Raw genomic sequence first — 144,179 nt, forward strand, 5'->3', positions numbered from 1 at the left:
TCAGCCAGGGAATGGGGGCCTGGGCATGTTCTCCATGCAGACTGTAAATGATGCAACCTGCATGGAGAATATGGGAAGTGCCCATGACTTGGCCGAGAGAGTCAACCAAACAGTCATTGCGCACTTAGGAGTGGCCAAACCACTCCTCCCCTGCTCCTCTGTCCTCGGAGCAGCCCCGGCCTGAAAGCTGCAGCAGCAGAAGGAAACTTAAAATGATGATAATGCAAGTTATTATCATTTTATGTTTCCTGCTGCGGAGCAGTGGGGCGACGCTCCTCTGCCTTTGCGGAGGAGCCGCCACTGTACAGATTTACTGAAGTTTTGTCAATTCTGTCTAGTATTGGATTTTATTTTTTATGGTGCTTTTCATACCTCTTGCAAGGCCTCAATCTCTTAACTATACAGAGAGGGTCCTAAAGTAGCAAAACACGGAGAGTCATCTCAAAGGAACCAACATGTCTGCCTTGTTTTTTGTTTGCTGCCTCAAGGCATATTACATCTCCATGTCTGCAGCCCCCTCATATTCCTTCCATTGCTCCAAGCGTTACACAGGGAGTGAATGCACAATGGGAACTGAAGCAGAGCAATGTTGCCTGAGCTTCGAGGCATCGAGGCAGAGTCGGTGGGATTTAAATGGCTTGCCCAAGATCACAGGGAGAGTCAGTGACGTACAAAATGGGAGCGGGTGGCTCATCACGCTTCCTGCCCCCAGGCCTACAGTATAGCTTTAACCAGTACCCCCCTAGCCTCCACCCGCGCTAATGACATGTGGTCACATGAGACGCTGTCGGCTCTGCTCCGACAGAGATGGTCTTTGTGTTGACGCTGCTTTGAAACAGGCCAGCCCTGTGTGATCGTTTACCAGATGCCCCCAGACACTTTTGGAGACATGAATCACCTGGTGAAAATTCTGAAATGAAACATTTTCACAGGGACCCGCAGAACGCTGCGAGGTAAGAGTGACAGTGTGGCAGCCGAGACACCTTTCTTTCAGTTGTGGCTTTTCGAGCAGTAACTGGAGAAGGGGGCGAGTCCTGCTAGCCGGAAGGCACGAGCGGGCGCGAGGCAGCAGCCAAGGCTGGTGGGTGGCTCATAGGAACCTGCAGCGGCCGCTCGCGCGCGCCTTACTCAATCTTTACTGCTGAGGAGGCTGCAGGCGATGAAGAGGTTGAAATAATGTGCCTGCCCTTTGCTTGGGGTGGTTATTCTAAACCCAGGCAAATTAACTAATACATTACGAACTAAAGAGCAGGGTTCCATTGTTATTAATGTAGGCAAGGAAGTGACTTGTTGCAACAAAAACAAATGCTGAGCCAGGTAGAAAGGTGTGGTCAAACATTCTCCAAAATGGCGCCTCTCCAAGCTCAAGGCACGAGTCCTCAGCAGGGACAGAATTTCACACTCCCAACATGGCGACTAATATATTCAAGTATTCTGTCCCTTCAGACATCAACATTTGCTAAGCAATCTGGGGCACCACAGAGAATGATTCAGAGGAGTGTCCTACTAATGCCCTCATTTTGAATGCAACAGTAACACCGGGCACTGTACTCCCGACGCTGTGTGGTATCCTCTCGCCACTACAGCTGTTGCATCAGAGATGAGAAATAACATGCAGGAATCAGTATCTTCAGCCTGGCGCTTTCAGAAACCCTTGTAATCAATCACACTGGTGTTAGGGTACAGTCATGATGAGGGCATTATAAGGGCTTTGGTCATGGGGGTATCTACGTATCTACCTTTGTGGTATTTATGTAGCGGGAACCTAGCCGATGGGCAGAAGTGCGCTGTACGGATATGAGCCATATATGTGATAGTTTCCTTATAAGGAAAGCGTCTCCTTACAGTCATTTTCCTTATTTCCCTCTCTACTTTTCACATCATAATATCCTCTCAAACCTATGCATCTTATCAGATGTACTGTTTTTAGTGCCATCAACCGCCCAACTACCCCTGCAATTCGAGGCACCAACGAATATGTATTGTGTCATCTCTACCATCAGCCATCAGCAGTAGCACCACCGAATACTAAGGTCAGTGCTCCTTGCAGATCCAGGAGAGTACGGTCAGCAGTCCAAATGTCATCCGCATAATAGTGCGAGAAAGAACTGTGACCGATCCAAGGAGGGAGAGGCAACCTTTCCCCAGGTCTGTATGAAGAGCAGACACATCTAAATTGAAAAGTATAGACATGAAGGCACAGTCCTGCCAGACCCCTCCTAACAATCATCTGGGGCCAGATGTAGGTCGCCCAATACCGGTCGGTAACAGCCGAAATGACCGAATTTCGGCTGTTACCGACCGGTATTAGGATACTGAGATGTAGGTGGCCTAAATTGCAAATTCTGTAATTTACCGATTCGGTATTTTAAGGAATCAGTAAATTACAGATTCCTTAAAATACTGAATCGGTAAATTACCGAATTTGCAGTGTAGGGAGCACTCAAATGAGTGCTTTTCCCATTTTAGGATTCGTTGTTTACCACCAACTATAAGTTGGTGGTAAATAAAGAATATCTTTGAAAATGCAAATCTGTGCATTTTCAACTGTGCCATGTGGCAGACATACATGCCCTTAGGGCATGTATGTGTGCCACATCTGCACACAAGCACGATTCAGGGGTGCAACAGGGTGTCAAAGTGACACCCTATCACCCTTGAATGTTTCCCCCATTTTACCGAATCAGTATTTACCGATTCGGTAATTGCCATTCATTCCTATGGGCCTCCAGACCCATAGGAATGAATGGCAATTACCGAATCGGTAAATACCCATTCGCTAAATACCGAATCTTACCGATTCGGTAATGTTTACCGATTTTTTTGCTACATAGCATTTACCAATTCTAAAATACCGAATCGGTAAAATTCGATATTTTAGAATCGGTAAATGTACTTTACCTACATCTGGCCCCAAATCCTTTGTCCTGCATCTCATTGTTGCCCAGACTTTCCAGAGATTGTGTTGATTAGACCAACAAAGCTGTACTGTGGAACGCACATTAGTAGCTTTTGGCATTATAAAGTATGATCACGGATGTTGATGGGGGTACTGATGTCCAATGCAGTGGTACCCCTCTGTTCTTCATAGAGTAAGACATCAGCCTGAGGGTGATTTTGTTGTGCATTGTGGACAATACTTTCATGAACCTTGTTTTAATTACAGGGATAGTTGAAGCAGCTTTGGTTGAAGAGATCATCAGCCCGATTCATCATCGGCATGTTTTGTGAGTCTGTAATAGCGAATAATAAGGAATCGCTATTAAAGACTCGCAAAACGGGATTCATGTAGGATTGAATGGGGAGTTATTCCTTATTTGCGATTAGCAATTTGCTAATCGCAAATAAGGATGCGCTTTCAAGGGTGCTAGGGGTGTCCACAGGACACCCTCTAGCACCCCTAGAATGTAAATTAGATTCATGTTGCGCACACACATGTCCAAAGGACATGTGTGAGTGTAACATACAACTGAGAAAAATGCACAAAAGTGCATTTTTTTCAGTTTTCGCTATTTACCACGAAGTCTGACTTCGCGGTAAATAGCGGTAATAAATAACTAATTTGCAATTTTTTATTGGGTCATGAATAGCATTTAAGGAATTTCAAATTGAGATTCCTTAAATGCGATCGCAATTTGAGAAATCGCAATTTTTTGCGATTTCTCTAATTACGAGTACATGACCCAATGATGAATTTCAAATGCCATTTTTGCGGGTGCAAACGGCCGAATTCTGCGATTCGCACCATTTGTGCCCGCAAAAATGCTTCATGAATCTAGCTGCATGTCTTCTGCCAAAAATATAGCACAGATCTTGGAGGGCGCAGACAACTTGGGGAGAAATTAGTAATTTGTGAAATCATTCATGTTCCCTATTTTCCTGTACAGGTGGTGGGAAAGAACCCAGTTTGTATGATTTTTGGAGGAGGAATGTATACATCAGCACCTATCCTCAAGAGGCTGTTTTCAGAACCAAGTCACTCAGCCTGTCAGGCTCTACGGTCCCATGTAAATATGCCACCTCTTTTACTGTAATCGGTCTTGCAAAGACACCAATTGACCCTTGGCCTATAGTATCATTAATTAGAACTACCAATAAAAAGGAATCTAATGTGAGAAATAGGTTTTTTGGGGGGATGATGATTTATCAGCAGTTGTATATATCTTTTGCCCTCAACACTTCAAAACTAATTTGCGAAAGATTTATTGTCTTTAGAGAGAATTGGACATACATTATTTGATGCTTGTCAGAGGTGTTAAACCTACTGATATGTCAGTAAATTCAACTAACAATCCCTGGTTCCCATTTACCCAGGTAAGTTTAGCAGGTTGATCGCCCACAGGTTAACTATTTATATGTTGATTGCCATAGGATCCATGGAGTTCGAATGCTCCGTGAGTCATAATCTGATATAAATACCCAAATAAATAGCTTGTTTCATGACTTATGTTGTCCCAGAGGGCAGATAAATTGTGACGTTAAAATCACTTGAGACAAAATTAGGAGGCTCAGAATATTAACCTAGAGTGAACATCACTTTCAGCTTGTTATCATCAATATTATTAGGAGGGAGATCAGAGTTGAGAAGGACCACCTCTACCTTTTCATGACTGTGGTCAACATATAGCTCACAGAAAACAGGGTACCTATTGGAAAAAGTGCCTAGAGCTTTCACAAATGAACTGTCCATGTTTTGAGCTATTGCCTTCATTCCCCTTTGGGAAGTTCCCTCAAATCATTTTCATCAGGGCTGATGAATGTGGGGATTGCAATGCCCAGGTCTCCTGGTACACAACAAAAGAAAATAGTTTATGTAATTCAGAGAGTAATGGAGAGATCCATCAATACAGCCCAGTTCTTTTTGTTAAAGCTTACATCTGTTCTGCTCACGTAGGGTCTCTACTACTTCCTGCAGCAGTGTTTCTAAATGACAATTGATGGTCATTGAGCCTAACTTTGGAGGCAAGTGCAATGGCAACCCTCACTTCCTTATTCGGGACACTTAAAGGGCAGCATTTTCTTCCCATGACAGCTAACTATGGGCTCAATTTTTTCCTAACTTTAAACATAAACATTTAGGGGCTTAACGCCTCATTCCGCCACTTCAGAAACGCAAGGCTGCACCATATTTACAAGGATATGGTGCAGCCTTGCGTTCCCCCCTGCGCTGGTGCTACGTTTAGCAGCCTAACGCCTACACAATCACCCTTGCACCATAGTGCAAAGGTGCCTGCGTGCAGGGGAATATTGTTTATGTGCAGGAAAGTGTCCCTTCCTGCCCATAAACAATTTTCAAATGCCATTTTGTCACTTCCAAGTGTGCTGCTTAATGCAGCACACATGGAAGTTACAAAATGTCATGTTTTTAAAGCATTGTTTATGTGCAGGAAAAGTCACCTTCCTGAACATAAACAATTCAAGGCATTTTGCTTTTTCCATGTGTGCTGCACAATGCAGCACACATGGGAAAAGCAAAAACGAGGAGAAATAAAGCATTTCTCCTCGTTTCGCCAAGTTAAGACCAGGTTTTCCCTGGTCTTAATTTTGGCACTGCCTCCTTTTGATGCTGCCCTTGTAAATAGGGGGCAGCGTCAAAGTCAATAGGTCTTGTGGCGGAACGCCACCGCAACACCCACAGCCCACTCCTTTCACACTAAGCATTGCGTGAAAGGAGGACTTATTTACAAGGCAGCCTTGAGCTACGTTAAGTGGCTTAACGCTGCCTTGTAAATAAGGCAAGGCTCCTATCGCCACCACATCACTGAAAGTGACGTTGTGATGGCGATGGGGGCTTGTACATATGCCCCTTAGTTTTTTAATGAGTAGTCTGACCGGGCTACCAGTGTGTTCAATCCATTTATACTTGTCTCAACTGTGTAGCACCACATTGTACTAATTCATCATATTAAATGTTTATTCCTAAGCAATACTTTCATAGAGGTTACAGTGCTATGTTCATGTCTCTTATGGGCTCCTCTACTGAGGTTACTTTGTGAGTTGGCTTTGGATGCACAGATTGTAAATTTCTTAAATCATCAGCAATACAGTCGATCTACATCCATTTTCTATTTTAGTAGAAATGCAGGATATTACTGTTGGTTCTGGAGTCCTTATCAGTATTCCTTCTAAAAAATAGTTTGATAAACATCTTCAGTTAAAAAGCCTCATCAGAGTATACTTCATCCATCTGTGGATCATTGAAGAACTAACTCCAAATTACTTGTATTAAACTTTATTGCCTAAAAGAATTTTCAGGATTGACATTGTGCTCTCTTTTTGGGTCTAGGTTTTTTACGGTGAAGTTGATAGAACCAACTTTTGCTAACTATGTAGATGGAGGGAGCTCTGGGTCCACCCCTTTCAAATTCTGGCTTTATTTAACTCCTTCCATGCTCACGACGAGCTGAGCTCATCATGAGCCATGGCGCTCCGGTGCTCTTGACGAGCTCAGCTCGTCATGAGCCGTGGAAAGCTCGCATGCGGGGATAATTCCCCTGCTGTGCTGAGCGTTCCACGGGAATGGGTGTGGTCATGACGAGCTCAGCTCGTCATGAGCATGCGGGCGCCGTGCGCGACCCCCCTCCCCCCAGCACAGCGGGAAAATAACCCCCGCAGCGAAGGGGTTAACATGCCTCCTTCATCCATTGGCTGAACACATTGTCAAGCACGTCTTGGCTCCATCAAGTGGAGTGTTCGTCTCTCACCAATGGCTGTTGACTTTATGTGTGTATCCTTCGGTCTCCATTGTAGGGCTTCCATTGAACAGTAGGAGGAACTATTTTAACACTACAGCCCTCTCTGTTTACTCCTGCTTGCTCCCTCTCGAGTGTCTCACTGTAATGTGCTAACGCCTCATGCGCTAGCACGTTAAGCCCAGACCTATTTGCTTTGCCGCTGCTGTTTTGATCCTGTTGACTTTTAGGGGGAGAAATGAAGGAAGCTGTCAGTTACATGATTTTGCCAATAATGCAACCCTGGGCTGATTTTGTGCTTACACATTTGTAATGTATACTTGTATCGCCTTTGTTACTTTTCCCAGCACTGCCTTATCAGCCTTCAAAATGGTTCATGTGTTAAAGACTTTTAATTTAATACAACAAAATAAATAATAAACCCATTGAATTCATATTAGAAAGTTCTCATGGCAAAGAACATTAGTTAACTTTTTTTTATATATTGTTTTATAGAGCGCTGTACAATGCCTTTTGGTTACTTCAGTCTCCTTGGATTATGTCAGCATTTTTCATCCTGCGTTGAAAAGAGTCCAACGGGTAAGGTAGGGGTCCACACCAACATACCTCAATCATGACCCGCATAAGCATATAGATTCATTTTAGTTGAGCCGAAACAGTTTGGTTTCAAGGCTGTTTTTGAAGCCACGGAGGATGGGTTCTGACATTAGATTCGCGTCCAGTGCATTCAGTGCCTGCGGCAGGTTGCTGAGATGGACCACCACATAGTGGACTACTCTTTAGAGGACCCATTGAGAGACCAGGCATGGAGTTACCTCCTGCAGGTTCCTGTTTGGCACACAGCTGTCTGCTTGGCTAAATATTCATTTCATACGATGCTGGTCTGGTGGGATGTAGGTTCCATTGGTGCAGCAGGTGCAGTGGCACCGGCCCAGAGGCCTGAGGGGCCCACTGATCCCTGATTATTGCTGTATTTTATCATTCAGACAGCAGTCAGTGTGCCCATTGCCTCTCTTGGATTAGGCTCTATAACATACTGGGAGCTCTACTGATGCTGAGAATTGTAGCCTTCATTCTTGTATCCACTGGGAGCCAGTGGAACAGTATAGAGCTGTTGAGCAAGGAGTAAGTGTATCCCTCAGGTGAGATGCTGCCAAGAAAACACAAGTGCAGCAGACACAGTGGCACCAGAGCCCAGTGGTGTGGAGGACTTAGTTGCAACCTGATTTTGGTTGTTTTTGCTATCCAACGGAGTGTGATGTGAAGGCAGATGGACCTGTTTTACTTACATGCATTAGGGCAATGGCTCAGTTTCTAAACCACTGACATCCCTCAACAAATGGAGAAAATAATTACCATTTCCTGGGGCCGTCTGAAAAAATTGCTGGAACATTCAATGGGGCGCAGCCACGTGTATATTACATGTTTTTTTTGTGCAAAACAATGTTTGTCTCCTGAGTGAACCTTTCATGTTATGGCTGAGAACAGGAGACAAGGAAACAGCAGAACATATTCAAAGGCCCCTGAGAGTGCCCTGCTCTGATTGGCTGTCTGGTAATGAAGCACTCATACCGGTTCAAAATGACAGCTCACCACCAGGTCATTAACTTATTTCCTTTTCTTTACCTAGCCGTGCGGTCTGTGATTAATTCAGGGTGAGGTAATGTGATTTCTGTAATGTGGTTTGGAGGAGGAATGTTTTGATTCTGGCCAGGATTAAATTCCAGCTAATTTGACACCGACATGACTGTGGTTAAAAGAAAAAAAAAGAAAAACAGCCCTGTACTTCATTGAAGCATGGAAACTCGATGAGGATTTCTTTCAGGCTCAAAACAAAGGCGAATATTGAGTTCTAGACGGAATGCCCAGTGCTGCTGCCCCAAAGAGGTAAATAACAGGTCTTTTTTCAGCGAAGCGTGAACGTGATCTGATGAAGTGTCAAGTCGGCCACCGTAGTGCATGTTTGGCGAGAGATGGAACTCTCAATAAATAAATAATAATAATTCCACATTTGTAAGGCGCAAACTTATCACCCCTAAGGTATCCAGGCGCTGGGGAGGCTATCAGGGAGATTAAATGAGCTAATGCCCAAAATCACATGATGCTGAGGTGACGTGAGCTGCCGTCGGTATTCGAACCACGTATGTCCAGAGCATCGATCATGTTAAGTCAGTAGTAGGACACTAAAGGTTGGGACCACGGGTATGGGTTAGAATATGAGAGGCAAGGAGATAATACAGTATTTAGTTGGTGGTCATATTAGCTTTGCCTTGCCATGACAATACTTTTAAGCTCGAATTGCTTAAACTCAAATGGGATTTTGTTTTATATGTTTATTTATATATTTGCACATTTTACATCATTCTTCTGCTACTGCATGTGCACTTCAGAGCCATTTCTGAGAAGGGAAGGGTAGATACTAATTCTTGGGCATCATGGGAGGAGGCGCTATATATGATGTTGGTTCTGGCCTAAGTGCATGGTCTCTGTCGCATATTGATAATATACACACTAGGAGCCTCGTGGTTCTGGGGTGGACTATGCCATATGCGGGGAGGTGTTAGAGTGTGGTTAATGTTGAGTATGAGATCATGTGCAGTGTGTGAGTTTATGCTGAGGAATGAAGAGGTATTTGACTGCAGCACTGTGTGGCATATTTTATTCCCATGCTCCAGGGCTGGGGAAGATGCTACATCTGGTGACAAGGCTGTTCTTCCTGAGAATTTCAATGGTACAGCAAAGTTCTTGTGTATGGCACACGTGCCTCAAATCAACACTAAGCAGTCTAAGACTGGTACATGTGGAGTCAAAGCCCTGCTCCAGCCCATACAGGGCGAAAGAAGACAGTAAAGGCCCTACATCGGAGCACATTCAAATCGCCAGCCAAAACTGCCAGTGAAGCGGTTGACAGAAACGCTGCGCTATGCCAGTAATCCAGAGCAATTACTCAAACGAAGCAGAAAGACAACAGCACCGACAACCAGGTACGAGAAACAGAGAATTGACTCACAGTCAAAGACAAGGGAAGCATTCTATCACCTTAGAACGGGTGTGGTGACCCAAGTTCAAGCACAAGGGTTGTGCTTACAGAAGTTGCAGAAGTCACCGGGTACAGCAAAAGCTGTCCGAACAGCATGGCGTAAAAAAGAGTGTGAAATACAATGCAGCTGTGTTCCTGAAGCCACAACTGTCCTTTAACACTTCTGGCACAGCTCCTACCAGCATCATTTTAACTTTTGCAATTTAAACTGTACGATGCAGAAATTTAATTGATTTCACTGTAATGTTAAAATGTCTTCCATGTTCATTTTTGTTATGGTTTTAATTAACTAAACAATAAAGTTTTACCAGTGACATTGATGTAGCAAAGAGCACTTCTGGCATTGGGGACAGGTGGGCTGCGTGGATTGAAACATTGAATGACTTCATAGATGCACTAGAAGATTAAGATGAAAAGAAGATCATCAATACTTGAACAACTCAGACGATGGAGTGAAAGAAGTGCTAAAGAAAGTTTCATAGACTGATGCAAAATCATACTAGAAAGTAAAAGAAGCATTAGAAGCCACGTTCAACCCAATGCCGAATGTCGACTATGAAAGGTATATCTACAACTAAGCACGGCAACAGGTTTGTAAAACAATGGACACATTTGTTGAAAAACTTGATTTGCTCATTAAACATTGCAATTTCTGTGCTTTTACTAATGAAGATGCCATGCGCCTCAGAGCCATTAATGGCTGCCTTTCCGATTCATTTAGAAGAAGCATGTTGAGAGAAACCCAAACTTGGAGAAAATGCTGATGACTGAGAGAGCAGAAGAACAAGCAAACCGACAAGCTGCTGAAATTGAGGCAGGAACAGTCCACAATGAATCAGACTTGACTGTGAAAAGCAAGCACAAGCAAAAGCAAGATGCATCTAAGTCGTCTTCTTCAAAGAAATCAAAACTTTACTTCTGATGTGGATGTTTGTTTCCCCATGATGATGATTGGGAAAAAGAATAATTTCATAACTGTGAGCCGCGCTAAAGAAAAATCAAGTGCTTCATGATGAAAAGAAAAGAAGGACGTGAGAACATACTAGAAGACCTCTTGCCATGCCCTCAAAACCATAAAGCAACATCAGCTACGAATGTAGAAACCAGGCGAAATCAAGCTTTGTCAAGCTCATCGTAAAAAGGCTCTTTGACGTCACTATCGAGTTTCAGTGAAGAAGATGGATGTGAGTTGATGATCTACTGAAGAACGGCGTGCACATGTGTTAGATGCTTGTAAAGTAAATCATAGCTCTAAGACAGCTTGTCAAATAAAGCGACAAACATCATTTGAACACTGTTCCAAAATCACATTGAAAGTGAACGATCGTGTCACAACTTTCATCATAGACAGTAGTACATTGATAAATATTATGCCAGTCGAAAAAGTTAACATCCTACCCCTCTGTACCTCGCCTCAATCCATTAGGCACAAAGGTGTATACTTTGACTACTTCTGAGTCACTACAAAGCCAAGGATTGTTCACAGCAACAATGAGACAAAAAAAGGCATTGCTACAAGCGACTACTCTTGCTCTACATGGATCTTCGTAAAGTGCCTGTTTGGTCAGTTTTGCCACCACTGCTGACATGGGGTTGATATCCCTCAACTCCAACCTCAGTGATCAGTCCGAGATCATGACCCCATTCTCATCCTTGTTTCGAGGCCTGGTAAAACTCAAGAAAATGAAAGAACAGTTTCATATAAATGACGACATTCTCCCTGTGACTCTGCGACAATGTGGATTTACTTTTCATTTACATAAAGCTGTAGAGAAAGAGTTGGAAGCACTTTTAAAGCATGCCATTATTAAGCGTTTCACAGGCCTCATGCCATGAGTTTCACCCATTGTAGTAGTACCGAAATAGTAGTGGATTAGTGTGCACTTATATTGATATGCGGCTGGGAAACAAAGCCTTTGAGAGGGAGAGACACCCTGGTCCACATATCGCTGACATTATCATGCAATTGAATGGAGCCAAAGTGTTCTTCTGTCTTCACCTGAACAAAGGATACCATCAACTCAAGCTGGAGGAGAACCGCAGGTACATTACTACCTTTTCAACTCATGTTGGCTTTTTCAGATATAAAGGAATAACAGCCTGATTCATCATAGTGAAGTTTTGCGAGTCTGAAATAGCGATTGATAAGGAATCGCTATTCCAGACTCGCAAAACGGGATTCATGTAGGAATCGCAGTATTTTTTGCGATTCCTACAGGTTCCTTATTTGCGATTAGCTAATTGCTAATCGAAAATAAGGAATGACTCCCCATTCATTCCTATGGGCCTAAAGGCCTATAGGAATGAATGGGGAGTCATTCCTTATTTGCGATTAGCAATTAGCTAATCGCAAATGAGATTGCGATTTCAAGGGTGCAGGGGTGTACAAAGGACACCCTGTAACACCCCTGAAATGTAAATTCACACAGATGTTACACACACACATGTCCAAAGGACATCTGTGTGTGTAACATGCAACTTTGAAAAATGCATTTAAATGCATTTTTCTACGCTTTCGCTATTTACCACGAGGTTTGACCTCGTGGTAAATAGCGGCCCAAAATTGCGAATTCGCAATTTTTTAATGTTTCATGAATAGCATTTAAGGAATCTCTAATAGAGATTCCTTAAATGCTAATCCTCGCAAATTTGCGAATTCTTTATTAGCGAATTTTGCATTTGGGATGATGAATCCCAAATGCAAAAATTGCACTCGCAAAGAATCTGGCCCTTTGCGTGCGCAATTTCGCTTGATGAATCAGGCTGTACGTTTTGGAGTATCTTCGGCTGCTTTCAGTTACAGTGATGAAATAATGGGGCATTTTTACAAAGAAATGACACAGCGCTGCACTACAAGCAATTTAGCGGCACTGCGCCATTTAAAAAATGCAGAGCTGCACAGTATTCGTAAGAATACAGCTCAGCCCTGTGTTTTACCTTGCACCAGGAACTGAAGGTGAGCCACATTTGCATTTGCAATTTTTTGTCTCCTAAGGTGACACAGCACCCTGTGACAATGTCTGACCTTCCTAACCATGCGTGGGAGTGGGTTGCATTTGACATTTTTGGTCCTGTAAGAAATGGACATTATTTCATGGTAGTCATAAACGAGTATTCACATTTTCCTTTGGTGGAAGATCTATCTTCGACAACCCATTACAAAGTCATCATAGAATGGCTTGATGACATCTCTGCAACAAGGGCCATCCCTGAAATCCTGAAATCTCATAAAAGCCCGCCCTTTAACAGCAAAGAGTTCAAAGATTTTTTTGTCTTAGTCAATGTCAAACAGCAAAAGATTACACCCCTCTGGTCCCACTCTAATGGTGTAGTTGAACGATTCGTGGGCACCCTCAAGAGGGTCATTCAACGTGCATCCTTGGAGGGAATCAATGTAAACCAAGCTCTGTACCAGGTGGTCCAGGTCTATTGATCAATCCCTCACTCCACAACTGGTGAGAGTCCAGCCACCTTGCTATTTCGGAGAGCCATGAGACCAAAACTACCCCATGAGACCCCGGATCGATCAGTGACCGATGACAAGATTTGAGACACCGACGCGACTCAGAAAAGAAAAACGAAAATGTATGCAGATGGGCGTCGCCATGCCTGAGAGATAGCCTTTGACAAAAGAGACTGGGTACTGGTTAAGCAGGGACAAAAACGGAAAACAGACACTCCCTTTGTTGCTGATCCTTCACAGGTAGTGACATGGATTGGACATATGATAACAGCACATCATCCTGGGCAATCTATCAATCGGGACACGTCATATTACAGACAGCTACCATGACATTTGTCGAGTCATGAAACGATGCTTGAAGCAGCTCTGCAAGAAGGTGCGACTCAAGCACCTAAGCCTATATCATAATTGTCCAATAAGGGTGGACCTCGATCATCTCAGGTCACCTGGTACAGCTGACAAGTACGAACACCTCATCGACTGATTGAAAAAATTTGATTTTCACTATGGTCACCACTTTTTATTTAACAAAGGGGGAGATGCAGCATATTCTGAACAGGAACTAGGTCATATGTGTAGGGGTGTTAGGGTGGTTAATATAGAGTAAGAGATAATGCGCAGTGTGTGAGTGTATGTTGAGAAAAAAGAAGTATTTGACTGCAGCTCCCGTGTAGTGTATGCATGCTGCAGGGCTGGGGACGACGCTACAGTCTCCCCCATACGGGGTTGCAACAGGTGTAGCCAGTGTGTCCCTACAAGCTCCTTCTCACTCTCATTACTTGTATATTTTGTTCATTGGTCCATTAAACAATTATACATAAAGGGCCTAATTTAGAGTTCGGCAGACGGGCTACTCCGTCGCAAACGTAACGGATATCCCGTCCTCAGTATTACAAGTGCCATAGGATATAATGGAATTGTAATAAGGCAGACAGGATACTCCATCCCAAGTTTGGGATGGAGCAACCCATCTGCCGAACTCTAAATCAGGCCCAAAATTCCTCAATTATTTAAAGTAGAAGTCATCATGGTCTATAGTTATTATTAGAGAAGGACACACTTGTAGGCCTTTAATTTAATAAATACTTCTGTTCTTGCCATCAATAAAATAAAGACGTCCTGGAGGAAACAATTAAGTTCATGCAAATAAATGTATGTTTGTTTCTTGATTTCAACCCTCAAATTTCAAAAAACGATTCCTATCAATATGTCAGCAAAAGAACATGTTTATCAAGAAAGAATTAGATTTTCTAAAAAGATCTTCCAAGTACAAATTATTCATTATCAATTTAACTCGAGAATGACTCTGTAACATGAAATCAAACTTCAAATAAAAAGTGCATCTTCAAATATAATACATTTACAGCAAGCACGCGGCAAATAAAAGGATCAAATAAATAAAAGACTTATAAAAATCCGATAAAAGTACTGTATCAATATTAAGAAGTGGTACCCAGAAATCTCTTTCTCTGTAGCCACATCTTTTCCCTAGAACTCACTGTGCGGATTGTCATTAGATCTACAGGCTTCAGAAATAGAACATTCCACATATTTACAAGGGGCATTAAATGCGGGACTATTTTCCACCGAATTTCCGTCACATGTGCAGTTATTGCTGAGCCTCCGAGCTACTTTGTAGTAAAATACCTACGAAGAATAATCTTCAATCTAAAGTGAATGTAAAATGTCTTGGCTCAAGGATCATTGGACAAATCTAGGTAATTCTTTTTACTTTCATATGACGTATTTCGTATGTATTGCACAGACACCACGCTGTTGGTTACACACCTGAAAGGATCGGTTTCATCTGCACTCCAGAATATTGTTTCTAAAGGTCCTTCATAAATTCCAGTCCTAAGCAATAGCGCTCAGAGTGAGCACAGTTCTTTCTATCAAACGCTTATGTTGTGCGGTCTGAAGGCACGGTCTACTGCGAGAGTCTAAATGTAGGCATTTGTTCAGGATGTAGGGTGTTGCAGGGCGTGAGTGGGTACCACAAGTTGTGGCCAGCATTTCTCAAGGCAGCAGGCAGTTTTCTGAAGACTGCTGATTTCTTTATTGGATGCCAGAGAGAGCCAAGAGTATGTTCTGATCTCCTCAAGCTGAAGAGGAGGTGGGCTACATGTTTCCCTATCCCCGGTCTACGGGCTCTTTGCCGTGGGCCCTGTGGAGTTGCATTGCAGTGGTCTTGGCAGGATTTCGCTAAAGTGATGACTAGTGCACTCTGCTTTGGTAGCATCAGCAATGCAGGATCCAGGAGTAGGAATTTGTAGACGCGTTTTCTGTGGGGGGGGGGGGGGGGGGGGGTAGGGCGTGGAGGCGTATGGGGGGGGAGTTTGAAGGAAAACATTGCATCAGATTTCATGCTCAGATTACAGGAGTATTTGGTAGATCTCATAATCAGGGTCTTTCGAGTGGGATTTAGTGGGTTTCCTAGGATGTGAACTCACAATGTGGCCTTGGCGGTGGTGAAGAAGAACCGTATGTGGTTAACCAGCTCTGTACTTGTGCACAGCAAGGTGTATGGTGTGGGTAGGCACCAGGCCCCTCTTGAGTTTCAAGAGCTCATGCCTGTCATTGGCATTCAAGTAAAGACAGACTTGCAGCCATCTAGAATCTTTTCAGGGCAGAGGTCCCTGGCACCATATATGTGATATTGATGACAGCTTGTGGATGGTAAGCCCTGCTCTAGCGCAGAGTATTCTGTTTTGCTTCATCAAATGGTAAGCTAGGATAAATTCACAGCAAAAACATATGTTTTCATTTATAAAAAAGAAACAGCTATTGAATTAATAGTGAATGGCCATTGAGATAATTCTGAATAGGAATGTCACCAATTTGTTTTTAATAGAGTCTGTTTCATTGATTTTTAATTCACTTGTTTCCCTTGCTGCCAGGATCACCAGCGTCACTTTGCTTCTCATTCATTGTTCCTTTTCATTAAGACCATTCATTAAATAAAAAGTAATTGTTGGTGATGGCAGCAGTCAACCGGTTCAGCTCATGAATGGTGCCAGCGCCTGGAACTGAGAGCGTTCGATAACTGGCTCCCGACGCATCAACGTTTGTCGCGGTAGCAGCCTGGCGAGCAGCTGGACCGAATTAGCCAAAGAAAGAACTGGAGGAAGTGTCAGCACTTCAAAGGACCGGCTGTAAGCTCAGATCAGCCTCAAAAAGTGTCCAGCAATGCCCAGACAGTTGGTGAGAGTGAACGGTCCAAGGGCAGCTGGTGGTAGTTTTGCGTCACCAACCTTTGTTTTGGAGGATGGAGGTTAAAGGGATGCAGGGAACAGGGCGGTGGGATGATGGAAACATTGCTTTCAATTGAGCATAAAGCTTGCAATGGACAACTCATCAAAGCAGCCCAGTACACTGTCTGTGGCAATTTGCTGATACACTTACCCTTCCAGTGCATTATTATAGTGTGGTGACTCGTGCAATGGTGATGGGGTCACCTACCCTTACAAACTGCGCTGTCCACTCTTTTCTCCACAAAGGCAACCAACTCAACTTCTTGAGTCAAAACGAAGCACATTTTACTTTACATGAAACAAGGTAGTATATGAAGCACTGCAACCAATAACATTACATAATAGAAAATATAGCAAAATACACAGCAAACCTGAACACGTAATTGCAAATATCCGTTGTACATTCCCAATTGGAGGCAGCATAGTTAAGAAAGACCAGGTGAGATCAAGTGGCACACTAAACATTTCTGACAGCTCCAGAGACAGCATAGGCTGAGTTCGGCCCAATGCTTTTCAACGGAGATTGGGAGTGTCTGGAGCCATACTGCTTGCAGGTAAGTGGATCGGTTACAGAGCCCAACCTTTGGGGGTTAGAACCAGCACATGGGGGCCACAAAGCAGCACCAACCATACACTACCAGTGGCACTGGGGTGACCGGGTGCAGAGTGCAATTTCAGCATCGGGCATCCATTGCTTTGCAATGGAGATTTTTCTTTTGGCAAAAAGGTTGCAGGTGTTGCCCAAGAGGTTGCAGGAGGGAGACCAATGACAGAAGAGGTAAGAAAAGATGTAGGGGGTCGTAGGGGCAAAGTTGGTTCATCTCACCAAGGCCCAGGGGCTTTGGGTGCAAGGTTGTCTTTCGATGTCAGAATCTTCTTAACGGAGCCGGTCACGGTCAGGCAGAGCCTCTGAATTCAAACTGCATGCGCCAACGTGGAGATCAGGAGAGGTCAGCCAATGCTGGACTCAAGGTCACAATCATTGTGGAGACTTCACTGCACAAGTGAGCCACTAAGACTCGGGCCATGGGTATCAGGTGCAGAGTGGGCGGGAGATGCATATCCTTCTGTTTCCGGGGTCATTGGGGTTAGTTTCTTCTGGACAGGTTCACTGTCCATTGGAGATAGGAGTCTTTTTCTAAAGCAGCAGGCTTCCCAGGGTTTTCAAAGTTTGCTGGCTGCAAGACAGGTAGCAGGTTCCCAGATAATGGAGACAGGCTGGTAGGGCTGGAGCCAAAGCGGTCGTCGTCTTCAATCTTCTCTTCAGGGATTTCTTTTTTCTTCTTAGGTCGTCGCAGATCTAGTTTCTAGGTCTGGGAAAACCATCCCAATTATAAATCTAGGGGAGTAGCAGGTAGGACCCATGGGCACTTTACCTGGGGCAACTACACCCTCTATTATGCCACACTCCTGTGGGAGGGGGCGAAGACCTAGCACTGATTAGAAGAGTCTCCCCATCTTCAAGATCGCGTGGACTGAAAGATGTGCTTCACCTCACCTCACCTCCCCCACCTTAGGAGTGGAGTTGGCAGAGGTGGGCACACCTCCTATTCTCCTATGTTTTCCACCGCCTTTCTGCCCAAACTGAGGGTGTAAAGCGGGTGCTGCTATCTGCTGCTAGCAGTAGAGGCTGTGGGTTGCATTACAAAGGTGGCAGGCCTTTAACGCTTCCCTCCTCGACCACTAGCCCATCCTAGGGGAGGAGATGTGTCACCTCTGCCCAGGATGTGCATTGTTTCTGGTCCCAGAGATCAGAGGCTTTCTACCTAGGGTTCCAAAAACAGGTCGGGTGGTGGCTGGCTGCCTACAGCCGGTCAGGAACCACACCAGGGTTTGTAGGTTTTCAGGGGGCACCTCTCAGATGCCCTCTGAGTACATGGTACAAATAAATAACACCACTGCATCAGTGTGGATTTATTGAGAGGAGTCGTTTAGCACCAAACATGCCTGTGTTCAATGAGGCCATCATAGTGCTGGGGAACTTGAGTTGTCGAGTTTCCAGCCCATGGACGCTTTATGGCTTCACTGGCACGTACAATATCAAGGAATGGACCCTAATATTGAAGGTATAGTGTATCCTATGAGGCATGCTAGAGGGGTTACTTATATCGTCAGGCAGTGCTGGCTGGCATTGCTCCCAGGCAGTGTGCCATGTCAACTTTGTCACTTTTTCCCTCATAGATGCATGCAAGCTGCAAGGGCAGTGGACCTGCTTCAGCTCCTAGGTCCTATGTACCCAGGGTACCATTTACTAGGGACTTACAGGGGCAGAGGTACCAATCATGGGCATGTTTTGGAGAAAAAGCACTGGCACAGGGGACTTGCGTGGCAGGGACTCTGTGCATTACAATTGAAACCACATCAAACCCAGGCAAAAAGTGGGGGCTAACCATGCAAAAAGAGACATTTTCTCACATGCCCCATATAATCTTTGGGGTACTGGAGGTAGGACTAGAAGTTTAGGGTCACCAGCAGGTCAGCCCCCTCACTTCAACCAGCTTCACCTCTGACAGGCTTCTCCCGCAGGAAGCAGCCAACTGGACAATTTAGTGCCCTCAAGAATCAATGCCTTTATTCGGCTACAATGGGCAACAGGCAGACAGGTCACTAGCCAATCTTCTCTCCCCTGCCAAGATTTTCCTTTTTTCATCAACTGCATTGAATCAAATTTGTGGGAAAGCCTCTGACAGGTGAATACATTCTTCATCAAAGAAATCAAAATTACCCAGGTGTAGTAGCCCGTGCCCGATGGTGTCAATGGATGCAATCCTCAGACTAGCCTCCACGGAATGGTTTACATTTTTCACTGACTTGTTAATACTCTCAAGGGTAGCATTGTCAGGGCATCACTCTGAGGGATGACCTCAGACCACAAAAACAGGGTGCACTGGGAGCAAATGGTGCAGTTTAGCAACTATCGATATGAGCCCTTCATGGACTTCCCACCTCCCCTTTGGGATTATATTTCCCCCTACATAAATGAGTAGAAAGTCTGGCTTGGAAAGCCAGCCAAGCTCAAGAGCCTCACCCAACAGCACTGGCAGGTGTAATAACTTAAGGCCAGCCACACCCAACAAATGGTGCTCTGTATCGGGCCTCATCTACCAAATGGTGTCATGAAATCTCTGCTGCACTCTTGACTATTGAATCTCGAACCAACACACTTTGATGGTTTTCCCTGTAACAAAACAAACAGAGGCAGCAACTCAGTGCCCACCAAAGTAGTAATGAGGGGATAGGGAGGGGAAGGGAAGACTCTACCCACTGACCCTATGCCAAATGAGGTCAGACATAGCATTTAATCTAACTAGATTTCTATCTTTCAATAGTCTTAATCCCCTCTCGTGACACTCCTGCTGCAGTTGTAGCTACATCAATCCTAAAAGTGTGTGAAGTAAAGCCTACTGTGGGCACCACCAACACTTCTGGCAGATCGTGTGAACCATGCCTGATCTATCGGAGCTCCATTTGCATGCACCAGGAAACTGGGGTGTCCCGCCAGAGAAACCGGACTGCCATGGCAGAGTGGTGCCTCTCCTAGTCGTACCCATATGCCCTTACACCCGGCACCAGTTTTGGATCCCCTGACTAACAGGATCAGTGAATGCAGACCAAGTACGATGCCCTCTTGCTTGATCACCGCTTATGTGTCAGCTTGTGACCTAGCTACTAATTCCCTGGTCTTCTTCAGAGCATTCCAAATTTCAGAATAAGCCAAACTAAAAAGTATGACCTCAAAGGGAGCAGAATGTACCTTGGGTAAGTCACCTAAAAGCTGGTATAGTTTAGCTACATCGATCGGTCTCCTGCTGTCCTGACTGGTGGGCTGTAGCAGCTCTCACATGGCAGACCTGAATCATAGATTTGAGAAGGCACAGGATGAGTGGGAACTGCGCTCTTTGGTTATTTATGGCAGAGACAATCGATATGTTAACTTGCCAAAAAAGGATTCTACTGCTAGAGAGCTGAGACCTCAAAATATTTAATGCTAAAATAATAGGAATGTCAGGTTCTTGGCCAAGCCTCTCTCAAACCAATCCTCTGGCCATTGTAGCATACACCACTTGTTTCCCTTGATGGTACCGAAGTCCATGCTCCCGGCCACATCTTTGTACAGGTCTAGTTCAGCATTACTGTTGGACTTGGCCTTTTTTGCTGGGTCATCCCTGAACTTGTTGCCTTCCTCTTGTTTTTTTCTGACCTGTTGTTGGCTGTTTTATGACTGGCACTTTACCACTGCTGACCAGTGCTAAAGTGCAAATGCTCTTCCTATTGTAAATTGATGTATGGATTACTGACTCCATGAATGGGTGGTTTGGTGTACTTGTCAGACCCTAGACTAGTGCATTGCGTGTGCCTAGGTCTTGTAAATGAAATGATGCTGGTGGACTTGCATCACTGGTTGTGCCACCCACAGAAGCTACCTGTAAAGTGTGTCTCAGGTCTGCCATTGTAGAGCCTGTGTGCAGTCTGGTCCTGCCATGTTGGCTGGGCAAGTGGGCCCACTTGCCAGTCCCTAAACCTTCCCTTTTCTACATATCAGTCACCCCTATGGTAGGCCCAAGGGCAGGGTCCATTGTAGGTATAATGTAGGACATGCCCTGATGTGTGTGGCATGTCCTGATAGTGAATTACAGCCATTTTTGTTTTTCACTATTGCAAGGCTACCTGTTCCCCATAGGCCAGAATGGGCAGTTTAATTATAACATTTTATAATCCTAACTGACTCAGGGAACTAGGTAGACATTCAAGTTTAGTATGCCTGAACTCAGAATTATAAAATACATCTTTTAGTGAAGTTGGTTTTTAACATTTTGTGTTTGAAAATACCGCTTTTAGAAAGCAGGTATTTTCTTGCCTAACTGTCCAAGGCTCCCTCTACTAGGTTATGCATTCCTTGTCTGGAGTTTGAGTGACAGGGTTGGGTCATTCCAGGAGACAGGGTGAGTCAGCACAGGGCTGAATAGAGCTATCTGCATGTAGATGGGTGGGAGGAGTTGCACCTGGGACCTGAATAGGTCTGTGCCTGCCTACCACAATGCTGGCTCCACCACCTGTGGTGCGTCTGATGTCCCCGGCCCACACTGTCAAAAGAAAGAAGGAGTCTTGTCAACAAAGTGCTCCAGGACTGCACATAACTGGTTTTGACTAGGCACAGACACTCTCTGCCTCCAGAGACAATGGATTTGCTAGTATAAATATGGGAACTCAGACCCCAGAACTTTAGATCACTTTTGGGAAATAGAAGAACATTTGCTGAGGAGAGGAACCAGAGAAACTGAGGAGGAGACAATCCCTAATCTGAGTGTTGGTTAGGGGATTGGCCTGCAGTGGTTAACTGACTGCCAAAGAATGGAGAAAGGATTTTGTTCTACTTGTAAAGGATCTCAATCAATTATTGCATATGTAAAGCGCACTACCTACCCGTGAGGGTCTCAAGGCGCTGGGGGGGGGGGGGGGGGGTTGGGGGGGGATTAGCGCTGCCACTGTTCGAAGAGCCAGGTCTTGAGGAGTCTCAATAAGGTAAAATGTCTTCGGTCAGTCGTAGGCGGGTGGGGAGGGTGTTCCACGTCTTGGTTGCGAGGTGGGAGAATGATCTGCTACCGGCGGCCACTCTTCGGATGCAGGGGACAGTGGCGAGGTCGCGGCCTGCGGAGCTGAGCTGGCGGGTGGGGGTGTAGAGGCTGAGTCGGCTGTTGAGGTATGCTGGTCTGGTGTCATGGAGTGCCTTGTGTGCGTGGGTGAGCAGTTTGAAGGTTATCCTCTTGTTGATGGGGAGCCAGTGCAGGTCTCTCAGGGGGGGGTGTGATGTGGCTGCGGTGAGGGATGTCGAGGATCATACATGCGGAGTCATTCTGGATGCGTTGGAGCCATTTCAGGAGTTTGGCCGGGGCTCCTTCGTAGGGTGTGTTGCCGTAGTCCAGTCTACTGCTGACGAGGGCCTGCTTGACCATCCTTCTGGTTTCGGTGGGGATCCACTTGAAGATCCTGCGAAGCATGCGGAGGGTAGTGAAACCGGAGGAGGAGACGGACTTGACCTGCTTTGTCATGGAGAGGGTGGAGTCGAGGATGATCCTAGGTTGCATGCATGGTCGGTGGGTGTAGGGGGGCTCCTAGTGCAGTCGGCCACCAAGAGTCATCCCAGGCTAGGGGGTGGTTCCTAGGATGAGGACCTCCGTCTTCTCCGAGTTCAGCTTCAGTCGGCTGTTCCTCATCCAGTTGGCGACGGCCTTCATTCCTTCGTGGAGGTTGGTTTTGGCTGTGTGGGGGTCATTGGTGAGGGAGAGGATCAGCTGGGTGTCGTTGGCATAGGAGATTATGTTGAGATAGTGCTGACGGGTGACGTGGGTGAGCGGTGCCATGTAGACGTTGAACAACGTTGGGCTGAAGGATGAGCCTTGATCTCCATGCCTTCGGAGCGGAAGGGGGGAGGCGGACGCCCTGTTTTTGCCGGAGAGGAAGCTGTTTGCGGGCGTGCCTCGCTCACTAATATATCTTATATCAATCAGAGAAACATAAATACAGCATTCAAGTGTAGATAACAATCTAGGAACACGCAAGCTAGACCCAGTGTAAGTTGGGACAATAAAAGTGAAAATAATGTGATTTGGGGATGAACACTAGCAAATACATTGGATAATTTAATCAATGAAATGGGAACTATTTTATTTTTATTTTTACAGGCTAAATGTCATACGCGTTTGTTTAAATCAAGAGGTTTTCAATTGTAATGAAGAAACTATATATATATATTCATGCAATTTTCTGTTATTATTAACTTTCAGTTACCCCCGACGAAGGGCTATAAAAAGCCCGAAATGCATTGGGTTGAAATAAAGATTCGCTGATTTGAACTATTGTTTGTATGGGATCGTATTTTCCAAGGAGGCCTGGATGGGCACATGTGAATACGTGAAGTTTCCTAAATACAATTTGTCTAACATGTGGATAATTTTTGAAAAAAAGAGAAAGAATGGCAACATAATGGTGAACAAGCATTTACAATGCAATGGTTTCGCCTTTGGAAAAGTTAGAGCTATTGTCATTGTAAATGACAAAATTTGTATTTATGTGTTGGTTTTGAAAACAGATAAATAAATGGCATTGTCATTTACAATGCCAATAACTTAATCTCTCGCAAATGCCACACACAAACACACAGACCCACACACACACACAAAGCCCCCCCACACACACAGAGCCCCCCCCCCACACACACACAGAGCCCCCCACACACACAGAGCTCCCCACACACACAGCTCCTACACTCCCACGGTAGAAGTTAATAACAAGCCAGAGCTCTGGCTCCATACTGGCTTGGTTCTCTATGAATGTGCCCATCTGCCCACCTCTATTTTTGAAAGCTGCTGTTCATGGGTCTACTCCATCCAATGACGGCTCTGCATTGGCAGGCGGGACCGTCCAATCACTGTTTCTAAAAGCGTAATAGCTACATTCACACACTTATGAAAATTAAGCAATGTTTCACGAAGAAACAAGTCAGAAACCTTCGATTTTTGAAAATTACAGTATTAATTCACATTGACAAATGCAGAGGAATGAAAAGTCATGTACAGTAAAGGAGCACATAGAAAATAATTATTGGGTGCTGAGTGATTATGAATTATTAATGGCATCAAATTGTGTTTATAATCTAGATTGAATTGTGTAACATGCATTATTTATTAATAACACGAATGCAGAATAGTTCCACACTTATTATGCATTTCTGGCTGCTGCTTGGTGTGTCTTGTTACTTACTACGCTGCCGTTTCTGATCCGTCCCTGGTTACACAAGTTTAGAGAAGATTTAGCTTTTCTGGGAGTGGACCAAGTGCAGCGATGCCTCTGTCGCTCCACGTTATTGATTGGGACGTCTTCTTTCAGCCCCTCCACATCCTCACATCTGTCACAGCAGATGAGGTCAGCAGAGGAGGGTGAGCTTGGAAAGTGGTGAGGGTTGCCAGGGGAGATGTGTGAATTTAAAGCTCTCTCTCTCTCTTGAGATCCTATCCTTCTAAATTAAGTTCCAGGGGATTGTGCTGGCAATATCGGCCTTGGCTCTCCCTGGCCATGACGCAAAGCATTGCTGCGCGAGGAGGCATTTTGAAAAATCCTTTCAGGGTTTATGGGCAGCGATAAAGTTCTGTGAGGCTGGACACTGTGGAACTGCCTTTAACTGCTAAGACAAACCAATTTTGTTACAGGCAATTGGAAGTGCAGGTGTACAGCGCGCGAGCTGAATGTGCCAAAAGGGCAGCATGAAAAAATAAAAATGTTTGTGCAAATCTGTTTGTCTTCTATTTATTGCATGTTTTTGTGTTGTTTTATGAGCCTGGCAGATCTCTGAATTGGCATTTTTAAATAAATGAACTCATCCCTCAGTGTCCACATACATATTCCAGAAATATGCCGTATGTTATTGCTTTTAAGCAATATTTCTGTAGCGCTTCATAGCCACGGCGATGTGTGGAGGCACCTTTGCTAGACAGGCAGCACGTTGGGAAAGGCTGAAGATTCCCCAGTTAAAAGTGCGGGAACAATGGCAACGGAACCCCTCCCCAGCTGCACAAGGACAGTTTGGAAGAAAGCTTGAGTGGGTGGACTGCTAGGGCAGAGTGTGCAATGCCTGTGGCCCCAAGAAAGTGACTGTCAAAGGCCCTCCACACATTCACAGGGACCCCTTCCAAGAACAGTCCCCGTCTCGAACTCCGAAACGTGCACCCGCCCCACCCCCTCCGATCTTGGAAGCACTTTATGTGCATTTTCAAGCCTCGCACACACGGCCCCCACGCCCAGCATCTCACATACCGACAGCTTTCTTCTCCTCCCGCCGCTGCAGTAGGATAAAACAAGCAGAGGCAGCATGGCCGCTGGAGAGGGAGGGAGGGGAGGGGTGGGGGCCCGGGGGAGCAGCAGAGCGTGACGGAGGAGGGCAGAGAGAAGGGGGGGAGGCCAGTGGAGCCGAGCAGCTCCTGAAAGCAGCCACGCACAACATAACACGGAGACCACAGGCACAAAGACGACAGCCATGCAAGAAAACCGGAGCATACATACCGGGCAAAGACGCGCACAACATAACACGGAGACCCCAGGCACAAAGACGACAGCCACGCACGAAAACCGGAGCATACATACCGGGCAAAGACCGAGACGACAGCCACGAGCCAAGCACGACATAACATGGAGACCACAGGCAACAGAAATTGCGCAGCTCATCCGTGCAACAGACACCTTCCAAATGACAAAAACATGGCTTGAAAAAGAAAAAGAAAAAAAAAAACACCGCCCACCGCCGCATGACGTAGGAAAAGATGTGGGATGAGTAAAAATCGCGGGAACGGCCACGAATCTGCTCCGGCAATGACGGACAGATCGCTCTTCCAATGGCTAGCCTCCATCTATGGAGCTAGCCAATGGAAGAGAAGGCGGGACCAAATCCAGTACTGTTCTAACATTAGATTTCGCCTGCGCGAAACGCTGCTGCGCAACTTTCGACAGGCGAAACCTAAAAACTGGATTATTGCAGCGATTTGTGCTGCTGCCACCTTTTTGCATTAAAACTGGGCTTATATGTAGGGGGCAACGGGAGGATACAGGGTCTGACTGTTACTGAAAATGGGCCGGGCACCAAAATAAAAGTGGCCTCATTTAGCGATTTAGACAGCTAAAAAAGTGGCTCATGTTTGCAAATTGAAGCAGTTTTAAACTTGTAAAGACAGGCTGCACACATGTTTTGCAAGGTTGGAATGCTGTGTGGATATTCGCTTGCTTCAGCCAATGTATGTTTTAATATTAGTAGAATCAACAGTAAAAACAGGCTCAGCAGACCATAAAACTTGCCCACAAATAGCCAAAAATCTGGTGCATACTCTGATCTGTCAGGACAGCCCATGGGATGCTGTGTGATTGCCCTGTAGTCCAGTCCGACCCAGGGAGAGTATGATAATGGCCGAGTGACGTGGATATAAAGAACAGATCATTTTTTGATCCAAATGGACGGAACGTCAGAGATGTGAGAGTATTGGTACTTTGAGGCTGTGTGGAAGGTGTAGCAGAAACATCAGTCTGTCATTGGTGCAATCAAATTACACATAAGGAGCTGCTGGGCACCAACCAATGAATGGTGCAATAACATACCTCACTGATGTGTAGGAAGCACACCAATCACCCAATGGTACAGCCACATAACACATAATGATATGATGGAACAACAATCAATCAGCGGTACACTCAAATATCCCCCTAGGGGTGAAGTGCACCAGTCATTTAACTGTGTAGCAGTACAGCACACAAAGAATGCAAGGACACCACATCTTCCATGATTAGGTCAATCAGTACATAAAAGTGTGCAGAGGCACCAGCCATTCAATGGCACAGACAAATAATGCCAAAACTCGTAGCAAAAGGCAGAACAGGGAGTGAGTGTAACAGGGCATCAAAGAAAGCGCCACTGGTGAGAATCTGCATATAAAATCAGATTAAACGAGAAGTTATTTTACATGACGAGCCTGTTCTTTCAACAGTATAATTCAAGATAAATTCAAGCAACATAACTAAGTTGGTGGAGTGCCGGCTGCAGTGATGTGCGCATGGTACAGGTTAAAGGTTAAAAAAATGGTAGGTAAACTTAGCATTTCATGCTTCCGAGGTTCGAAGATAAACATCATTGTGAGCTAGGTAATGAAACACGAAGAAGATTGCATAATTCGGCCCCAGTTCAATGCCAGTTGGCACTGAGAGACCACAGCAAACACGAAATTTGCATAGACGGACTTAAGTTGGCATCGCATTGTTGGACCGACTGATGCAAATGTCGTGTTTATCGCTTGTCGGGGAGTGCAATTTTGCACCTCACTTCTGCTACCTTATGTAATGGTGACCGAAATTAAATAAAATACCTGGTCCGCGCCATAGGAAACTAGTCACATCGGTGAGAAAGAGTTACATGTGTGTTACTACTACCACGAGGTTTGGAGGAACATTTGCATAAGACCCAAGAAAGCAACTTCTACAACAAACAAGCAAATATGCTCAACAGCCTCCTGTGCCCTGGACCCGCACTATTAGAAACAAGCATTTACAAGTACAGCCCCCCCCCCTCTCTTGAAAGCACCCGCACTCACCGGCTGTCTTCTGGCGGGCGGGGCTAACCTCCTCACACGGGAGCCTTGCTCCCTGCAGCACTCCTCCGGCGGTCGCTTTGGGGCCGCGGGCGGGGTTCCTCTCCTCCTGGGCTCTCCTAGATGCAGCAGGGCTCCCTCGCATCACGGGAGCCCTGCAAACCGGCCGCCAGGCTTCTTCTTTCTTCCCCCCGGGCTGCGGGGGCGGGCACTTCCGGCCAACCACTTCCGGGTCGCTGCGGGCAGCGCAGCGGCCCTTCTCCTTAGGCAGGCAGGCGGGGGCTGATTTTATCGGGCAAATGTCGGGTGGACACCGGCTCTTTAAAGATAACCATCAATCGAGGTGGGCACTCGATCGGCCACAAGTCCGCCACAAAACGGTCCAGATGCCGGGTGGGCGAGGGGGGGGGCGGGAACGGCAAGGCAAAATATGAAAGCAGCAACCCATGAAGCTGGCGCCATGATGACAAAAAAATTAACATTAAAGCAGTGGCGGACGGCGGGAGGGGGCGGGAGAGGACACAGGGGGAGTGAGGGGGGCGGGAGAGAACACGAACGGCGGGAGAACGTGCCGGGGAAAAACACTCATGATGCCCAGGACAGCAGCAAGCACGGCCCGGCCGGACCAGATTCGGGGGCGTTCCCGGCGTCGCGTGACGTCGGCAAAAGCCAAAGAATCTCGGGAACGCCCCCGAGTCTCCTCCGGCCATGACGGACGCCTCTCTGTTCCAATGGCTAGCCTCCATTTATGGAGCTAGCCAATGGGACAGGGGGGCGTATTCCAGAGTCACTACTGCAATCAAGAGATTTCTCTGGAGGCGGAGCCTAAAGGCTCCGTTCCCCAGCGAAACCTAAAAAAGGACGAACATGACTAAGGTGTAAAAGGATGACAAATTGGTTGGATTTGATGCGTCTGGGAGTGGAGCGTTGTTGAAGCGCTCCCCACATGGGTTTAGCATACGAATGACATAAATTAGGGAAATGCATATTTAGTGAATGAATCACACACAAGTAAACCAGGGTATACAGCATCGGTTTCCTAGCAGTGGAGTGTTAGAAAGGTTCATAAGTGGAAAAACAAGAATATCTAAATTGTGAAAAAAAAATGAAGTGTCAGGTGTTCTGAAATTCCCCGTTCACCAGCTTAAGGGTTGAGGCACATATTGCTCAGAATAAATGCACTCACGGGCAAATTCTAAAATGCAATACATTTGTCAGTTTTGTCCGCTGGGAAATTTGCTTTCTGGATTTACGGGAATTTATTAGTATTTTCTTTCCCTTATGTTTTCCTATTATTAAGTGTTCATGGGTGTAACTGCTTTAGGGGAAAATAGTATAAATCACATTACAACTAAAAGGCAAGATATCATGTGTAAATATTACCAATTTATTATTTGTGCTCAAATTCATCTAGTGCGACTTTGACCTCAATGGGGGGCTGAACACTTTACATAAATATGTGACAATGAAAAGGTCACTAAAACTGGTAAAGCTTTACCGAGTCCTAAAATGGGTTCAGTCTTAAACTGAGGGGCATATTTACAAGTCCCTATCGCCACCACAACGTCACTTTAAGTGACGCTGTGGTGGCAATAGGGGCTTCGCCTTATTTACAAGGCAGCATTAAGCCACTTAACATGGCATAACGCTGTCTTGTGAATAAGGCATCCTTTCACGCTGTGGAAGGGGAGGGCAATGGGTGTTGCGGTGGGCGTTCCACCGCCACACCCATTGATTTTGATGTTGCACCCTTTTTATAAGGGTGGCGTAAATAGGAGGCAGCACCAAAATTAAGACCAGGCAAAACCTGGTCTCATACTGGCAAAACAAGGAGAAATGCTTTATTTGCCCTTGTGTTTGCTGTTTTCATGTGTGCTGTGTTGTGCAGCATGCATTGAAACACCAAATTGCCATTGATTGTTTATGTGCAAAAAGGTGACCATTCCTGCACATAAACAATAAATAAAAAAATGACTTTTTGCAACTTCTATGTGTGCTAGCTTAAGCAGCACACATAAAAGTTACAAAATGTAATTTAAAGATTGCTTATGTGCAGGAAGGTCTCACTATGGTGCAAGGGTGCCTGAAGGAGCTAGGCTGCTAAGTTTAGCGCCAGAGCAGGGGAATACACGAGGCTGCACCTTATTGTTGTAAATATGGTGCAGCCCTGTGTTTCTGAAGTGGCAGAGTGCGGCATTAAGCCAGGAAGGCTAACATCACACTGCGTCACCTCGTTGTAAATATGCACCTCTGATTACGAATGTTTGCAACCATGAACATCTTTAGTACATGTGGCCAAATATTTCTTTTTATAGAGCTTTAATTTTTTCTCATATTTGCATTTATTGTATGAAAGAAATAATGCTAAATCTACAGATCACATAAGTAAGAAAGTCATAATGCAGGATGGATTTCTGCACATTAAAGGCGCCTTGGAAAGATTTGAATGAAAATTGGTGGAACATCAGTGATAAGTTTCCACTACTATAAACAACATTGGGCCCGATTACGATATCAGGCGGATCCTCACCGACGGGTTATCGCTGCACGCACTGCAACCATTACCCAAAACATTATCTATATTGCTCGCTTTCAGTGGATTCTAGTAGATCCTAGTCTTGATCACTGAAAACTTCCCTGAGCTCCTCCCTCCCAGCCCTTGGTTGCACTAGGTTTTGCAACCATGAGGATATACCAGATGATGAAGCATGCCACTTCCGTTAGTGATGGGATTCTGTCCTCTATAAAGGACTCCCCTCAGATTGAAGAGGAACACATAAACCTGTACAGTCTGTGCTCTCGAGCTTGTTGAAGCTGAGTTAGACCTGCGGATTCTCTTTGGTTTGTTAAAACATTTTTGTTGTCTCCTAACGCTGGCGAACTGTGTGCACGGGTGCCTGTAGTACAGGCAGCTTTGTTTTTGTGCAGGTAGGTCTATTTTCCTGCACAAACACAGTCCTTAGAGGCATTTTCATATTTCGATGTGTGCTTCAGAATGAAAGAGGAAATAACAAGGAGAAATAAAGAAACCCAGGCTTACTTACTTTAGTGAATCTGTGAGTGTGTCAAATTTCATTAGTGGAAGCATGGGAGCGCTCATTCTCCACCCATGGGAAATCTCACAAAAGCAACGTAGCTCAAGACAGCTCTATGTGCTGAGCTGCATTAGTTTGTACTTACTAAACCACACAAAACCCGCAAAGTGGCTTTGATTTGCTTAGTAAATCTCAGTTATGGACTTGCGTTGCGATGACCAGCTGACTAGTTGAAGACCTGGCTTGGCTGTACGGTCTGAACTGTTCCCATGATGCACAGGGTCAAGACTGATATGCATATGGCTGGGTCTGAACTGGGGTGGCGAAGTGAGCTAAAGTACGATGATGGATTCAACCCAGATCTGTGACTGGGGGTGAGTGTCTGAAAGTTTTAGTGCTCTGTCCATCATCTCCTTGTGTTTGCTTTGTTCTCCCTGAGTTGGCAGGGTATGCCCAGATGTGGGTCTTTTGCTCACTTTACAACTGGATTCAAGCTAGCCTGGCTGATGAGGGGCGTTAACCCGAAACCGGTCCCAGGATGCCTGTTTCCAGTCAGGGAAGACCTGGCTTGGCAGTTCGATCTGGACTGTTCCCATGAGGCACAGGGTCAGGACTGATTTGCATATGGCTGTGTCCGAACTGGGGTGGTGAAGTGAGCTAAAGAGCAATGATGGATTCAACTCAAATCTGCATTCCGAAAATAATGGCGCACATCAGGTAGCGGTAAGATAAGAAAAAGTGCAAAAATAAGAACGGTGCTACTTGGTCAGGATAGACCCAAAACCCCTGAGAAAGGAGTAGGTCACAACATACCCTGCAACATGTAAACTCTGAGTCCAGAGCACACGTAACGTTAATTGTGGTAACACATGTAAAGTGCAAGTATCACAGTCTTTGTAATGAGAATATGCAGAGTAAGGAAACAAGACCGTCAAACAAAAGTTGGTTCTCTTGGTTTTATATATGATTATGGTCCTCCTTCAAGAGGAGATCCAAAGGAAAAAACAGCCGACACGTGTTTCATCAGACGGGTAGTTACCGGTGACTCTTCAGGGCTGAATATAATAGAAAATAGCGGTATCGGAGGACCGGTGATACTTCCTACCCGGTCCTGAACCGGGCATCGGGTAGCGAAAAGCCACAATGGGCCGATATCATGAGGGTAAATCCCAAAGCAACAAAAGTTCACAAAGACAGGCGGGTACTGCCGTCTATTGTACAGAATGTTGGCACGCTATGTAGAAGCGCAGAGAGCCGAGAGGCAAGTGCTGTGCTGTTTACCTGTAAACAGCACCCGGCTCTCGTTGCTTTGGGATTTACCCTCACGATAACGGCCCATTGTTGCTTTTGGCTACCTGATGCCTGGTTCTGGATCGGGTCGGAAGTATCACCGGTCCTCCGATACTGCTATTTTCTATTATATTCAGCCCTGAAGAGTCACGGGTAACTACCCGTCTGACGAAACACATGTCGGCTGGTTTTTCCTTTGGATCTCCTCTTGAAGGAGGACCATATTCATATATAAAACCAAGAGAACCAACTTTTGATTGTCAGTCGTGTTTCTTTACTCTAGATATTCTCATTACAAAGACTATAATACTTGCACTTTACATGTGTTACCACAAATTAACGTTACGTGTGCTCTAGACTCAGTGTTCAACCCAAATCTGTGACCGTGGACGAGTGACTGAAAAGTTTCAGTGGTCCGTCCATCATCTCCTTGTGTTTGCTTTGTTCGCCCTAAGATGGCAGGGTATGACCAGATGTAGGTCCCTTGCTCACTTTGCCACTGGATTCAAGCAAGCCTGGCTGATGAGGAGTGTTACCCCGAAATTGGTCCAAGGATGCTTGTTTCCGGTCCAGGAAAGACCTGGCTTGGCAGTTTGGTCTGGACTGTTCCCATTAGGCACAGGGTCAAGACTGATTTGCCTATGGCTGGGGTTGCAAAGTGAGCTAAAGAACGATGATGGATTCAAACCAAAACTGTGAATGGGGGTGAGTGTCTGAAAAATGTTACGCCTCCGTCCATCATCTCCTTGTGTTAGCGTCACGCATCAACAACACAAGTCCTAAGTAAATCTGTCCATAATGTCTTTCGAACTATATTTAGGTCAAGATATTCTGATACCATTACCTTGCCTGAGGTTAGTTTTTCCCCACATGTACCATTTATCCAGTTAGTGTTCATGAAAAGAGGAACAGTGCTTAGAGTTGAGCTGATGACTGTAGGTGGGGTCCTCCGGCACTGTTTTTTGAGGACAGGCACTTTTTTTCCTCATCAGAGCAAGAGAGAGAAAATCACAAAAGGGGCAAAAGAAAGTTGGAATAACAATGGCAAATGGAGTCAAAAAGGATATAAAAGTGGGTGTGTCTTGGGGTGTATGAAACAGGCACAAGATGGAATTAAGAATGTGCAGCGACCCAAAAAAATTGATAGTGCTGGCCTTGGATGTCTAGCAAAATTTGACCTGGCACTTATTAATTTACAAAGTAAGGACTGGATATAAAGTAGCAAGCATACTGCACCACTGATTTTGTACTGTTTGCATATATGATAATCATAATTTTATGATGGAAAATATTTGGATTGTTTTTGTCTTTATTTCACATTTTGCAGAGGCAAACAAAATGATAGTCCAATTAGGCCTGGGTGGAGCTCCCAGAGTTTGACTCTGCAGAATTCCCCGCAGTTACTGAAAAACTCTGCCGAATTCCACGGAGTTCCGCACGTAGGCATAGTATTGCTAGGCCACATTTGGAGCTTAATGGGGAGTGTTAGCAGCACTCAGCAGAATGTCTCAGTCCCCCTCAGCAGCACATAACCATTCTGCTAGCCCATGAAGAGGTCAGACAAAAGGACAGATAACTCTGCCACTCTAATGACAGACACAACGAGTTGACGACAACGGTGACTACTACAAGTGAAGTCACATAATTAAGTATAAGTATACTACTCACCCCCAAATCTGTGTGCACCGCTGCATACTTCTCCTTATATCCGTGTCACTCCTCCAGTGGCATGAATGGCTAAGCAGTAAGCACACGTATCCTCAGGTGGCCTGCGTTAATTTTCCGCTGCAGCTGCATGTGATGTACTTGGAGGTTGTTGGGGGTGGTTGAGCATGCCGTGCGGCTTGGGAATGGGCTGGCACACCCTTGCTTGGGGCTTCTTCCCACCTCAGGGGTCTTGCTGGTCTTTGGCATAGTTGACCACTGGCATAGTATTGGGGCTTACTGCACCGGTCAACTTGCACCCATAACTTGTCAGTTGGCTTTGCAGCCTCTGATGGGGCCACTAGCTGCTCCAAAGGACACAGCAGCCTCATCTTCAGCGGTGAGCAGAGATTAATGTGAGGGGGGAGGCCATAGGTGCTCGCCACGATTAAGTGCTCCACACGCGGTAGAGACCGGGTAGCTCTTGGTGTCAGAGTGCATCAGTGAAGCTGCTGCGCTCTTTGCTTTAGCTTGAAGTTGCCTTTGCTAAAAGGAGGTTATCAGCGAATGTGCCGTGCCACCCACTCCTAAGTCGAATGCACTGAGATATTTGTGGATGTCAGTCTGACTAACATGCACAAATGTCTCGAATGACAAATATAAGACATTCAAAAAAGGGGCATTTCTCTTGTAGACCCTTTTACTTGTGCAAAATTATCCTACAATGGATTCACTCAAGAGTGTTCCAGTGTGGGGATTCCATAGAAATTATGGGAGCAGTAAACAGCCTGAAGAGTTTTCGCGAATTCCTCTCTGATCCTTGTTCTCTTACTGGACATGGTCAGTAATTTACTCCTTGGCAGCAGTAGGTCTCTCTTCATGGTGAAAAGGGAATATCCCCAAAATGGAGGGGGTAGTAGGCCGAGGGGTTTCTCCAAAAGAAAAGCTATTTTGTTTGAGGAGAATAAAAAATAAATTGTGCTATTTCACAAAAAAAGATGATATTTCAGTATCTGTAAAGTGTTCCACCAAAATATAGATTAAAAAATATTGTAATATGAAAACTATCATGGGCCAGAATATAGAACGTAAGAATATCTGATTTGAGTCTGTTGTGTAAAATATAGTTGTAGATAATATGAATGTTTAATTATTAAGTTCTGTTTTATCAACTTTTGTGTAATCAGCTGTTATAAATGTAATAATAAATATGTGTAATTATTTGTAGTGTATTTTTTGATTGGTAATATGTTTTAGTTTTTAATGTTATTTTTTTGGTCAGGTTGTTGGTTTGTTGTGGAGTAGGGTGGGCAGCTTTATAAATATAAATGTTTTAATTGATTATAATTTTGTTATTAGTCTTCACTTGTTAATTAGCTAATTAATCAGCTGCGGTCCATGCAGGTAACAGCGGTGTGGCGGTTGGGCTGCATGAGGGGGTATTTCGAGGGACGATGCCAAGGGAAAATTAATTATTTATTTAATTTTTCCTCTGCATCGGCCCTCATAATTCCCCGCCCTACCGGCCCCACCGCTGTTACCTGCACGGACCGTGGCTATAATTAATTATATATATATTTTAATTATTTAATAGCTCGTTTAAAGTATGGTAATATATTTTTATTTGTGAACTAGTTTTTGTATTGCTATTTTGTATGATATACTTTAATTTGTTTTTGTGGTTGTTGGAATTTTAGGATAATAAGTTGGGAAATATTAAAAAAATGCTGTACATTTTTTACTCTATATCATTTTTTAAATACAAGTGTATGTATAATTTTATGCTATTTCATTATTTTTGTTTTTAATAATGTATATAAATTATACAATGTTAGCAATATTTTTATATGCTTATGGAAGTATATTTTATGTTCCTTATTTTATTCATGTGCTATTTTTTGTGTTCATTTAGGACAGGGAAAATAAATATGAGCTTTCTAAAGTTTGACATTTTCCCTACTATTGCTTTACTGAAGTAGGAATAGATTGCCTGACATCTCTAAAAATCCAACACCATCCCTATTGCTGCTTAAGTAGGAGTGCGAATAGCAAATCTGATCCTCTCCAGGATCCAATGCTTTCCCTACTGTTGCTCATGTTGTAGTGAGAATAGTAAATGTGACCTCTCCAGAGTACAACACAATCCCTACTGTCAGATTGGAGAGGGAGTAGTGAATTTGAACCCTCCAAGTCTAAATTTTATTTGATTGTTATATTATTTATTTCTTGCATCAAGTTTACAAGTGTAGTGTAATGGCATTGTTTTGTAGATGTAGTATTTGCTGTAGTAATACCTTTTTATTATGTTTTATATTATAATGCTGTTATTTTTTTATTTTTTAGTATTCTAATATCTACTTTCTAGAATGGTTAATTTTTAATGGTATTTTTCATAATATTTATGTTCAAATTATAATAGTATTTTGTTATTTTTTTTGCAATTACTTTAAAGCATATTTTTTTATTTTATGTTCTGCTGTGCTCTTAAAACACACCTTTATAACTCTGACCAAGCTCACTATCGCACCTCCTGTCATATTTATACATGACTCCTGCCAATCACGGGATTGCCATAGTTTTAAAGTTCACATGCATCTCCCTTCTAACAATCAAACAACAGTGCTAGGTACCTAAAATAAACAATGACATGGTTCTACTGCGCCATTTATTTGTGAACGCCCTTTCTTCCAAGTGTTCCTAATTTGCTTAACAGTTCTATGCCCGTTTGGAAAACCCTAAACAAATAATAAATGTGAATTCTTGGAAGGAGTGACTTTAGAGGAGCTGACTACCTAGAAAATTAGTGAACCTGTCAGCTATGGACAAACAGATCAAATCCAAGAGGTCCCTCCAAGCTAATCTTCCTTTACAAATCCCAGCAGCTCTAGATCACATGAAAGAATTGTATTTTTGCCTTACAATCTGTTTCTTCTGGTATAGGAAGCATCCACAAGGGCATCAAAGATATTTACTTTAATAGAGTTCTGAGTATGACACAATCTTAACTTATTTTGAGGTTGTCCTTCTAAGTCTCTTCTTTCACCATCAGTTCTCCTCTAGCACCTAACTGCTGTCTTACATTTTTATGGGTTTTCTGACTTCCCCTTACCACCTTCGATATATCTTCTGTTCACGGCCACTGCGTTGCTGGTCTCTCCCTAACAGGTGGCTCTCATCATGGCCATAGCAGCTTCTCAGCAGGCGTAGGTGGCCCATATGTAGTCCATGCAACTGTTCGAAGATATATCAGGGTGGCTTGGGAATTCAGGGCCCTGGTTGACCAAGGTACCAATGTGTGATCTTGACCGCCTTACATAATTCTTCCATGTTCTACCCTGTTTCTGAAGTTAATAGAGATGTCACAGCATAAATAGGGGAAGTCACAGCATAAATATGGGAAGTTGCATGTTGCAGAAAGGATGAAGTAGGTAGTACAGTCATTCACACTGTCCCTCCACTTGTCAACCTAGTTCGAAGATTTCTCGTGCTCCATGTCAAGGAGGAGCAGTTCAACTAACCCTATTATTCTCTTTGCACTCTAGCAATAGTACTTTGTTTTCTATCCCTGAAAATTCAGGACTGAAACTTGACCGAATAAAGAGTTACTCTCACCTGTCATCAGCATTTGCATTCGCACATTGCTGCAAAGGTATGTTACTAGCACCTCAATTGACTACTCAGAACCTTCTGTCTTATGGGGACATTGGTCACCGACACATCGGTTGCCTACTCACTACTTTGCCTCTATTGTAACTATTGAGATGGTGCAGAGACTCATTAAACAAACCGCTAGGCTGACTTAAAACAGGAGGTTTACTACATGTGCTCCCACAGTGAGTAACCTAGACATGCCCATCTAGTTTGGAATCAAATGTGTGCTTTGTGCATAACCAAGGGGGAGGAGAGAGAAACCAAACACTATTGTAATTATCTCTGGTACTAGGTTGTTTTTTGAAGCCCTAAGCAAAATTACATTTTGCTGCTTCCATCTCCTCTTACCTATTACCAGTGCCAATGTGTGGGTCCCTGTAGATGCAATCTGATGCCCCATAAGTGCATAGGCGGCGGCTGAGTATCGCATTTCTTCAGCTCCATCCATGAGTGTGAAGAAGGGGTCACTGGATGTGTTTGAGCTGCATCAGCCTCTATTGTTAGTGCCATGTCAATTACTAGCTGACAACAAAGCAGTGACAAGAACATAACAATGACCCCCGCACACAGGCTGCCTTGGTATGCTCTAGAGGGGACATTCTTTGCTAATTAATGTTGAACTTGGTATTTATAGACTGGAGCTTGTGCTTAATTCAATTGTGCCCCAGAGATGAATGCTCGATTATGGAAGCGGATACTGGCAAGTGAGGAGCTTACGAGATCTCAACTTACATCCGGGCCCTGCAAATTGAGTTATAGTTTGGCGACGAGCCCTATCTGATCTGGCACTGCCAGGAACATGGAGGGAGCTGCGCCGTGACAGAGATTACAAGTCACATCGAGTGCTGCTACAAAAAACGTATAAAACTGTTCTGCGGGCTGAGGCAATACGCGTGAGTGAGTGGGTGAAGTCTGGACTGACTGCCAAACAATTAGTCCAAAGCATAATTCTAGCAGACTTTTCCAATCAAACATATTTACTTTAATTTGTCACCATGCAAAACATTTGTGTGCAGAGATGTTTTAAGGCAGGGGCAAAGTGGGTGCTGGCACAGGGCCCCCATCCTTTCAAGGGGGGCGGGGGGGCGGCGGGGGCTTCCCTGATACAGCCACCTCTGTTCTGCAGAGTGTTGCCCTGATGACCTTGGATGATTCTCAAAGAGATTATTTTAAACACCGTTTTCCTTTAATTTAATTTTAATATGGGTCATGTGTGGAAGTCTATTACAGAGATTTTTCAGAGAGCTGTTTGTGTTTTTCAACACTAGCAACATCCAAATATTTTTTTTTTCTTTTAGATCAAAACAGGACCTCACAAACGAGGAATGGGTGGGGGTTAAAACCATTATTTGCAATAATATAAGTGAGCTGCTGCTGAATATTCTAATAATGAAAACAAGTCACTATTCCTGAGTATCAAATTTAAAGATTTTTAGAATATGGATCAGTGCACCTGTGCACTTTTAGCGAGCTGGCCAAAGAGGGCACGAAAGAGCTGAAATTGAATCATGAACCCAACACTGTTCCGAACAGGGGCTCCCCAAATTACATTTGGCCCAGGGCTCCCAAAATCCTAAAGATGTCCCTGCGTGTGTGCTCATATAAATCTCTATAACATGGATAATGCACATTTGGGCTTTAAATCCTTATAGAGACACTCAGTGTAAGCCCCGAGGGAACCCAGATTCTGGTGCACAAAGGAGTTTGCGCCCTAACTTGGATTGCAAATTTTGCGTTAATTGTAATCTCAAAAGACGAGGGGCATTATTGCTACGCCATATTGCGTTAGTTTCGAGGTTCAGGGATGCAACATATTCACAGCAACATGTTGCATCTGTGCCTTTCCCTACACTGTTGCACAAACCAATGCCATGGTGCATGGATGCCTGCGTCGTGAGGAAATTGTATTTGTGCAGGAATGGGCACCTTCCTGAACTAAAACAATCACTTGAGGTGATTGCTGTAGAATGCGGCACGCATTGAAAGAGGAAAAAAACATTTCTCCTTGTTACGCCTTGCTACTCCACCCCTTGTGGTGGCGTAGCATCCTGAAGCATTTCCAGGTTTAAGATTGCTTGGAACACCCACAGCAACATACATGTCACACCCCTAACACGCAATGTGTTGCATGAAGGGCACGAGCGCAGGAGCTATTGAAATATCGCAAAAGCCTGGGGAGGAATAGATCGTCTGGCAGGCTATTATTAGCATATAATGGTGGTATGAGGACAAAAAAAAAAAGGAGAAAGCTACACTGGCCTGCCGAGATGGGTGTTCTTCCGCAGCCTTCCAGCCATGTCCGTAACCTGGGCGTTCATATTGATGACTCTTTGACCATGCATCCTCAAGCATTCAAGGTCACAGCCATTTGTTTTACCATCTTAAAATGGCTTAGGAAGATCCTTTGGATGCTACCTTATACCACCCAGAAAACAGTGGTCCACGCCCTTATTACATCACGGCTGGATTACGGGAATGTTCTCTTTCTGGGTGCAAACAAGGCTGTGACCCGTAGACTGCAGCTGGTTCAAATCTCTGCAGCAAGACTTCTTTGCAGAGTTCCCAGAATTCCTGCCATCTCTGGCTACCTCCGTGACCTACATTGGCTCAGGGTGGAAACCCGTATAAAATTCAAAGCCCTGAGCTACATGTTTAAGATCAAATGGGGTTCAGCACCACAATATCTGCATTTTCTTGTTTGCCCATATGTCCCTACCCGCCATCTTCGCTCCGCCACCCTTGAAAAATTCACAGTGCCCAGGTTTAAACTTGCTAGGATGGGTGGTCGGTCTTTTTCATATCTTGGTACGATCCTTTGGAATACTCTCCCTCTCGCTATCCGTAAAAAAACATTTATATCTGTTTCCGCAGATCTCTGAAGACCTGGTTATTTAATCAGCAACTTCTTCTTATTTCCTCTCTTCTGCTTCCAGTTCCGTCCAGGCGCCAGGAAAACCCTTTTTGGGAAGCTGTTGTGCCTTATAAATTCAACAAATAAATAAATAAGTCACCCACACTGAATTAGGCCAGGTAAACAGATTCAGTAAGAGCATGGCCACTGCACTTTGGTCTTTGAAATTCTTCGTACGTTGAAAAAAGCAAGAAGGCTTTGCCCATTAAATTGATCAAAGCTTCTTACCTGGTTTAAACAAATTCCAGGATTATCCGACATCAGGTCCTCAGAATTAACAGCAATTGGTGTTATGACAAATAAAGATGGGAGATAAGTGAAGTTGATTTCATACCACTCCTGGCTGTTAATACAGTCTGCAAAGCTGAAGAGTGTTAGTATTCCAAACATTTTGCCCTCACCCCTCCAGATTTCTCAACGCGTTTTTGTTGGCTTGTAGGACTCTGCACTTTATCGCTGCTAACCAGTGCTAAAGTGGATGTGCTCTCTGGTAGGATTGGCATACACCCAATTGACATATTTAATTTGCTTGTGATTCTCTAGTAAATTGGTATACTACATACCCAGGGCTGGTAAATTAAATACTACTAGTGGGCCTGCAGTACATATTGTAGCACCCACTCCATTAGACCCTTAAAAGCATTTCACAGGTCTGCCAGTGCAAAGCATATGTGCAGTTCTAAAATGCCATTTCGACTTGGCAAAATAAACCTTTTGTGAGTCCTAAACCTTCCCTTTTAACCCCTCCCATGCTCATGACGAGCTCAGCTCGTCATGAGGCACGGTTCTCGTGTGCTCATGACAAGCTGAGCTCGTCATGACCGTTGGAACACTCGCACGCGGGGCTAATTCCCCCGCTGTGCTGAGCGTTCCATGGAAACGGGTGTGGTCATGACGAGCTCAGCTCGTCATGATCACACGAGAACCGTGGCTAATGATGAGCTGAGCTTGTCATGAACAAGGTTTTCACTGTAGTTATAAAGTGAGGCCCAAACCCCATATATTCCAGAGCTGCCCATAGGTACTCCCAACAAACTCAGTTGAATGCCTTGGTGGTGTCTAATGTAACTACCACCAAGGGGACAGATCTTTCTGAGCTATATCAATACATCCAATTAGTTGCTGGGTTAGCTCAAACATTTGCCTTCCAGGGATAAACCCCTTCTGGTCTTCATGTATGAGTTGGGGTATTACCCTGGACAGCCTCCCTGCCAATATGCTGACAAAGATTTAATAGTCAGCATTTAGCAGGGAGATTGGCCTATATGATTCTGCTTTAACGGGGTCCTTAGCAGGCTTCAAAATTAGAACTACATAGGTTTCATGCCATGATTCTGGAGGCTGCACTACCCCTCTATATTTCGAATTAAATACAAATTCCCACATAGATATTATTTAATCTGCTATTATTTTATATGTTTCTGCCGGAAGAGAATCAAGCCCTGCCGCCTTCCCGTTTAGAGACTTTTTTATTGCTCTCCTTATCTCTTCTTGCATGATTGGGGCTTCTAAAATATCCTTTCCTTCTTCACTTAACGATGGAAGATCTAATGTATTAAGCCAAGACCTAGTATTTACATTGTCAGTGACAATATTTTTCGTATAAAGATGTGAAAACATTGTAACTATGTGGTCCTGCATAGAATCCCAACTGACCAACTTTTCCCCTGCTTCATTTACTAACTCTTTTATATCATTCCTTGACCTTTCCACTCTCGCTTTCCAGACAAGCAAAGCACCTACTTTTTCCCCATATTCAAATTCTTTTATATTCGCCGCTTGCCATCTAGCTTTACACTTTTGCTCTAGTTTCATTTTGAATTCTAATTGCGCCTCTTGCAACCTCTCTTCCAGCCTTAGCTTTTCTCCCTCTAAACTCACAGAATGTAAGGCCTCCTCTAGGATCCCTATCTCTTTTTCACAAATCTCTAATTCCATACGCGCTTTCCTAGGTTCTAATGAATTAAAGTTTTTAAGGATCCCTGAATATATGCCTTAAAAGCATCCCAAACTATGCCCAGGGGAGCAGAACCTAGGTTATTAATAAAATATTCTGCCGTTGATTTCCATAGAGCTGTCTCCACTCCCTCTTCTAAAAGCAGTGCGCGCCTTAAGGATCCATCTCCTAGGCAGTTGTGGCCCCAAAGCTTGTATAGCTTGTATTGCACCAACATAGCAACTATGACCACTGACCCACCGGTGACCTTACCCTGGACTGACCACTTTTTGGTACCCTTCTCTTGGGAAATCCCCACTTCCACTCATTCGATCCCAAAAATCCAAGTCACCGACCGACAATGGCGCAAACTATCCCCGGAGATTTGGGCCACCTCTCTTGCAGAGTCCACCCCTGCGCTCTCATCTGATCCCAATATAGCTGACAGTCAATTCAGCGACTGGATCACTTCCTCTCTGGATACATTGCTTCCGATAACTACCACTCGGAAACAACCCAAAAGAATACCACCAGCCTTATGGTACACTCCTGAGCTTAAAACTCTACGTCAAGAGTGTAAAAAAACCGAACGCGCCTGGAGGCGCGACAAAACAGCAACCAACAAGAACCTTTACTCTATTTCTCTCCTGAATTATAAAACTGCTATTCATAAAACGAAAAGCATGTTTTTTCAGGAGAGAATAGAGAAAGCAGGCTGCTCCAGTAAGGAAGCATACGCAATCCTTAAAGAGCTGTCTAAACCCCAAGGACAAGGAATGGGACCCACGGCCGATCCTAAAGCCGATCTGGAGAAATGCCAGAAACTAGCCAATTTCTTCCACGACAAAATTAGACTAATTCTGGAATCTATCCCCCCCTCCAGCCCTGAGGAAAATATCACTTGTCCACACACCACCACCTGCCTGTCCACGTGGGGCCAGGTCACGGTAGACGAGGTGAGAAATGTGTTCAACTCTATGAAGAGCGGCTCCCCTAGCGACCCTGCTCCCCTCCGTATCCTTAAAGAGGTAGCCCCCACTATCATCCCTTCCCTTACCCACTTGATTAACACCTCACTACAACAAGGAACCGTACCCTCAAGCTGGAAGAAAGCGGTGGTAAAAGCCCTGCTGAAGAAACCTACGCTGGACCCCGAGAATCTGACTAATTACCGACCTATCTCCCTACTGCCTGGAGTGAGTAAGGTCGCAGAAAAATTGGTCAATAGGAGACTTTCTCAGTTCCTAGAGGCCAATAATAAATTAAAAAGCTCCCAGACAGGTTTCCGACCTGGACAGGGCACGGATATCGCCCTTCTGGCGGCTGTAGAGGAGGCAAGAGCACTATTGGATGGGGGAGGATCAGTGGCAGTGATCCTCCTCGACCTTAGTGCAGCGTTCGACACAGTGGACCACCAACTTCTTCTCAAAAGACTGGCTGGGGTGGGAGTGAAAGGTACAGCCCTATCCTGGCTTTCATCCTTCCTGGCCCAACGGTCCTACCAGATCTGGGAAAAGAACGCCCGCTCCTCCGAAATGCCCCTCCAATGTGGCGTGCCTCAGGGCTCCTCCCTGAGTCCCACTTTATTTAATATCTATATGTCCACATTGGAGGAGGTTATCATCCCTTTCGGCGTGAGCGTCGTCAGCTACGCCGACGACACTCAACTAGTGGTGTCTCTGTCCCATCCCAAGCAACAGAAAGCTGATCTGTTCAACTGCCTTACGCAGGTCCATCATTGGATGAACAGATCAGCCCTTAAACTCAATGGGACAAAAACCGAGGTCCTTATACTAGGCCCGGAAGGAGCCTCACTTCCCCTGGACAGCTGGCCAGCCTGTTTGGGTCCACCCCCTGATCCTAAAAAAGAGGTGAAAAGTTTGGGTGTATGGATCGATTCCGATCTCTCCTTCACCTCACAAGCAAAGAAGGTGGCAGGGACCTGCTTCGGCCTCTTAAAATCTCTGAGGAAAGTTCTGCCCCTTCTCCCCCCTAAATCCCAAAAACTTCTAGTCCAAGGTCTCATTATATCGAGACTGGACTATAGCAATGTGATTTACCTGGGTGCCCCCGAAGCGACCCTCGCCAAACTACAGATAATTCAGAACACGGCCGCCCGGATCATCACTAACACCCCGGCCAGATCATCTGCCAAGCCCGTTCTTAAACTCCTCCATTGGCTCCCCATAAGGGAGAGAGTCAAATTCAAAGCCCTATGTCTTGTTCACAAAACGCTGCAGAATCAAGGCCCTCCTGTTCTCAGTAACATTATCACTCCCTATAGGAACTCTAGGTCCCTCCGCTCCAATGCAGAAAACTTCTCCAACATCCCTAGATTCAGGAAAACCCGAGCAGGAGGAAGACGTTTCTCAGTACAAGCCTCCCGCCTTTGGAACTCACTTCCCCGTAATCTACGTCTTGAACCTCAATACCTGCGCTTCAGGAAACTGTTAAAAACTCATCTTTTTCCCTAAATCTGTACTCCCCCTCCCCTCTTTTCTGCTTCAAGTTCCCCCCTTCTTCCCTCGTCCTTCTCAGTCTCCTGCTCCGTTAACCTGGTGAATTCATGGTTCTTTAGCGCTGGGATACCCCCGGGTGACTATCGCGCTTTATAAAAATAAATAATAATAATAATAATAATAATAATAATAGTTATCTTTACACCGAATGATCTGAAATATGGGCAGGGAGGTGCTTAATCTGCTTAATATTTGCTGAAAAGGCTCTATCTGCCAGGAAATAATCGAGTCTTGAAAAGTGAGGATGTTTTTTACTCTGGTACGTATACCTCCTTGTCTTACCCTTCAAATGCCTCGATATGTCCACCAAGTTAAAATCACTTATCATGCTTTTCAGAGCATTCCTCATTCTGGGGACATAAATATTCTCACTTCTTGTAGACCGGTCTAAAATGGGGTCTAAAAGGACATTTAAATCACCACCTACAACTACAGGTTGCCAGCCTCAATTCTAAATCTACGATACATTGAGGATTGTCCTCGTTAGGACAATAATATCCGATATATAGAAACTCCATATCGACCCATTTTATCCGGGCAATGGCCCATCTGCCTGAGCTGTCTGTACTCGACTCTTTCATTTCTACCCCAGAACCGATCCTGATCAGAATAGCAACTCCCTTGCATCACCTCCCAAACAGCTCCTTACTCTCATTTGCCGTAAGATGCGTCTCCTGTAGAAGCATTACCTGGGCCTGACTATTTCTCAAATACTCAAGTATTTTCCTCTGCCTACGTTTAGACCTCATGCCATTCACATTCCAAATGAGAATATTAATATTAATATTAATTCTCGGGATGTAAGTCAAAGTCATCTTCCTTAGTGAGCTTCCCTTTTAGTTTTGATCTTACTCCAAAAAGCCATTCCTGCATAAAAGATTTGAGGACTTTTCAAAAAAAAAAATTCTCCCACTGCTCCGCACCCATGCTTTCTCACCATCCCCCACTTCTAATGTGCCCCCCCTGAGAAACACCCCCCTGAGGAACCCTCCCTACATTATTAGGCAAAACAAAGCCTATAGGAGTGCAGTCCTAGGGGGATTTACTAACATACCCAATTTATTTACACATTGTTATACATTTTAAATTGCTGGAGAGCCAAAAAAACGATGTATTCCTTTTTACTTTGGCAAATTCTCACTATTCATTTTGGCTATTAATGCTGCAACAACCTCTACTGAGCGGTAATTGTACATTTTATTGTTCCACATTATACGTAGCATAGCCGGGAATTTTAGCTGCACTTTTGCTTCTAACCTTCGAAGCTCCTCCATTTTCCCGCCTAGCTCCCATTTCTTCTGTTCTGTAGCCTTACATACATCAGGCCTAACCAGAAAGGAATATCCGTTAAACACAAATGGGCCATTTTTCAAAGCCCTTCCAAGTATCTCCTCCTTAATAATATAAGTAAGGAAATGCACCAAGATCTTTCTGGGTTTTGCTCTCTGAGGGTTACGTCGAAACAGCACTCTGTGTGCCCTCTGTATTTCATTCTCAAGGTTAATCTTCCCCTTATCCTTCAGAATCGTTTGCAATAAAAGGGAGATTATAAAAGTCTTCATGTTTTGTCCTTCTTCATTTTCAGGAATATTTAAAAATCCTAAATTATTTCTGCGAAAATGGTTTTCGATTCTCTCTATATCTTCGCTTAGCATTTGATTTTGTTTTCCCAGATTACAAATCTCAATGGCATTTTTCGCAACATCCTGTTTAACAGCACCAATTTCCTCCTCGAGAATTTTGGTGCGGGCAGTAACGTTATCCAACTTCTGAGCTAGTTCCGAACAGGTTGCTTGTATACCTGACTGGTTAACTTCTGATACTTCGAAGCACTCTTTAATATCCTTTTTCAGCTCCAATAGGATACTAGCTAATGAGGCCTCCATCTCAAAAACTCTACTTTCTGGACTAGTAGTACAATTCTGGCTGTCACCATTCACTTCTGGTGTTGGTTGTATTGAAGAAGGTGCTTCCAGCTCCTCAGATACTGTTGAGGCTAAGTATCTATTACTGGTTGGAACGGTAATAATTTCTAGCTGCGGAGGTCTACTCTCCTCTCTCAACTTACTTGGACTACCCAAAGTGCTTAATGGGCTTGTTACAGCAATAGTTTCGAAGACATTAGCTTCCCCCGAATTACTGTCATGCGCCATTGTTTCCTTAGATATTTCTTCTGGGCTAAGGCTTGTGCTTACTGTATTTCTTTCTGCATGTCCGGAAGAACACGAAAAAATTATTTAAGTGAGGGCGTAACCTTAACTCTCGCAGTTGGAAGAGGGGATTTCTTTGTGTTTTTTCCCTCACTCCCTTTCTTTAAGGCACCCCCAATCCCCCTGCTTTGCGAGGCCACCCTTTGTCGCCCTCTTTTCGCTTTAATAACAGTCTTCACTCCTTGTGGTATATCAGGCAGGGCGTCTGGTGAGATAGAAAGAGGGGTCCTTACCTCCAATGTTCCTGGTCCTCAGCGTATACCTGGAGGGAGCCTCCCCTTCCTTTTGAATCTCTGTCTCCATATGCAGGGTTCTTCCCCTCTCTCTGGCCCCACGCGTCTGATGCTGCTCCACGACATCAGATATCTCCTCTCAACTTGATGCAAACAAGTCCTGCTTGTTCTGCCTCTGCCCCCAATTCCTGCCCACCAGACCCAGTAAAGACTCCCAGCCGCCTCGCCCCAGCGCATCAGCTGCACTCTGTACTGCGATCCCCGGCGTCTTCCCTGTTCATGTCCGGGCTCCGTAAGCATTGCCCTACGCTCTGCTGCTCAGTTATGCCAGTTTCCGCTGGTGAGGGGGAACATGGTGGCCACTAGCTAGACGCTAGCAGTCGCGGGCGGCAGTCCGGGGGGTTTGCTGTAGCTGGAGCTGGAGAGGGGACATGCTGGAAATTGAAGCGGAGTGAGTGGAAAGTGTTTGGGAAAACTCCGCGGAGGGCGGGAGGGGAGTAGCTCTTACCTCCATCACCATAGCGAGGTCAAGATGAAAACAGGCAAAAGGGAAATCGGCCAGTAATTTGCAAGGATAGTAAGGTCAGCAGTGGGTTTCTTTAAAAGAGTAGTCACCATAGCGTGTTTCCAAAGTGAGGGAACTTTGGACTCAAGTAGAGAAGAGTTTAAAACATTCAAGATAACATGCATAAGGGACGGATCAAGTTGCTTGATACATTATCATTGTGTAGCTTTATCTCCTGTGTCTGACTGCTTTTCTTTAAGTAAATACATTTTATACCCACAGGCATATTTCGTTCCATCCAAGTTTTTTCTTTTTTCATTGTGACTTTAGATGTGCCTACTATGTATCCTATCAGTAATTAATGCCAAACTTTGTTGGCTTAACTTATTCTATATTCTTGCCTTCACTTCCACATTTTGAAGAGGGGGTTCTTTTTTTCAATTTCCTTTGACCCTGCTGATGCAATTTCCTTTGGTGTCTCCAATAGGACAGGTTCAATTTTGAGAAAAGCTCTAAATACCAACTATTACAAAATCTACATTTGAAAAGCATTGGCTGGTAAGAGGCATATTCCACCCCCTTCGCACCTATGTCTTTATTAGATAAACCAACTGAGGCTGTATTGACTTCTGGAGCTTGATCTCCTACCAAATTTCTTGACAAACCGTTATGCCTCATTTACCGGTTTTATTAAAGTGGATAAGCAAGTGTTCACCTTTTATTATTCCCCAGTTCCATTTTGCAGGAGAGTTGTATGAGTCTGCTGATTATAATTTAGCACAACTAGAGCTTCCTAAAATACCTTTTAGAGTCCCTAGAAAAAGCAATATTGTGTCCAATAAAGTGTACGACATTGTAAGGTTTATATTATTGCTTGTTGTCGATAAAGAAGGTGAGATTTCTTCACCAAAAATCGACGTAGGGCGATTCAAAGTGGCATCGGCTAAAGTTGCTTGTGCTTCAGACAACATGGAGTTATCTACCTCTGTTTAAAGGACTGAGTCTATCAAGTCATTTCTCATTATCCCATATATGCACAGCACTGATGATAATCTGGTTCCTGGGGAGCCCCCATATAGGTCGAATGAACCAGTGTAATCCATACTGTTTTGGGCCCCTTAATCGACCTCCACTTTTGTCATATTATCTACTAGGCTACTTTGCTGGATTATCTTTTCAGTTTTGGTATAAAAAAAATGCTAAGATACCAGTGTTTTAATGGAGTCTGATAAAGGGGATCTAATATTGTTATCTTTTAAGGATGGTTAATTTTTTTCCAGTTTCATCTTCCCTATTCACCTGTGGATTTTCTAGGAATACATTGCTTTGGCATTTTTCCTATTACTTTACACTCATTACAAATCTCATTGGACCTTAATGTTCATGAGGATACTTTCTATTTTCCATTTCCATTTCTCAAACACTGATAGGAGAGGATAAACACTTTTTTTCAGGGCAATAGTAGACAACCCCTATATCCTTGGGGTACAACTATCGAAAAAGAAGAAAGGTTAGAACAGTATTTTCTGGAAGACCGAACCCACACCAAAGTCACCTTAACTGGTTTAACTGCCCCCCACCTTCCACTACGTTGACTTACTACCTCCCTCTTCTAGCCAATAAGGTCGACTACCTGACCTAAAGACACAATGCACTGCTATATAGGCCAGTGGATGAGGTGATACACACATCAGGGGCACAAACGGCCCGATGCTTCGGTGGTCCTATTCTGTCTTCCAGTACTTAATTAATGGTAAGCTCTCTTCCTGGGGGTGCAAGCCACTCTTCTCCATGGAACCCCACACACTTATAACAAATGCACCACCACAGCTCCTTGCCACCACACCCCACATTCACCTCACCACATTCCATCAAGCAAAGTATAGCATTCCTATGCCCTGACTGAGAAGTCCAGCCAATCTCCAAATGTTTCTCATCAATGGCCTTCCTTACTGTGCAGTGGGGGGGGGTTATATACAGTGGACAGGTCCCAAGACATTCATCGAATTCAGCAGCCTCGGTCTCCCAGTTCTTTGTCAGTCACTGAGAACGGACGCGTTCCAAGTCCCAGTGACTGACGAAGAACTGCAAAGCCTACAGAGTGCAAATAAATTTCCAGAGCCCTCAGTTGTGACCGACCTCAAAGACCAGGGTAGCAATAACAGGCAGTGCTAATTTCACGGTAAGAGCAGCTCAATGAACCAGGGCCGCTGCACCAGATGCAGGGCAAGAGCAATGTTTCCCTCCCCTGCAGTTGTTACCCATATATTAGACCACTGGAAGCTCATGGGGCTACCTTACACACAATCGCGTCCTGGATCTTTGCTCTCTCAGGCCCTCGGCACAATGCAAATGTGATCAGCGACTACAGGCATCACCTGCTCCTCCTGTCCCAGGACCACAAGTCTAAGGGCAGACCAAGGATGGCTCAGTAAAAACGGCTTTTGAATGGTCTAAACTAATGCCTGAACTGCAAAAAGAGTGTTGAGAGGTAATGAGATGATTTTCCCATCTCTTCTTGCTGACCTCAGGGTTGAATCATAATGCTGTGCATTACATAGATACATGGGATAGTAAAAAGCAAGGCTTTAGGATATCACAGTGAGTCCTGCAATGCATAAAAGCAGAGGCTGCTAACATGAACTTGAGATTGACTGAGCATTACCATAGTCCTTGGATCAGTCCATTGGGATGGTGACAAAGCAAGAATCCACAGACATAGGTTTTTTGAACAGACTATAAAGACCTCAATAAAGTGACATAGACAGATGCAAACTGTGGGGCATATTATCAAGGAGGACTATAAGAGATTATCGCGGCTTTAGCAGCCGTTTCCGTCCGCTAAGCAGTGATAATTCTATTGCCTTAATAGCAAGCTGTCGCTAACAGCAGTTAGCGACAGCTTATGGGCGATAGCGAGCGGTTTGGGGCCCGCTTTGCATGTCAGCGATATTTACCGCTAATGACATGCAAAGTGGGCGTACTCAACCTGTTAGCGACTGAAAGCAGTCGCTAACATCGCTATCGCCTATTATCAACGCAGGCGTAGTGATGGAAATATTTGCGCTAAGTGCGAATATCTACAAAACCTAACGCCTGCTCAGACCATTTCTTAGCCATTATATCCAATGGGAGATGGATATTATGGCTATTACCCTATTGGCGTTAATGCGTGAATAGCGCTGTATTCTCAGCGATATTCACGCATTTCGCCGCTATCGCCGGATATTTGGCGATAAAAAAAACTCGCTAAACCCATTTAGCGATAAATATCGCGAGTTGTTGGTAATATGCCCCTAGATTTTCTGAGCTAATGAGCTTGTGGACCAGCTGGGGGCTGCGTGCTTCTTGAGTATCTTTAATCTGACCAGTGTCTACTGGCAGATCACACTGGCATCTCATGCAATGTAGATGAGTACTTTCTCCACTCAAGGCCATATGTAGGTAAATACTATTTACTGATTCTAAAATACCGAATTTTACCGATTCGGTATTTCAGAATCGGTAAATGGTATGTAGGTATTGATTCGATAAATTCGGTAAAATTCGGTAATTACCGATTCGGGATTTACCGATTCGGTAATTCCCAATTCATTCCCATGGGCCTGGAGGCCCATAGGAATGAATGAGAATTACTGAATCTGTAAATACCGAATCGGTAATAGGGGGAAGACTTACAAGGTTGGCAGGGTGTCACATTGACACCCTGTTGCACCCTTGAATAGTGCATGGGTGCACATGTGGCACACATACATGCCCTAAGTGCATGTATGTCTGCCACATGGCACTTTTGGAAAAGCACGAATTTGCTTTTTCAAAGGTTTTCGATATTTACCACCAACTTTTAGTTGGTGGTAAATGCCAAATTCTTAACTCGGAAATGCTCCCTAAATTAAGGATTAGGTAATTTACCGAATCGGTATTTTAAGGAATCAGTAATTTACGGATTCCTTAAATTACCGATTCGGTAATTTACCGAATGCTTATATTTGGCCCTACATCTCAAATGCCCAATATCGGTCGGTAATTGGGCTACCTACATCTGGCCCTAAATGTCTTGCACCAGTTTCGAGTCATGCATTTTGGGCTCAGGAATGCTCCTGACACTTTTTAGTGCCAAGTGAATTATTTTCTCTCAAGGATGGAAGAGATTTGTGTGGCCTACATTGATGACATCATCATGTTTACAACTCATTGGAGTACCACATGAGACACATGGAACAGGTGTTGTTCAAGAAACAGTTAACAACACTGCCAATCAAGGCAACCAACTACTAGGTAAGGCAGTACTCTGTAGTCTAAATTGGGAATCATATGTGCAGTGGGACAATCGTCCCATTGGATGCTAAGATCCCCCAGTTTTGGAGTGGGAGAGTCCCACCTCTCGGATAATGGGGAGAACCGTTTTAGGACTTACTGGAACATTTTGTCCAACTGTATGCCTTGGACAGCTCAAAAGTTTATAAACCAGCCAATAAAATTGGTTTTACCTGCCGAAGCTCAGAAGGCCTTTGAGCACATGAACACAGCACTATGTAATGGTCCGTTGTTTAAGGGACCCTATTACAGTCAGTGCTTTATTGAACAGACTGGTGCTTCAGATAAAGAGTTAGAGTGGTAATGGCTCAACTTGATGACAAGGTTAGAGAGCCTCCAGTGGCATTCATCTGTCAAAAAGTGCTTCCTAGACAACTGAACTGGGTTGCCATTGAAAAGAAATTCTTTGTGATATTGTCGGCCCTAAAGCTAGCCTTGCTTGCTTGGTACAAGGTTTGTGGTTCAAGAAGATCACACACTCCTCAAGTTGTTGATGACAAAGAATAGTGAAAATCACAATTGATGAGATGTTCTTTCCCATTAAAAGGCTCAGATTTCACCACAGACCACAACGCTAGAGTGCAATAATGAAATGCCAGTTTTGTCGATCCACCGACTGAAATTCTACAACATTTGAATTGGTTTCCAGTTAGTCTGATCTGGGAGGGCTTGTGTTGGGGGGTGGAATGTTGCCTTTATGGTATACAGCCATGCACCGCTGCCTTGAGTACTTGAATGCATGTGAAACTGGTTGTCACAGTCCGTTTCATGGCCCTATAACTGAGCATGGGCTAACCATTTGTAAGAACCAATGCTTGCTGGTGTGTAGTGAACAGTGCATACTAGTGTTCTTATGACTGTGCATTGATTTTTGGGACTCGGTGCAGACGTACCAGTCCAATATAGCACATACCAGTGTTCTCATGGAAGCGTGCATTGATGTTTGGGATACTGTGCAGACATAACAGTACACTAATAAATGCACACCAAACTGTGAATTGGTTGATATGCAACATGCCACTGTACTAAAATGCAAAACGCTGTAGACTTTTCATACACAATTGCACACCATGAACATTGTGTCATGATTAGTGTGATAGCACCATGCCCTGGACCTTCATTTTCCTAGTATTGTCCTTTCTCAGTTGATGTGCTCATGGGGTCACGTGAACAACCAACATCATGGCTGTCATTTTTGTTGCCAAGCATATAAATGCAGCCACGTCCCACCGCTGAGTGCGGATTATTAAGGTTGCAGCAGAGAGTCCGTCCTGGCTGCTTTGATCACCGCCAATGCCCCGTAAGCAGTCCCAGAGTTTGGTAGGTCCCACTCAATGTCAGAAGACAGGTAGGAGATATCTACTTGTGCTGCGTGGCATGCACACTTAATTCTAAGCCTAAGTAACCTGACTATTGCATTTCCAACCAATACCTGAGGTTAGAAAGCAAACTGTTAAACTGTAATTTTGTACCACAAGCTAAAAACAGCAGATCAGTTGACTCTGTGAGTCCATACCTCGAGCTAAAAAGCAGCATAACTGGTACCTGTGTGAAGTGTTGAACACTGGTCGTTTGACTCTCACCATAATATACTTTGTTGTCAAAACTTGCAGTTTGAATGCATGATTGAGAAATAGAATTAAACCATATCCTGATCCCAGAGGATACATGTTCTTGATAGGCATAGAGAGCATGTTATGATTTGGGTGAACATTTTCACAGTTGAAATCAGAGACCAAAATCTCTACTTAGTAGGCGCTAAATTCCCAATCAATGCGTACACTGATCATCGGAACTTACAATTTCTATGATAGGCTAAAACGTTAATACCCCCCAATTGAGATGGACCCTATTTTTGCTGAATTTGATTTTTAATTACCTTTTGGCCTGAAATTGCCAACAATGAGGACGACACATTATCTCACTATGAAGAGGTACCCAAATCAAAAAAGAAAAACAAACCCACCAACTAACGTACCAGAGAATCAAATTGTAGGATTCACCATGTCAAGTCAGTTTTTGAATGATATTAAACAGCATATGCCCTTGCAGAAAGTAATAGCATAGTAGCAAAGAGCCAAAAACAATCCATCATGGAAGAACTACCTTTTCAGGGCAATCTGCTATAAGTGCCTACAAAGAAGCTACGACGTCAAGAACTGAACTTGTGTCATGATCAACCTCTAATAGGTCACCCAGGTCGTGCACAAACTCTGGAGTTAGTGAGTCAAAACTTCTGGTTGCCTAGCTGGGGAAACATTATTAGGTTCGTGCACAACTGTGATGTTTGTATTAGAGTTAAAGCTGAACACTCTCCAAAATGAGGATATCTACAATCCCTGCCATCACCAACCCACATCTTGGAAGATATCTCCATAGACTTCATTACAGATCTACCAACAGACCTGGGGAAGAATGCCATATTAGTCATTATGGATCCATTATCCAAAATGGCCCATTTTGTGGAATGTTACACAAAAGCGTCTGAACTAGTAAACTTGATTTCTCGACATGTGGGATGCCTACATGGGTTACCCCGAACCATCACCTCAGACCAAAGTTAGCTATTTACTTGATGACTGTGGTAAGCCTGGTGTACCGCCCTCAACAAACGAAGTAATTTGTTTACCAGATTCCATTCTGAGTTGGATGAGCAAATGTAAGTGTAAAACAGGTCTTGAAGCATTATCTATGATCCTGCCTCTCAAAAGCAGAATGCTCATGGGTAGTTCTCCTGTTGGACGAAGAATTTAAGCACGGGGACACACTGTTTTTGGGTAACTAGGCGCTTAATAAATGGTTTTAATAATAATAATAATAATATTAATACCTCAACCAACATGTCACTGTATTACGCCAACCATGGTTTTCACCCACAGTTTTTGCCTTTGTTAACACCACAAATTGAAAAGGACATTCTACAACTAACATCAAGGTTGCCAGATATGGTGAAACTCATCTTACAGTTACGAATGAATGTGAGCAAGGTTAAAACCATTTACAAAACGTTTGCAGATAGAAAACGAACACCAGGTCCTTCTATCAACTGGGTACAAAGTCTGGTTATCTACCAAATACCTAAAGTTTAAACATCGCTATAAGTTTCACCCTTAGCTAATTGGCCTCTGTGAAGTCATAAAAAGCCTCAAACCGGTAGCCTCCAAGCTGAAACTACCAAAGACAATGTCTGTCCATTCCTCGGTACTAAAGCCTGCTAATTCAAAGGTACGATCTCAACCACCTCCAATAATTGTTTGGGATCATGAAGAATATGAGGTTCAAACAATTCCCGACAGTAAGAGATACAAAGGCAACCTATGGTATTTGGTAGCCTAGAAAGTTCATTGCCGAGAAGAAGGTTCCTGGGAACCTAGGGGCATATTACCAATAAGTAGCGATTTATATCGCTAAATAGGCTTAGCGCCGATTTTATTATCGCTGCCTATTGCTGGATATGTTAGCAGAGAAACGTGCTATTAGCAACGTTTTTCTCCATTGTGCTAAAATATCCAGCGATAGCGGCGAAATGCGTGAATGTCGCTGAGAATACAGCGATATTCATGCATTAACGACGAAATGCTCTTAGCCATGTTATCCATCTCCCATTGGATAACATGGCTAAGAACTGGTCTGGGCAGGTGTTAGTAATTGGAGATATTTGCGCTTAGCGCGAACATTTCCAAAGCTACACCTGTCTTGCTAATAGGCGATAGCGGCGTTAGCGACTGCTTTCAGTCGCTAACTGGTTGGGTACGCCCACTTTGCATGTCATTAGCGATAAACATCGCTGACATGCAAAGCGAGCCCCAAACCGCCCGCTATCGCCTAAAAGCTGTCGCTAACATCAGTTAGCGACAGCTTACTAATAGGGCGATAGAATTATCGACGCTTAGCGGCCGAAAACGGCAGCTAAATCGGCGATAATTGCCTATCGCCCCCCTTGGTAATATGCCCCATAGTAATGCCATACTTGCTCCAAATTGGTTTTGAAAATTTCACAAACTGCACCCCAAGGCTCCTACTTAAGAATGAGTGCCACTACTCATGTTGGGGAGGACTGTCAAGGCCCAGTCGTCATGGCCACTTAACTGAGCATGAACTAAACCCATAATTGAGCATGGTCTAAGCGTTTGTAAGAACCAATGCTTGTTTTTGTGCATTGAACAGTACATACTAGTGCCCTTTAGAAATGTGCATTGACCTTTGGGATACTGTGCAGACATAACAGTACACTAAATAATGCACAACAAACTGTAAATTAGTTGATATGAAATATGCCATTGAGCTCAAATTCGACTAAAGGGTCTAATGTAGACCAAAGGTTTAACTTTACTACTTTTTGGTATTCACACAAGTAAGTTACTACTAGTTATTTTACTATTAGTGAACATGCTCCTAGTAAAGTTAATAACAGTAAAATTACTAGTAGTAAAGTTACTAGTAGTATCTGCCCTTTGTGAATACTGAAAAGTCGTAAAGTTAAATTTTTGGTCTTCTTTAGATGTTTGGATTAACTTTACCTTTCGTGAATCGGGCCCAATGTGTCACACATACAGCATGGAATGTCACACATAAACCATGGCATTGTCACACAGAAGCAATCTGAAACTTGCCAGATATGCATGGCGGGTGCTTTTAGCCAGCCCCTTGATTATGATGACATCGCTTTCTTGTTTATCTCAGTTACTTGCTCTTCATTGGATCTCTTTCCTTTCTACTTCAGTCCATGAAGCATTTCTTCTTTACCCCTGCTTTTGAGTGGTGAGGTGTATTTTTACACTGATAACATTATCAAACTGTTTTTCTTTTTCCATGTTTCATTCACTTATGCACCATGTCCTGTGAGTACACATCCTGCTCCAGCCTCTGCTCTGTTTACTCTTTCAATCCCTCCCAAACCTCCCCCACTCCCAGAACTGGCTGGTGACTGACTGCTCCACAGTATGCCAGAAGGTAGGCTTGGTTGCACCCTGAACACATGCAGCACTCTCCAGGGCTTCTTGGTGCTTCCTTTCCCCAATGTTCTCTCCCTCTCCCACCAAACCTCTACCACTGCATGATATCTGCCGCCATTGGCTTTGCATACGTGGATTGGGATTGGCAAAGCCAATAGCGGCAAGCTGCAGTCATTTAAGTCTGCTGCCTATACTTTCAAGATGACTGTCTCATTGCTTGTCACAATGCGGTGTGATGACTAGACACAGTACATAAAATAATATCATACTTTCAAGGGGGTGGCAACACTATGTTCAATGGAGTAGCCATCTTTTTTTAAATGTGCTGCATTGTACGTAGAGCCATACACAAAAATACCCTTATAACATCTGGCGACTCGGGGAGTCTTGGAAAGAACAAAACCTTATTCATGGAAATCCTAAATTGAGAACAGCTACAACACGGAAACGAAATCTACAGCCTGGAATTCATCAGCCTTCCTCCCCAAGATCATAACACCTTATCCCTAACTCTCAATGCTCTGTGAGCCCCTGAAACTCACCTTTACTGACATGTACGAGAGGAAGGGCCTGATTTAGAGTTTGGCAGTCAGGGTACTCTCTGCAAACACAGGGGAGTAACACGGCAGAGTACTCCGTTCATCGACCCTTCAGACCCTCACCCTATTATGAGTTGGGAGGACCATCATCTTTCAGATGACAGTGCCCCCGCTGGCATGGCCATCACAAAGCTTACTCCTATGGTTTGGCGCAGCAGTGGCTGTCAGAGTAAAGACAATCAGACCATCTGCCTATTTAGACTGGGCAGTAGAATGTATGATGTTACAACGCAAACATTTACACCGCATGCCTTTACAATGCAGTTTTTACATCGCAACATCCATTACAACGCATGATTTTACATTACATGCCATCACAACGCATTTTTAGAAACTACATTTACATCACATTCCAGTACATCGCATTATACTATTCCAACGCATACCATTCCAACGCATACCATTACATTGCATTTAAGGTAAGTGTTGGATAGTGTAGGGGTTAAAATTACTATTCACACTCCAGTGAGTGCAACAGTGGGTAAGTGTTGGATAGTGTAAGGGTAAAAACTAAGCGTTGTAATGGTATGCATTGTAATGGTATGCGTTGTAGTGACATGCGATGTAATGGCTGCGTTGTAATGGCATGCGATGTAAAGGATGTTGCTTTGTAATTACTGAGTTGTAAAGGTAGTGCAATGTAATGACTGCGTTGTAAAGGTTGTTTCCCGGACAGAATGATGTTTTCTTTCAGTATGTTATCTCCAGGAAAAACCTGTCAGTCTCTGAAAGAATTTTAAAAAATGACTTGCATACAATGGGTGTGTGTGTTTTTTTTCCCTAACAGACATCTGCTTTGGGGTGTTTGCTTTTGAAAAACAAAAATTATTTGATACCTGGCGTGCTTGCAAGGGCCTTCAAAGGAACCGTTGTGATAGCAGTTGCTCTGAAAGCACAGAGATCTCTGCTGGGCTGGCTGTGATCTCGAGATATGGCAGGCGGTAGTCCATCAGGGTGGTGAAGGTAATGTCCTCAGCCATCTTTGACAGATGTCGGGCCACCCGACGATCTTTAAATCAAACCCTCAACTCTATATCGTCACATCTATACACCAGAAGTTCTGTGTATGAACTTGTCTAACCATTTATCTATCACAACATATTTCCAACTTCTTCATGGTTGCAATGTAAAGTGCCCTTAAAATGACTGGTCCTGATGCCCTTTGTAAAAAGATAAATTTACAAATAAATAATCTAGTATAAACAATTTTTTTATGACTGAGTTGTGTAGTTTTCATGTTGTATGTCTGCCTTGAAGCCAGATCAAATCTGGCACTATGTATGTTCCTAAAAAAATACAAAAATAAAAATACAAAATTGAAATTATGTTTACATGGAAAATCGAAGTTTTACAAACCCAGATTGATGAAACTCAAATTAGATGAAGCATCAAATTGACATAATCTCAAAATAACAAAAGAAAATGGTTGAAAACAGAATCTAGACACATATTTGAAATCCTGTGTACAGAGAGAATATTGAAAGATGGAAAACATAAACAATTCAACAACAGACAGGTCTTAAAAGCTGTTTATAAAAGAATAGAAAAGGTCACAGGATGGAAATGGTTAAAGGCAAAGTTTCAGGTTTCAACTTGTACAGCAACCCAAGCAAGAAGTGGGAACAGGGGTCCAGACTGATTGTGAAAGAGATTAAAAACAACTATACAGTAACAAGAAAATAGTGCAAGACAAGGAGAATAGGGAAGTAGTATATGCTAAGAAAACCTGTTCAAAAAAGAGGATCATAAAGAGATAGGGGGCAGAAGTCCATAGTTATCACCCATAAGAGTATTCAGGCTCTTGGGGAGCTGTCAGAGAGACCAAGTGAGCTATTGCCCAGAGTCACGTGATGCTGAGCTGAGTTGCCGCCGGCGATCGAACCATGAGCCCCACGCTCCGGAGTCAGCCGCTCTGGCTACTGCGTCACACCTTTGCCTTTAAAGGGAGGTGAAAAAAACAGAGAGCAGAGCAAAAATAAAGCCGAAAATAGAAATCTAATTCAAAGGTGGGTATGGTGGAGAATTAATTGGGGGAAGAGAAACACGTGTTGGTTGCTATTTAAACGAAGCAAAAGGTGAATCCATTTTGATATAATGGGTACACATCAGACTGTATTAAAACATTTGCTAAAGCTATGTGAAATAGGCATTCTTCAGGATAGTACTTTGTCAACTTTATTTTTTGACCTGATCACACATATTTCCAGAATTCAGAAATTTGAACGAGTATCTGATATTCCTGGTGCTCAAACAGAATAATAGTCTTTTGTGTTTTTAAAACTAGGAACTCATTCCTTTTTTATTTTATCCTCAATTAGTTCATTGTATAGTGTAAAAGAAAAGTATTTGAACCACTTGCCCTGCCACAACCATTTGTGAATAAATGTTTTAATAGTGACTTCTTCCTAACCTATTGTTTAGATTTATGATTGGCATTATTCTTTAGATTTGTTTTTTAATATAATATTGATTATAATGCTGTAATTCTCGTTGGCATCATTGGTGCAGCCAGGGGCCAGGGGCCCTAAGGCAAAGTAGGAAACTGGGCCCCATCACCTGGTTATGTAGTAAAAGACAGCCACTAACTGGGATGTAGTAGGATCCTCATATCCCTGGACCGCTGTGCCACTACACCATCTGCACAATTTAGAGCTACATCCCTGGTTGGTATTATTACACAAATCAGGGGTAATCTTCTCATCGACATAAGAAATACTAAGGACCAGTTTAATCCTGTGATCTGCAGATTCCACACAAATAAGCTCTTTACTTGGCTTTTTTTAATGTGACATCTTACTTGATAATGCATCTACATTGTATTGATAACACTCATATGTATTTGTATTAGTGTTAATTATGCCAAAACAAATATTTATTTATATCAACGTACACCTTAATGGGCTAAAGGCACAGTTGTCACACAAAGCAGATAGGACAAATAAGGGGTAGCTTGTTGTCAAGTGGATAAAATCCAAGATACAACTCTAAGAATCCCAAAGTAAGTGATCACCAGTGCCGTGACTGACAAAAATGCTATGGTACAGGGGACTATGTGTAACACACTAGAGGCCAGCTTACAAATTATGTCTTCATTGTGTCAACAGCCCTCTGGATCATTAATCTGCAGTGGAAGAATTGGTAATATTGCTGGGTGACAAGGCCACTTGTGAAAAAAATGACGTGTGCATCCACTCTTGCAGTGGGCAAGCCTACAACTGTGAGCATTCCCTATTCGACTGGGGACTGACCATATGTATATTACAGGATCTCATTTACTCATGGACACATTGCCAAATCATGAGCTCAGACAGAGAGGTCGATTTTGATGTCATTCGGAAGGGCTCCAAACGGGATTCGGAAGAAGCAAATCCGATTCGGAGCATATGTTTCTGACTGAATCGTCCCCGTTCTGAATGATCAAGTATGATGCGAGTAAGCTGTATGCACCCACCGACTCAGTTCCGAACCCGAATCAGTTAGTCCGAATCGTTCAGAGCCAATTCGTTCAGCTCAATGGGGCCGGCATTCCGCATGAGCGAGTACGATGCCCTTTTCTGACAGCCGTACCGACTTGGTTTTAACAAAAGAAAGCAGCTGTGGGAATCAGAGTACGGGGGCCGTAGCAGGCCCCCCTTTACCCGGGTCCTCAAAATCGGTCAAAGGGGGTACCAAGGGGTCCCCCCCTTTCCATGCATGCAGAGTGTGGTGGGCACCATGTGGTGCACGCCACAGGGTGAACATTTTTCCCCACTCACCCCTTTTTGCAATGGGAACCTGTATACTCATTGAGTTCAATGGGAGTCTGACCAAACCGAGTCTGTCACTATACGGACACATCGAAATCGGTTGTTCAGACTCACGGAGCGCGATTTGTTCGGAAAGCTCTCCAGGACTAAGTCATTCAGAGGGCTTTCCTAACAAGATCAGACTCGACCCCAGAATGTTATGCTTGTCTATAACTATCTGCTAAGCAATTTATTGTGTAGGAACACACAGTGTGAGTATTGATGCAAGAGAACACAAGTTTGTAAGTGTGGTTACATACAGCTTTAACACTGCCCGAGCTTCAACTCTGGTTATCCCATCCTACTTATAATAAATGTACAGAGCACTGGGGATTGGGCCATCACCATTCAGCCATTGATGTTCATATGTTTTTCTTGGTTTGCCACTGCTTGAACATGCTGTCTGTCAAGGCCATGGCATTTCATGTATGGTAATATTGTCACATTTATGTTTCCTTTAGGTTTTGATGATGGGCTAAATATTCTTTTGTAGACTAGCTCCAGTTTGTTATTTAATGTATTTACTCAGCTGACACAACAACTTTTTTTTTATTGCTGGTTTATGGCTTTTATTTAGGAAGTGCATTCACTAACAACCCTTGCATATTCCTTTGTTTTACTTTGCCATCGTGATAACATGTTGAGCAGAAAGACAGGCAGAATTCAGCTTTCTAAAAATGCAACAAAAAAGTGCCCCTTTGCAAAGCTATCTGCTATGCAATATTTAAACAATTCTGAGCACAAAAAGCCAGAAATGTGGGTTTTGCCAATGCTTTTTGTTAAATGAGTGGCGTGATGATGACACACCAGGTTTGGAATCTAGTGTCCCATAGATAGCACTGCGAAGGACAATGCACATACAGGTGTGTGAAGCCTGTTACCTAGACTGCTTTTGCAAGTAGAACTGCTTTACATAGACGTAACAGCAGGTGTAATAGAACCAAAAAACATATACTGCAGCTATTTCAATACATACTTCAAGTGTTGCTGACATTCCCTTATTGATTACCACAGAACTGGTCAAAATATTATATTGGCAGGAGGGCGAGAGGGTGGAGCAGTGAGAAGTTCAATTACAGTTTCCTAATTAACACATTTATCAGGCTTTAGTAGCAACATCCTGAGTGGACTAGAACCGAGTATTACACTGAGGCATTAAAGTGTATTGCCAAACCATCATGCAAGCCTCCATTCTTGCGAGACTTGACTACGGCAATGCCTTATATTTTGTTGCCAACAAGGCAAGTATTAAACGCCTGCAGAGGGTCCAAAACGCGGCAGCTCGCAGGCTAGTGGGACTCCCAAGATCTCAATCTGTTGCACGAGTTCTTTTGAAACTGCATTGGCTGCCGATCGAAGCCAGTATTTAGCTTAAGGTGCTGTGCACTGCGCTACAAATCCTGAGGCAGCAAGCCCCCACTGGGCTATCAGGACTGTTGAAACCCTATTTGCCCAGGCGCGTATTGCGCTCCGCACACCAAGGTTTGGTTTGTGTCCCTCGAGTGAGTAAAGCAAGGGCTGGGGGTCGCTCATTTGGTTTCATAATAATAATAATAATAATAAAGGCATTTATAAAGCGCCTGGTTACGCCATCCCGGCGTGTCCCTGCGCTGTGTAGAAAAGGAAAACTGTCAGAAGCAAGCAGCCAGCAAAAGGCCACAAGAAACTAGTAGTTAAAAAAGTAAGTCTTAAGCAGTCGTCTGAAATAGGTCTCTGACCTCTCCAACCTAAGGCCGCCCGGAAGTTTATTCCCGCTTTGGGCGACTAAGAAACGGAACGAGCGGCCGTCCATTCTTGCTTTCTTTATCTTGGGTACTACCAGCAGCCCTGTACCCTTAGATCTAAGGTCCCTTCCAGGCAGGTATCTGGTGACCAGATTCCTAAGATATGTTGGTGCCTTGTCCCAAAGGATACAATGGCAGATAAGGAGGGCTTTAAACAACACCCTTTTTTTTTATTGGGAGCCAATGAAGAGCATCAATTATTATTATTATTATTATTATTCTGAGTTTTGTATAGCGCCTGGTTACCAATAGGCATCCCAGCGCTTCCAGAACATAACACTACTGAAAAAAGAAGAAGGGATTAAATGGAAAACAAGAAGGTTTTTAAAAGTTTACGGAAGCGAAGCAGACTAGCTTCCGATCGAAGTTGTAGGGGCAATGAGTTCCACAGGGAGGCCACATTTATTGAGAACCTTCTGCCACCCGTTCTAGCCTTTTTCACCCTGCCAACCTGGAGGAGATGTTGATGGTCAGAGCGAAGGGAACGAGAGGCCTTGTAAGGCTGGACCATCTCCTCAAGAATAGGAGGGCCTACCCCGTGCAGAACTTTGTGGGCAATACAAAGGGACCTGAATTTCACCCTGTCCCTCACAGGGAGCCAGTGCAATGCCCTCAACGCCGGGCGGGCAGATTGACGCCTGGGGAGACCCGTCAAAAGCCTGGCAGCCGCGTTCTGCACTTGCTGCAGTTTATTCAGGGTGGATTCGGGCGCGCCCGGGAATAGCGCATTGCTGAAATCCAGCCGCGAGATGATAAGTCCCTGGATGAGAAGCCTTCGAGTAGCCACTGGGAGCAGAGGCAGAATCTTCTGGGCTGAGAGGAGCAGGCCAAAGCACACGCCAGCGGTCTTTTTGGCATGAGTTTTAAACAATAGGTCCTGCTCCAGCCACACCCCCAAGCTCTTGATCTCCTGCTTGGGGGGGGGGGGGGGGGGGGGGTACCGGTCCCAGACAGTCTGGCCAGCTGCTGGGGGACAGAGATGGAGAAGAGTTCCCCAGCAGCATCAACTCCGTCTTGGAGCCATTTAACTTTAGGGCTGAGCTGCACATCCACGTGTAGATCTTCTCAAGACACGCGTGCAGCCTGTCGGGATGGTGCGCCGACTGGGTGAGGCCTACCACCAGCTGAGTATCATCAGCATAACTGATGATTTTAATACCCAGCGGCAGTACCACACTCTCCAGGGGGGCCATGTAAACGTTGAATAAGGTAGGGCTCAATGAAGAGCCCTGTGGCACACCACACTGGAGAGGGGTTGAAGATGATTTTTCATGGCCTTCCCACACCTCAAATGTACGACCTTCCAAAAAGGAAGCGAACCATTTGAGGGCCAGACCCGTGACCCCCACCCCCGACAGCCGTTGGAGAAGCACCTGATGGTCCACGGTGTCGAAAGCAGCACTGAGGTCCAGGAGGATCACTGCCACTGATCCCCCCGAATCCAGCATGCTCCTTGCATTCTCCACGACCGCCAGCAGGGCGGTGTCAGTCCCCTGACCGGGACGAAAACCCGTTTGGGAATCGCCCAGGAGGGAATTGGCTTCCAAGAAGTCCAAGAGGCGGCTATTCACCAGCTTCTCAGCCACCTTACTGATACCCGGCAGCAAGGAAATAGGCCGAAAGTTGGCAAGGTCGGCGGGATCGAGATTAGGCTTTTTCAAAAGTGCCTTAACCACCGCCCCTTTCCAACTGGGGGGGACTACCCCTTGGGCGAGGCTTAGATGCCGCCCTTCGTGGTAGCCTCATAATGAGCCATGCTGTGGCGTTCTGTAGTACCTGTAAATGTCCCAGATTCTTTCCAGACGCACCCAAGTATAATACACTCGCGTAATCAATACGAGAAGTGATAAGGGCATGTGTCAGCATCTGTCTGGCTTCCATCAGAAGCAAGTCTAAAGTTTTGCGTAGGGTTTTTAAAACGCCAAAACACTTTCCCACAACACGGCGGATCTGACCATCATAAGACAGAGTGGGATCTACCCATACCCCCAAGTTCTTAGCTTCCCTACAGGGCGTCGGGGTCTGGCGCAGGCATTGTGGCCACCAGTCAGAGGTCCAGCTGGATCTGTTTCTACCCACCACCAGCACCTCTGTCTTTTCGCCATTTAACTTCAAGCAATTCTTGTTCATCTAGTTGGCCAATTCCTGCATACATGCTTTAAAGTTAGATGCCTGGGCCTAGGGTGCTTGGGATAGGGAGATCAACAGCTGGGTGTCATCTGCGTAGGAGACTAGCTCCACACCAACGCCTGGACCACCTCCACCAAAGGGGCCATGGCAGCCAAACTTTGGAATTCCCTTTCAGTTAGCATTCAAGCAATCCCCAATCTTCTGACATTTCGGAAATCGCTAAAAACATGGTTGTTCCCCACTCTGTAATATTTTGTGCTTGTAAGTCTTCCTGTTCTATTTGCTGGTTTCTGGTTGCACTGGGACGCCTCGTCGCTGAGGCAGCCATGCGCATTACAAATCCTGTATAAATAAATAATTAAATAAATATTGATTCTTGTTCACAACATATTGCACCAGAAGCAGTCAATCTGCAAGCCATCGATTAATCTAATTACAGATTCTGATCACACTGCAGACAGGTAAACTCATCTGTGGTTTTAGTTAAACAAACAGAATGCTCCAAGCGGCTATACCTAGAATACATTAAACAAAAGAGAACCGGAGAATTTCAGATTTAGCTGGAAGAAAAAACACAAAAGCACTGAGTTCTAAATATACTGAAGACAGGTATTCATGCCAAACCGTCATAGCAGGGTTCAAACAAACAAGACCCGGAACGATTACGTAATTCATCAACTGAACAAACTTCAAAGGCTGACAATTAAACCACAAACATAGTCCCTTTCACTGTTGATATTAAACTGTGGATTTCCTGCAATCGTACAGGCACATATTGTTTCTTTTCAAGTTCAGGATTAGAAACGTGGTCGCAGATTTTGGCAATATTTTGAAAGTAAATTTCTAATGATAGTTTTCTGAGAACTCCAAGATGGCCGACAGTATGTTGTGCGAAGGCTTAGAAGTGTTTGTTACAGAGTTCTCAGTTACATGTTGTTCAAGATGGCCGGATAAGGATTTAAACAATGGGACATATTTACGAGCCCCTTGCGCTACCGAAGTGTCACTGTGGTGCTCTGGTGGCACAGATTAAAAAATCATGGCCCTCAATTATGGGGATTTGGCGAAGGACAGCATAGCAAGTCACCTTGTGGCGCTGCCCTATGCCAAAGTGAAAGGGAATTTATGCAATACAGTGCATTCCAGTCCTTTCCCCCTGCCCTGGCGCCGTTTTAGCAGCATAGTGCCAACTCATGGTGCAAGAGTGCCTGTGTTGTTGGGAGGATTGTTTTGTGCAGGAAGTGGCATTTTACAGCACAAAAACAATCCAAAAAGGCATTTTACAGGAGGGAGTAATGAGGAGAAATAAAAATGATTTGCTGTGCTGCCCTCCGCCAAATTCCCATAAATAAGTGTCCTAGTGGCTGGATTGCACAATATGAAGCCAAAAAAAAATACTACTTACCCAAACTTTGTGGTCATCGACAATTATTTTATTTCACTTTTTTCATCACTATCACACATAAGAGGACCTTGAAATGCATGACTTCGGGATATGTGCTGTACAAAACTTAGTCTGTGCTTGATTTAATAAACTATATTTTCCATGTACAATAGGAACCCGGCCCCCTGAAAGATTGCACATAACAGGTAACTTGCATCTTAGTCCACTGTTGATATTATTGTCAGTGTGGGGGGGAAAATGAATGTTTCTAAATCCCTGTTTGAAAACTATCGCTTTAAATTGCACTGATAATCTTATGAACTAAGGGGAAACATTTCTGCATGTTAATGCAATACACTTTTTTGAATTCCGAAGATACTTTATCATATTTTTACACTTTTGCTGCAAGATGTCTTTAAAAATTAAGGTGCTCCTTAAGTTAAGGCGTGCCAGGCATCATAGTTACTTCCTTTCTTTAACGTAAATTAACCTTTAAAGAAATGCTTGCATATTTATTTTTGATATCGTTTGAATGTTTGTGTTGAGCCAAGTTAACTGCAGCACAATGCTGCTGTCGACCAGGGCTCTGCATCTAAGAGCCAGGAGGGCCACATGCGGTCCCCTGGCCGCACTTTGAGTATCAACGAGCTAGACCCTGATTCAGCCTTTGCTGCCTGGATTAGTTTAGCACTTGAGATGAGCAGGCTAAAGTTTGACCAACGTACTGCGTGAAGAATGTTTATGCTTTTGGTCCTTTTACTGTACAAACACAATTCATAAGGTTGCCTCCTGGCCAGTCCTTCCCAGCATGACCCGTATTGTAATGTCCGCCGCAGCCCTGCCAAGTTTCCCAGGTCCATGCATGATCTGCTGCCCCAATCCAGGTTGTTTCTTTCAATTCTGGGACTTGTAGCCTTTTGCATTCCATTATAACACTGGACTGCAACTCCCAGGATTCAAAGGAAAAAATGAACTGGAGCAGCACATCGTAGATGGACCTGGAAAGCCTGGCAGTTATGCAGCCGGTGCAAAAATCAGGAAAATCACTGGAGCTTATACTTTTTCCTATGAGTACATATTTAAAACAGTTATAATGAGAAGAAGTGGGTTTAAAATGTGTTCTAGAGCCGCCTTAATTACCCCTGGTGAAGGCCACGTTAAAAATGAAAAGAGACAATATCATTTAAAGTTCTATTTAAGTATCATGTGCAGAAATTTAAAGCGTCAACAAGTGCCTTGACTCTTTTTCTGGCAAAGGTGGCAACCCTACATCTGTTGTATGTCAGAAATTTCAAGAGGCATCTCAAGTTTAAAACACAATGGCAAAAAATGCAACAGCAAAGTGAACATTTTCAAAGAACCCATTAACTCAGGAGTATTCAACGTAGATCAAGCAAGGCAAAATCCATGTGATTTTTATCGTACATCTATATAAAATGAATGTATGCACAGTCTTAGGGCCGTAGTTCGGATAGCCAATGGCTATTATGAAGCTCTGGCATGGACCCACCTCCCATACCCTTGCATTGGAAAAACCTGCCTTAACCCTCGTGCCAGTAGTAGGAGTCTGTTGTCGCTGTCTCCTGCATGCCTACAGGTCTCTAGTCCCAATGTTAATCTTCCTGCTAGTTATGTGACATCACCTGCACATGACTCTTAGTAATGCTTGTAGGGTAAGGTACATTTCGTGCTCTGACAGTAAATAGATGGCTTAAGGCTCTTCACAGCTGAGTAACCTTCAATGCTTTGTTCTGTTTGCGAGTTTGCTGGATACGCTTTGGCACATGATTTATAGATCAATTACAAAACAGGATGTATGACGGAAGTGCCACGAATGATATATGAAGAAACCATATTATTCAAGCACTGTTGTGCGCATAAGTCAAACTAATGCACACAAAAATAGCTCCTATAGCAAACATTTTAAATCCTGGTTCAGCTAATCAGGATTGTTCCTAGTTCAAATAATCAGGATTCTATGGTAGCTTGTGCTTGCAACTAGTGCAGAAACCCCACCAGAGAAGAATATTTCCTTAGTCAGAAGTATACAATGAATGATAGGAAAATGAGCTCTCCCATTGGTCTTTGGTGGACTTGGGCACTTTAAGAATAGGGAACCACCAGAAAGGGTTACCTTGGTGGGCACTCAGAAACATTTGCAGTGCCTTCCCCTACCTTCTACATTTTCTCCTACTATAAATAGATGGCTGTGCGCAATGTCTTATGGACACCTGTTAGGCAATTCCATGATAACTCTGCAAAGGCTTATTTTGTTGCTCCCCCTGACACCCAAGAAGTTCTGCAACCTCATTGGCTTTGCATTGTACTATCCACTTTATTATCAGGTACCTTTTAGTATTTCTTTTTCAGATTCATATTCTTTCTTTGTTCAGACATGGGTGTATATCAACAGTATACCTCAACCCCCCCTTTTTCCTCCCCCATTTTTGGTTTAACTTCTATTATACTATTGCTCTTATCTTAATAAACATAGGGGCATATTAACAAGGCCCAGCGATAATTATTGCTCAGGGCACTTAGCGCAAGGATAATGATCGCCGGCTATTGCTGGATCATATCACTGAGATAGCGCGCTATCAGCAACGCTTATCTCCAATGTGATATATAATCCAGCAATAGCTTCAAAATGTGCGATTATCGCTGGAAATCCAGTGATAATCGCACAGCGATAGGTGAATCGTTAAGGATAGGGCAGGGTAGATTCATCCTCGCAATCCATCTCACATAGGATATCATGGCTAAGTCGAATTGAAAGCATGTGTAAAGAAAAGAGCGATAAGCGCGGTTAGTGCTGCTTTTGTCATCGCTAAGCGGGTTAGTGGCTACGTTGATGATAGGAGAAAGTCGTGTTAATGACATTTCTCACATAATTTCATTGAGATATGCCCACTTTGCATCTCATTGGCGTTGCCCTGCTGGGCGTTCCGAAAACGGGCCTGAGGCATGAATTCACACGCTAGATGACCTTGATAATAGTGCGGTATAATTATCGCCGCGCCCAAAAACGGACGCTAAAGCGGCGATAATTATATCGCCAGCCCTTGATAATATGCCCCGTACTCTTTAAACTTGAAATAAATAGATGGCTTTATATTTTTATGCCATGCTATCTAGCATACCATCATAGGCCATAGCTTGTGGTCTGTGTCACCAGAGTAATCACTAATCCAGTGAAAATAACTCCTAATATCTTATTAGAAAATAAAACACCATGCAACGCTGCAGCGTCTCGATTTTGAGAGCAAATGTATTTAAGGCAGGTACACAGAGAGGTGACTACAACATCTATATTTTAATTTTTTTATGCACAAATTCATGAGTATGTATTTTCTCAGGTGTTTTTTTTTTTACATGTGAAAACATGTGTGTATAATCTTTCCTGCAAAAATGGAATTCATAAAAACTTCCTAGTAATCCACCGAGAGATCTGGAATATCACAGATTTTCAGGCGTACTTCGAGAGAACTTTCTTGAATTCCAAAACATCAACTCTGTTCTGATTGTTTGGGAGTTGGGCTCCGAGGCTATCTGTTTGCTAAAACAAAAACGTTAACTGTTTGCTCTGATTAAGATCCTTTAAATAATGTGCACTACCAATGCTATATGAACATATTATTGTTTGTTCGCTTTAATCTCTTACTGATCTTTCAGTTGTGACGTCATCACTGTCAATTACATCATCAGAAAGTTGAAGTGTACAGGAAGCGACCCACCCAAGAGACAACTGCTGCCCAACCCTCAGATAACCACCCTTCACTGTGAGAGAAAGTGGAGCATATATGGAATACTCACAAGCAGATGCTCTTTAAAAAATGTAGGGGCATATTAGCAAGGGCCTTATCTCCACTTTTTTGGCTTTAAAAGCCAAAAATGCAGAGATAATATTATCGCCCTATCTACAAGGGGATGCTAGCATGCATTAGCGCATGTTAGCAGCCTTTTCCCGACGCCTCACTTTGCATCTCTAGTGAGGTGCAAAGTGGGCGTAACTGGGCGTACCTCACACAGAGGGACTTGTAAAATATCGCTTAGTGCGCATCGCGATATTTACAAGGCGACCCACAGCATTTTCGCAGACGTTAGTTTTTGGCAAAAACTGCGGTTTTCGCCAAACACTAACGTCTGCTAAAATCCTGACTAATGTATGTGTAACATGGGAGGTGGATTATTGTGTCACGACCACAGGGTCGTATCATCAAGCATATCGCCGTTTTGCAGGGAACATCGCTGAAAAAACAGCGATGTTACCTGCAAAACGGCAATTTCCCCGCTATTGCTGGAATTTATCTTGCCATTGCAGTATGCGTTTTTAATACAGCGCAAGCATGGCGATAAATTCCAGCGATAGCCGGCGTTAACAAAAACCGTGCTAAGCGCAGTCAGTGGTAATTAAGCTGACTCTTGTTGACATGCCCTTAGCCTTTTTAAACACAGCAACACAGTGCTAACAATGCAAACGCCCACTGCTCAGCGCCTGTCCTTCATCTCTTTAGCACTAGAGTCTGCTTCAAAATATTAATTTTAGGGATATTATAGGTTACCTAATAGTTTTTTGTATCTTAATGCACTAGTCCTAATTTGTGTGCTTTCTTCGGCTAGTAATTGTTTGGTGTCCAATAATGTTCTTGGTTATCTTATTCCACAGACTGAATTGAGGAGTTGGAGCTGCATGTCTGATGTCCAACTAGCTTCCTCTGGCTTCCACCGTCCTCAAAATGGAGCGTGGATGGGGTACACCCTCTTTTTTGATGGCTCGTCCCTTTACCCCTTACTTCAAAGAAGGCTCTTGTCCCATTGCTCTCTTTGATGCACAATATCTTCTTTTCTAGGTTAAAGAATAAATGGCGTGGGTCCAAATTCACAAAAAAATGTAAGTCTTATACACTAGACACCAGATGTAGGAGCCCAAATACCGGTCGGTAACAGCCGATTTCGGCCGTTACCGACCGGTATTAGGGTTTTGCTATGTAGGGGGCAGAAAACTACAGAATTGGTATATTTACCGAATCGGTAAAATTACCGATTCAGTAAATTATCGAATCGGTAAATATACCGATTCTGTAATTCCAAATGTAGGTGGCACAGTTTACCGTGCCACAGGCCCTTATGAGTCGGTATTTTACCACACAATCCTATTGTGTGGTAAAATACCGAATTCAGGTGTGCATACACACCTGTGCCATGTGACACACAGACATTGTATTGTATTGTATTGTATTGTATTTGTATCGCGCAACTGTCACCCTACGGGTATCCTGGCGCCCAAACAGGAAGTAGGGCATGTATGTGTGCCACATGGCACACAAGCCTGTACTTGGGGTGCTAGAGGGTGTCAAAGTGTCACCCCCTGCACCCTTGCAGGATTCGGTATTTACCGATTCGGTAAATACCAAATTGGTATTTCCCATTGATTCCTATGGGCTTCAAGGCCCATAGGAATCAATGGGCAATACCGATTCGGTATTTACCGAATCGGTAAATACCGAATCTTACAGATTCGGTATTCCAAAATTCGGAATTACCTACATCTGCCCCCTTCCCATTTACAGACTCTTAAATACAGATTCGGTATTTAAGAGTCTGTAAATGGGAATGAGAATTTGCCTAGCCTTAGTGCTGGTAAGTTCCAATTCTATTAAGGACTCAGAGGCGAGGATTATGCCATACTTTCTTCACTTTATTCCTCACAGCAGCAAGAAAAAACACATAAAACTACTTTTCCCATGAACACTTGGGAAACAGGAACTCAAAACATAAGTCCTTTGTCAGTCTCTGTAGCCATTGTGGCTCCCATCATGCCCCTTATGTGCCTCCTCTTCCTATTTCTTTGCGCGAAGCCCATGTTCCGGCATTCTCACGCATCCTGTTTGGAACCATCATTTCCTGAAAAAGATCACATCATCAGATTCCGAACATCTCTCCAGAATAAGTCAGGTAAAAAATACTGAACATTGCAACAGCCTTAATGTTAACAGCAGAAAATTCCCATGAATGATTTACTTACATTGCGTACAGGGAGGGTCCACTTCTTGGAAGTCATTGGGAGGGATAATCCTCGCCTCCGAGTCCTTAATAGAATTGGAACTTACCAGCACTAAGGCTAGGCAAATTCTCATTCTATGGCAGGACCGGAGGCTTCGGATTATGCCAGTTCAAAGCTTGTCGACAACCAGCCGAGCCACTTCCAACACTGGCTTAAAATAGAACCTCTTGAAAGTCGAATCTGAGGACCAATCGGCCGCTCTCATCAAATCTTCCAGCCGAGCCCCAAGGGCAAATGCTTTTGAGGCCATAGCACCTCGCGCTGAATGAGCGCCAAACTGTTTGGTATCAATCCCCGCCTCCTGCATCACCGAACGTACCCATCTGGCGATCGTAGGGGAAGAAACAGCCTTAAACGGTTTACGTATGGCAATGAGAAGTTGTCGTTCGCCCGGAGGGCGAGTATCATCAGTCATATCCTCATAGGCACGGAGGCACTGTACTACACACAGTCTAGGGGAGTCTGGAAAAGCTGGGTATGAAATAACCCGTGTAAGGGTCTTGGTTCGTCTTGTTATCGTAAAGGACACCCCAACTGGGGAAAAAACTCTAGCCGTAATGTCAAGAGCTCGTACATCCGAGACTCGCCTGCAGGACACCAGGCACAACAGCATCGCCAGTTTAGCCGTAAGCTCTTTACGGGAGAGAAACCTATTCGGTTGTCATGACAGAAACAAATTCAGAACTCTGTTCACGTCCCACAGGATGGAGTAACGCGGCTCAGGTGGCAGCGAGAGACGGATCCCTCACAACAATCTGCACACCAAAGGGTGCTCCCCAATCGGGGAACCCTGCATCAAATCATGGCCAGCCGAGATCACGGAACGGAAAGTATTGATGGATCGATAGGCCAAACCTTCTTCCGCTAAATCAGCAAGGAAGTTAAGGACCTGCACTACATCTGCCCCCACAGGATCGAGACTCCGTTGCATACACCAGCGACGCCACCTATGCCACGCTGATCGGTATCTCTTGGTTGTGCTATCCGCCCAAGCCTTGGAGAGCAAGACCTCTGCCTTTCCCGAAAGGCCAGGGAGCATCCAGCGACGCCGGAGATCCTCCAAGCCATCAACCTCAACGATCCCTCCTGAACCAACCGGTGGGGATTCCCTTCCGGACTGAGCAGAATGTGAGGAGAGAGGGGGAGTAGGATTGGAAAATCCCAAGAAAGTTCCAGTAGAACCGGAAATCAAACTTGCGACCTCCACCAAGGCGTGATCAACACTACCTCCGCCAACTGACGACGCAGCAGTGCCGACACTCGCGTTATCATTGAAAACGGAGGAAACACGTAACCCTTCTCGTTCGACCAATCCTGAAGAAACGCATCCGTTGCTTCCGCCCGCGGGTCCGGGCGCCAACTGAAGTACCTCGGAAGTTGGTGGTCTAGACGTGACGCAAACAGGTCCACCGTGAAGGGGCCCCACCTGTCCGCTAACCGTGCAAAGACCTGAGGGTCCAACTTCCAGACGCTGGCATCTAGCAGGTGCCGGGAGTGCCAATCTGCTACCTCGTTCTGCTGGCCCGGCAAGTATTCCGCCGTGACCGACACCTGATGGTCCAGGCAGAAGTGCCAAAATTCCCGTGCGAGGTCCGCCAGCATCTTGGATCTGGTCCCACCCAGATGGTTGATATAGCGAACCGCCGACACGTTGTCCATATGCAAAAGGACACACGATTTCACTCTGTCTCTCGTCCAACACTGGACTGCAAAGGAGCCCGCGAGCAACTCTAAACAATTGACATGCAAAGATTGCTTTTGGGCAGACCAGGCGCCACTCGTGGAAAAATCGCCGCACCTGGCCCCCCAGCCTAATCGACTGGCGTCGGACTCTATGAGTATATCCGGGGCTGACCCAAAGATCGCACGGCCATTCCAGGCTTCCATGTGCGACAGCCACCACTGCATTTCGCCTCTCACCTCCTCCGAAAGGGGAATGAGCTGAGAGTACGTCAGGCCTCTCAGAAGGTGATACGTCTTCAGACGCTGCATCGCCTGATAATGGAGGGGGCCCGGTAAAATGGCCTGGATTGAGGACGACAGAAGGCCCATTAAACGCAGCAAGTGCCGCAGAGATATGAGCGGCCTCGCCAGAGAGTGTCGCAGCTCGTGTCTGATCTTCGACATCTTTCTGGCAGGAAGGCTCAATGTGGCAGACACCGAGTCTATGTTGAACCCCAAAAAGGTGGCACACTGGCCGGGAACCAGAAGCGACTTCTTCTCGTTGATAACAAAACCCAGACTCTGAAGCAGGTTGACTGCCATCTGCAGCTGGGACACCAGCCGTCGTGGACATTGATCCCTGAATAACATGTCGTCCAGGTACACAATCATTCTGACACCCCGAGCTCTCAAGGTCTCTACTGCCGGGCGCAACACCTTTGTGAAGCACCACAGCGCTGAGGAGAGCCTGAAAGGAAGCGTGGTGAACTCGTAGACCTGACCGTCCCACTTGAACTGTAGGAACCGGTGGTGGGGAGGGAAAACCGGGACCACCAAATAGGCGTCTTTTAAGTCGAGTCTGACCATCCAGTCGGCTGGCAGTAAAACATCCCGCAAGAGGGGAATCCCCTCCATTTTGAAATGGCGGTACACCAACCACTCGTTGAAGTCTTTCAGATTGATGACCGGACGACGGCCGCCGTCGACCTTGTTGGCCAAAAAGAGGTTGCTGATGAACCCCCCTGGATGCTCTTGCGCGCAGCAGATCGCCCCTTTTTGGAGGAGGGCGGAAACCTCTGCGCGCACCAAGTCTGCATCGCGCTGCGAGAAAGTAATGGGGCGAGGACGCTGTAGCTGACGTGGACGACCAAAGAACTCCATCTGAAAGCCCTGGACCATCTGCAGCACCCAAGCGTCGCTTGTCAGGGAAACACAGGCTGGGAAGAACTGCGCCAAGCGCCCCCCTACCCGCAAACTCGCCGAGGGCAGCACACTCACCTCTTTCAACACTTTGTTGCTGGCCTCTGTGGCCTCCCCGGTCGCGGAATCGCTGTCCCCTCATGGGGTAGAAGTTGTTGAAGCGGTTGTTGGACTGAAACTGACCGCGGCCGGAGCCTTGCCCCCGATCGGAGCTGTTGCCAGGTCGGACGAGCGGCCCCTGCCACGTCCGGCCCAGTCAAAAACCCGAGGGGCAAAGACCTTTTTTATATTCGACTGAGCCCTGTCTAAGGAGGTAAAGGTGGCTACAAATTTGCCAAGCTCCTTAATGAACGGGTCTCCGAAGAGCCCGCCCTGCGCCACCGCGCAAGCCTCAGATGAAGCGAGGTCGCCCAACTTGGGGTCTATCTTAATTAAGAGCGACCTCCGTCTCTTGGTAGAGAGCGCGCAGTTTGCATTCCCAAGGAAAACAATGGCTCGCTGTGCCCAATTCGACAGGACCTCAGGAGATATGAGGTCTCCGGACACCTTGGCCTCTTCAGCCATGTCAAGAATCTTAGTCATGGGACCAATGGCGTCTAGCAACTTGTCTTGGCAAGTACGCCACGACCTGTCTATACCCTTCCGAGGGTCCTTAACAAACTTGGCTAAAAGTTTGGCCATCTTGGGATCTATATCCGGAGTCAACGCCACCTTACCTTCTAAGGTGGGGCGAGGGCACTCCGCTCTAAGGCGACTGCGAGCTTCCTTATCTACAGGCTTACGCAAACGGTTAGCCACATAAAGAGCCACCTTCTCCCCGGGAACCCACTCCGAAGAGCGGGGATGGACAATATTGTCCGGGTCTAACATATATGAAGGGGCAGAAGAGGTAGGCCCCTGCGACGGAAGCCATGACCTAGAGGAACAAGCCTCCTCGTCCGTGTCAGGCGAATCTCCATCCTCCTGTGGGTCCGGGGACATCACCGGAAAAGGAGGAGGGAGTTCAGCCAGGGGCCCAGAAGCCGGTTGGGGGGCCTCATGCTCTGAAAAGGCCCGCTTAACCCTGGCAAAAGCTTCAGAATCTACCCCCTCAGTACACTGCTTCTTAGGGGGTGGAGGAGGGGGTGGCGGACCCGGGCCGGTGACATGACCGGGGTCGGCGCGGGGATCAGGGCTGCAAGTTTTGCGTAAGCCTCATCCATGCGCGCAGTGATCCGCTGCTCTAGGGGAACTATTGCCTGGTCAACCGCCCTGTAGATACTATCATCAACAGCCTGATAGAAATCGTCATCCCAAGGGACATAGTTCAGAGGGTCCTCCTCAGGGTATCCGCCTTGGTCTCCCTGCATAATGAGTTAAGTCAGGCTCTGCAGGAACCCAAAAGAAAGAGGCACAGGAATTGAACAGGGCCGTCACCGGCACCAACTTTAAACTGGGAGGGAGCCCAGATAGATATGGGGGCCCCAACGGAGCACCAATTCAAGGGGGAGCCAACCCCAGGAGACGCCAAACACCCTCTTATATATATAGGGCACCACCCGGACAAAGGCATCCCAAAGCACCACTTATATTGGAATCGGTGCCTAAATTACAACCCGCAGGGTGTTCACTTTACACAATACAACCCACACAGGGCGTCAATCAGAAGCACAATGACGTTTGCGACCCCGAGGGGTGTTAATCCGGGTGGCAGGGGGCAAAAACGGCAACCTCTTGTGGTAAAAACGAGCAAAAATGCTAAGAAACGCGACTTTCTCTCGCGCTGACCACAGAGTTGTAACAGCGCCCCCTAGCGGTGGGAGGACCGCACCGCACTTGTCACTGGGCTCAAAATCGCGTTAGGATCACGCTAAGCGTCCCGCGATTGCAGGGGACTATGCAAGGGCACAAAACGCTAGCGCTAGCCAGGAAAGACAAGAAACACTCCTAAACCGACCCCAAACCCAGGAGAGAGAGAAAAAAGCACTTAACTTGCTGCTGAGCAGCGAAGAAAGAGGAAGAGGAGGCAGCAGAGGAGCATGATGGGAGCCACAATGGCTATAGAGACTGACAAAGGACTTGTTTGAGTTCCTGTTTCCCAAGTGTTCATGGGAAAAGTAGTTTTATGTGTTTTTTCTTGCTGCTGTGAGGAATAAAGTGAAGAAAGTATGGCATAATCCGAAGCCTCCGGTCCTGCCATAGCCCTAGGTTATGACGGGATTTACCTTTTTTACATCTGCCAGGAATCCACAAACTGATAAATGGTTTTACAAATGAAGAGAAGTGCAGAGAAATGCATACCACTAAATCTCATTCAAGTGGTGGAAAATGGTGTTTCAAAGCGTGGTCTGCATAGGATGATTAAGAACGTGCGCACAAACATGGACTTTTGTGGCTATTCTGAAACAGCAATAAAACCCTTGGTGTGTGTGTGTGTATATATATATATAGGGTAGATGAATCTATACATCCCACTTAGTGGTGTAACCGTAAGGATGGTATTAAAGTTTACAGTGTAAATAGCCTAGAATAATAGAGAGAAAATAGAAGAAAAGAATGGTTATTTGTTCACAGTACATTTGATTGCATACGCGAAGATTAAATATTATCAGAAGGAATATATATAGGCGTAATGTGGATGAGTAAATCATAGGAGATACAAGTATGAAAATAACAGGAGTAAGAGCCGATACACAGCTAAATAAAGTGTCATCTGATAATATGATGATTTTTGGTGTAATAGATATATCAGAGAATAATGTTGATCATTTGCAAAGTATAATTCTCTGAAATTAAGTATGAGTTGTATTGAATGAAATATTATACATTTAATTTTGTAAATAATTCAGCGAAGGCCTATCTATGGCTTAATAACGTTATGATTTTGTTTGACACAATGAATTGAAATTATTTTGAATGCTGAATCCTGTAAAATAGCGATATTGTTGCAAGTTCCATCATGGCGCGGTTACTTTGTGTAATGACTTTGAGGCGTAGTCCTATTTCTATGATGGGTGGCAAGAAACGCCGAGGCGCCCTGTAAATAAAATGGCGCATTTTGTTTTTCACATTGATTACAGCGAGAGGAAGGCGTTCGCGCCGAAAGGCGTTCTGTGCAATAAATACTTTAACTTTACCCTGCGAGTGCGACCATCCATTCCGTGACTGGGAGGGAAGCTGGAGCGAATATATATATACATACATATATTCAAATCGAGCAATGCGCTCCTGCACACTCGATCTTCCTGCCATCCATCTTTGCGGAGCTAAGAGGGGCATGTATTGCTGGATGGCAGGAAGATTGAGTGTGCCTACCGGAAGCGCAGGAGCGCATTGCACGATTTGAATATTGTACACGGCTGCACCTGGCCTTGCGGTAGAGCACCATCTCCGGTTGTGGAGAACCATGAAACAACGCGGAGAAGCCACGGCAATGCATGTGTCATTGCAAGCGAGATTCGACCTTCCACAATAATGACAGCTCCGCTCCCTGGATTTCCCCCCTACTCAAGCTCAAGGGATTAATATATGGATATAATATTGAAATAAACAGGCAACCTACTTAAGGCTCATTGACACACCACCCTATGGACTACAGGTACCATCAATCCTGATGGAAGAGTTGTTAAGCCACGTCCACCGAGGGCGGTATCATTCAATTCAATAAAGTTGTTTGAATAGGGTGAGTGAACTGCCTGTTTCTTTTCCAAGACCCCATGAAGAAGAGGCGGAGAAGCCTCAAAACGCGTTGGGCGCATGGAATAAAAAAGCGGAAAACAGTGATTGCGGAGCTAAGAGGGGCATGTATTGCTGGATGGCAGGAAGATCGAGTGTGCCTACCGGAAGTGCTGTAGCGCATTGCTCGATTTGAATATTGTACACGGCTGCCCGTGGCAGTGCGGTAGAGCACCATCTCCAGTTGTGGAGAAGCATGAAACAACGCGGAGAGGCCGCGGCAATGCACGTGTCATTGCAAGCGAGGTACGACCTTCCACGATAATGACAGCTCCGCTCCCTGGATTTCCCCCCTACTCAAGGGATTAATATACAGATATAATATTGAAATAAACAGGCAACCTACTTAAGGCTCATTGACACACCCACCCTATGGACTACAGGTACCATCAATCCTGATGGAAGAGTTGTTAAACCACGCCCACTGAGGGCGGTATCATTCAATTTATTAAAGTTGTTTGAATAGGGTGAGTGAACTGCCTGTTTCTTTTCCAAGACCCCATGAAGAAGAGGCTGAGAAGCCTCGAAATGCATTGGGCACATGGAATAAAAGAGCGGAAAACAGTGATTGCGGAGCTAAGAGGGGCATGTATTGCTGGATGGCAGGAAGATCGAGTGTGCCTACCGGAAGCGCAGGAGCGCATTGCTCGATTTGAATACATATATGTATATATATTTATATATATATAGTAATAAAGCTGGCAGAGTCTCATCCAAGGCTCAATGGAGGGCTGAGAAAAATTGTCCATAATTAGCTGCAGCGGAGGTAACCCATTAGAGGGCGTTATTTGGCAAAACTAGACCTCAAATCCCAGCGTGCATTTCAAAATGAACTGCCACCAAAGCAGGAGCACTTGAAGCCCCCAATTATGGAAAACGCAGGGGAGATGCGGTAACCAGAAATCACCTCCACTGACAAGGCCTCTGAGGAGATGAAAACAGCGGCATTGAAACGCGTCTGGCCATGGACTTCAAAGGGATGTTAAGTTCCCTGCTTGGTTTAAATCGAGTTGTTACTCTCCTGCAGTGCTGTGCAGCCTCAAGCTCCTAGGCATTTTTGGTTTTATATATATATATATATATATATATATATATATATATATATATATATATATATATATATATATATATATATATATATATATATATATATATATATATATATATATATAATTTTTTTTTTTTAATAAATATATATATATGTGACCAAGGCCTCTGTGTAGGCCGAAACGTTATGCTGAGGTGTGCCGCTTTTTTAATTGAATAAAACACTGCTCACCTGCATTTTGGGTCTCCTCTCTTCATCTGCGCCGAAGGTATCCAGGACTGGGCTCCGGTCGAGAGATAGCAGAGACTGTTATATATATATATATATATATATATATATATATATATATATATATATATATATATATATATATATATATATATATATATATATAAATATATATATATTACCTACTGGTGGTCGCCAGTAGGTAGTTATAGTTAGGATTATTTTCTATAGGGAATCCGCAACATTCTATTGGGAATAACTTTGGCGTCGATTGAGGGATCTGCCAGAATTTTTTTTTAAATTTGCCTCGCTGCGCTCAGCTCCTTCCCTGAGAGTTTGGGGAAGATTCGTCACGCGGGGGCCGAGATAAAAGGGGGTCCCAAAACGTGTTTTCCCCATGTTAATTTCCATAGGGCGGTTGGACTCACTTTTAGCCCGAACGGCTGAATGGATTTCCACCAAACTTGGCAAAATTGTAGGGACTGGTAGCCCGATGTGCCTTTGCTATGTCTCAAGGTATGTGCTCCAGTGGATTTCGAGTAATTTAGGTTAAAAAAAATATATATATCTATAAGCGCGCCCTGGTACGCGCACCGGGGAGCGTACCGGGGAGCGTACCATGGGGAATAAAGAATGACAGATTTTTTTTAAAATGTAGCATTTTTTTATAAATTGGAGGTAGTTCTAAAAAGAACTGTTTTTTTATTCTTTTTGTTGTTTTATATTTTTTTATTGTTTTTTTGGAACATTTTGTACTTTTTCTGGCTTTTATGAACAATTTTATATTTTTGGGGGAATTTTTATGGGGACAAACAAAAACCAGGGAATTGTAAACGGCTCAACAGGAGCAAAAAAGATCTGGAAAAAATTAAGGTTTGTTTTGGCACTTGTGGTTGTCACCAGAACAGTTGATGAGTTTAATACTTTGCTCACCATAGCAAATTGTCCTTCCACAAAATTTGCAAACTATTTTGAAAAATCCAAACTGGGTATGGATGTTTGGGACCATCTCACTTGTCTCTGGACCCGATGGAGTGGGTTGCTTACTTTAGGAGGTGCTGGGAGAAGATTAGGGAGGGTTTCTGGTCAGTTCTCTGACCTCTGCCACAGCATAGTTGTTTGGATGCCGGCGTTGCATGTGGTGAATCATGGTGTTGTTGCCAAAAGAATACTTTTTGGCAGGGTTCCCCCTGGTAAGTACAGTGCCACAGATTAGACAAGTAACCTTTGGCGCATTTACTTTCTTGAGGCCCCTTGGGATTTTAAAAATCTCCCAGACAATGTGCTCCTTAGGCTTATAAGTGGTAAAATCTTCAGGCAGGTACCGCCTCTCCTCCTCCTCCTCCTCCTCATCCTCTTCTTCTTCTCCACCACTGTGGTGTTGTGGTGGTCCTTGTGGTGGTGGTGGTGGTTGAGATGCTCCTGCTGCTGCTGCTACTGTAGCCATTTCTCAGTAGAAATAAGTACAAATAGGTCTGCAAACAGGTCTTCCTCAGTCAAAGTAAAAAGTGAGAATGAGGAAAAAAGGTGGGGGCTTTTGGAAAACAAAACTGTCCTGAACCAATGAAAAGTGTTATTTTCAGGTCACATGACCCGGGCTTTCATCATTTGGAAACCAAAACTGTCTTGAACCAATGAAAAGTGTTATTTTTAAGTCACATGACCCGACACGCTTACGCTACGCGCCCCGGGGCGCTTACGTAGCGCGATCGTATGCGCTCGAGTGCTTCTGGGTGCGCTTACGCCGTGCGTATCACGCGGACGTGGCTACGCGATACGTCACAATGATGTTTTCGTTCGCGACAATAGCGCTAACGGGACGCTCACCGGTACGCGCACCGGGGCGCGCCGGAAGATTGCGCTTACCGGTGCGCTCACCGGTACGCGCACCGGGAGCGCTCCAGGGCAAAAAATAATAAAAAAACATTACAATATACATAAAAAAAATTGTATTACATAAATATACAATATAGGATTCAATATAAAAAATATTACATTTCATAGCTATAGAAATTTGCTATTAAAAAACCTTTGAAATTCACTGAAAAAACATAGGTTCTGAGGCCCTATATATAGTTAGGAATTAGCATTTAAAAAACCTATGAAATTTACTGAAAAAACCATAGGTTTCACACCAGTTATAGTTAGGAATTAGCATTTAAAAAACCTATTAAATTCACTGAAAAAACCATAGGTTTCACACCAGTTATAGTTAGCTGGAAATTTTACTGACATAAAACCATTGAAATTCCCACGTTATAGTTAGTTGGACTCACTATACCTTGCGCGCCTGCAATGCACTGCTGATGACGTCACATATTACATCACTCATGACATGGTCAGTGACATCACTCATGACATCACTGATGACACTATCCTTGTGACAGACTGACAGACCTCCTTTCAGTGTAATGTAACCCTTGAAACACATATTCAAAAATAGAAACTAACATTTTCAAAAAAATTGAGATACCCATTCCAGTTAGAACAACCATTTCAGTAATTCCACCATCTATATACACATCCACTCATTCACCAACAGTTCTATATAGTCACTCATACATATACTCACTCATCATATGTAGTGAAAGACCTATACATCCTGTTACACACCAACAGTCATCCAAAAGTTACTCACACACATACTCACACATGCAAATAAACTATTGAACATCCATTTATTTGCATATACAGCTATACACACACTACCACCTTACTTTTAAGGAAACTTACACATACTTACTCTCTTAAACAATCACTTATAGAAACACATACTTATTTAAACAGGAACTCTTACAATCTCTCCATCTCACATATACTCACTTATATACATCAATACTCACTTATACTAGATTAAAACATATGTAGTTACTGATAAAGACACTAGTGAGACAGTCATTCACTCACTAACACACACATATACACACTCATCCACCAATACAGTCCTGCACATATGCTGTCTTCAAAACACATACAAACAGTGAGTCAGTCATGGATGCATCTATGTGCTAAGTAATACCCCCACCAAACCATACAGACACTCATACTGATACTAAAAAATACATCTAATAACCCATATACACACACAAGTAGCTACTCACCAACCCATGCAGCCACTTATACACAAAGTGAAACACTGATACATATATTTAAATATTTAAACATTATTCGCTAATATATGTATTCACTAAGATACACTTAATAAGCCAGTTAACCAATCAATTTAAAAAAATAAAAATCAATTGAGACACTTATTTAAACATTTATTCTTCTATCGACCTTTACATATACATAAATAAAACATATTTATTTTTCAGAAAGACACACATTCACTGGATGGTGTCATCAGTGATGTCATGAGTGATGTCACTGACCATGTCATGAGTGATGTAATATGTGACGTCATCAGCAGTGTATTGCAGGCGCGCAAGGTATAGTGAGTCCAACTAACTATAACGTGAGAATTTCAATGGTTTTATGTCAGTAAAATTAGTAACTATAACTGGTGTGAAACATATATATATATATATATATATATATATATATATATATATATATATATATATATATATATGTACATACCGAAACCCGTAGATCGTAACAGCTGCCTTGTTGAACTCTAAGAGAATGTAAAGAAAATAAAAAAAATGGCATAAAACGACCTGTGGAGTGCGACCCGGTTTGTTTCTCCATCTGGAGGAATAGTGTGGGAATTTTGAGCAGCGTGGTTCAGCTGCAGGGCGCCGCACCCGAATTGAGCGCTGCGGTTACGGCAAATGGAACCAGAGAGGAAGGAATGTATATATATATATATATATATATATATATATATATATATATATATATATATATATATATATATATATATATATATATATATTACCTACTGGCGGTCGCCAGTAGGTATATATAGTTAGGATTTTTTCCCTATGGCATTTCTGAAAATTCTATGTCTAATAACTTTGGCGTTTGTGGACGGAATCGGCTGAAATTTTCAGGAAAATGGCACATTGTGTTTCTGAGCAGCCCCTGAAAATTTGGGGGGGTTTCCTCAAGGGGGGGCCGAGAAAAAAGGGGGGTCCCAAAACGCGTTTTTCCCATGTTAATTTCCATAGGGCGGTTGGACTCACTTTTAGCCCGAACGGCTGAATGGATTTTCACGAAACTTGGCAAAATTGTAGGGACTGTTAGCCCGATGTGCCTTTGCTAGGTCTCAATATATGTGCTTCAGTGGATTTTGAGAAATTAACGTTTAAATCAAGATATATATCTGTAACAGCGCTCCGGGCAGCGATCCGGTTAGCGAACTTTTCGCGTATCGGAACTTCGCGAAGCGAAGCTGATTGGCTCTTTGGTGTCTGTCAACATTCTAAACAGTCCGGAGCGGCCGCCATCTTGTCTCTCGGTAGGATCGAGAGACAAGAGGAGGCCAAAACAAAGGGGGAAATTACCATAAGGGGGCATAGTAGATCCTCGTTGACCCCCTAGGTTTTATGTGGAGGTTTTAAAAGGGCCTAGGAGGGTCCAAAAAAAAAAAATATATATTTTTTTTTTGCGTGGTAAGCGCCAAGTTCGCGAACCGGAAAGCGTTCTGGGCAGCGTACTTTAAGGATAAAAGAATGATAGACTTTTCTAATACTGTATGTTAATTATTTGTTGTTTTTGTTCGTTTTTTTAATTTATTTATTTATTTTGATTTAAAAAAAATGTATTTATTATTTTCATAGTTCTTTAAAACTTCCAGCATTATATCATCTGGTATCTCGTCAAACATGGATGTTTCTGTCTCTTGTAAGGTTTGAATAAATTGTTCGTCAAAAGATTGACCCATAAAATCTTCATCCACATTTTCTTCAGTTACAATGTCTTCGGATGTAATCTCGAAGGAAACATTAGTTTTTTCTTGCTCCCCTTCCATTTTTTTGCTGTAAATTGCATAAAAAAAATAATTATATTAGAAGAGTTAGGGCACTGTTGGGTTTAAGTTCAGACATGTAGTTCTGTTTTTTTAACAGTGAAGTTAAAGTAAGTAAATTCATAATTATAGCAGAGAAGTGTAAGTCAATCAATAAATGTAACAGAGGAGGTTATCTGTATCTATAACTATAGCAGGGGGACAGTAAATAATTATCAATAAACGTTTTTACAAATTAATTTAAAGTGCCACTTACAAATTATCAAATAACTTTACAGGGAGGTGAAAAGGCTCTTGAAATGTAGTTCAGGAAGTAGCAGTGAAAATGGCTGTGTTTCCTTCTCTTCCTTTATATATATTCAGGTATATAACCAATCAAATGTCAGGTAATAAAAATTGTAAATGAAAGTAAAGTTTTCATTGGTTGTCAATTCCAATATTTTAGATGTGTTTTGTGAAGTAATTTACCTCAGGGTATTTAGATAGGTCTACAGGCTAAATGGATAAATGAAATTTCAATCAAATTTGTGAGAATGAAAGGGATTGTTATGTAGTATGAGCTAATCTATATTTGGTGAGAGTGTCTCTAGTCGTTTTTCTGCTAATTACTTTCCCACCTTTTTTTAGGACCGCTTTCTGGAAAGCGGCCCGGTTAGCGAACCTTAAGCGTCACGGGAGTCCACTATTTTGTGTTTCGGTCGCATTAAGATACAAGATGGAGGGCAAATAATGTTCAGAATGTGTAGAAGGGGGCACAGTAGACTTATTTTGACCCCCTAGGTTTTCTGAGGGTGGCTGAGGAGGCTTAAATGTGCGGAAAAAAAACATTTTTTTAAACAATTCCGCGAGGTTAGCTTTCGGTTAGCGAACCGGGGAGCGTATTTTATGGAAAATTAGTGAAAAAAGTTAGAAAAAAATAATAATTGTGAGTGATTAGATGAAGGGTAGCTCTAAGAAGAGCTTTTGGGTTTATGGTACATTTAGGTACTTATAAGTAGGTACCAATGCACATTCTTAAATTCAGAATGAAAATTCTGTTGCCCTCATCTGAGAAGTGAACTCCATCTCCTCTGTAGATATCTTGCATGTAGTAACGCAAGTTATTGTTGTACAGGGAGCCCATTCCATGGTCTCTCATGAAAGCTGAAACAGATTTGTTTACATGCTTCCTCGACTTTTCAATTTGTGGACAAAATTGGTTGGACCACCTCCATTTCTGTCTTTGGCATATATTGGAATATACCAAGGCAGTTTGAGGAAAAAGTGCCATTAATTGCTCAAAGGTGTCCTTTAAAAGCATTTCCAGACCTACCCCTGTCAAAGTGCCCAAATCATTACCTCCACAGTGCACAATTAACAGGTGAGGTTTTGGCAAATGCATAAAGGTTTTCACCAATGGTATCAATTGGTGACATTTTAATCCTCTTTGGCCCAACCACTTAATTTCCACATCTTGTAAATTGAGGTTGTGTAAATTTCTGCTCTCAGCATACCTTTGAGCCCAGTGGATGTAACTATGTCCAACAATCCAGACGTTAAACATGGTGGGAGAAGGTTGTGCTGCAGTCAGATGAAGTGTGGTAATGAAAGGGCAGTTGAAACAGTAGGAGTTTGTAAAGAAAAAAAACTGTGGATTTCCAATGCTAATGATTCATTAGCAGTGATTGGTGTATTTCCATTTCTGAAAACAGAAAGTTAGGGTGCATGGATGTGTTCTTTGAAAGATGTAATTTGAATGGTCAAGGAAGAAACTTTTAATGAAAGATTGCACTGGATACGCAGGTGCACTGAGAGTTCAGAGTTCAATTGAAACATTGTTGTGTGAATTTGCAAACATGAGAGGTCTTCCAGGAGGTGGTTGCTATGGAAAAAAGGCAGAGAGGGCAGAGGGGGGAAGGGTTTTGATTTGAAAAAAGTGAGGGAAGAGTTATGATTGGCTAATATGAGAGATATGTGAAATGAATATCTGTATTTCTGTGCTTTCAATAGCTGCAGACTCTGGAGTGCATCCTTTTTCTTCTGCTGAAGACAATTTGGTATATTTCTGAGACTGTTTTCAAAACTCAAAAAGTATTTGCTAAGGTGAGAAAAGATTTATTTATTTTAGATAGAGAATAGTATGAATTAAGGAGAAAATGATGAAGAAAGCTGTGTTTTTAAACTGTGGCTTTGTCTGTAGTGATATAGAAATAGATTTTGTTACTTTGAGAAATTGTAATTGCATATTCGGTGTAGCATTCTGGAATGCAGTTATACAAGTTATTGTTGTATATGAAGCCCAGTCCATGGTCTCTTATGTAAGCTGAAACAGATATGTTGTTTATAAAAATAATTTTTGAAATCAATTACATTTCTGCATATGTACTGCTAGAGCTTCATAGGTTGTTTTGGGTCATATTTATAAGGCATTTGAGTGTCTTTGATGTTATTTTTCCTTTTTAAATGGAAAGCATTCCTCATGGGGCAAGTGTCTTGTAAATACGCTCCCACCTGCGCTTGGCAAATTTTGATTTTGATTATGGGAGTTACATAGCCATGTTAATAATGTCCAAAAAATGGTGCTAGGGCATTCCAGAAAACGCTTTCATGTGTCTCAAGGATATTTTCAGTCATTTCCTCTTGAATGCAGGTATACAATTGATTTATATGTTGTGTTTAAAAACGATTCTTTTCTATAATGTTATTTTTTCCTTTTTAAATGGAAAGCGTTCCTCATGGGGCCATGAGCAGTTCTTAGCCATGTTATCCAATGGGAGGTGGATAACATGGCTAAAAGCATATGCTGGATAATGCATGAATATCGCTGACTTTTCAGCAATATTGATGCATTGCGGCCGCTTCTTATCGCATTTGCGAGCAGTTCTTAGCCATGTTATCCAATGAGAGGTGGATAACATGGCTAAGAGCATTTGCTGGATAATGCATGAATATCGCTGACTTTTCAGCGATATTCATGCATTGCGGCCGTTTTTTATCGCATTTGCGATAAACCTTGCTAATAGCAAGGTTTATCTGCGATAAAAATCGCCGATGTGCGGCGATAATTTTTGTCTCTAAAGAAGTTATCGCTAGTGGTTGGTAATATACTCCCGCGTTTTTGGTTGCAGGAATCGGGAGGCGGGAGAGTAGCACTGAAATCAGTAGTCTGACGCCTGAATCGGGAGGGTTGGTATGTGTGGATTCTCTACAGCTGGGGCTAGGTGATAGCCTGGGACCGGCCTGGCATCTAAAATGGCTACCGTGCACGACAAAATTGTGGCATTGTAAAAAAGACAAGATGGCGCAGACAACGTTTATCAATAAAGATTCATTTATAACGAAATATTTTATCGCACTGACAAATTGGTTGTCAACACTTCCTGATTTCCTTCGAATCGAACGTTAACAGACGTGCCGCAGCAAAGAAAAAAAAAAAGCTCACGCAGAGCCGTTGGAACACATGTATCAACATATATGAGCCTTCTCAGCCACCCTCAGAAAATATAAGGGATTAGGATACGTCTCCCGCACCCCCTTATACTTAGTAATTTAATTAAAACGAAGCACAAAATGGTCTCCCGCACCCCCTTATACCTATTCCCGTTTCGCCAGCAGTTTGCGGCCCAGTTCGGTGTTCGGAAAGCGCTTCTACCGTGAAAAAAATATTTTTTTTATTTTCCCCACGGGACCCTTTAAAAACCCCAACAACATTCCTAGGGGGTCAAGAGGGGTATACCTTGCCCCCTTTCATTAAATTCCCCCTTCGTTTTTCACCTCTTCTTCTCTCTCGATCCTACCGAGAGATAAGATGGCGGCCGCTCCGGTCTGTTTAGAATGTTGACAGACACCGGGGAGGCAATCAGCTTCGCATCGCAAAGTTCCGTTTCGCAGGTGGGAGCGTATTTATAAGAAACTTGCACCATGAAGAACGCTTTCCATTTAAAAAGGAAAAATAACATTATAGACACTCATATGCCTTATAAATATGACCCAAAGCAACCTATAAAGCTGTAGCAGTACATATCCAGAAATGTAATTGATTTCAAAAAATCGTTTATAAACACAGCACATAAATCAATTGTATACCTGCATTCAAGAGGAAATGACTGAAAATGTCCTTGTGATGCAGTGCTGGTGCAAAAGATTTTCTATGTTAAATAATAAGTAGGGCGTTAAGTTTTTGATGATTGTTATTCATTTACTGTTTGGTAATAGTGGTTAATAAAATTTTTTACTATATTTTTCCACAGATTCAACTGCAGATCTTTTTTAAATTTGAAAAATGCCTACGAAAAATAGAATTAGAAAGGCTAGAAAACGTCAAAGACAGCAGGATGATGTTTTATTGCAGCAGTCCTCTTCCCCAAATACTTATCAAAACACCAAGAAAGCTCCGGGTAAGAGCACAAAATCATTCTTAAAAAATATTTTTAGTAAAAAAAGTATTTTTCGCCAAAATGTTTCAGTTCAGAAAAAGAAGAGTAATTTAAATGGAAAGGAAAGACCCATCAAAAATGTTATTGGTAGAGGAAGAGATAACTCTGTGCATGATAGTAGAAGGAACCAACAGTTTAGGGACATTCGAAAACGAATGTTCCGTAACAGGATAATAGTTAATTTATTAAGAAATATTAAAAAAGGCCAACAGAAAGCGGCATTTTATAAGAAGAAGAAAAATGTAGAGAAAATTATTGATCATGCTTTTGAAATTAAGCGAAAGTTGTTTATTTTGGTAATCAATAGAATTAGGAAACTAAGCAAGGTAATTTCTGATTTCAAAACAAACAGTAGATGGAAGAGAGTAGTAAATCGTAGTAACTTTTGTGAAGTTTTTTCCGGAGAATGGATGCATAGTTCAAGTTCTGAGGCATTTTTTAATGAGGAGAGTTATTTTCAGGATAATGATTTGATGTTTGCAGTTGACACCAGTGGTCGAGCTTATGAAGTGAAGGATGGTTGTCCAGTTGAAAAGGAAAAACTTGTGACAACAGAGACAGAAGAGGTGCTAAGTGATGAGGTTTTAGGAAGACGTCCTAAGGGTCCTGTGTACATTTGGAAGTGTAGTTCTATTTGCAGTGTGCGACAGGTTTCCATCAATTTGCTTTGTGATTTTATACGGACATTTAATAAGAAAAGTTTGAAGCAGAAAATGAAGTTGTTGCAAAATTTAGATCCTTGCAGAGTGAGACAAATGACAGGTTTGCGTGGTCATTCACTGGCTTGTCTTTCCAGGAGAGTATGCCAGAGTGTTTTTCATCATTTCAGGATGCTAGCAGTGCATCATAATAAAGTGAGAAAATTAGTGAGAATGTTGTATTATGCTAAGAGTCCAGCAATTATGCTTAAACAATTATGTGCTGCTCTTTTGCATGGTTCTGAAATAGATGTGGAGAATATTTGTGAAGAAATTGAGTTTTGTTACTTTAGTAGTAAAGATGAGAATGTTCAAATTGACCCTGAAGTAGAGGGTAATGTTGAAGATAATGTACAGGTTTCCAGTACAGATAATTTTCAGAAGGAAATTGCCACGTTTCAGGTGAAATCAAGTGAGAGACCTAATTTCACTTGTGTATGTTGTCGACGCACTTATTATAAGAATCAGACTAAAGTAGTGGATTTATATGCAAAAAGTGAAAGGGAAAATAATAGTGAATGGAAGGATTTTGCCACATACTTGATGGTAGAAAATTATTTTGATTTAGGATCGGATCAACGTGTGTGTACTTATTGGTGTAATAAATTAAACCAAAACCAGATGCCTGCTAGGGCGGTTTATAATAATCTGGAATTGGTTGAGATTCCTTCTGAATTGAAGGATTTAAATACTTATGAATGTATTTTGATTCAAAGTATCCATCCCTTTCAGGCTATTGTAAGAATGGAGCCAAAGACAGGGAAGTTGCCTCCAGCAGATTTACAGAGAGGATTAAAGGGAAGAGTTGTTTATTTGCCTCTAGATTTGAACAAAAACATTAACACAATTGGAATAGAAAAAGTGGAAGAGGAACCTCTGGTTATCTTAGTTAATGGGGTTCCGACAAAGAATAAGAAAATATGGCAAGATTTAGTGGATGTTAGGAAAGTCAAAAAGGCAACAGTGTATTTGAAGACAAATAATAAGTACTATAAGAATGTATATGTTGCAGAAGAGGAAGTAAGTGATGAAGAGGATAGCGATTTGTGTGCTGGCCAAATTGAGAAAGTAGAAGCCTCTAAAAGTGAAGAAATATATGAACATTATAGTGTTCATCCTTTGCATTCCAAGGAAGTCATGGGGAATGCTATTGAGTTGTTTCAAATGAAACAAGCTAAAGGGAGTCCCATTAGTGTTTGGGAGGAAAGTTTGGAAGCTCGGTGTTTCCCACAGCTATTTCCCACAGGTCGAGGAGGAAGATATGATGAGCGACCTCATCAAATTCCTGTGTCTGAATACCGGACTTTACGATTGTATGCAGACGATCCTAGGTTTCGTCAATGCATTCCCTATTTGTTTCATCTCCTGTTTGAAAGCGATCTGTCTGGACTGTCATATGCAGTGAACCACATCTTAAAAAGTGGTATACAGATGCGAAATATCTCGGCAAGGGACTTTATGCATAAAGTCAATGTCCAAGACAGTATTTTGGATTCTCACTTAATTAATCTCATGGCGTGTCAGCGTGGTACTAATGAGTACTGGTACCGTCGTCATGGTGATTTAAAATGTATGCTGAGGAACTTAGGAACTCCGACATGGTTCCTCACTCTGAGCTGTGCCGAGTATGGCTGGGAAGACTTACTTGAATTTCTACGAGAGGCAAATGGAAATATTGAAAACATTGAATTCAAGACACCTGGAGAACTGTGTTCTTTGGATCCTGTGAATGTATGCAGGTACTTCAATCATAGATTTGAAGCTATGATGTCTTTCATCACAAATAAGAAGAATCCACCTCTTGGAGAGGTGTTGGATTTCTTCTGGAGAAAGGAGTACCAAGCAAGAGGTGCTCCTCATATACATATGTTGTTGTGGATCAAGGATGCACCTAAATTTGGAACAGATCCGGATGACTTAGTGATGAATTTCATAGAACAGTATTCTACGTGTGCTGTTCCAAACGCAACGGAGAAGAAAAGCCTAAGAGAACAAGTTCTACGTTTCCAAAGCCATCGTTGTGGAAAGTACTGTCGTCGTAAATTCAGAAACAAGGACAAGTTCTACACCAAATGTCGTTTCAACTTTCCACGACCGGTGATTTCTAAAGGAAAAGTGAACAGTTTGATGTCTTCACTGCGACATAATGTGACGAGGAAATCACCCAAAAATACATACAATTTGAAAAGGAACGAAGAGTCCAAGTACATCAACGACTACAACCCAGTGATTTTGTCCATGTGGAATGCTAACATGGATATACAGTTTGTGGGTGACAACTGTATGGCTGTGGCTCGGTATGTGACATCTTACATCACCAAAAAAGAAAAGACAGAACTGAAGGATATGTGGGAGGACATTTCCCATGAAAAGAGCCTCAGCAAGAAGTTGTACAGTTTCAGTCTGAAGATGTTGTCGCATCGAGAAATCGGAGCTTACGAATGTTCAGATCGATTGTCTTCAGCAAGTCTCTATGCCAAATCCAGGAGTATTGTTTGGGCGAGTCTTGGTCTTGCTGCAACGCGAAATCGGGTTCTAAAACCTGTCCGGGAAATTGAATATTTGGCAGAAAAGGAACCAAACAGTACCGACATTTTGAAGACCAACATGTTGGATACATATTATCCAAATCGAAGCAGTCACCTTGAGAATGTTTGTCTATATGAGGTTCTACAAAATTATATATTCAAGAGGAACATCAAAGAAGATATTGAGAAAGGAGTGTATGCTGTAATTGGAAGTGAGGGATGCCTGGTCAAGCAAAGAAAATGCCAATTAGTAAACCATCGAAAATTGAGTGGCGAATCTCCAGAAAAAAAGGAGTTTTTCTATTTAGCACTTTTGCAACTTTTCAAACCTTGGCGTGCAGAAGAGGAACTGCTTGGAGATTTCCTCTGTTACGAAGACTCTTTCACTGCTGCTAAGGAGACCATAGAATGTCCTGCTTTTCCCAAATATCAAGAAATGCTAACTTTGGAAATTGAGCAGGAAGCAACGATTGCAGCCGAGATTGCCAGAGACAGTTCTCAGGACAGTCAGAGTTCTGTTTCATTGAGTCAAGATCCACTTGGAGGACCTATTATCGAAAATGAAGCTGCCACTGCTATGAATGAAGTGGAAAGAGCCATGGCACATGCTCAGGAGGATTCAGTTAACTTAGAAGACTTGGAAAAACAACTCAACGTTGAGCAGAGGAAAATATATGATGAAGTTACGAAGCAAATTGAGCATGGATTAAGTCATGAGAAGAAAGAGTGCTCATGTACATCGTTGAAGCCTGTCCTACTGTATGTGAGTGGAGAAGCGGGAACTGGAAAAAGTTTCCTCATTAAAGCAATTTCATGCTATCTGCAGGAAAGGACTGAGTCATCGCTGTCTTGTGTTGTCACCGCTCCTACTGGACTTGCAGCACATAACATTAAAGGTATTACTTTGCATCGTCTACTGATGCTGCCGGTGGAGCATGACAACAAATTACAATATCACAAGTTATCTGGGGATGCTTGCTGTGAAGTTTCAAGAGTCTTGAGGAAAATGAAACTACTTATCATTGACGAAGTAAGCATGGTTTCCAATGTCATGCTTGCCTTTGTGCATTTGAGAATGCAAGAAGTACTTAAAACTGAATATGATGTGTTATTTGGTGGCAAACACATCATTGTTTTCGGAGATCTTCTTCAGCTGACACCAGTAAAAGGAGAACCTGTGTTCAAAATACTCACGCATGAAGATAGCAGGAAGTGCCTAGGGAGCATTGGCAACGTCAATATATGGTTAAACTTCAATTATGCTGAACTGCATGAAAATATGCGTCAGGCAAAAGATGAAGATTACAAGAATATTCTACAAGATATTAGAATTGGAAAAGTGACCGAGCATGGAAAAGAAGCTTTGAATGCACGATTACTTTCAAATTTATGTCCCGAACAAGAGATTGTGGCTGAGAATATTTTTCAGAAAATTACTGAGAAGAAATCCGGAATATGTTTGATGCCAACTCTTGCAGAATGTGCCATCTTCAACAACAAAATGTTGAATTTAGAAAAGCAAGAGATTGTGAAACTTGAAGCTATTGACAAAATAGAGCACATGGGATCAACAATTATTTTGTCAGAGAATTTGAAATCAAAATTGGATTCATTAGAGAAGACTATATCTAAAACAGCGGGTTTTGAAAAGACTTTGAATGTGTGTTTAAATTGCCGAATCATTTTGAGAAGAAATTTACATGTTGAAAGAGGTCTGGTAAATGGATCAATGGGTAATGTTGTTGATTTTGAGAAGTACAGAAATAGAGATGGAATAGAATTTTAAAAAATTAAATTTGATGGCATTGAGGAAGTACAGCTAATTGGTCGTTGTTCTGCTAGGTTTTTGCTTGTTAAAGACTTATATGTTCGCCGTAAACAGTTTCCTGTTTGCTTGGCATATGCGGTAACAATTCATAAATCGCAAGGTTTAAGTGTAGACAGTGCATTGGTGAATATTGGCAGTTCTGTGTTCAAGGAGGGTATGGCATATGTGGCATTGTCACGAGTAAGAACTTTATCAGGATTGTACTTGATTGACTGTGATGTCACAAACATTTGTGCGGATCTAGATTGTGTTAAGGAATACAATAGGTTAAGAAGAGAGTATGCGCCACATTTGCCTCAATATCCTTTGTTTGAGAAACGTGTGGTAGGCCGCAAACGTAGAAATATCAGTAATAGTAGGGAGGTTGTTGCAAAAAGACTAAAAGTCAATGAACCGAAAATTGTTAGCAGAAAGAAAGTGGATTCTGTTGAAGATGTTGTCGGTTTTCAATTTGAAAACAGTTCTGGTGTCAACTGCTATGCAAATGTAGTGGTTAATGTTCTCTTTTCACTAGAGAGTTTAAAAGAACAGATTCTGTTGAATTCAGAACAAATTTTATGCTGTTTATTGAATTCTGTTTTCGAGAAATGTAGCAGTGATCGAACAAAAGTAGAAAGTGTGTCTGAAGTTCGTTATCTGTTAGATGAATGTTCAGGGCAAACAGACTTCTCTGAAAATAATCAGCAAGATTGTCAGGAGTTTTTAATGTATATGCTTGATGTATTGCAAGATGAGGGTGTAGATGTAGATCACCTGTTTGGGCTTTCTTATCAATGGCAGCATGACTGCGAGAATTGTAGGGTATCAAGTAGTACTAGTGTAGACTCAGAAAGATTTATATATTTAACTTTGCCAGACAGTAAATCAGTCTCCTTTAATAAGCTAGTAAATGCAGCGGATCACAACATGGAGTGTAGCCAATGTAAATCTGAAATGATGTCAACATTATTTATACGTAGATATGGACAGTATGTCATTTTAATGATTCAACGATGTAGGCCTGATGGATCAAAATTGTCAAATTTAATAAAAAAAATTGTGGCTTCTCAGCTTTCAATATCAGGAAGGACTTTTGTAACTGTAGCAATTATCTATCACGATGGTCCTTCAACAACATCAGGACATTATACAGCTTATTTAAAGTCTCGAAACGGCTGGTCATTCTGCAATGATTCCGTTGTAACTTTCAAAAAAAAATTGCCGTTTGACCTTAAAAATTCTTACCTGGTGTTTTTAAAACCAAAATTTTAATGAAAGAATCTCGGGATTTCCTGTGAAGAATTGCAAAAGGTTCATGAAGTAGAGGGAATGTAAGTCTGCAATGCTGTCTAGATTATTGGTCCAAAACTTTTAATTATAATGTCATTTTAAAAATCCAACTATATAAACCTGATGCAAGTAAGTCTGCTTGATAGTAAGCAGTATCAGTGTCATAGGAAAAGGAGAACATGAGTGACAAAGAAGGGTAAGATATTAGTAGTCCAGGATTGTGAAAATAATCTTAAATGTATTCTTTTTGAAAGTTGCGAAAATAGAAAATGTCGGGATTTGATTGGAAGAATTACAAGAGTAGCGAATCGCGGCAACATGATTTGGCCTAGTGGAAACATGTGATAGAATGAGAGAAGTCTTTTCTTCTATGTAACATATTTTTCGTATCGATGGAGGTTTTCTTTCAGAAAGTGGCGGGCTGAAAATATTTATAGCACAACAGAGTGAATGCTGTTCATAGGAGATCCTTCGACGTCATTGAAAGTAAGTTAATTTTAAGGAGTTTTGAAATCAGATTTCTTAGGTTGTATGGGTTTTTTAAACACAGTCATTTTGATTGTGTTTTTTTTTCCCCGCTGTTACATGATGAATACGTTCAAGTCACTAATTTAAGTGAAATTTGATACATTCTGAGAACAGCAAAAATAAACCATATAACATGTATAATTAATGTTCTTCTGTTTGTACTTATGATATACATTTAGAAATGTGAGGTAGATATGGAAAAACTGAGTCTTCTGTAAGTGTCAATTTTAATGCTTATAGTGCTGTATTTCCGGGTACTGTTTTTTTAAAAAAAAGGAATAGGTCTCACCTCAAAGAAAGCTCTTCAAAGCACACATCTTATTTGCATCCTGAAACTATCATTTAAAATATTAGAGACAATTTTATGATGGCTTTACATCTTTTTTGCGCTGCTATTGCATCACTATTGTGAGACATCAGCAGTGCAAAAGAAGTACCATGTTCCAAAATAGGTCTCAGTTCATCAGCATGAAGATACTGTTTATTTAAAATATATATCTTTAGGATTGTGTAGGGGACGTAGAGAAGCAGAGGCTTCTGTAAATGTCAAAATTGTTGAAAAAGTGTTTCTTCTTGAACCTTTTCCCTTTTCTTTTGTAATTTTTAAATACATGTAGTAATATTTTTGGAAATGTTTGTTTTCTCTTTTACAGATTGAAAGTATGAAAAAATATTTAAAAAAGGTAACAAGAATTATAAGGTAAATGTTTTCTACTCTTTTTACCCGCAATGCACTGCTGATGATGTCACTGACCATGTCATGAATGATGTAATAAGAGGACATGATTTACTTCATTGGTAGGCCTTCACATGCTTTATCTGCTCTGTATTCTTCAACAAGTGTAAAATTGATCTGTAACCCAGAGTAGGTCTCACCTTAAACAAACCTCAGGAGACATCACACCTTATCGTCATCCTGAATTAATAAATAGATCTTTTAAACACTATCTCTGATTTACTCTCTATAGCTGTCTTTCTTTTTACATTACTCTCTGTTTACTTCCCTTATACTAACTCTTCTTTTTTTTAAAAAAATATTTTTTTGGTTCGCTTCAAGTTCGCGAACCGGGCAGCGAACTTGAAGCGAACCAAAAGAAATAGAGCTTGCTAGAGTGTTAAACATTCTAGCAATTTTATTTGAAAGGGGAGGTAGTTCTGAAAAGAACTTTTTTTTATGTTTTTGTTGTTTTATTTGTTTTTTTTTTTTTCTGAACATTTTTTGTTTTTTTTGTATTTTTAGAACAGTTTTATGTTTTTTTGTGTTTTTCATGGAGGGGAAACAACAAAAAAACAGGCATCGAAAAGGGCTCAACAGGAGCAAAGAAAAAATTACTGCTTGGGTGGGTTAGGGCAGTTATGGTTTTCATACACCAAGTTTATTAAGTTTACGCTCATGTTGCCACATGAGAGCATAGCACCACAATGTATGCACGTTAACTTCATGTGCTTAAAGTTTGGCTGTATGTTTGGCACAGTTTCCTGTGCCTCTCTTACAGTCAAATTTATATTAGAAGTTGATTTGGCCACAGGAGTTGTCGGGGGATTATCTTGCAGATCCCTTAACTCTGCCCGGCTGTAATTTAATGGATGCCACCTGACCATATGGCGATGCATAGTATAGTTGCCCATACTATACTTTTTCTCTGTGCCTCGAGATAATCTTTTTTTGCAAATTAGGCAGGTGGCATATTTGGCATTAACCTTCTTCTCCCCTCGAGGAATTGAGAAAAATTGCCAAATGAAACTTGTTTTCCTTCGGGAAACACGGGGCAACTCCTGAATAAATTCAGGTTCATCAGTGTCCTCTTCTTCTAAGTCGTCTTCTTCCTCCTCTCTGTTTGAGATGAATTGAGATGGTGGTCCTCTCTTGTCATGAGGAGGTTGAGGTGGTGGTGGGGGTCCACCAACTGAAGCAAAGATAGAAGCCATTGTAATCAAAATGGAAAATAGTCTTTCTCTCACCAAGATGAAAGTCAGAGTGAGGAAAGAAGAAGGGGTTTACGTGATTTTGGAAAAGCAAAAGTTCGGAACCAATGAAAAGTGTTATTTTTAGGTCACATGACCTAGTCATACATCATTTGGAAACCAAAAGTGAAATGAACCAATGAAAACTTTGATAAACAAGTCACATGACTTGTTCCGCTCACGTTACGCGGTGCGCGCCGCGTCCCGCATCGTTTCCGGTTCGCGGTCCCGAGCACTTTCGGGAGCGCTAAAGCGGTGCGTCATAAGACGCATTCGCGACAATGATACGTCGCGCTTCCGCGACGCGTCACAGTTCCGCTAACGTAACGTTTACCGGTTCGCGTACTAGATCGCGGCATCAAGATGAGCTAACGGAAAGCTTCCCGGTTCGCTTACCGAAAGCGAAGAAAAAAAATATTTCAATTAAAATTATCAATAAACATCTAAAATATATTTTGGGTTTTAAAGTAGAATACATTTTACAGCTACAGATGTTAGCTTTTAAAAAACCAATGAAATTCACAGAAAAAACCATAGGTTATAGTCCATATATAGTTAGGAATTTGCATTTACAAAACCTTGAAAATTCAATGAAAAAACCATTGGTTATAGAACATATATAGTTAGGAATTTGCATTTACAAAACCTTATTTTACTCGCATAAAACCATTGAAATTCCATATATAGTTATAAGCGCTAACTATATATCGCGCACCCGCAATCCACTGCTGATGATGTCACATATTACATCATTCATGACATGGTTAGTGACATCACTGATGACATCACTGATGACATCTCAAATGACATCACTGATGACATCACTGAAAACATCTCATTTGACATGACTGATAACATCACTGATGATATCATTCATGTGATAATACCATGAACCTCTTCAGACTCTAATATAACCTTAGATACAATCAGTGTAAACAGACAGTCACAGACTGTCACTCATCCATGGAGTTACTCACACACCTAGTCAGTTATGCCAAAAATCAATCACACCTCCATTTTCTCAACTATACAGTTATACACACCTTACTTATTCAAACATATACTAACACATATTTACTTTACTCTCTTATACAATCCCTGATACAAGTTCACAATGATCCATACAGCCACTCACACATTCACTGGCTCTTATGCACAGTTATTTATAGATGTCAACTCTCACATGTACTGTGTTTTACATATGTACTTAATTTGACATGTAGCACTGAGATATCCATTCACTCACTAATACACTCATGCACAGTCAACCGCCCATACAGCTGGTTCCACATGCACTTTTGAACCCATACATCTAGTGAATCAACTGCTCACACATCTATGCACAGAGTCATACACCTCCCAGCCACCCACACACACACTCAGTCTCCCATACAAATACTTGGGCAACCAATCAATAACCCATATAGTTACTCATATAGCTACTGATCAACACATGCAGCAGTTTACAGAACAACAGACATAATGATGCACAAATTAAGACAGTTTAGTCACTAACCCATGCATTCAGTGAGACACATTTAATCACTCACTCATACAGTCAGATATGCACCTACTAAATCCTTCATCCAGACACTTATACATCCACTCATTCTTCAATATGTAAGACATATTTTAACTTTACAGAAACATACAGTCACTGGATGTTGTCATCAGTGATGTCATCAGTGATGTCATTTGAGATGTCATCAGTGATGTCATCAGTGATGTCACTAACCATGTCATGAATGATGTAATATGTGACATCATCAGCAGTGGATTGCGGGTGCGCGATATATAGTTAGCGCTTATAACTATATATGGAATTTCAATGGTTTTATGCGAGTAAAATAAGGTTTTGTAAATGCAAATTCCTAACTATATATGTTCTATAACCAATGGTTTTTACATTGAATATATATATATGTGTGTGTGTCACCTACTGGTAGTTATGGTTAGGACCTTGTTTTTATTCAAAAATAGTTTTTTCTTTTGCCAATATCTTTGGCGATGTCTGACGAATCTTCGCAAAATTTTCAAAACTAATGAGACGCTCCGGTCAGCTCCAGTCTTGAAAGTTATAGTCAGCTGAATTAACTATAACGGCCGAATTTCTCTGGTTTTGTACAAGTGAAATGTCCAGCTAACTATAACGTCCCTGAAACCTGTGTTTTTTTCAGTGAATTTCTAAGGTTTTGTAAATGCTAATTTCTAACTATAACGTCACTGAAACCTATGTTTTTGTCTGTGAATATATATATATATATATATATATATATATATATATATATATATATATATATATATATATATATATATATATATATATATATATATATATATATATATATATATATATATATATATATATATATATATTGCAGTTCTTCACCCAAAACCTTCTTATGAAATCAGAAAAGGATGAACACGCGGAACCAAAGTTCTTCGTGCCATTTATTCAATCACCCTGCATCAATGCCGCCATGACGCGTTTCGGTCCCACCTGGACCTTGATCACATGACGCGTTACGTGCGGTGAAAAGACTTTTTAAAGTGCTAGTGCAAACTAAATTACAATCAGCTGTGCTGTGCGATAATAAATACGGAAGACAGACTATACATGTATAATATTGGCTTGAATGCCCGAATATATGACAATTAAATTCCTGTTAGTAGTAGGTATTGAAAAAACACACAGGAAATTGCTGCTTAAAATGCATAGTATCAAGCATAGACGTGGTATACAGATAATAAAAATATATATATATATATAATTTATAAATATATTTACAAAGATGGAATTAAACATACATGTATATCCACTTTTCAAATATACAAGCGGTAAAACTAAGCGATGTCCAATTTGTAATTTCTCAATCAAGTACCATTACCATTGTGAGAAATACCAAAAGGTGGATGCCTCAATATGGAAACACCCAAACGACATGTTGCCAAGTACTCCCATTGACCACGTTATTAAGAATGCCAATCGTTCATTAACATTAAAGTCTATCAACAAATGGCAATAACCATCAATTTCCAAAACTCTCAATAGTGCCCAAGTGGGCAAGTACAACATCCCAAGTCTAGCTTTTCAAAAACACTGACCGAACCTACAAAAGACCCCCTTGGCCAATGGCAAAAGGAGAATTTGCTAAATATTTAAAGTGAAACCCAAGTGATAAAACAAAGGGAAAAACATATTTCATCAAAATTTCATAAGTTCATAGCACACAGTTGTTACATGATTTCATAGATAAAGAGATTTCGATCTGCCAAGCGGTCAAAACTTCATTAGATCTAAAAATAAAAGCTGATCAATATCATGTACAAGATCATAAGCATGTGTACAAGTCCTCAGTTGCATTTAACCCAAAAGGGGATTTAGTATTTAGCTCTAGCATGTACTTGGTCTCCAGTAGACGGAGTGTGGTTTCCCGGTTACCCCCCCTGCGGGACAAAGGTATGCAGTCTATGGCAAAGTAGCTTAGATGGATCGGGTCACTGCCATGAACTGCCTCAAAATGCCTCGCCACAGGGTACCTTTGATCTTTATTGACAATCGCCTGTATATACTGAAGAACCCTTTTGTGCACAGGCAGCTTGGTGCTGCCTACATAACGTAGTGCACATGGGCATTCTAAAACATATACAACGTATTCTGTTTTGTAGGTGATTCTTCTTTTCATTTTTACTGACCGTGGCAAAAACGGAGTGTTATACTCCTTTACATTTTTTGCATGTTTACACGCTTTGCAAATAAGGCATTTGAAGAAGCCCTTTTGTTTTGATAACAAGTTAAATGGCAACTTGATCTCGGGCTACTCCTAACAAGACAATTGCCCATAGACCTTGCTTTTCTAAAGGTCAACTGGGGCATACAATTATGCTTGGTTAGGTCCTCACCAATTATTGGATCCTTCAGGAGCAAATTCCAATATCGTTTGAGAATCTTCCTGATGGCCCCATGCAGCTTATTAAAGGTCAGGATGACTCTAATTTTAGATGACTCTATATCAGTATTGCCTAGGTTTGCTTCCTTCGGAATTAATGCCTGTTCTCTAGTGAGAGACCTAGTCTTGTTAATGGCCTTAGCAATAATCGATGCTTTGTATCCTCTCAAAAGGAATCTTTTTTTGCAGCTTTCCTGAGCTAATTTGCATTCTCCATCGCTGCTGCAAATGCGCTTAACCGGGAGCATCTCCCCATAGGGGATGCTATGGATCAAGTGCTGTGGATGGTGACTAAATGCATGCAGCAGCGAATTGCCAGCAGTAGGCTTGCGATAAAGTCTTGTGGATAGGGTGCCATTTGATATAAAGACCTCCGTAACCAAAAAGACAACTGATTCCTTACTCATATGAGCGGTGAATTCCAAGTTCAAATGGTTGATATTTAATTGCTCGATAAATTGTTTGGCTAGATGTTCCGACCCCCTCCAAATAATGAAAAGGTTGTCTATATACCTTAGCCACAGGGGTACATGCCTGTTCAAGATATCCTCATGCTGCTCTTCCCACAGTCCCATATGCAAACATGCATAACTGGGGGAAAAGCAGGCCCCCATTGCAACTCCCCTTATTTGTTGATAGATAGTATTATCAAAGCAAAAATAATTGTGTTCTAGACACATTTTAACCATGTTGATAAGGATCTTATTATGCAGTGAAAAACATGCAGGCCTACGGTTTAGAAAGTGTTCCACTGCTTTAACACCATCAAGATGCCCAATAGAGGTGTATAAAGAGGTAACATAAATTGTAATAAGAATCAAATCACTCCTCCAAGGTATGTCCTGAATTTTACGCAAAAAAACTGAAGTATCCCTTAAATATGACGGCAAAGATGTAACCCACTCCTGCAAAAAGTAATCTACATACTTTGATGTGTTTTCCATAATACTACCTATTGCAGAAATGTTCGGCATTCCTGGAGGTCTCTGATCGTTCTTATGTACTTTTTGTAGAAAGTTTAAGGATGGAATTATCGCATGGTCATTCCTTAAAAAAAGATATTCATCATTACTAATTAGACCACCACTTTTCCAGCAAACCAATCTACCATAATAATCCAACCAAGAAGCCTTTACAATTTGTAAATTGCTTTGTTTATAGTACGAAACATTGTTCAATTGTAAATACGCCTCCTCCATATATAGTGATCGCGGCCACGGAACTATACTCCAAACCAGGAAGTGTTGGCAGCCATCTTGTGACTTGGTAATCGAGTCACAAGAAAAAGGGTGAGCAAAAGATGAAAAACAAAAAAAGGGGGATGGGTAGAAACCCCCTGACCCCCTAGGCCTGCTCAGGGGATCCCTGTGGGACCCCCAGGGCCCATAAAAGCATTTTTTTCCACAATTGGCAGAATTTACGCTGGATGTGCGAATCCTGCAGAGGACATTGGCAGGCTTCCACGCTTCATTTTAACCCCTTTGTCGGAATTTATGAGTGGGCGGGATTCGGCTGGCCCCAGCACACGCCCACCATATCACGCACCATGTCATGAATGATGTAAAATGTAACTTCATCAGCAGTGCATTGCGGGGGCGCGAGTTATGGTTAGCTGAATTAACTATAAGGGCCGAATGTCTCTGGTTTTGTACAAGTGAAATGTCCAGCTAACTATAACGTCCCTGAAACCTGTGTTTTTTTCAGTGAATTTCTAAGGTTTTGTAAATGCTAACTTCTTACTATAACGTCACTGAAACCTATGGTTTTTTCTGTGAACATATATATATATATATATATATATATATATATATATATATATATATATATATATATATATATATATATATATATATATATTCACTGAAAAAACCATAGGTTTAACACCAGTTATAGTTAGCTGGAAATTTTACTGACATAAAACCATTGAAATTCCCACGTTATAGTTAGTTGGACTCACTATAACTTGCACGTGTAATGCACTGATGACACCATCCAGTGAATGTGTGTCTTTCAGATAAATAAATATGTTTTATATATGTATGTTAAGGTCGATGGAAGAATATTTGTTTAAATTATTGTCTTAATGGATGTTTTTTTTTTTAAAAATGATTGGATATCTGCCTTATTAAGTGTATCTTAGTGAATACATATATTAGCGAGTGAAAGTAGGTCAGTCTCTCTGTCATCAGTGATGTCATGAGTGATGTCACTGACCATGTCATGAGTGATGTAATATGTGATGTCATCAGCAGTGCATTACACGTGCAAGTTATAGTGAGTCCAACTAACTATAACGTGGGAATTTCAATGGTTTTATGTCAGTAAAATTTCCAGCTAACTATAACTGGTGTTAAACCTATGGTTTTTTCAGTGAATTTGATAGGTTTTTTAAATGCTAATTCCTAACTATAACTGGTGTGAAACCTATGGTTTTTTCAGTGAATTTCATAGGTTTTTTAAATGCTAATTCCTTTCTATATCGAGTTTCTAACCTTTTTTTTTTTTTACAATTTGCTGTTTTTTTGTAAGTATTCATTTTTTTTATATAATTTTTTTCTTTTGCGCTCTGGGTGCGCGCTCCGGGAAGCTTTCAGCTAAGCTCTCCGGTAAGCTTTCCGGTGAGCTCACCTGAAAGAGCACCCAGAGCGCTACTGTCGTTCGTGAAAAAAAATATGAATGAAAAGTTAATAATAATGCAAAACATTTCGTACCATACAAATAAAATCAGTTTTTTTTAATAAGGAAAATGATTATGCATTTCCGTAAAAGTATGATGACGTCACTTCGGCGCGCAACGTAAGTGCCCTCGGAAGCGCCTTCGTTCGCGCCGCGTAAACGCACGCAGAAGCGCCTACGATCGCGCCACGTTTGCGCCCCGGAAGCGCCTACGATCGCGCCGCGTAAACGCACCCGGAAGTGCTCCGGAGCGCGCAGCGTAAACGCGTCGGGTCATGTGAGCCTAAAATAACACTTTTCATTGGTTGCTAACAGTTCTTTTTACAAAGAATGAAATCCCCACCCATTTCCTTCACTATTGCTTTGTACTTGGAGAGAGCAAGAGCTGTTCTGTGTACTATCTTCATCTCCTACTTTTCTGATCTACAGCAATGACTGCAAGAGAGTCATCCAGCAGTGATTCCGAAGCATTTTTAGAGGAGGACCCTCCTAGGCAGAAGAAAAAAATCCATTTCATCTGGAAATTTTATAACATCCCTGAAGGACAAAAAAAAGTCAACGCTCCAAAAGTAACCTGCAAAATATGTGGTAGTACTTTATCCAGAGGCAATCCTCTGAAAAAATATAGTTTTGGAAATGCCAATTTAATCAGGCATGTCAAAAGAAGACACCCAAACAACTTTGCGAGGGAGAGTGTCAGAGAGCTGGCACGGAAATTACCCACAGATGGCGGCAGCACCTCCACTGGTGGAGCAACACCTTCGGGACCATCCCGTCGAAGAATGGTCCCTAACATACAGCCAGAGTTTGCAGGCATCAAATTTCTGTGCACGGACTGTGACGAACTGCTCTGCTATGGGGAGCAGAGTGTTGAACTCATTGCCCTAAAGAAACAGCAACACCGCTGCCCTGACAGTCCCTAAATTTTCACATTTTTTTGCTCCTGTTGAGCCGTTTTGGAATCCCTGTTTTTTGTTTTTCCCTTGACAAAAATCCAAAAAAATTATAAAATTGTTTTAAAAAGTCTAAAAAAAAAATATAAAACAACAAAATCAAAAAAAAAGTTCTTTTCAGAACTACCTCTAATTTATAACAAAATGCAATTTTTTTTGTGAAAAAAAATCTGTCATTTCTTATCTCCATTGTACGCTCCCCAGTAAGCTCTCCGGTACGCGTACCGGGTGCGCCCCCCGCGGAAATCGATTTTTTTTTTTTTTTTTTTTTTTACCTGCGGGACCCTTTTATGGCCCCCACATCAAAACTCGATTTTACCGAGACACAAGATGGCGGCCGCTCCAGACTGTTTAGAATGTTTACAGACACCCAAGAGCCAATCAGCTTTCTGCGCGCAAGTCGCGTGTCGCGCCTGGAGCGCTCTCCGGTGCGCGCACCGGAGAGCGCCTATAGATATATATATTTTTTTGAACCTAAATTACTCAAAATCCACTGGAGCACATATCTTGAGACATAGCAAAGGCACCTCGGGCTACCAGTCCCTACAATTTTGCCAAGTTTGCTGTATATCCATTCAGCCGTTCGAGCTAAAAGTGAAATCGACCGCCCTATGGAAATTAACATGGGGAAAACGCGTTTTGGGACCCCCCTTTTATCTCGGCCCCCGCTTGACGTATCCCCCCCAAACTTTCAAGAAAGAACCGGAGCTCAACGAGGCCATTTTCAGGAAATTTTCAGGCAGATTCGTCAACCGGTGCCATATATATATACTGTAACACAATTAATAACAATATTTATTTTACATTAGAATAATTCTAATAATATTTTAATTGCATTAGTATGAATACTTATAAGGCTATATATTTTCATATAGCCCCTTGAGACCTCACAGGTGAGAAGCATGCTTCACAATTCCCTGATTGATTGATTGAATACAATTAAAATATTAAAATATAAAACAATTTAGTATAAAAAATGTTTTATTAAATATTTTACAGTATCTGTATGTATATATATAAACACACAAAATGTGTGTTTATGTAAGTATGTATATATATATATATATATCATGTCATGTGATCAAGGTCCAGGTCGGACCGAAACGCGTCATGGCGGCGTACTGATGCAGGGCGGAAAACTTTAAATAAATGAAGAAACGCACGAAGAAATTGGGTCCGCGTTGTCTATCTGAGTCCGTGGTGTTTGGTTACTGGATTCTGGAAGGATAGAGTACTGCAATATATATATATATATATATATATATATATATATATATATATATATATATATATATATATATATATATATATATATATATATATATATATATATATATCCAGCACAGAGTTTTGGCGAGAAGCTCAGCTGGCCCCTTGCAGCGGCGGGCCCGGACGGGATCGCCAAACCCAACAAATTCCACCGCACACGTTCACCTTCAAAAGAACGATGTCCAGGCCAGCCATTCAGTTCAAACTGGATTTTTAATCACAGCCCTACTCGACGCGTTTCGGGAACAACTTCCCTTGCTCACGAGTCAGCAGGGGAAGTTGTTCCCGAAACGCGTTGAGTAGGGCTGTGATTAAAAATCCAGTTTGAACTGAATTGCTGGCCTGGACATCGTTCTTTTGAAGGTGAACGTGTGCGGTGGAATATATATATATATATATATATATATATATATATATATATATATATATATATATATATATATATATATTACCTACTGGCGATAGCCAGTAGGTATATATAGTTAGGATTTTTTCTCTATGGGACTTTTGAAAATTCTATGTCTAATAACTTTGGCGTTTGTGGATGGAATCGGCTGAAATTTTCAGGAAAATGGCACATTTTGTTTCTGAGCAGCCCCTGAAAATATGGGGGGGTTTCGTCAAGGGGGGGCCGAGAAAAAAGGGGGGTCCCAAAACGCGTTTTTCCCATGTTAATTTCCATAGGGCCTTTGGCCTCACTTTTAGCTCGAACGGCTGAATGGATTTGCTCGAAACTTGGCAAAATTGTAGGGACTGTTAGCCCGATGTGCCTTTGCTTGGTCTCAATATATGTGCTCCAGTGGATTTTGAGAAATTAACGTTCAAAACAAGATATATATCTGTAACAGCGCTCCGGGCTGCGCTCCGGTCCGCTTACTTTTCGCGAAACGGAACTTTGCGATGCGAAGCTGATTGGCTCCCCGGTGTCTGTCAACATTCTAAACAGTCCTGAGCGGCCGCCATCTTATCTCTTGGTAGGATCGAGAGAGAAGAAGAGGTGAAAAACGAAGGGGGAATTTAATGAAAGGGGGCAAGGTATACCCTTCTTGACCCCCTAGGAATGTTGTTGGGGTTATTAAAGGGTCCCGTGGGGAAAATAAAAAAAAAAAAATTTCACGGTAGAAGCGCTTCACGGGCCGCGAACTGGGCCGCAAACTGGTAGCGAAACGGGAATTCGCCATTTTGTGCTTCGTTTTAATTAAATTACTAGGTATAAGGGGGTGCGGGAGACGTATCCTAATCCCTTATGTTTTCTGAGGGTGGCTGAGGAGGCTCATATATGTTGATACATGTCTTCCAGCGGCTGTGCGTGAGCTTTTTTTTTTTTTTGCTGCGTGACGTCTGTTAACGTTCGATTCGATGGAAATCAGGAAGTGTTGACCGCCAATTTGTCAGTGCGATAAAATATTTTGTTATAAATGAATCCTTATTGATAAACATTTTCTGCGCCATCTTGCCTTTTTTCCAATGCCACAATTTTGTCGTGCACGGCAGCCATTTTAGATGCCAGGCCGGTCCCAGGCTATCACCTAGCCCTGCGGATGTAGTTTATGGCCCCAGCTGTAGAGAATCCAGACATGCCAACCCTCCCGATTCAGGCGTGAGACTACTGATTTCAGTGCTAGTCTCCCGCCTCCCGATTTCTGCAAGCAAAAACCCGGGGGCATATTACCAACAACTAGCGATAATTTTTGTCTCTAACTTGTTTAGAGACAAAAATTATCGCCGCACATCGGCGATTTTTATCGCAGATAAACCTTGCTATTAGCAAGGTTTATCGCAAATGCGATAAAAAACGGCCGCAATGCATGAATATCGCTGAAAAGTCAGCGATATTCATGCATTATCGAGCAAATGCTCTTAGCCATGTTATCCACCTCCCATTGGATAACATGGCTAAGAACTGCTCAGGGCAGGTGTTAGCTTTTTGAGATATTCGTGCTTAGCGAGAATATCTCCAAAAGTTGGTAATAGGAGATAGCGATGTTAGGGACTGTTTCCAGTCGCTAACATCTTGGCACGCCCACTTTGCATGTCATTAGTGATAAATATCACTGACATGCAAAGCGGGGCCCAAGATGGTCGCTATCTCCTTTTAGCTGTCACTAACTGGTGTTAGCAACAGCTTGGTAATAGGGAGATAATTTTATCTCCGCTTTCTTGGCTTTTAAAGCCAAAAAAGCGGAGATAAACCCCCTTGATAATATGCCCCACGATTCCTCGGGGGTTTCAGCTGACAAGGCTTGGTATTGTGTTACGTGGTAATTCTTCCAGGAAACGTCAGAGGGTCGATGCAGGGGTTCTAGAAGGGGTGATAAACCATTTAAGCCTCATGAACAAGCGCATGGTCTTTTAAAGATCTGTGAAGTACTCGGGGCGGCGGTGTGTGTGTGTCCTCTTTCAGGAGCGGGCGGGGGGGGGGGGCACTGCCAGCAACTTGCCAGGCCAGGCAGTGTTCAACACTTGCATCACCCTTTCTCTGCCTGCTATTGCGCTCCATGCTTTGGAAAGGTAAGAAAAAGAACGTGCATTTGAGTTTGAAATGTCCGATCCTGTAGCAGTACACTTGCAAAGCCCACACATGACAATAACCCGATTCAAGGCCCCATTCACCCGATTTTTAAAAAATATATAGCACTCCAACAAAGTAGGATTATAAAACTTTATTAACTTTTAAATATAACGAACGGAACAAAAACTGTAACAAACATTTAAACATTTTTGACAAAAAAAAGCAACAATGGTCAGAAGCTGTCTTTTGTGCGAAAAGTCCCAAGGCAGCACAACGTGCTGAGTTCTGGACGGCACCCAGGTGATGTCACCTGGGTGCCGCACTGGTTTTTGGGATCCTACAATGCAGCTCAGAAAAACAGCGTGGGGCGTCCCGGGTGGTGCGGGGGGAGGCCTCGTCAGTAGCGGTCTGTTGTGCGAATAGTCCCAAGGCAGCAGAACGCGCTGAGATGTGGATGGCACCCAGGTGATGTCCAGTAAACTGCCGCACTGGTTTTGGTATCCTACAATGCTGCTCCGAAAATTGGCATGGGGCGGCCCGGGGGGGGGGCGTGGGGGAGGCGGCGTGAACGGGCCTCCCCAGGTGGCGGCCATCCAGCTGAGTTGCGCCCGCTCTTGCGACTACAGCGTCTCGCTCACCATGTAGTTGAGTTGCTCCCACTCTTGCAGTGCAGCGATAGGCGGCTGCCACAGGACTCTTAAAATGGCGGCCGGCTCTTCGGTTTTGGGCCTGGTCCACTAAAATGGCCCTGGGACACCTTGGAACTCGGACGCTTGCCTGCTAGGGCTTGGGCTCCATTCTTGAAAGCGTCCCCTCAGCCGTGAAGATTCTACAAAAGTCTTGGGGGCCCTCGACTCCTGCAGGCTTCCGGTGGGGAGCGGCTGCCATGATTGCTCGTGGAATGACCACGACGGAGCCACGAGATGGTGGTGCTCTCATGCTGACGCCAGCTTCAGTCTGAATCATCCAGAAACAAGGTGGGGCTTTCATCGTTTGGGAAAAAAAAATGTTCTAAACCAATGAAAAGTGTTATTTTTAGGTCATATGACCAAGCCTTCCATCTTTAGGAAACCAAAAGTAAAATGAACCAATGAAAAGTTTTATAAACAAGTCACATGACCTGTTATGCGGCATAGGGCTACAAAAAGCGTAGAAAATCCGTTGGCACGTGAGGCGGCGTCAGTAGCGGACCGGTGTGCGAATAGGCCGAAGGCAGCACAACGCGCCGAGATCCGGATGGCACCGAGTTAGTGTCCAGCAAGTTGCTGCACTGGTGTGGCTATCCTACAATGCTGCGCCGAAAGACGGCGTGTCCAGCTGAGTTCCGGTCACTCTTGCGGTACAGTGACTCGAACGCGCCGAGATCCGGATGGCACCGAGGTGGTGTCCAGCAAGTTGCCGCACTGGTGTGGCCATCCTACAATGCTGTGCCGAAAGTCGGCGTGGGGTGCCCCGTTGGCTTATGAGGTGATGTCAGTAGTGGACCGATGTGTGAATAGGTCGGAACCAGCACAAGGCGCCCTGCACTGTTGAGCCTTTTTCAATGCCTGTTTTTGGTTGTTTCCCCTCCATCAAAAACAAAAAAATATATATAAAACTGTGCAAAAATACAAAAAAATCAAAAAATGTTTAGAAAAGCAGTGCTTGTAAGACTGTCTGAAGCTTATTTGCACCTGCTGCAGCTTCACTATTGCCCTGGTGTGGCCAAAGATCGCCCATGACATAGGCGGCCGGCTCCCGAGGTCCGGCGGAACTTTTTTCCTTTTCCTTTCTGCTTCTTGTCCCACAATCCGTTTCACCTGAAGACACGACCAGGTCCCTGAATGTGTGCAGGGGGACGCTATTGATTGAATGAAAATGGCGGCTTGACACAAAGCTGACTCAAGCGTTGCTGTTGATGCTATACAGACGAAAATTGGTTTTCAGTTTGTACATTCTTCAGGATTTTTTTTTCCATCCAAGGCTGATTGAGAGTTTGTAGAAAAATGGCTTCAGATTTTCCACATATTACTCTTCAACATTCTTCCTAAATGTAACAATGTGAGACTCACTAGGAGAACGGCTGTTTATCTTTCCTTTCAAAAGGCTGCCAACAATATTTTCTGAATGGAAGACACCATCTTGTAGCATAAAGGGCCGAAAGGGGTTCTGGTCTGGCCGATGGTTGGTGGAGACATTTTGACTATATCTTGGACCTGCCCGGCCTCGCCCAAAATGGCGCCGGTATAAATGGGACTCGTAACTCCTTGTTGTGTACTGGTTGAACAACCTTGATATCACGAGATATGAATGCAGTTTTGATGCTCATGGCGGGCGGGGACGAGAATTGATTGAATATTTCGACATCCCTATTGATATTAGGTTCTGATGTGTTATTGATTACTGTACTATTGAAAGTTCGAATTAACGTCACCCATGGTACTTGCACGCAAATGTATATCTAGATAACTTTTTTGTAAGTGGCCCTGTCGTATTTTAATTACAAAATGTACGTCCACCGATTCCGCAACTGTTAGACATCTTAGTTCTTGCAACCTAATGGCTCGCTCGTTACGTTCCTCTATAATGTAAATGTCTCCTCATCATATACGATTTCAGTTTGCTCCGTGGCCGGCCCACGTGGTTATAGGCCCGTATTTGTATACTGACATTTTCACAATAAAGGTTTTTAAAACAAAACATGGTAGTAGTATTTACATTGGTAAAGTTTTTACTTTTAGTCACTGTTTTCGAATCAGTAAAAGGCAAGTGAAAGAAAGCAGTCTAATTACATGACGGATAAAAGGTATAATATGTAGGAACGCAGTAAAGATAAATGGTCAAGGGCAGTTGTGTTTTCCACTCCTGCAACATAAAGTGATCGATAAGAATCTGATAATCAGGCGTATCGGCGACTAAGACAGCAGGCCGAGTCTCTTTTACTCAACGGCTCCGTCATGGAACGAAGAAACGCCCTTTTTCTCGAAAAAGGAATATATTTTACTTGCAGGACAGTTGTAAATTTTCCGGGAAAGTACATTAGCCTGGAATATTATAACATATATGTTTAAAAAAAAATAATGTTCGAAACCAATAAAAAGCGTAATTTTTAGGTCATATGACCAAGCTTTTCATCATTAAAATAACAAAAGTAAAATGAACCAATGAAAAGTTTTATTAACAAGTCACATGACCTGTTATGCTTACGTTACGCGCTGCGCGCCGCGCCCCGGATCACTTCCGGGTGCGCTAACGCGGCGTGTCATATAACGCATTACGCGACAACGTAGGTCAAGAATATAGTCAAAATGTCTCCACCAACCAGCGTTCGGAACACAACCCCTTTCAGCAGTCCAAAAAGTTCTGTTAAATGACAACAGAGGGGACAGGCAACAAGAACCATCAGTCAAAGAGGGGAGGGCAAGTTCTTCTCTACCGGGTCATGTTGGGGCGCTACCGGAACTGATCGAATTGGTAGTCTACAGTGTTTCTGGATGTTTCAGACTAAAGCTGGCGTCAGCATGAGAGCACTACCATCTCGTAGCTCCGTCGTGGCCATTCCACGAGCAGACATGGCAGCCGCTCCCCACCAGAAGCCTGCGGGAGTCGGGGGCCCCCAAGACTTTTGTAGAATCTTCACGGCTGAGGGGACGCTTTCGAGAATGGGACCCAAGCCCTATCAGGGAAGCGTCCGAGTTCCAAGGTGTCCCAGGGCCATTTTAGTGGACCAGGCCCAAAACCGAAGAGTCGGCCGCCATTTTGAGAGTCCTGTGGCAGTCGCCTATCGCTGCACCGCAAGAGCGGGAGCAACTCAACTACATGGTGAGCGAGACGCTGTAGTCGCAAGAGCGGGCGGTAAACAGCTGAATGGCGGAAGAGGCACAGTATAGCAAAAGCGGGCGGAATGGCAACTAAAACGGTAAAGGGGCGCCCCACTACAGCGTGTCTTCAGGTCAAATGGATTGTGGGACAAAGTCCAGAATAGAAGAGTCATCAAAAGGCAAAAAGTTCCGCCGGACCCCGGGAGCCGGCCGCCTATGTCGGGGGCGATCTCAGGCTACACCAGTGCTATAAGACTTGGGGAGGGGGTCGGAGCCAAGCGTCTTCTCCGAGTCCGTGCCATCACACCGCCCCTCGGGGGCCTCCGTCAAGCGGTTTAGGGAGGTACCATATAACATTGTTTTCAAATATAGTCAGGTCCACAAACGACCCTCACTTACTTTGAGAATAGTGAAGCTGCAGTAGGTGGAAATAAGCTTCAGACAGTCTTACAAGCACTGCTTTTCTAAACATTTTTTGATTTGTTTGTATTTTTGCACAGTTTTATATATTTTTTTTGTTTTGGATGGAGGGGAAACAACAAAAAACAGGCATTGAAAAAGGCTCAAACTCAGAACTCTGAACTATGGCACCCAATATCCAGGACTTGCCATCCGGATCTTGGCGCCTTGTGCTGCTTCCGACCTATTCACACATCGGTCCACTACTGACATCATCTCATAAACCAACGTAATGTAAATAGTTATTTAATAAAATGTTTTACCCTGTTACTTTGCTGGTGTGTTGTCTATATTTTTAATATTTGCATAGGGTTTGTCGTTATTTTGGGCGGGGTGGGTGACGGAGCCGAGCTGTCTTGCAGCCCTCATGGTGTGGAGCTCAGTTCATCTCACTATTTTCGTATTTCTCATGAAGGGTTGTTCCTAATGTTTCTATTTTAGCGAGGTCAAAAAGAGATCCAATTAGTGGCCTACTGATTTTGCTCGATTACTTTTATTTTTTTACACGATTTTTCACGATTTTTCACTATCTGCAAAGACTAAACAGAGTATTGCGACTTTGTGCTTGTTTGTAAATAGAGAATGAACCAAAGAGAATCAATTGTAAAACAGTAAATGCTTGGATAACAATCAATCAAATGGAGAGACAAGCAGGCACGACGGATTACAACGGGGGTAAAGGCCTGCGTTAACTACTCTTCACTATCTGCAAAGAGAGAGTACTACTAAGAGAAAAGAGGGGAGGGGGGCAGCGTTCAAAGCACATCAGCGTGCATAAACACGAAAAAGTTTTTACCTATCACGTACTTGACATTTTACAGCTTTTGATATTTGCTATTAAAAAACCAATGAAATTCACTGAAAAAAACATAGGTTATAGGCCATATATAGTTAGGAATTTGCATTTACAAAACCTTGAAAATTCACTGAAAAAACCATTGGTTATAGACCATATATAGTTAGGGATTAGCCTTTTCAAAACCTTATTTTACTCACACAAAACCATTGAAATTTCATATATAGTTAGTTCCACTAACTATATATCGCGCACCCGCAATCCACTGCTGATGATGTCACATATTACATCATTCATGACATGGTTAGTGACATCACTGATGACATCACTGATGACATCTCAAATGACATCACTGATGACATCTCAAATGACATCACTGATGACATCTCAAATGACATCACTGATAAAATCACTGATAACATCTCATTTGACATGACTGATCACATCACTGATGATATCATTCATGTGATAATACCATGAACCTCTTCAGACTCTAATATAACCTTAGATACAATCAGTGTAAACAGACAGTCACAGACTGTCACTCATCCATGGAGTTACTCACACACCTAGTCAGTTATGCAAAAAATCAATCACACCTCCATTTTCTCAACTATACAGTTATACACACCTTACTTATTCAAACATATACTAACACATATTTACTTTACTCTCTTATACAATCCCTGATACATGTTCACAATGATCCATACAGCCACTCACACATTCACTGGCTCTTATGCACAGTTATTTATATATGTCAACTCTCACATGTACTGTGTTTTACATATGTACTTACTTTGACATGTAGCACTGAGATATCCATTCACTCACTAATACACTCATGCACAGTCAACCGCCCATACAGCTGTTTCCACATGCACTTTTGAACCCATACATATAGTGAATCAACTACTCACACATCTATGTACAGAGTCACACACCTCCCAGCCACCCATACACACACACTCAGTTTCCCATACAAATACTTGGACAACCAATGAATAACCCATACAGTTACTCATATAGCTACTGATCAACATATGCAGCAGTTTGTAGAACAACAGATATAATGATGCACAAATTAAAACAGTTTAGTCACTAACCCATGTACTCAGTGAGACACATTTAATCACTCACTCATACAGTCAGTCATGCACCTACTAAATCCTTCATCCAGACACTTATACATCCACTCATTCTTCAATATGTAAGTCATATTTTAACTTTACAGAAACATACAGTCACTGGATGTTGTCATCAGTGATGTCATCAGTGATGTCATTTGAGATGTCATCAGTGATGTCATCAGTGATGTCACTAACCATGTCATGAATGATGTAATATGTGACATCATCAGCAGTGGATTGCGGGTGCGCGATATATAGTTAGTGGAACTAACTATATATGAAATTTCAATGGTTTTGTGTGAGTAAAATAAGGTTTTGAAAAGGCTAATCCCTAACTATATATGGTCTATAACCAATGTTTTTTTCAGTGAATATATATATATATATATATATATATATATATATATATATATATATATATATATATATATATATATATATATATATATATATATATATATATATATATATATATATATATATATATATATGTATACATATATAAAAATATATATACCATTAAATATTAGTGGACAATATTTATTTTACATCAAATTAAGATTATATATTACAATTTTGACATTGTTCTACTTTAAACTCTATTTTTTATTTACAAATCTAGATTTTTGTCTATTTTTGAATGATATTAGTGTCAGCGATATTTTTTTCTGATATTTTTGTACTTACCATTATAAGTATAGGATCATGATATAATGGTAAAGGATATCTTTTACACAATACTTTGAACAACTATATTGTTTATCACGATATTGTGTCAGTGATCCCACACCCATGCCACAACACAATACGAAACAATACGAAACAAACACGATGAGGATGGTTTGGATGTAAGGAAATGAACAACTTCATTTGTTCCATCCACCCCAGCAGTTTCTTCCCTTATCTCACAACATATATTTTAGCAACTAATTTATGTTCCGAACGTCACACCTGAAAATACCCTAACAATGGAAGCTTAACACCCCCAGTGACCGTTTGGGTTTATGTTGTGTTCTATCAATTCTACCCTGTAAATTATTTTTGATCTTACTATAAGTGGTGCAAGAGTCTGCCCACACCTCAAACCGTTCATCCTAGATCTCTACTTTGCAGCTTGGGTGGTATATCTGATTCATTACTGTTTGCCATACTATCCTCACTCATGCAAACTGCTAGTATTTCAATACTTCTTATTCCTTGCTGTATGTGACATTACTCTCCTGCATACTATTCACAGTGTGCCCGTCCTTTTGACTCAATCTTGAAAATAGGGATCATCTCTGTCAGTGGCGGCTTCTGCAGTACTGAAGGGGTGAGGTGGGATGAGGAATGATAATTTTTTTAAAACGTACCTGAGTATGTGGCGCCTTGGTCCTCTTCTTCGTCCTTGAGTCCCAGCATGCTCTGGGGCACCGGCTCCCCACCCAATCCTGGCACTGCTCTCATGCTATGACAGCAGCACCAGGATTGGTCTGAGTGTCTTGGCTTGCCGCTCAGGCAGTGCCTAGGTGCCTGTGATGTTTCTCCGAACCGGCTGTGAAACGCAGCTAGGTTAGAGAAACCTAAGTTCACATGTCTGTTTGGCCAACCTAATACAGCCGGCGAAACAGACATTGCCAATTACAGTGACCCTACCACTCCTCCCTGCTATGCCCAACCACGCAACCTCCCTACACTGCTGCCATTGGCTCAATCAGTCAGCGGTAATTTTTCGCTAGATTGCTGCCTGACTGACCAGTAGGGCGACGCTCCTCTGCCGTTACGGAGGAGCCACCCCTGATCTCTGTTACCTGACTTTGACAGTGGGACAATTGGTTGATGATGCTAAATTCCTCACACTACCCAATGGAAACATCTCCTCCTACTCCCTACATTTGTGTATATTCTTTTGTTAGTTGTGTTCTCCCGATTACCTATACAAGCTCTATGTTTATTTACTGTCCCTATTGCATTCACTATATTGGTGACCTTATTCTCCTCTAGATAATCGCTTTCATCTCTTGAATTTAATTCTGTGACAGGTGCCTATTAGCAATTTGAATTGCTTTAAGGGTGGTGATGTTTTTTATTGCAATTGATAAAACCCTCATTAAGATCCATGAATTACACATGACTGCCAGTGTTCTAGGGGCAGATACATATCGCTCTACAATCTCTCCTAGTAGCTGTGCCCTAGAGAAAAACATGTCTTTTCACTACTACATTACCTTTCGCTTTGTAATTATATTCTAGTTCTTACAGTACCCTGTCATATTTATCCTCATCATCTTCCAGATCCATATCATCACCATCTACCAAATGATCTCATCTGGGGGTAGGTAATTCTTTCAAGTTATTCTACACCCAAATTGAATATAAAAGATGCTAGTTTCTGATTGAGAACCCTCGCCGTCCACCCCAACAGCTTCTAAATAAGTCTTAAATACATCCTTCCAGTCCTTTCTCATTGAAGATTTCAGGAAAATGGAAGCAGTTACACCAGATTCCATGGAATTTGTTCCAATTCCTACAATTGGCTGGTACAATACTGAATTGAAATCAATAACTTCTGCTGTCAGATGTGGACTGCCTACTTTAATGGCACTCTTAACATTGTCTCATTGTATCTGTAGAATATTTGAAGTAAATAGCATCTAATTGCATAGATAACATTGCACCACACATATTTACATGGGGGGAGAGACCATGACCGGGGGCAGACCACAAGCCCCAGTTACCTTTGTGGCAGGAAGTCGCCAACATCCACGCCCGGAGGCGCCTGATAAATTCGGCCTGGGCTCCCACAAGGCAGGGGAGAAACCGTGACCAGGGACAGACCACAAGCCCCAGTTACCTTTGCGGCAGGAAGTTGCCAACGTCTACACCCAGAGGCACCTGATAAATTTGGCCAGGGCCCCCGCAGCACAGAGGAGAGACCGCGACCAGGGTCATACAATAAGCCCAAATTACCTCTGTGGCAGGAAGTCGCCAACATCTGCCCCCAGAGGCACCTGATAAATATGGCTTGGGCTCCCGCAGCGCGGGATGAGACTGCGAACGGGGGCAGACCACAAGCCCCAGTTACCTTTATGGCAGGAAGCCGGCCTACATCCACACCCAGAGGCGCCTGATAAATTGACCTGGGCTCCCACAGCACAGGAGGCTCCCCGGCGAAGAATGTGCCAAATACAGGCCCGTCTGTGCCCGTCAGTGGCATTAAGAGGCGAGACAGGCCCACCCCCCTTGGTCTACATTGTCGAGCACTGTGGATCAGTGGACGATTATATAGCCATATTTCCGTGCCCAGGACACGGTACTGTTTCTCTTGCTTACTCTTCTTAACTGGCGTGGACTGGGCAAATTGGCAATCTTCCCTGTGAATTTCCCCCAGTAATTCTGAGTGGGGTTAATCTGGCAAAGGGTTAATGGTGCTAAAAGGTGCTGTGAAGATGGGGGGAAAAAAAGGCCTTCCTATTAAAGCTCTTCCCCCATGAGCAGCCCCTCGTGTCAATACCATAGAAGGTTTTCTCCACCAGGCAGTGGGCGTTGTAGCCAAGGAAATGGAGCTGGTCTAAAGTAGACTCTCCTTGGACAGGGACAGGTCCCTCGTAGCCCCCCAATGGGGTCAGCTGCAAGTTCTGGTTTGGAGGTACCAACTCTCGATTTGGGTGATCTGGGTGGGCCCTGAGGAAGTTTTGGGGGACCCCATTCATTGGTATGGTAAAGGTAACGCCATAACTCCCACCACACTGGTTGTCAGCCAGAGGCGCAAGAGAAAACAAAAAACTGCTCCGACTCTTGTTGAGCCTAAGCTAGGTGGTCGGTCTACTACTATTCAACTGATGAGGAGGGGGAATCGTCCAGTAAAAATGTATCGCTCGAAGATTTTGAATCAATATTAAATAACAAATTTGATCTAGTTTTTGGTGAGACTTTCCCATATTGAAGAAAGCCGCAGAATTACTTTCCTTGATAAACAAGGAGAGGGCGGGGTAAGACATGTCAGGAGTGGGCCTTCTTGAGCCCTCTGGCCAAAGGAGGAACCCTGCGTCAAATAACTTTGTTGTAGCCAAGATCCTGTCCTTGTTGCCTCTAAGCCAGGGAATGGGGTGCAGTCTCAAGGTGCCACTCCTTACCCCCGTACTTTGGTTGCTGACAGGGGTGGTCAGCCTCCCAGGCATCCCATTAAGTTAGGAGAAGTGCTAAATCTGCCCGAGTAGCAACCTCTTATGTAGTTGTTTTAGGGAATGGCCCTCTCTGCTCCATCCCCAAGAGTGAATCATATCAAGAACTCAAGGATAAGCTGGTGAACTGGTTTAGAGTACATCTACCATACAGTAGTGGGCTAGCGGACTCTATCATCATGGCCCGAAGAGTAAGCTGGGTTGGTAAGGACAGGAAATCTTGGGGGGAGACTGTGTGGTGGTTAATTTTAACAACCCTTGGCAAGTGGGTGAACTTTTTGAGGCTGCCCCCGTACGATACTGGGAATATCAGGGATAGTCGCCCTTCCATTAAGATTTTGCTATGGACCAGGCAGGGCTCTTGGTTCATCAGATTGTTATCACACTCACAGGGGGCCCGCCTAACTAGTGAACACCTTGAATTAAGGTTGTCACTGCTTGTGCCTGTTTCTAATAGATTTCTCCCACTGTCCGGTTTGGGTGTACGTGACTCTGTTCAGCACCCTGGAGCACCTTTGTCAAGGGCCCCTGCAGCAACCCCCTCTCATTCTTCAAAAGATTATCCATTGGTGTCCTAGAATATTGTGGGTCTCTCCTTCAAGTTTTCTGATCCACGGTGGGTCCAATCTGTTAAAAAGTTCAACATTAGTTTCTCCAAGAAACCTTGGAAACAGCAAATAGTTTCTATCTTGAGGGATACACGACTTTCTTTGACCCAGCTATATCTTCAAGGGCAGGTAGGCCTAAGGGGAGATTAATTACGTTTGTTAAAGTGGAACTGAGTTGTTGCATTTAGGATCTTTGTAAGTTCCAGTAGGTCACTAGATGGCGAATAATCATTGACATTGTTCAGAATGGTTTCAATGCTCTTTGAAGACTAAGCAAGCTATCTTTGTTAAAATGACAAATAGTGAACCACCTAGGTCGAAAGCTAATAGTAACTTTGATCCTGTGGAATGCTGCACTGCAGCCTAGGATTCACAATGCTTTTTTAGAATTCCACATTCCAATTGTAACATACGATAGAGGAGGAGTATGGGAAGAGCTTTTTCCAAAGGTAAAATGTGTGCCTATGCACACAAAGTGTTAGTCTCCCTGTAAGGACTTCCTTGCTCTAGGGAAGTGTGCAAGGCGAAGTAGGACGTCGTGAGAACAGTCATCTAACATTACCAGTAGTGGTGCAGTTTTACAGGCATGCTATAAGGAATATTGGTAAATACAAAGAAATTAGTAAATATGCACCAGCATTTATATGTACATCTACAGGTCCACATTTTTTTTAAAGAATTTGGGCCGGAGTCTGTAATGTGGAGATAAATTATCTCTTATGAAAGGTCTTTCTTCATCCTACAATTTACATGAAAGTGGGAATATTTTTCACACTGTCTCTCACTTGCTGCAACACTGACACGTGGTTCATCAAACATAAATTTGAAGACCAGGGACTCATGTTGAAGTGTACAACAACCGGCCCACCTATATTGCAATATACTGTGAGGATAAACAAACCTTCACATTGAAATAAGACTTCCCTGTGAAGATGAACCAATGAAAATGCCATTGATTACATTTCGGTAGTATCCTAAGTATACAAGTTAAGAATTTCCTTGATGCAGACAATCCACAGTCATGTCTTTAGGAGACAAATGTGCCCATCATAAAGATGAGTGTATTGTAATCCTTTATAAACCATGACTGGGTGGTTAATCTCAGCAGGAGCAGTCATACTGAGGTTTACCCATTCTTTGTCAATTGGCATCTCTTTCATATTACCAAAGATTGTCTCTAAAAATCTGAATTATCTTGTATGCTCATCAAAACTATGAACTCTAAAAATGACATCACTGAGACTTTTCAATGACTAATTCATCCTCTCCCGAGGAACAGGATTCATAGCAAGATTGAGCTGTAATAAATCATTTCTATCAATTAAAATTTTCAATTGTCAACATTTTAACCACATACCAGAATTGATTTGAAGGAGTCTCCATCTGGACAAATGATCTATGAAATTTCAGGTTGAACCCTGTAAAGAATCAAACAAAAAGTCTTAGATCAAATGAAGGTGATGATGCTGGTTGGCAAACTCCCGAGAGATTCTGAAATTCAAGGAATGTACAGCTTACTTTATGCAATACATGAAAGGAGGTTAAATTAAAACTCTAAAAAGGGTATACATGGTGTTACACACTATCAACCTTCGGTTAGGCTATCAACTGTGAGAAAGTATGCCGGAAAATTGAGCATGCTTATTGGACAAATGGGGCAAAAAGGACTGGCGACATTAGTGGCACAGAATAATCTGGATTAATCTGTTAATATAAACATGGTACCAGTTTACTTCAAGCACATACAAATTGCCAAAAGATGGCATAGTTTCATTATGATCAATGTACAAACTTTCACCTGCAGGCCACAAAAGATAAGAAGATGAGCTAAAAAAAAGCCACATGATAAAAATCATCCCTAGAACCAGGGCGGTTCACTGACTGTGAAGGGTCTGTAATGGTAGTTATAGTATCATGATTTGCTTGAAACGATTTTCAACTTGGACACAGAGAAAGTCAGGTCTTACAGCAAGCAACAGTGTTTAGATGAAGAATAGATGTTTTTCAGGTTATGATAGTGTGTAATTCCATATGTAGATTCAAGCCTTGTCCAATTGCCAACCTCTGAAATTGAAATTATAATTGCATTTATATAGCGCCTAATATCCTTGATGAGATATTGAAGCCCCTTAAACTGGGCAGGATGCTGTTCTGTTAACCATGATTAATGATTAATCCAGCGATTATTGGTTGTTTTTGGCTATTGGGATTAGTTGTGTACGCTGAAGAAGACCATTCCATGCATTTACACCAGTATCTTTGTGGTGTGTTCAATTAGCAGGAGTTGGGTGTGTTTATTAGGGGGGGTCAGAAGTACATGAGTTTGTGAAGATAGCTGTTGGGATTAGTTGATCAGCTAGAGATTAGGTATTGCTATGTTGCAGGGTATGACATTCACAGAAGGATAGGTTATAATATTAGAGAAGTGTTGAAAAGTTGCCAAAATATAATAAAAGAGATTAAGGCAAACATGGTCATGACTTCAAGCAGGCTGTACTCGGAGAGAGGAAGCATGCAGATGATGGAAAGTAAGGAGAGAGTAATTCAAAGAAAACAGGAGAGGCGACAATGGGACACTATGGGCCACATGCATCAAATTTAGGAATCGCTATTCCTTATGCATGTAGAAATCGCAAAAAAAATTGCGATTCCTACACATTCCTTATTTGCGACTCGCAAATTGCGAATCGTAAATATGGAATGGCTGCCCATTGATGGGAAATGCATGTGCAATTTGCGAGTACCATATAGGTACTCGCATATTGCGCATGCAAATTCAAGGGTGCCAAAAGGACACCCTGATGTACCCCTGAAAGTGCAATTAAAAAACATGCTACACACACACATGCCCCAAGGGCATGTTTGTGTACAACATAGAACCTCGAAAAATACACTTTTGTGCTTTTTGATTGTAATTTGCGTTTCTTAAAAGCAAAATCACGATTTCTGTTGGGTGCATTGCATTCAGGAAATCGCAATTTGCAAATTTGCCATATCCCCCCCCCCCCCCCCCCCCCCCTCTTGAACACCCCACCCGGCAGATGAAGAGTATTACCTGCATTTCTATAGCTGTTAAAGTTCCAGAACTGAAGTAAGGGGGAGACACTTGAGACTACCGTTAAAATCCCATTAGATGTTTTATTTAACAAGGAGATGCTGATTAATCTTCCTGAGAAATACCAATAGGTGGATGGTAGTATTGAGCGGTGGGGTTGCAGTGTCTGTTTTTCAAGTAGAGGAAGTTTGGGTTGTGGATGCTCCAGCTTGGAATCAGCCCCAGTATGTCCTGCTGAGAAAAACATCACTTTAGGCAAAGGCTGTCTCTCCAGGGCAGCTTGGGAAGCATATTTGAAGGGGAACCACCCTCACACAATTAGCGTTTTTATAGAAGCACAATACTTTTTCAGCATAGTTAAACATCATTGCACAAAACACATTTATTATCTATGTGTCTCAATAGAGTCCTTAAAGAGTTGAAAAATATTTGGAAACCTTCAAAACATTTAGTGCACTGTAAATAATCGCTGCTTTGAGAACACAGCAAGTTTTATGACAAAACATGGATCATTCTTTTCACCTTGTTTAAATTACATTTTAATGTTTATATTTTTCCTTTGACAGTGTAGCTAAAAGCCCTTAGCCAGTCTATTCCATTTAAATTATATCTGCAGACTTTTCACTTGCCTGAAAACAGCGATCAACACAGGAAAGGTGCTCATTATTCTTTTGCAGCTTGTTGTGAACTGCGTTTCAGTCTATGTTCAGTGCTTAATAGGTTCTGATTCCTTTCAGCTATAAACATTTCTTTCCTTAACCCCTCCCATGCTGGTGACGAACCCCAGCCGTCACGCCCCGCGGTGGGCGTGTGCTGATGACGGCTCGGGTTCGTCACGGCCCGCCCTGTTCTTTTGTTTACCGCACAGCGGTAAAATCGCGCCCGCAGCGAAGGGGTTAAACCTGCAAATTATACATCAGGTGGTGGATTATGTGGTAAATATAGCAATCCACAATTATGTGGAAAAAGGGATGCCCTCAGCATCATGGAATTCAAAAGACCCTGATTACAAGTAAATAAATGGTGGTCTTTCTCCTAGGGGGCAAGGGAAGTGTCAATGTGCTGGTTATAATAGATGTGTCCTAGACTTTAGCTGGTGTCACTCTGCGGGAAATGAATGCATACAGATATACTCCAAAAATGCACTGTCTTGTACTGAAGATTTTTCTCCTCCTTACTCCAGCCTCAAGTAGGCGCACTATTTTGGGGCACACCCATGTTTACAAATCTTTGTTAATATGGGTTTCCATCAAAACACATGGGTGGATGGACTTGAACCCCCATGCACCATTCATGTAACGCCAAACTTATGCGAAGTAACTCAAGGCAGTGCCGGGCGCTGCTTTGCAAAGCTCAAAATGTTTTTTACGTCGAGGCTGCGCCAAAAAAGTTGCACAATCCCTACACAAAATCATAGTAAATCTGGCCCCTAGTCTCTGGAAATTTCTGAAGCTGAACACTTTGAAGAGTTGGCATATATGACTTTATAGGTTAAAGTTATCGGTTACTGTGAATTGTTACCTCAATCAATCAATCAGGCATTTGTTAAGCGCTACTACTCACCCGTGAGGGTCTCAAGGCGCTAGGGGTGGGGGGATGCAGGTACCAGTCTATCAAGGAGGGGTCTGTCTAAGAACCAGGTTTTGAGGTTTCTTGTGAAGATGGGAAGCGATGTTGTCTGTCTGAGGAGGAGCAGAAGGTCATTCCAGGCCTTGACCGCGAGGAAGGAGAAGGAGCGGCCTCCCAATCTGAATTTTCTGGTGCGGGGGACCACAGCGTAAGAGAGCGGGGCTGATCGTAGGGTCCTTTGGGGTGTGTGGAATCTGGGTCTGCTGTTCAGGTATGTTGGTCCTTGCGTGAGTGTGACCTGTGAAGAACGTAAGTGTGAGATATGTTTATAGGCCTGAACTTACATCCTGGTGGCTGCTTTGCATAGTATCTCTGTATAGGTTATTTCAAATGCTGAGCTTGGCACTTACAGTTGTGCATTATCGGGGCTATGAAGTGCTACCTAAAAAACTAGAACAAAACACAATACAGCACATTTCAAACTGCTAAGCCAGATGTTTCCTATAATGGGAAGGGTAGCATGTTCCTAATTACTTTCAAGTGGAAACAGCTGGGCCTGGAGGATTCCACCCTTTCTCTTCATCTCAGTTATTCAGGTGGGGCATATTGTTGAATCTTTTCGAAGTCTATGTGAAGCTTAGGTGTGCAGAGAATGTTGTATTTTCCAGATCCTAATTCACAGACACAAGCTCTGTATCGATTTGTAGACCCACCAGATCCTAATTCACAGACACAAGCTCTGTATCGATTTGTAGACCCAGATGTCTTCTACTGCAGAGTGAAATCTGCCACATGGTTCGATTTTCACCTATGGTAAGCAGTGTCTGTCTACGGCCATTGGATGTTGAGGGGGCTTGCAAGTATTGTGAACGCTCACAAAGTGTTATCTTTATAGGCATCCTCTAACATTTATAATGTAATTCTCTTCCTAAAGGCCCTTCTAAACTTAAACCTAAATGGTTTGTGTAATTGTGACTTTGTATGTACAAGCCCCCAAACAACCCTATTTTTCGAGGGGTAGGGTAAGAAATGTTTTCTTGTGGAAAAAATGTATGCAGAGAAAAAAAATTGGTAAAAACTGTAAATTCGCATTTTCCTTGACCTTACAACTACATATGTCCACAGGGCAAACACACCACAAGCATAAAAATAGAGCTTGGGGTTTGCCTGAAATGCTGCGAAATTTCTAGATGCTCAAGAAGCACACATATAGTTGTGTTAAAAATTCCCAGAAATAGGAACATCTGCACAAATCGCAGGAAAGAGCCTGTGGTTGCTTGGCAGTCTAATTTGGGGTGAAGTAGGTCTGTTGTGTGTAATTACACATCCAAGTGATATAGCTGTGTGCGGTGCCTCGATGTTGGCGCTATGCAGGCCAAAAAAGCTGTAGACGAGTTCTTGTAATATTTCTCTTTGTGAGCCAAGTAGGGTGGGATTTTTCAAGTTGTGAATGAAATTGAAGTGTGGACAAGTTATTTTAAGCTGGTATGTTTTTTTTTTAAAAACACTGCTGAAGTAATGTAGTATTTTTATGCAGTCACGTTTTGGTGCATGTGTTGCCTATAAGCAATCTATTTTAGTTGCATATTATTTCTGCTTTATGGCGTTTTTTTAAGGATTCGGGGAGTCGGCAGTGGTGCAGTAACGTCTTTTGAGGGGGGCAGACGACTGGGAGGTCTGCCCCCTGGGCTGTTTTTGGCGGGATGGTTCAGTCCAAAGACTGTGAGGTCATCAATTGAGTGGGCTTATCTTCAAGTCGTGAAGGGCAGAAAGTAAAGGACCCCTTTTGTTGGGAAGATGACACAGTCAGTCTAGAAGGATTTTGACGCCTCCGTCACACCCATACATCTGTAGAATTCATACTATAATAGTGGGAGTGTGTTTTTTTTTGCAGTGTAGCAAAACGGTTGTAGCTTTGAAGAGTCAGGTGTGTAAAATATGTTTGGTTGTATGATAATGCAGGAAGTCGCTTATGGGCACGTGATGCATTAGCTGGTTCACAGCTTGTAGGATCAACAAGAAATGTAATGCATTGGGGGAGAGGGTGGATCAGCTTTGAGGGGGTATAAGGGGTGAATTAGAAAAGTTTAGGGTTCATTCAGAAATGGCCGGCTTTAGCGATGGTGGTGCAACAATCTTTAAGCGCTCCCCCCCCCATGACCACCTCCTCCATGACTTCCTTCACCACCACCCTCCAACAGTGCCCATCATCCCTCCATAGCCGCTCTCCCACACGCATTTCACTTGTTTTACAGCACTACTCATGCCAGTGTAAGCTATCAGAGCACTTTACATCACACACACATTCTAATGAGACAATGAATCACACTGGTGTAAATATCACTATGGGATATGTTACATAAAACAGTTAGGATTACAAGGCGAAGGAATCATGTCATCCATGCTAGTAGGCAGTTTATTTTAAGAGTGCTCTACTTGGGGAAACAAAAAACTCTTGATTTAAAACATACCACAGTGGTTGGGGTTTGGCGTTACTAACAGGAATGTAGCTCTGCACAAGGGATCCTTTTTCTACCAACATATTAATAACAAAAGACTTGGGGGGAAAAATATAATGTTCTAACCTATACCATGCAGTTTGCATGCAGCTCATTGATGACAATTCATAGCTCATGCGCTGTATTTGGATTGTAATTTATCAACTACATGTAACAAATGATCTCTGTGATAAAAAGCTGTCACCCGCTGACCTATCCACATAAAATACAGTTCGGTGATCTTTCTTTTCAGTAGGCACATTAACCCTCGGTGCTACTTTGTTTTGAGTCAGCACTGCTACTAAACTAGATTCCAGTCTCACTCCAGCAGCATCATCAATCACCAGAGTTACCACAGCATTTTTATTGTTGCCTGAAAACTGCTGGACACACAAGGAACTCTTCTGCAGGTGCTTTAAACCCATGAGTTATTTCTGAGCACAGCGACCCCCTCTCATTTTTTTCATTTCTCCCAAAGCCTCTGACCCAGGTTCCGAAACACAGGTTGCACCGCCCTAAAGTTGGCCCTGAGTTAAGGATTAGGTTGTTAAAATGTTGACTAATAGATTAGTTATGCATCGGATTAAGGAAATCATGTGAGTGATGTGGGCATGGTTTTTTGGAGATTACTTAGGGGAGAGGGTATATGAATAGAGCGATTATATAAAATGTAGTTTGCTTGGCAACTGTGCCAATGGTTCATGGGTTGTAATGTGCACCTGCTTCATTTAAAGCACCTTTTTTTAACACACATTGATGGTCAGTTTCTGACTGAACCAGACCGTTTTCAACAGATGTATGTCGTTACTATGCATGCTTTTACAACGCATGCCTTTACCACGCAACTTTTACAACGCAAGTCATTACAACGACTTGCGTTGGGGGGCGCTGGATAGTGAATAGTTTAATTTACTATTCCAACTCCAGTCCCCGTGGATAGTAGGGAGGGTTTTGGATAGTAAATTAAACCATTCCCTATCCTACAGCGCCCCCCAGCGCAAGTCGTTGTAACGACTTCCGTTGTTAAAGTTGCGTGGTAAAGGTAGTGCGTGGTAAAAGTTGCGTTGTAAGCGCTGTTCCCTGTTTTCAACACGATTGATGCTATCAAAGGTATTGCCAATTCACGACTGAGCATATTTGGGTTCAGCTGTCACCAGAACAAAAAGCCAGAACTGTTTACCAGACGCAGTTGCCCTTTCTACTTGTCATGGACTATGGCTTTCTTTTTTTAACCCTTGCTTAGAAAATTCAACAGCTCTAGAAATGAATGGGTTTATTTAAAAGCCCCTAGCGCCACTTTGGCGTTATTTTTAACGTAGGAAAAGTTACGTACGGGTGGCGCAAGGGGCTTTCTATATAAACCCGGAAGTCTCTGTTTCTGGCGCAAGAACAAAGGTTCCAATACATTAGGAAATACATTATAATACAATAGTGGCGCTCATTTGAAAGGCCTCGGGGCGCTAGTGAAAAGACTCCTCTGTCGGGGGCTTCATTCGTTTTTTATTAATATTTAATAAAGAGGGCCGTTTAAGAATATTTTGACCCGATGACTCACAGAAGCAGCGTGGGAGCAGATGGATCTAACGAGCACAATTAGCGCCTGGAATCTGGAAGGCAGTTTGATGGCGCGCCAGTTCGGGAAGCGCCCGGCAGCGCTGTGGTATGCGTATTACGATTCACTCATGAACCTGGCGAGGGTCCAGTTTCAGAGAAAAATAAATAAAAAACGCCCACCTATGTAGGAGAGAAACTTACGGAAGGTTTTGGCAAAGTGTCCCAATTCTGTTTCTTCAAAGGCAGAGAGAGGTTATCCCTTGGGGGAGGATGACAGCTATGAGCTATCTCTTCGTGACGCCTTTGGCTTTTTGGTGCGTGTTGTGATGATCTTTCCAGGAAATTTTGCTGGCAAGAAACCGAACAGTTGGACTGGCAAACCGGCGTGATTCCAGCTTGTAAAGCAGCTTACCGTAAACGCGAATGAATCACTCGCCTCGTTATTCGTCAGACCCCTGCGGGTGTTGGGGCAAAGAAAAACATATTTAAAAAACAAAAAGCAAACAATGCCATCACGCAAGCCTCTTCAACAGCAGCGTACCACGAGTGGCATGGCCCCTTAACACCAGCAAGCAAAGCTAACCCCACCACCTATAGTTTGATAGCAAAACACAGTCTTAATTGGGGTCAAGAAGCCCACTCACACCTATAGGCCCCGGTGCCACTGCACCCACTGCACTACTGATAGGTACGTCTTTGACCTCTACAACCAATAGAAGAAGAATCAGTAGAGGATTGACGTGTTCCTCACAGGCCAGCGGATAATGACAACGGAAGGAAAACTTAGGTTTTGAAAAACTATAAAAGGCAGACCACCATGCAACACAAAATGGCCCAGCGCTTATAACCAACGCACATTGATGACAACATGGTTGGTGTTCTTTAACATGGTCAAGGGCAAGTTTAGGGTGAATCATTTCACAAAGGAAAGAAGGAAGTGTGCATCATAAGGTGACAAGTGGTGGCGAGGCAGTGACCCACCAATTTGGGTGAATTTTAATCAACTGGAACTAGAGGCGCGTCTGTGGTTTGTGAAGCGTCAAGATTCCAAGAGATAAGATGTGAAAGCATGTATAGCTACATTTATAGGATTAAGAGTTTGAGAGGTAAAGAAGAGGGTTCCAAGGTTGAACAGTGGATGCATTCGTAGACACACCAGGTTAATTTTGGGGCAGATGTATCATCCATTTTTTTTCTCGCAAACACTGCAATTCGCAAAAAAGCTGCGTTTGCGAGAAAAACCTGAAAATGCCATGTATCATGGAAATCGCATCGCAAATTTGAAGAATTGCAAAATTTGCGATTCCTTAATTTTGCGTCATCAAAGCATGTCCTCCAATCAGAGAGACTGCAGCATGCATACCAGGAAATGCCCGCAAACTTTGTCCTTAAAGATGGACCAGAACCTTTGCAATGCAGCCTGTACTTCGAGGGAGTTCTGCAATATTTACGCCGGCACTGCTGCCTTCCTTGGCCATCCCTGCTTTCACCTCGTGTGCTGCTTTGTGCCTCGTTGCTGCCTCTTCATTAGGATCTCCGCGTTACTTCCGGCTGATTTCCAAGGCAACCCAAAGCTTCCCAGTTCAATTAGGTAACCTGCCTCTTCCCCGCTGCAGACATACACTGAAACCGACTTGCGCACACACACAGATTCTTATTTGTTTCCCGATTGAGCCATGAGGGGATTTGGGCAAAGGCTGCGGTTGATCTTTATTTTCTGTGTTCTGTCCGTTTTTATTCTTTCCTGCATGTGTCTATTTATTTATGCTGCCTTAACTCCGTGCTCAATTTCATTGATTGCTCCAGAGAAACACAATGGAAGATTGAATCTTTCTATTTAAACACGGCGCGTCCCATAGCTGCCAAGGTTTCAGATTACTATGTGTGACATTTTCATAAATTCATTGCAACAACCATGAGTGATACTCTCGAGCAAAATCAAGCAATGAATATCAGTTTACCATGACTGAATATTATAGCATTTATTCAGTGTAAATAAGCAATGTTAACTGTATACAATCGGGTGTGGAGCTCATTTCCATACAATAATCTCTCCCCGTGCGTTAGCTTCTACTGTGCACAACATGAAAAGAGCCTTTGGCTCACGCCTGCACTCAGCAAAGTATGCTGTGTATGAGGTTGTGTGCATGTGTCTGCACTCAGCACAGGGCATGAATAGGGAAGTAAAGGTCGCAGTGTGCGCGTCTGGCTATCCTAGGTAAGTAATAAGGCACAAAGTGTAAATGTCTGGGCTTTCTTCCTCCTCCCTGGCAACCAAATAAGTAGCACCTCAGCTGGCCACGCCCCCTCCCCTGTCACTATAAAGTGCGCGCGGCTGGAAAGCGCGTCACTTTAATTTGGGAGTCTCCTGAGGCGGAAGCCGGGAGTGAATCTTATCTTTTTAAAACATTTGTTGTGTGATACTCTGCCTCACTTCACTCTCCTGTGCACTTCAAACAGCGCTCCTAGCGCTGCAACGATCGCCATCTATCGCCATTACTGAGGGCGAGGCGCCACGGCGGACACGCCCACCTCAGCTGGCCACGCCCCCTCCCCTGTCACTATAAAGTGCGCGCGGCTGGAAAGCGCGTCACTTTAATTTGGGAGTCTCCTGAGGCGGAAGCCGGGAGTGAATCTTATCTTTTTAAAACATTTGTTGTGTGATACTCTGCCTCACTTCACTCTCCTGTGCACTTCAAACAGCGCTCCTAGCGCTGCAACGATCGCCATCTATCGCCATTACTGAGGGCGAGGCGCCACGGCGGACACGCCCACCTCAGCTGGCCACGCCCCCTCCCCTGTCACTATAAAGTGCGCGCGGCTGGAAAGCGCGTCACTTTAATTTGGGAGTCTCCTGAGGCGGAAGCCGGGAGTGAATCTTATCTTTTTAAAACTTTTGTTGTGTGATACTCTGCCTCACTTCACTCTCCTGTGCACTTCAAACAGCGCTCCTAGCGCTGCAACGATCGCCATCTATCGCCATTACTGAGGGCGAGGCGCCACGGCGGACACGCCCACCTCAGCTGGACACACCCCCATGTTCCCTCTCGCACGGACATAAAAGATGTGCCTCGCCAGGAAGCGCAGCGGACGGGCGCAGCGGGCGCGCCGTCAGCGCGCCGAAGGCGCGCCAAAGGCAAGCCCGTCTGGGCCCGTCCGGGCCTGGACCGGGCCCAGGGCCAGTCCCCCTGCCTCTTCCACCAGCCCCTCCCGCATCTGCTGGACGTCTGCCCAACTACATCTGCTAAATTCGCATCTATGCCCGACCTGCCCCCGCTGCATCCCGATTCACCTGGAAACCGCTCACTATCTCTGCCCACAATGCAGCTTTACGCTTCCACCCTGCCAACCCCGTCTCCCCCCTTGCTCACTATCGCATTCTTCTTCCCCCAATCAGCCCACTCTACGTGCAGGTTTGATTAATTGTCGATCTCTGCCCCGTCACGCCAACGACATCTGGATGTCCATCTCGTCTGAGGAATGGGATATTCTTTTCCTGACCGAGTCTTGGATCACAGACTCTTCCTCACCAGATATTTATCTGGCTATCCCCCCAGGCTACGACATCAAATGCCTAAATCGAACCGGAGGCAAGCCCGGTGGCGGTCTTGCCGTCATTCTCAAATCTTCCTTCCAGCTTACTTTCACTAGACTTAGTGAAATAGGCACCATCGAAGCCATGTACTTTTCCATCTCCGACAATGCGTCAACAATTCTAGCTGGCACACTCGTCTACTGTCCCCCTCCTGTCTCCACGCCCTCCCTTAACGCCCTTGTCCACTTATTAGCTGATCTCTCTATTAAACATCAAAACTTCATTGTTCTGGGCGATTTTAACCTCCACATCGACAACCCGCTTTGTGCTAAAGCTACTAACCTGGTTGACACCATGGAAAGCCTCAATCTTAAGCAACTGGTTGCAGGTCCCACGCATGTGGCAGGCCACACCCTGGACCTCATCTTCGCAAACTTTTCGCTCATCACTGCCCTCCAGCCCCTCCCTCTAACCTGGACCGATCACTTCCTCGTCCCATTCTCCCTTACTTTAGGACGCAAATCTGTCCAACCGGTTCACAGGAAGGAATTAGGACGAAAGTGGCATAAGGTCACCTGCGCTACCTTGGACCCCATATTCCTCTACCAATCGGAGCACCTCTCCCCGAACATTGATGAAAATGTCGCTAGGCTAAATTCTACTCTCCTTAAGGCAATTGACTCCATTTCCCCCCAGATAACCATCTCCTCCACCAGGTCACGGCCCTCGGCTCCCTGGTTCTCCACCTCCCTTCTGGAACGCAAATGGAGGCTCCACTACGACTCAGATGCCAAACAACTCTACAGAATGGCCCTCAAACAATTTCTTAAACTGAAAAAAGGCGCTATGAAAGACCACTTTGCCACCCAAATTAACAGAGCAAAAAACTCCTCAAAAACACTCTTTAACGTTGTTAAAGACTTTATTAACCCTCCGGCCAGAGCCCCCCAGAATACCGCTAGTCAGGCCCTTTGTGAGGGACTCTCAGATTTTTTTCTAGAAAAAATAAATAAATTATGTGTCTCCTTCCCCACTGAGACAATCACTTCATCTCCTGCTTTCAATCCCCCTGAGTCTCCATCTCTCCTTGCATTTAACAAACTTAGCACGGACGAGGCCATTAGATTGCTCATCGCCTGCAAATCTGGCGCCCCCTCCGATCCTGTTCCCGCCAAAATCATGGGAGAACTGGCACCTTCACTGGCCTGCCCTTTCCTCTCCGTCTGGAATGCCTCCCTTCACCATGGCTTCTTCCCCACCACCTGGAAGGAGGCACTGGTGATCCCTATTTTGAAAAAAGCAGACGCGGACCCCTCGATCTTCTCCAACTACCGTCCCATCTCCCTCCTTCCTAAACCTGCCAAAGTCCTGGAAAAAGCAGTTCAGCTCCAACTTACTGATTACCTGGAAAGCCACTCTCTGCTTCACGGATCCCAATCCGGTTTCCGAGCAGGGTTTAGCACCGAGACGGCCCTGCTGGAGGTGTCGGAGACCATTCGGGAGTGCGTGGACAGGGGCGAGGAGGCCATGCTGGTTCTCCTCGACCTGTCCGCGGCTTTCGACACGGTCTCTCACCCCATCCTCCTGGACCGTCTCAGGCAGATAGGCATCGGTGGCACTGCTCTCGGCTGGATAGAGTCCTTTCTCTCATCTAGAAGTCAGAAAGTACTACTGCGCCCCTACAAATCACAGAAAAAACCTCTGTCATGTGGGGTGCCACAGGGCTCCGCCCTCAGCCCTCTATTCTTCAATGTCTATCTGGCCCCCCTGGCTGACGTCGTGGAGTCCTACGGAGTCAGGGTGGTATCCTACGCCGACGACACTCAGTTGGTGTTTTCCTTTCGGGACCACTCGGACTCCGCATTCCTCAACTTTCGCCAATGTCTGAATAACATCAGCAGCTGGATGACTTCGAACCATTTGAGACTGAATGCAGATAAAACGGAGGTTCTGTTTTTCAATCAGAAAACCTCCATTCCCTCGCTTTGGTGGTGGCCGACAGCTCTTAATCCCGCCCCTACCCCGGTTCGCTCGGCGCGAAATCTGGGCTTCCAATTTGATGACTCCTTGTCATGTAAAACCCAGATTAATAAGGTTACCTCTGCCTGCTTCATGAAATTACGGATGATAAAAAAGATCCTCCCGTACCTTCCCACGAACTCCCGCCGCACAGTCACCCAGGCCCTTATCACGTCCCACCTGGACTATGCGAATAGCCTCTATGCAGGAGCTCCGCAGTACCTGATTGGCAGGCTGCAGATTGTCCAGAATGCTGCGGCCAGGCTGATCGGTAACATCCCTTACCGTCAATCTGTTTCTGCATATCGAAGGCAACTCCACTGGCTCCCTGTGGCCAGCCGCATCCAGTTTAAGGTCCTTACCCTTACCTATCGAGCCGTCAACAACTTTGGTCCCACTTACCTGAAAAATCGGGTCTCGATATCCTGCTCCACCAGATCCTTGAGATCCAATGACCTCCGCCTCCTCATCTCGCCCCGCTTCAGACTTTCCAGAACCGGTGGCAGAGGTTTCGGTGTCATTGCTGCCAGACTTTGGAACTCCCTTCCTCTTGAGCTGAGGTTCTGCCCCTCTGAAACCGTCTTCCGAGCCAAGCTCAAAACCTGGCTCTTCTCCGGACTCTAACTTCCTTGCACCGTCCTTTTCTCTTCCCGTCTCCACTCAGTAACCCCTGGATTTCAGCGCCGGGACACCCCTTCGGGGGTAGCTGCGCGCTTTACAAACTCCATAAAATAAATAAATAAATACTCCAGGGCTTATGTGTCCCACATGCACCCGGGCCGAGATTCCTAAGCTGTGAGAGGCCCCATCTCGTCAGCTGCATAATAAATGAATAAATCCACAAGACTCAGCTGACTCAAGTCTCCAGAGTCCCCGCAGACTGGTGAGGTTCCGTGGCAATCGTAAGTGGTGTTTTCGACTCGCACGAATATGGTCGAGTCTGGTATCTATGAACCGCAAATGACGAGTTTAGTAAGTGTGCGCAGTTTCGCTGTGTTAACTTAAACCGTTCGTTTGTTATGTGGGTTTTTCATCTGTACCCACGGGTTCCATCTTAGATACGGCATCCATTTTGTCTCTTGCCCTCAAGTAGCCAGCGAACGGACGTTGTCCGCTTCGCGACCCTGGGACTCCCAAGATATTTGCGGAAGACACATGTCCTTTGTAAGTGTCTTTATGACGAGGGGGTTGCTACTGTAAGGCAGATGGCGCCGCTCGAGGCTCATCTTGCCGCACGGACTTATTGTCTCAGCCGTGCATCTCATTAGGCACGTCCCTTTGATGCCTGTATCTCGTGTTTCCCGATGCCTCCCCTTTTACACCCTTTCCGATCTCCCCACTGTCTCCGTCTTCCTCTACACCTGTTCTTGTTCCTATTTCGATCTGTTTTACTGCTGATTGGAATTCGCTAATGGTGGGAAGATGGGTTTTACAGTTGGGAACCGCCAAATGTTTCCGCACTTATGTTCCGGACCTCATGTGTATCAAAGTGACCAAAGCGACCCCTCTGGGGGATAATGGTGGGAACCGGGTTGTAAACCTTTGTGTATCATGTTGTCTTATGGGTAAAAACTGTATAAAAGGAGCGATCCACAGAAGCAATTTGAAGCAGTCTCCCCAAGTTGCACGTGGTGTACTTGTCGTGACTTCTGTGTTCCCTGCAGCAAATAAACCTTGAATCTTTGACGTCGAAGGAAGTGTCCCGTGTCTCTGTGATTCGTACGCCGGAGCAGGTTACCCACGAAGGTTTCAGGTGTTGTGCCCTGGCACCGCTGGGTCTTAAAGAACCCAGTCCTTCAGTTGGCGCCCCACGTGGGGCTGCATCAGTGGTACCGGTCCAAGCCCGACGATCGTGAGGAACTTCGTGTGAAATCTCCGAGGGAAGGTGCACTCCGCTTCATCGATCCTGTTGTCGAAACAAGTGGCCCGAAGACTTTTCCCGCGAAGATTCCCGCCTCCGGACGGCTGCGACGGACTGCTGCCCTGACTGTAGACCTGTTTTGGCGCTTGGCGTAGACCTTGGTATAGCGAGACGATTGACGGGCCTTCCTGGTGACGCCATCGATTTTTGAGTTAAGTATTTGTGGGTCGCTCCCAGAGTTCTTGGTTGTTGACACTTTAGCGAGTGTTTTTGTTGTTAACGCTGTGTGAGTGTTTTTGTCGGTGACACTTTGCTAGCGTACTTTGTTGTGTTGTTTGACGACTGCAGCCGCCAAAAACCGAGGGTTTTGTTCTTTGCTGGGACTTGGTAAATCCCGTAACCCTTGAAGTTTGTGAAACTCGGCTAGTGTGCAAGATGCCTGGTCGCAGTACTTTGTTTAGTTGTTTCAGACCTTGTGGTACGGATTCCCGGCTGGAGGACTCGTGTCCGATACCTCCGGTTGGAACTCCCACTTATGAACTCTATAGTAAGCATGGGCTAGGCCCAATTACCTTTAACGATTACTGGATTAAATACACGAAAAAGGACGGCGACCTTCGTTGGCCACCTCATGGTAGCTTCGAGGCCCCGATCTTAGATAACCTAGAGATTAAATTGTTCGAAAGAAAGTCAAGGCCGGCCATGTTTGATGCCTTTCGGTTGTGGCGCAAAGAAGCCCGACAGAAAGAAATCAGACAGACTAAACGTAATCAGCGAGATAATGTTGCTACCATAGTGAAGAAAGCAGAGCAATTTCAGCGAGATAAGGAGGTTAAGGATAGGGAAGTGTTTGATAGACTACAGCGTATGACCGTAGATAAATGTTATCCCGCTTTGCCTACGGAGTCGGAAAAGAAGGAAGAGCCAGTTGAGGATCCCTTAATGTCTTATCTTATGAAGTCGCCACCTCCGTACGTACAGGGTACCGCAGCTCCTGTGGTCCCTGCCGTTCCTATTCTTCCGCCTATTCTTCCTCCGCCTGTTCCTCAACCTGCACCCGTTCTTCCGACTGTTTCTGCTCCTTTGTCTGTTGCTATCCCTACTGCTCCTCCGCTTCCACATACTCCTGCTCCCGCTACTGCTCCTGCTACCGCTCCTGTTTTGTTAACTCCTGCTGTTGCTACTGTTTCTACTCCTTCTCTTGTTAGTCCTGTATCGTATGCTTCTCCTTCTACTCGTTCTCGCGCTACTCCTCTTGCTGCTAGTTTCTTTCATTCGCTCGGACCTGTTCATGGGTCCGCTGGTTCTGATGGTCCTCAGAGACGTAGTCAGCTTCCTGGAAACAGAGAACGCGTTGCGCTATATAATATGGCGATGGGTTGGATGGTAAATCCTCTTAGATGTCCACCCCGTATTGTTCTTGATACATTTTGTCAATTTAATATACCAACCCAAAGATATGTGTTCAATGAAATGTGTAAGGTCCTTTATGATCAAATAGCGGCCGATGCGCCTGACGAGGTGCTCGCCGCTCTGTCTGATCTCCAGCTTCAGTTCGCAAATGGGCTGATAGTGGATACCAACGTTCGACGTGCTGTTGAGCGGTTGCTATCTCTTCGTCCCGCTCCGATACCTCATGCATTGTTTGTTGAGGATATTGAAAAACAACCAGACGAGTCTGGCCAATATCCTATGCGTGAAGTTCCGCCGGTTTGGATACCAGCTGATCCTGCTGCTAACCCTGCGACAGTGGCGCATTTCCAGAGAGTGTGGATACACCTCCCATGGAAACGATCGGAAGTGCTACAGGTGAAGCAATCTTTGCCTGATCCACGCAAAAATCCTACAGGGTATTACAAAGAATTATCGCAGCTCGTAGATGCTACGGTAATGAATCTTGCCGATATCGATATGTTGTTCGGCAATGTCGTACCGCAACCGGTATGGGCTAAGATTCGGCAGGAGAATCATCCGAATGAATTAGGCGGTGATTGGGCTGCTATTGTAGCGGCAGATGCCGGACAAGTGGCTGCTACTAAACCCGACCAGTTGATTACTGCTCTTCCTCAAAGAATAATAACATTAATGAAAACGCTTATGCCAGCTATGAGGGTAAACTGGGACAAATTGTCAGCTTGCAAGCAGAAGAAAGATGAGAGTGTTTCCGACTTCTTTACGAGGTTCGAGGAAGCATTCATCGACCATAGTGGACAGGATATGGGTACTGAGGGTGGTCAGAGATTGTTCGTGGATAAATTTGTTTCAAACTTATTGCCCGATTTGAGCAATAAATTGAAGAATTCGGAAAGCGCCTGGGCCGTTTCTACTTCGGCCCAGATATTGGCTACGGCGCAATACTATGAAAATAGAGAAAAAGAAGAGAATGGCCGTGCTGATAAAAAGACGAAAGAGCTCAAAACTAAAGTGTTGTTGCAACAAGCGTATCCTCCGCGTTCAAATCAGAATGCGTCCCAACAGAATAGATCGCAGTCGCAATCGAATCGATCGCAGCCGCGTAATGACTCCTCCTCCCAAAGATCCTCGTTAGGGTACAATCAATGTGCTTATTGTAGGCAGGAGGGACACATTAAATTCAATTGCCCTGTTTTGAATGAACGTAACAACGGTAACTCATCGAGGGGAGGTCGCGGTGGTTCGCAGCAAGCATCACGTGGTAGAGGTCGTGGTGCTCAGAATGATCGCTCAGACAACTCATCCAATTCTAATAATTGTTTCGATCAACGTGGATCATCGCAAGGACGATCTGCGCAGTACAATGTAGACGATTACTACGTCGATCAGGGAACTGACGACAGTAATTACTAGGACAGCCAAAGACAAGGAGAGGGAGTGGTATCAGTTCCAGTTGATCAGAGAGGGCCTTACGTCGCAGTTGCTACATCGGGCGTCGTTGAGCCTTTTCTGTTGGACACTGGTGCAGCGAAAAGTTCTATCATGCATTCGAAACTCCCTGGCGCACCTTTGTCTGGCTTAACAAATGTTTCCGTTGGATTCTCTGGCGCCCCTGTTAGCAATCCAGTTTCACGCCCTTTGCCCCTAAAAATTGGGCCACGTGAGCTAGAAGCTCCGTTGATTTTGACTACGGGTTGTGGTGAAAATCTTTTGGGCCTGGATTTGCTTAAACGTTTGTACGCAACTTTGTATTGTTCTCCTGCGGGTGTAAAGCTTACGTTAGGAGAGAGGGTTGTCTCTCCTATGTATTTGTCCCTCGATAAGCTTCCACCGGAATTGAGTTCTCTTCCTGCGTCTTTGTGGGCAACGGGTCCAAATGACGTGGGCCTACTTGATATCTCCCCTTATGTTGTTCAGTTGAAATCTAATGTGCGACTGCCACGTATTCCCCAATATCGTATCTCCCTTGATGGTGAGCGAGCGCTGTTAGCGATCATCTATGATCTGATTGAGAAAGATGTTATTGAAGAGACTCGGGGAAACGTGTGCAATAGTCCTGTGCTGCCCATTCTTAAACGTACTGATCCTTCAAAACCGCCTGTTTATCGTTTTGTTATCGATTTACGGGAGGTGAATAAAATCGTTGTTCCTCAATTCCCTGTTGTGCCTGACATCACGGCGCTTCTGACTCTGATTCCAGCTTCTGCATCATGGTTTTCGGTGATTGACTTGAAAAATGCGTTTTTCAGCATCCCGATTGCCGAGGAGAGCAGGGACCTTTTCGGTTTCTCTCTCGGTGGACGTAGCTTCCGGTTCAAACGCGCTCCTCAGGGCTACTGTGAAAGTCCATCGATTTACAGTCAAGCCTTGAAGGGTCAACTGGATGCGTTTAGGTTGCCGGTCGGTGCAGCCTTGATCCAATATGTCGACGACTTGTTGGTGGCTGCTGATACTCAGGACATTTGCAAAATTGCTACGGTGTCGTTGCTGCAACATCTCTGTGAGTTGAATCCTAAGGTGTCCCCTTCTAAACTCCAATATTGTTGTCAAGAAGTAACCTATCTAGGTCACTTATTGTCAAAGGAGGGAAGGAGGTTGACCCCAGAGAGGATTGCAGCAATTGCGCGAATGGCTGTGCCAAAAACCCAAAGAGATGTGCGTGCCTTTCTAGGTATCACGTCGTACTGCAGGCAATGGATTCCTAATTTTTCATTGCTAGCGAAACCATTGGTGGCTCTTACGTGCAAGGATGTTTCAACTCCTTTACCATGGACGGAAGAATGTCAGAAAAGTTTTTCTGAACTACGTGATTCATTGTGTTCGGCACCTGTGTTAGGTACTCCTGACTACAGTAAGCCGTTTACGTTATATGTTCACGAGAGGGAAGGTTGTGCTTTGAGTGTTTTAACGCAACCTTTTGGTGGTAAGCAGCGTCCATGTGCATATTTTTCCTCGACCTTGGACCCAGTAGCTAGAGCATTGCCGAGTTGTTTACGAGCAACAGCGGCAGCTGCGGTCTCCATCCGACAATCAGCAGGATTGGTCATGGATAATATGCTTACGGTGATGGTTCCGCATGCAGTCGATACTCTTTTGAATCGAACGAAAACTCAGCACTTGACGAGTGCGAGGTTGTCTGGGTACGAGTTGACGCTCTTGGCAAGCCACATTCAAATAAAACGTTGTAACGTTCTGAACCCGGCAACTTTGTTACCAATTAGCACAGAGTCAGATGAAGTAGCAGAACATGATTGCTACTTGAGGACTGAAGAGGAAACAAAAGGTCGAGTGGACCTTAAAAACACCCCATTGGAAGATCCGGATGGTACTTTGTATGTGGATGGGTCATGTTTTAAATTGCCGAATGGCGATGTGACTACTGCTTATGCTGTCGTAACATTGAATACTGTTGTAGAGACTGCGAGGTTGAATCAGAATTCTGCCCAAGCTGCAGAATTGATTGCTCTTACTAGAGCATGTGTGTTAGCGAAAGGGAAACGTGTGAATGTGTTTACCGACAGCCAATATGCGTTTGGTGTCGCTCACAGTTTTGGACGATTGTGGAGAGAGAGAGGTTTCTTGACGTCGCATGGTACGAAGATTCAGCATGGCCAGCTTGTGAATGATCTTTTGGATGCATTGACTTTGCCTACGCAAGTTGCGATTGTTAAATGTAGTGCGCATCGTAAGGTAACGGATGATGTTGGTCGTGGTAATGCGTTCGCGGATGAGACTGCTAAGGAGACTGCCCGGAACCTTAGCACTCGAATGTATGTGACGAGTTCGGTTAGGTGGCCTACAGAATCGAGTATGTGTGAAGACACTACCGAGAGTGTGAAAGCAATTCAGAATGAGGCCACCGAGACTGAAAAGATGAAGTGGAAAGAAAGTACGGGAAAGTTGGATGCGAATGGTTGTTGGATTGATTTGACTGATCAGAAACGATGGATGTTGCCGGATGCGTATGTGCTGGCCGTTGTGACAATGGCGCATGGGTTAGCACATATTAGCGTGAAAGGTATTTGTAAATTGTTGTCTCCGGTGTGGAAGAATGATGGCATTACGAAATGTGCTGAACGTCTGGTGAAGAATTGTATGGTGTGTATAATGTACAATCCTGGCAAAGGAACCCCAACTCCTCCTGGCAGTTTTGCTCCTCCTTCATGTCCCTTTGAGGTGATTCAATTGGACTTCATCCATATGGAGCGATGCAATAACCTGAAATACGTTTTAGTTGTGGTTTGCGCATTCTCCCGATGGATTGAGGCTTATCCCCTCAAAGACAATACTGCTTTGTCTACTGCGAAAATCCTACTGAAGGAATATTTTCCTCGATATGGAATGCCTAGAGTCGTGTGGTCAGATAACGGAAGTGAGTTTGTTGGAAGTGTGATGAAGAGTGTGTGTAAGGGCCTTGGAATTAATCAGAAATTCCACAGCGCCAATCATCCCCAGTCAGCTGGATTGGTTGAAGGGTACAACGGCACCCTTAAACTCAAGTTAGCGAAGATTCAGGCTACGACTGGTCTTTCGTGGCCTGACGCTTTACCATTGGCATTACTGTCAACTAGGGCGACTGTACACTCCCGAGTAGGGCTTAGTCCCTATGAAATAGTGTTCGGCCGTCCTGCGAATGTGTGGGGGGTTCCTAGGCCAGGAATGCTCTCTGATCTTGAGTACCCAATGTTGATCGATTATCTACATGGCTTGACTGCTAAACTGAGGTTAATTCACCAACAGGTTTACGACGCATTGCCGACGCAGACGGAGGGTCCAGGCCACCAGCTCCAGCCCGGAGACTGGGTGGTGACGAGAAATTTTTCACGCAAGAATAACCTGGACCCGAGGTTTACCGGACCCTATCAAGTGCTCCTGGCCACGAGGACTGCCGTTCGTCTCGAGGGACGTAAGAATTGGGTGCATGCCACCCACACCAAAAGAGTCCCCATCCCTTTGCCGGCAGACCCGTGGGTAAGGAGAGGCATTGCGTCATCTGAAACAGAAACATTGCCGGCGTTTGTGCCTTTTAGCGACGCACAGCCTGTTGGAGAATCCTCAGCGCAGCAGAAAGACATTGTTGAACAATTAGCATCAAAAGACTCAAGACCAGAACACTCAACTGATCAGCAGGACGCTGTCTCTTCAACGGATCCTTTGTTTGATGAGCAGACACGTCCTGGGAAAACCCGATACTCTTTGCGATCTCGCACTAAGGACAAATAAAAGATCCTGCTTTTCTGTATTGACAACTGCATTATCCCGTTTTCCGTGATCAGTTTTGAACCTTCGTATTACTGTAATTATTCATTGTACATATATTGAGCTTCATTCCTTGTACTTTTTGCTTCCACAGCTGAGAGACTTTGTTATTTGCATATATACATACTGTGCATTGAAGGCCGTAGGGCCGCGCGCGTACTTCCTTCTGGATAGTAGGTCTTGACGCTAGGTTAAAGGCCGTCGGTTCCTGGGAACTCCTAGGGATTGACTATTGCTATACAGAACGAAGTGCGTCAAGAAACGTTGCGGACGGTCGTAGGGAATGGCATTCTCGAAGCTGAATGATTTGGAGGGAGCTCAAGTTCACAGATTCAAGCTGCAGCAACTCAGTCGTACCAAATGTTTTATATTCCAACTGTTTGTATTATTCTTGACTGCTTCTGCATTGTTGGCGGGTCGGGTGTATTACACGATGTCTTACTTCTTACCTTCTGCTACACCTACTCCTACTCCTGACCCTAATCTTACCTCTACTGTTTCTCCCCATTCCTTTCACATGTTACCGGAACACGAGCAGGCTAGACGTGTAGAATTCCGCAACAATTCCTTTATCCAGCTCC

This window comes from Lissotriton vulgaris, assembly GCF_964263255.1.
Source record: "Lissotriton vulgaris chromosome 9 unlocalized genomic scaffold, aLisVul1.2 SUPER_9_unloc_1, whole genome shotgun sequence".
Lineage (NCBI taxonomy): Eukaryota > Metazoa > Chordata > Amphibia > Caudata > Salamandridae > Lissotriton > Lissotriton vulgaris.